This window comes from Periplaneta americana, chromosome 11 (genome assembly GCF_040183065.1).
Source record: "Periplaneta americana isolate PAMFEO1 chromosome 11, P.americana_PAMFEO1_priV1, whole genome shotgun sequence".
Lineage (NCBI taxonomy): Eukaryota > Metazoa > Arthropoda > Insecta > Blattodea > Blattidae > Periplaneta > Periplaneta americana.
This window is the reverse complement of record NC_091127.1, coordinates 43432582-43576760: the sequence shown is the minus strand read 5'-3', so window position 1 is coordinate 43576760 and position 144179 is coordinate 43432582.

Sequence of the window (144179 nt, the reverse complement as noted above, 5' to 3'; positions counted from 1 at the left end):
AAATAAATTTTCGTCGATAATTTCAAAACCTGACGTGATAGAGCAAAACGGTTTTCAGATTTGAAATCAGCATGAAAAACTACATTACAAACAGTAAACATCACGTCAGATATCTACCACTTGTTTATCAGTGTTATCTGCACACTACTGCACTGGTTCAACTGGTTAGCCCTATGCAGCACGGGACAGGATGCGTTGACTTACCTTGTATCGTGAAGTATACGAGAGTGAGCGTCTATTTTGGAGTTCCACTGTATCTAAATAATACTTTTACTTCATAAATAACAGTCCTAAATAATTATCTTTACATTTCTAATGTGTTCAGATTAATTGGTAACTTAGATAAGTCTCAATAACAGTATTTAACATTATTATTATTATTATTATTATTATTATTATTATTATTGGGAGCAACAGTGACAAATATGAATGATACTCGGGAGGAAATTAAACACAGAATAAATGTGGTAAATGCCTGTTATTATTCGGTCGAGAAGCTTTTATCATCGAGTCTACTGTCAAAAAATGTGAAAGTTACAATTTATAAAACAGTTATATTACCGGTTGTTCTTTATGGTTGTGAAACTTTGACTCTCACTTTGAGAGAGGAACAGAGATTAAGAGTTTTTGAGAATGAGGTGTTTAGGAAAATATTTGGGGTAAGAGGGATGAAGTTACAGGAGAATGAAGAAAGTTACACAACACAGAACTGCACGCATTGCATTCTTCACCTGACATAATTAGGAACATTAAATCCAGACGTTTGAGATGGGCAGGGCATGTAGCACGTATGGGCGAATCCAGAAATGCATATAGAGTGTTAGTTGGGAGGCCGGAGGGAAAAAGACCTTTAGGGAGACCGAGACGTAGATGGGAAGAAAATATTAAAATAGATTTGAGGGAGGTGGGATATGATGGTAGAGACTGGATTAATGTTGCTCAGAATAGGGACCAATGGCGGGCTTATGTGAGGGCGGCAATGATCCTCCAGGTATCTTAAAAGCCAGTACGTATTAGTAGTAGTATTATTATTTATGCATTTGTGTTAATTTTGTAGGTGACCAGAATATTGTACGAAATGGAAATATAGAAATTCGAAATTTATCCTTTGAAGAGGTGGAAAAATTAAAATACCTGGGAGCAACAATAACAAATATAAATGATACTCGGGAGAAAATTAAACAGAGAATAAATATGGGGAATGCCAGTTATGATTCGGTTGAGAAGCTTTCATTATCCAGTCTGCTATCAAAAAATCTGAAAATTAGAATTTATAAAACAGTTATATTACCGGTTGTTCTTTATGATTGTGAAACTTGGACTCTCACTTTGAGAGAGGAACATATAGGTTAAGGGTGTTTGAGAAGATGGTGCTAAGAAAAATATTTGGGGCTAAGAAGGATGAAGGTACAGGAGAATGGAGAAAGCTACACAACACAGAACTGCACACATTGTATTCTTCACCTGACATAATTAGGAACATTAAATCCAGACGTTTAAGATGGGCAGGGTATGTATCACGTATGGGCGAATCCAGAAATGCATATAGAGCGTTAGTTGGGAGGACGGAAGGAAAAAGACCTTTGGGAAGGCCGAGACGTAGATGGGAAAATAGTATTAAAATGGATTTGAGGGAGGTGGGATATGATGGTAGAGACTGGATTAATCTTGCTCAGGATAGGGACCACTGGCAAGCTTATGTGAGGGCGGCAATGAACCTCCGGGTTCTTTAAAAGCCAGTCAGTAAGTAAGTAAGTAAGTTAATATGTTAGATCTTGTTGGGTGTAAGATAAGCCTTAAGGCCTTAACTCTGCCAGGTAAAATAAAATAAATTATTATTATTATTATTATTATTATTATTATTATTATTATTATTATTATTATTATTATTATATGATCAATATACCTTAATGTCGTCTATCATCTGATATCTTCTTCTACCCCGAACTCTTCTCCCGTTCACCATTCCTTCTAATGGTATATACAGAGCAAAACGCAAGTAATGTCGTTAATTTCAGGTGGTTATTCTTTGAGATATTTCAAAAAAAATTTTAATACAATTTTGCTAGTTTTTCCTTCCATTTCGAGATAAAAGTTGTTTTATATCAAATATTTCATAAGTGTTTTGAGAAAGCCTTTGATTGAATTCCCAATATGCTCAGTCAATTTAAGAGATCAGTGTATTATGATAATAAATGATTGAAAGAATTTTAATTTTGTAATTTAAATGTGCAGAAATTTGATCTGAACAAAAAAGCACTTTTCGTTGTCAAAAGAAATGTTAAAACATTACATTTGTTCGGACCAAAGCTCAAGTAACGGAAAAACTAAAATTCTTTCACTCATGTATTATCATAAAACACTAATCTCTTAAACTGACTGAGCATTTTGGGAATTCATTCAATGGCTTTCCCAAAACACACTATGAAACGTTTCTTATAAAACAATTTTTTTCTCGAAAAGGACGCAAACACGAGCAAAATTGTATTATTTTTTTATTTGAAATATCTCAAAGAATAACCCCTGAAATTAACTATATTACTTAGGCTACTGTTCAGGATTTCTACTGTAAATATTGGGATTATAACAGCGCCTTCAGTTTGCAATTCAGGAAACGGAAGTTCTATTCTTAATCATCATTATATTACGACAAAAATTATTTAATTTGTGTACTTTATTTAAAGGCAAATATGATTTACAATAACATAGTTGCCTTTAGAAAAAAAACTCACTCTTTTGTTCAAAATTTAAGGCCCAACATGTTCTGAATTGTTGTGGAATGCGTAAAAGCATAAGATAAGAGAAGTGTCATATTAATAATGACCACTTTATTCATTACTAGCCGTACCCGTGCGCTCCACTGCACCCGTTAGAAATAAATATAAAGTAATTTCATAATTAAAATAGGACATCTGACCCAAGGAACATTCGTGTTTGATAGAAGGATAAATCGTTTATTATGTTACTTAATTTAAATTGTATTAAAAATATTAAAATGCGATCATTTTGATCCAGAGACCACTCATTTGGTCATAAAAATTATTTCAGGAAATACAGGAAACGAATGCCTATCAAGTTGTCTGTGCATAATAAGCTATTTTAATCTTACCTGTTCTCGATTCATTCAGAAGTTACTGTAATAATATTATAGCATTATGTCCATCTAGAGAAACTACACTTTCCAATGGTGAATTAATAATTAATTTTACAAATCGGTTAATTTAACTTCCGATATTACTTCATACAAACACAGACACATTATCTGTAGGCTACGGTATGTTTCATAGCTTTCGATTGTTCTTGTCCAAGGCCCCTTATAGACGAAGTCATTTGTTTTTTATTTCATTACACCGCCTTAGATGGCGTTGTTATTGTAATTTTGAAACCAATTTATCTCATTAAATATCCGTCCTATCAACATTTTGCATGGGATAAAACTTATAGGAAATTAGTTTTAAAGAAACTTTTGTTATGTAATATTTTTCATGAAAATTAATAATAAGGGAGATATTTCGATTTATTTAATTCAAGCCCCCTTATAAACCCCCTTAATTGAAATATTTTGAATGCCATATAGCCTAAATTCTAAGTTACAACGAACGTAATTTATATTCCAATTTTCATATAAATGGGTTCAGCCATTATCGCGTAAAAAGGTAACAAATATCCAGACAGACAGACAAACAAAAATTGCAAAAAAGCGATTTTCGATTTCAGGGCGGTTAATTATATATGTTAGGACCAATTATTTTTGGAAAATCGAAAATTGCCAGAAAAATTTCGGCTACAGATTTATTATTAGTATAGATAAGACAATATTAAAACACCAACTTATGAAACGCTGTAATTTCTATATTTCCCCAGCAATGTTAACATTCTAACTCAAACCTCTGTTAAATTTTCACTTTGCATACGCCACTTTTACATTTGATTTGTATGGTTATAAAAAAAAACAATCGCCGTTCCAGACCATTTAGTGAAGCACTCTACTGTGACACACTGACGTCCAATGACCCCTACTTAATCCGCCAGGTGGTTTGGATGTTTACAATTCTCTACAATGTTTACCACGTTGTTGAAAAATTAAATTGCACTGTAAATTCCGAACGGAAAACATGAGTTTGTGAAAAAGGTAGTGTTATGTCTGGGATATTTACTTTTGAAATGTTAACAACTGTAAAATTATCTTTCCAACTGCTTTCATAGGAATTTTCCATAATCAATGGAAAGAATGTATGAGTAATGAATTTAAATAAAGAAGCTAAAACGTTAATTCTGCCTGTTATTTGGCAATATCTCTAAATATTTTGCAATTCATTTTTAATTTTCAGAGAAGTCTATATTGTATCTTAAAAGTATTTATTTCAGTCACTGACTTCACAGCATATGTTTAAGGTACTACACCTTTACATTACATATTTAAAAGACGTATGAACGTTTTCGTTGGTCTGCGCCAACATCATCAGATACGAGGTACATTTCAGCAATATCAATGCTCTCTACATAATATCTACAAATACAAAACATACTTAGTGGCATGCAAAATGAGACATATTAAAAACCAACATTGCTGTGATACACATTGACATTTTATATGACTGCCTTGATTGTCACTTATTTAAAATACACGTATAGATTACAAAAATATTGATTTACATATATATAAGTTTTCACATATGAGATAATAAAATGACATGATTTAAAAGTGATAAAAATAATAAAATATAAAACTAAGATAAAAATTATGAATGTGAAGAGTTGCAAATATATATATTATTGTGAAACAGAAATAAAATATAATAAATGTAATTACTGTAATTTTGCAACTCTTCACATTCATAATTTTTATCTTAGTTTTATATTTTATTATTTTTATCACTTTTAAATCATGTCATTTTATTATCTCATATGTGAAGACTTGCATTTATATATATATATATATATATATATATATATATATATATGTGTGTAAATCAATATTTTTGTAATCTATACGTGTATTTTAAATAAGTGACAATCAAGGCAGTCATATAAAATGTCAATGTGTATCACAGCAATGTTGGTTTTTAATATGTCTCATTTTGCATGCCACTAAGTATGTTTTGTATTTGTAGATATTATGTAGAGAGCATTGATATTGCTGAAATGTACCTCGTATCTGATGATGTTGGCGCAGACCAACGAAAACGTTCATACGTCTTTTAAATATGTAATGTAAAGGTGTAGCACCTTAAACATATGCTGTGAAGTCAGTGACTGAAATAAATACTTTTAAGATATAATATCTCTAAAGCTAAGTTGTTATTAATGTTCGCGTGAAAAGTATAATAAAAACCCTCTATCTACTTTAAATAATTTTTGTTATTTTACTTTCACAGGAAATCCCAGCGATGCAGTAAAAATACATAATTCGAAATATTTATGAAAATATTTATTACTGGTAATCTTGATATTATCTTTCTGTTAGTCCGTGTTTCACTAACATGATCAAGAGATTTACAATCAGATTAAAATATGTTTGCCATGTTTGCTTTTCACGTTCCCATTTACTAATCCTAAGTGAGAAAAAAAATTAAACAAATCTTACAGATTCTGTACCACTTCATAAACAAAATGTTTCATGGAAACGTAACAAGATATAACAGAAGTTGTTTCTATCAAAAAGACAATAAGACACTTTCAAGACATGTTTCTTATACATTATACACTTCCACACTACTCCTTACAATGCACTATTAGGTACGGTATTAAACACTTCTATCACAATTCAATTGACAACGGAAGAGCGAGAGAATAAGCTTATTTCTTTAAAGAAAGCGTCTATTCATCTGGGAAATTTACCTTACAATCACAGTTTTGTGAGGGAAATATTACTGTCGTTATTCGTGAATTCACAGGCAACAATACCAAACGTTACAAGTCAATTTTTGACACAATGTAATGAAATATAAATGTAAAATAGGCCTTCTAATCAGCATTTTATATACCACAAATGCTAATAAACAGGAACAAATTTATTTTCAAAATAAAAAAAAAATGGTAGGTGATGGAAAATTTCTGATTTCATTTTTGGAATCAGCAGATGGCAATACATAAGAAACAGCCGAAATGATTTATTTAACAAAATCATTGTTCACCAGTGTTATTAATTTCAATTCAGGAATCCGCCCCTGAGCACGAGTTCTACTCTTTCAGGGGAAAGCTAAAGTTTTTCTGTATATATTATATTTTATGTTACAATTATTAGCAAAATAATAAATAAATAAATAAATAAATAAATAAATAAATAAATAAATAAATAAATAAATAAATAAATAAATGATTAAATAAATAAATAAACAAATAAATAAATAAAAATAAATCATGGCTACAGGGTACAGTACAAATAAACCCATCACATAATACATGGGCCATTTTAATAAGCAGACTGTATCAATATATTCGGCATATCAATGTAATGGACAACTATATTACGAGGAATTAAATAAAGAAATTGATGCAACAATATCATCTGGATATGACTGAATAAATAAGAGAAAATGTTACAAAAATGTTGAGGTTTTGATATGGAAATATCTTTAATTATAAATGCAAGGTTGTATTTTGTAAGAAGAAGTTATAATTTTCCCCACTCAAAGAAGCAACGGAAATGGATAGTCACCTCTTGTAAGATAACGAAGTGCAGAGTGAGTCCTATAAAAGCAAGTTTTGTGAACAAAACAGTCGTAAAAGAGAAATACATAAACTTCAGCTCGAGCTTGATTAAAAACAACCTATAATAAGGAAACACCGCTGACGTCAACATAAACAACATTTCCAAAAACATATTCTCACTTCATCAGAAGAGCACCCACAATTCACACCCAAGGAAATGTCAGTTTGGAATCTACAGAAAGATAAGTGAAATATGTTGGTACATTATTTAATGGTTGTAGTCCATCGCTGTGGACTAAAGGTTAGCATGCATGACCGTCAAACGAGCGGATCCGAGTTCAAATCCTGGTTGCGACAAGTTACCTGGATGAGGTTTTTCCGGGGTTTTTCCTGAACTCATTAAGAGCAAATGCAGGGTAACTTTCGGCGCCGGACACTGGACTCATCTCGCTAGTATTTTCACCTTAATCTCACTCAGACTCTAGACAACCACAGCAGTTGATAAAGCGTCGTAAAATAACTAACTAAAAAATTAATGTTGTACAATACCGTGCATTGTACAAATACTATTATTACCAAATTGCTGTCAAGAGCACTGTTTCTTTCTGGAAAACTAATAAAAAGACATTGAGTTTCATAGTAACACAAATGCAGTAAACTTGAAATTTTCTCTCTTATAACACGTTCAATATGGTTTATCTTTAACACATTTATACATACATTACATGTTCTGTCTTTCACTGCAAACCAAACATTCTCCAATCTTTCCTATTTTCTGCCTTCCTCTTAGTCTCCATATGATCCATATATATATATTAATGTCGTCTATATCTGATATCTTCTTCTGCCCCGAACTCTTCTTCCGTTCACCATTCCTTCCAGTGCATCCTCGAGTAGGCACTTTCTTCTCAGCCAGTAACATAACCAATTCCTTTTTCTCTTTCTCATCAGTTTTAGCATTATTCTTTCTTCACCCACTCTTTCCAACACAGCTTCGTTTCTTATTGTTTGTCAATTTCACACGCTCCATTCTTCCCCATATACATATTTCAAATGCCTTCATTAGCTCCTCTTCACTTCGTCGAATGCCCATATTTCTGCTCCATATAATGCCACACTCTACACAAAATATTTCACTAATCTCTTTCTTAATTCATTTTCCAGAGATCCGCAGAAGATGCTCCTTTTTCTATTAAAATCTTCCTTTACCATTGTTATCCTTCTTTTGACTTAATGGCTGCAGCTAATGTTACTGCTTATAGTACATCCTAAGTATTAACAAAGTCATATCATCAACAAATCTTATGCACTTTATTTTTCATCCTCCTACTTTTACCCCTCTCATGTACTCAAACAGTTCTTCACTAAATCCTCCCAGTAGATGTTGAACAGGGTAGGTGATAAAGGACACTCTTGACGTACTCCTTTCTCCATTTCACTTCCTTCAGACAATTCTTCTACTATCCTGACTTTGACTCGTTGTTTCATATAAAGGTTACTGAACAACCTCCTGTCTTTCCAATCCACACCTATTTTCTTCAGGATGTACATAATAAAAATTAATCCCTCGCATCAAGTGCTAGAAAAATTGTTTTTAGTACATAGACTATTCTCTAAAATGGGTTTCTTTTCGGACTGCTTTGTTTCAAACAAAATCAACAAAGCACTGTCTAAATCTGTATTCGTACATAGCCTATACGAGATGCGGATCCAGATGACAATGACAATCGTCAGATCAACTTTAACAGAGTTTTAAACAAAATACTTCATTTTGGAACAAATTTCGGAAATTGTGGAATCGACACCTTTGGCAGGAAAAATCTGACTATAATGTGAAGTTTGTATCGAAGAGAAGAAAGAGACGAAAATTCCAAGATATATTGCATTCTATTCGTCTCAATAAAAATACAAAAATAAATTATGATACATTCTTCATACTTAGAACATTTTTTTTTACTGTATAAATTATTTCTACAAACGCTTCCTGGAGATGCACTATCAACTGATGAGACCATTGTTACATAATATACAAAATATCATGCAAAACAGTTCATAAGAGAAAAACTAATGTGTTTTTGTTTCAAATTGTGGTTCATAGCTAAACCAAAATAGTTTGTGTTAATGTGTTACATGTTGTGCTGTACATACCATGTTACCCAGTACTTGTCTTGGTCAGGGTGGTGATGTAGTGATTGTATTAAACTTATTCCATGTTTCCTTTCCAAACTGATCTCTTTTGTGCTCAGTGGCAACCAAAATTAACATGAAATTTTAGCGTCTGTTGTCTACAGATTTTTTTTTTAGTATTTTCTCCCATTACATGAGTGATTAATAGATAAGGTCTATGTAAAACTTCTAATCAGTAATGGGTTAAAGAAGCTATGAAAAAATCATAAACTAATCTTAGATTTTTATATAATACATATTATATAGTAGAAACTTTTGAATATTTGTTCCAGTCACAAAACCTCTACTGCAAACGTTCTTTAAGACAAACAGAGACAAACACAATGACAAACGACATATACTCCATCACTATGCAAGTACAATATATCTCCATTTCCCTGCCTGGGACCCGGCTGGCGTCCTCTGCATTTGTAGCAATGTATCACAGAAAATGTGAAATGAAAATTGAATCGAAGTGCAAATTGCAAAACCCTAAGAATTCACAACTTCATACCTTAATAAAAAAAAGACCAGTTGGCCATTACGATTATAATTTTGCGTTCTATGGAAAGAATTTGTTATTGAAATATAAAATAAATTCGAGACTTTTACCAAAAAAAATATTCGGCATCTATGGTAATGAAAAAGGTGTTGTCTTCGTACCATCGATCTGTCTATAGTTTGTAAAACAGCAAATTATTCTAAACCACTGAACGATTTCGTTCACATTCAGTATCTACGAATCAATTAGAACAGAATTAATGAACATTATATATATATATATATATATATATTAGTTGGTTAATTAACGACTCTGTATCAACTACGAGGTTATTTAGCGCCGATGAGATTGGTAATAGCGAGATAAGGCTGAGGGTTCGCCATAGATTACCTGGCATTCACCTTACGGTTGGTGAAAACCTCGGAAAAAACCCAACCAGGTAATCAGCCTAAGCGGGGATCGAACCCGCACCCGAGCGCAACTTCAGACCGGCAGGCAAGTACCTTAACCGACTGAGCCACGCCGGTGGCCTTGCACGCACGCACGCACGCACGCACACACACACACAGAATGGAAGTGAAATAGTCCTGCAAATTGAAAGGGAAGATTGGGAACACCTAAATGAATAGAAAACCTTATAATCCGTTTTGTGAATAACTGGACGGTTAAATTAGAAAATTAAGTTGGAAGTTCCAGCATTCTGGCAACTTCGTCGTTAACAATCTCCTATCGCTTTTATTTTTTTTTATTTTAGTAGGTTATTTTACGACGCTATATCAACAGCATAGGTTATTTAGCGTCTGAATGAGATGAAGGTGATAATGCCAGTAAAATGAGTCCGGGGTCCAGCACCGAAAGTTACCCAGCATTTGCTCATCTTGGGTTGAGGGAAAACCCCGGAAGAAACCTCAACCAGGTAACTTGCCCCGACCGGGAATCGAACCCGGGCCACCTGGTTTCCCGGCCAGACGCACTGACCGTTACTCCACAGGTGTGGACTCTCCTATCGCATGTTGGTATGTATGATGATATGATATGATAAAAATTCATATGTATGTATGTATTTATTAACACTACAATTGGATATACACCCGGTGGCAGTGATATATAATATACAATAATTACCATTACAATAATAAGTTACAATAATTACAGTAATAAAAAAGGAAGTAAAATAAAGTAAAATAAAATAAACGTAAATTTATTTCTAAGTATGAATAAGTAAATGCAATAAACCTATGACTATAAATAAAAACTATTCTATAATAACGCCTACAATAAGCAAAAGTAAATTTCATTTATAAGTACTTCTATTTCACCCAACTATTACCAATTTATGTAATTACATATCACCTTAATTAATTACATACCAACTTAATTACATATCATCTTAATTAATTACATATCATCTTAATTAATTACATATCACTTTAATTTATTTACGTATCAACTAAATTACACATCTTAATTAATTACATTTCAAATTAATTAATTAAATGGCACAACTTAATTACACTGCACCTCCAATTACATTTTCAGTCTAATCTTCTCAACCTTTTCTTAAATGTATTGATTTTGAGAGAACCACCCTGAAAGATTGCTGCAGGTAAGCTGTTCCAGTCTACTACTGTGCAGTTAACAAAGGAAAATTTTGCCACGTCCGTTCTTTCTGTTCTACATTTAACTTCCTAATATGATCAGCCCTGTCTAATAGATGTAATAGGTCAACGAACTCAGCGTACGCTGTCTCACGCCTCCTTCTCTAGCTACAACGTTGCGATGTGGTTGCTTCGTTCAGTGGCTTAAAATTATTAGTTTTAAATTAAATTTACACAAAAACCGTACATGCTTTTTAATTACGACAGAGGGATAAATGTGCCTTTATTATATTTTCTATCGATATGCACAAAAATCACGATCCAACTCACAATAGTTACCGAATAAGAGGGTGTAAAACATTTGGGAAAAACATTTTTTTCTGACAAAACTATGAACTTTCCACCAATATGGTATTCCAGTTTTTTGTTATATACAACATGTACTAAAATTTTCGGGGTTGTTTCACTTCCACTAGCTGTTACTAAAATTAATGGCAGTTCATTTAAAAAACACAAAATGACGATTTATTTAAAATTTTCTGCAACCATTTTTATTTTAAACACTTCTCACATATGATTAGGCCTATATAATGCAAATTGTATGACACCAAAAATGATTTAAAATGAATTAGTGCTGTAATTTTGCCGGGATGCGTGTTTCGTCGTGGTTAAGTCGTTGCGCTACAAGCCAGAAAATCGCAGGATTCATTCGTTATAGGTTTATGGGATCATGGCTGTCAACAATTTATCCACTGATCTAATCCTCCTGTTCCCATTATGGTCCTAGCTTCTAACAGAAATTAGTATTGGTATTCTCACTGCTATGAACATCAATTTGTTTCTGAAATTAAGAGCCTTCACCTAATGTTAACGTACTCAAGTCCTTGTAAAAAAAGAAGAAAAATATTTCAAACCTACTATACTAAGTCACGCCATAATTTGATACTTCTTTATAGATATTAGGTGCTATTCATAGACATTTCGCTAGCCCGCGCTACGAGCGTGCTAAACTAGCCCCGGCTATCGACTGATTACTTGTACAGGATTCATATCATATATATCATATCATATCATATCATATATCATATCATATTATATCATTTCATATCATATCATATACCATACCATACCATATCATATCATATCATATCATATCATATCATATCATATCATATCATATCATATCATATCATATCATATCATATCATATCATATCGTCGTAATGCAAGAACTAGGTAGCTGATCGAACGATACTAGTGACATCTATTTTCCAATATAACAAATAGGTAAAAGAAAACGAGACATATACCTTAGTGCAAGAAATAAGTAGGCAATGTCACAAAATATGAAAAAACCAAGTTACCTAGTTCTTGCATTCAGGCGACGATATCATATCATATCATATCATATCATATCATATCATATCATATCATATCATATCATATCATATCATATCATATCATATCATATCATATCATATCATATCATATCATATATCACATATCATATCATATCGCTAACACTGGTTTATGAATACGAAAAACGTTAGTTCGCTGATCATCCACCGGAAGCCCGCGCTAAAAATGTCTATGAATATGGCCCTTAATGTTTTTGAAAGTAAATACAGATCTACACCAATATAATAAAATTAGATATGTAAAAGTGATACAACCTCAGCCATTGCTAAATAATGGCAAAAGAGATGGGATTCTTATAGTTTAAAATTAATTTTGTTTCGATATACGAAAGTTATGAAACATAGTTACAACTATTTCGAACCTATATACTTAGGTCTATCATTTAAGAAACAGAGGATATCGTCCTGGTATCGGAATGGGTCTCTTTATGTGAAAAGGACTTACGAGATTTTCACAGTCAGTTGTAAAAACCACTTCTGCTTTCGAGGTCGAACGTCCATTAAATATTTTCTTCTTGAACGATTTTCTTTCATAGAGCTATTGATATTTTGATATTATGTGTGTCATCAATTTAGAATATCATTAAAATTTATTAGTTAATTTTCATTATTCCTACGAATATTAAATATCGATTTTTTAATACTAACTAAAAGATAGGAAAACATGCGATGTTTATATGAAAATTTTCCGAAATTATATGTAGTGGTATACACAAACCTTACCATTAATAATTTATATCCAGGGGCAGATATTTACGGAGGTTAATTTTATCATGTGTGTCCTTTAATATTGGTGTCAGCCACCGGCGTGGCTCAGTCGGTCAAGGCACTTGCCTGCCGGTCTGAAGTTGCTCTCGGGAGCGGGTTCGATCCCCGCTTGGGATGATTACCTGGTTGGGTTTTTTCCGAGGTTTTCCCCAACCGTCAGGTGAATGCTAGGTAATCTATGGCGAATTCTCGGTCTCATCTCGCCAAATATCATCTCGCTATCACCAGTCTCACCGACGCTAAATAACCTCGTAATTGATACCAACTAGAAAAAAATATATTGGTGTCGTTGGAGATTGATTTGTACTCTTGGCGGAGATTAATGGAAATTTTTGAAAATACAATTATTTTGGAATTGGAGTATTAACTCAGTATGAATATTACTTTCAAAATATTTTACATTAGAGGTTTGTTGGATTCTGGTAAAGGTGGGATATGGCCTATAGACAATATTTCTTGGATTGCGACTGTATTTAACATACATTCTTTAAAAACGAAGAAAAAACAACTTGGAGCCTTCAAATTAACACTTTCAAATTATTAGTGAAATGTTGAATTCTCCGTCTTCTGAGTTCATTAATGTAATCAGAACACCTGGAATTCCATATAATGTAGCCTAGTTGGATATATAGGTTTAACAAACTCAAGTGAAAAAAAAAACGAAAAAAAAAAAAAAAAAAAAACAAAAAAAAAAAACTCAGAATGTGAAATTCGTTATAAAACGACGAAATTATAATAATTCGCGAATATGTTCATATTTCACTATTAGAACTCTATTTCGCGATTTGTCGCGATTGTTTTATCCGCATTTTATTAATCAGAATCACTTAATTCGTAAAGATTAGTAAACATTTATTGTATATCAATTATGTCGTGATTTTCACGGTGTCCGTAAATACCCGGCCCTGTTTCTATGAAAAGTCTAATTTCTTTGGCACAAAGAAACATTTTATATGCAATACAATAAACAAAATATTATAATGTTAATTGGGCACACAGTGAACTGTTTAATCATTCTTATATATATATATATATATATATATATATATATATATATATATAGTCCACACCTGTGGAGTAACGGTCAGCACGTCTGGCCGCGAAACCAGGTGGCCCGGGGTCGAATCCCGGTCGGGGCAAGTTACCTGGTTGAGGTTTTTTCCGGGGTTTTCCCTCAACCCAATACGAGCAAATGCTGGGTAACTTTCGGTGCTGGACCCAGGATTCATTTCACCGGCATTATCACCTTCATTTCATTCAGACGCTAAATAACCTAGATGTTGACAAAGCGTCGTAAAATAACCCAATATAAAAATAAATAAAAAAAATATATATCATAAATGATAGTTCAAGGGAAATTATGAACAGGAATGTCATTAATTCCATAAAAATGGACTGAGCAATGATTGAGAAATATAACGATAAAATATCACCTTGAAAACACCGAGATTTATGTTTCTTGAATCAGATGTAATAATCTTGCTCAACAGAAAATTGAATGGAATAATCTTAAGTAGCAATTGCAGAGGGTCGCTTCGCGATGCACCCCCTGTAGTTACATTACCAGTTGCATTTCTGACAAGAGATGGCGTTCCTGATTCAGCAGACTGTAATTTCGCTCCCGCCATGTTGTTTATGGTGTTCTGGGGGTTAAACTGCCGGAAGTCATAATAATTCAAAGTCAGTTACTCAATCAACCCTTATCTCAATTTGACTACATATACATCCCTTCACACACCATCTCCCTCACGCTTCAAATACCCCACCTTTCACATCCGATTTCTCGTCTATATCTTCTCTACCACTCCCTCTGAACCTTCGTCTTACCATCTCGCATCTTTCGTTTCATGCAGTGATGGGATTCCAAGACTCTCCACAATCAATACTGATATAAAAGTGAAAGTTCGAAACTACATGACGATGACGAAATTGAAAATTCGTTGAAGGATGGAGTCTCGACAGCAGAATCTTGAAAAGCCTAAAATACGAAAGATATTAAAAATAGAGGACGAATAATATAGATATCAATGTAGGAAGCAGAAGTAATATTTCAACATTTGATCCCGAAACTGAAATCGATTGTTCCGTAATCAGTATCGATATTCAAATTTTAAGTTCCAGAAAAAAAATGTTAGGCTATGCTTTATTTAACAACGCTCGCAACTGCCGAGGTTATATCAGCGTCGTCAGTGTGCCGAAATTTTGTCCGGCAGGAGTTCTCTTATTTGGGGCTAAGAGGGATGAAGTTACAGGAGAATGGAGAACGTTACACAACGCAGAGCTGCACGCAATGTATCCTTCACCTGACACAATTAGAAACATTAAATCCAAACTTTTGAGATGGGCAGGGCATGTAGCACGTATGGGCGAATCCAGAAATGCATATAGAGTGTTAGTTGGGAGGCCAGAGGGGAAAAGACCTTTGGGGAGGCCGAGACGTAGATGGGAAGATAATATTAAAATGGATATGAGGGAGGTGGGATATGATGGCAGAGACTGATTAATCTTGCTCAGGATAGGGACCAATGGCGGGCTTATGTGAGGGCGGTAATGAACCTCCGGGTTCCTTAAAAGCCAGTGAGTAAGTAAGTAAGTGCGTAAGTAAGGAGTTCTCTTACGTGCCAGTAAATCTACTGACATGAGCCTGTCGCATTTAAGCACACTTAAATGCCTTCGACCTGGCCCGGGATCGAACCCGCAACCTCGGGCATAGAAGGCCAGCGCTATACCAACTATGCTAACTAGGCCGACTTTTTAAGTTCGATATCTAAATTGAAAATTAATTTCGATACTTATTTCCGATATCAAAACAAGCTATTTCTCAAGTCATATAAAAAGCTGAGTAGCCTATGATGTAAGCGGAGGTACAGCGGTCAAGGAGTAAAAAGTTTTCCAGTATAAATAAAATATTATCACTCTATAGCCTATTATACTGATTCTTTGGTACGACCGACAGAGAGATAAATTTTGGCTCATAATGACATCCTAACGGGTTCATACTGGGAACAAGGAAATTCTCTGTTTATCATCAGCTGTCTCTGAAATTAAAGTGAAAGCACAGATAGACATGAAATTACGTGAAATGTACAGCTTCAAGATCAATGTGCTGATGTTATAATTATTTTACTTTTGCCTCTGTGCAACGTCACATTTGTGGTGGGGAGGAAAGGAGAAGGCCGAACGGTTGTAATGTTTTTTTAATACGCTGACTCCCACGACTAAGAAATTTAACAGTTGCTGACCGGAAGAGATAAAATATAAGATCTGTAGAACATTGAAACAATGCTAAGTGGGCGTATAGGGACTCAGGAGTGTTTTTGTTTCGCTGAAAGACAATGTTAAATCATTTAAATTTTGTATCACTGTTACCTGTATAATTTTTTTTTGGTTTTACAGTACTTAACAAAAGTTTAAGACCATGAGCAAATTTCATATAATTATTTCCTATTCCTATATTTTTGTTTCTATTTCCCTCATGAATATTTTGTCAATTATTTGGACTGTGAGACATCTATCGACGCAAAGAAAGTAAAATTATGACATTTAGTTTTCGAGTTATGATTTTAATGAAATATTTTGTTACTGTAAAAATGCTACATTTATAATTACGGAATAATTTATTCATGCTAAACCAACATCTTTATTGTAGTGATGATTTTTTTCAAGCAATTTGAGAAGTGTGAGAACACATTGGCACCAGAAAGAAAAATTAAATTTTTTTTTTTTTCGTTTTATAATTTTTTGCATATTTTTCCAAAATAAGGAAAATAATAGTAGAAATAACGTTAAGTAAAGGCATTCATAGCTTCACTGTGGAATAAGCTAACGTAACCGGACCTACGCCAATCGAAAGTATGTGATTTCGTACTTTCGATTGGCGTAGGTCCGGTTACGTTAGCTTATTCCACAGTGAAGCTATGAATGCCTTTACTTAACGTTATTTCTACTATTATTTTCTTTATTTTGGAAAAATATGCAAAAAATTATAAAACGAAAATAAAATTTTTAAAATTTTTCTTTCTGGTGCCAATGTGTTCTCACACTACTTTTCAAATTGCTTGAAAAAAATCATCACTACAATAAACATGTTGGTTTAGCATGAATAAATTATTCCGTAATTATAAATGTAACATTTTTTACAGTAACAAAATATTTCATTAAAATCATAACTCGAAAACTAAATGTCATAATTTTACTTTCTTTGCGTCGATAGATGTCTCACAGTCCAAATAATTGACAAAATATTCATGAGGGAAATAGAAACAAAAATATAGGACCAGAAAATAATTATATGAAATTTGCTCATGGTCTTAAACTTTTGTTAAGTACTGTACTTTATTTATAGTTAGATTTTTATATAATTTTATTTGTATTTCTAGTGATGTGAAAGAGAAGGCCTGATGGCCTTAACTACGCCAGAATAAATAAATAAATATATACACACATGTACAAATTAAAAAAAAAACATTTGAACGTAAGGCACGTGATGAAATTTTTTCTTTCGTTGCCTGATGTACAGTTGTCTTAAATTGAGTTAATCCTTTTAGGGCACTTGGCTAAGAAGTTCATTAATTCATGTAAGTGGCACTATATAAAGATTCATCTCTGTCGCTCTGTTGTCATCAGTTTCCGTATATTAAGGGTACAGTATTCACATCAGATATCTTAATTCGTACCCTGGGTAGCACCAACTGTTTAATCAACTCTTTGGTAGTTCCTGTAGCCTCCAGGAAGCGCTGACTATCTACTGAAATTAAATTATAGTTTATTTAACGACGTTCGCAATTCCAGAGGTTATATATTTGTCCCACAGCAGTTCTTTTACATGCTAGTAAATCTACTGACATGAGCCTGCCGCATTTAAATATAAATAAATTCCATCGACCTGTCCTGCGATCGAACCCGTAACCTCGAGCACAGAAGGCCAGCGCTATACCGATCTATCTACCGATTATTGCTTACTTACCATACATGATCCTTTGACAACATGTTACCAGTGTTATGTTAGTTTATTCAAAGCAATAATTATATCATGGTGTTGCTATTACATTTTCAATTGTGTATTGTCATGGAATTTATGAATGCTGTTAGAATGGACATGCACTCGTCTAGTAATATCAAATAGGTCTCTTTCCTTTCTCAAAGAATTGTTTCCATAGAGTTCAATAAATGAAATCTTCTTCTGTAGTATAATAAACCATTATTTCAATGACTAATGCCATCAAAGAGAATTTAGTTGGTAATAATCAGTAGATAGTCGACTTTCTACAAGGCCTACTAATTTATTACACTTGGTCAGCTACTTGAAATTTCACTTTCAATTTTTTTATGCATGGATTACTTTTTTTTTCCGTTGTTGATAACTCTATAGCATCTATTAGTGATTTATGGTTGTGCTCACAGCAATCAGTACTCATGCAAAAAACTACAGCTGCAACATTATACTTGCATTTAGTGTTGCGAATTAGAGCCTAATATAATGGAAAATATTAAGATAAATGGATCAATTAAGATAATATGGTTCATATGAGAAAACAAAGAGGATGCAGGAAATAGGAGACTGGAGAATGCTGGGTTTGCAGTGAAAGACCTGCCCTTAGGGAGAACACTGCTGTAAGCTGTACGTAATCCCTTATTTCATTATATTCATTCAATTGCTTCTTCATCCATTAATTAATTTACTTATTTATTCATTCATTTACTTAGTTATTTACTTATTTGTTAATTAATTCATTGATTAATTATTTTATTTATTTATTTATTTGACATTATTTATATATTTTTTTCTTCGTCATGTACGTAGATCAATTGATGTTGTTACAGATATTGTTAAACTTAAAATGGGTATTATTTCATCGAGATCAGTAAAGTTTAGAAGTGGTAGTGATTTTGTTATCAACTGCTGAGTATTAGAACACATGAAGCTAAAATTAAGAAACAGTATGTTTATTTAAACTTATTTCTGAACGAAGAAACTGGACTTGTCTCGTTTTCAAAACACAGATCCAATTTATAGCGGAATATTCTAGGTCAGGCTTGAAGAACTGGGCGACAATTGTAGCGTTCCGCCACTCATCGGATACATCACTCACCCCTTCCTTCCATCCTCGCGTCATTGACTTTGTAGGGGAGAGGATTTGTATTCAGTGTCTGTCTTATGTGATTGTGTACGGGCCACAGATACGTCATTCAACGCCGGTGGACTGTGGACGGGGAACTGACGCTTTCCCCGTGCTTTCCACCCCTCTCTCGCCAGTTCTGCATCCCTGTTCTAGGTAATGATTTAGATAACATGACGCCACTGTTCTTATACTGTATATACAAAAACCGCGAACTTACTTAACAAAATATGCAAGAGAACTATTTATAAAATGCATACTTTAGTTTTTGTGCACGTCGTTTATATCTAACCATTCCAAGACTGACTTTTTCAACACTTACACAGTTTTAAATGTTACATTCCACTTTAAATGGGGAGACATATCCTTAACTGCTTTGCAGACTACCCCGACGAATATAAATTTTAATTATTACAAAACTTTAACACATCTGACAGAAGCGCTTTTAACCGTAGTCGTTTACACCGTTTAAACTAATTTCACTTCCATCCTTTTTTCTCATTTTTAAAATCAACATAAAGACTACAGTGTATAAAACACCATATTTAGTATGACAATAAAAACAGTGCAATTAAACTCGTTCTTTTATTCTGGCCATGTTCAAAAAGGTTTCTCTAGCTTGCATGAGCAGTAAAAAAGGGTCAATATACGTATCGTGATGTTTAGTGTATTCTGCTGTGAAATGAAGTAAACTTCACAACAATTCCGCTTTCAAAGTAAACATGAGAAATGTTTGCGCATAACAAAACACTGCAATGAACATAGTCATCAAACAAACCAATATGTCTCGCGATTCCGTTCAAATCGTTTACTATCTCTCACAAATGAATCCATACCGCCAGTGATATTGAGACCCCACATCGGTTCATGATTTATAAAGCTATTTGTGTCCATAACCGCACAAGGCCAAAGCCTCTCAATAATAAAATATACATCTTACATTTTAATGTATAAGTGAGAAAATCTGTACGTACAGTGACGGTAATGACTCTCAGAACTACAGAGACATCATTTTATTTTTACTTCAATTTTTATTGTAGGGGAGACTGTTGTACCTTTAAACTCTTTTCACATTTTATTTTTTTTTAATTTTGGGAAATGAAATTTTTAAATGAAAAAATGCTTGATACAATTATTTAAGATTCCTTTACGACTTACTACATGTATTTTCCTGTTTCACAGATCTATTAAGGATGGAAAAAATAAAATGAAGGGAGATGTAATGTGTTCAAAGGTACAACAGGTTCATGTACCTTGGAACATACCCTCTTTCAAGTTGGAACACGTGGAATATAGGTGGGAATATAGCTGTAAAAACTGACAATCATATTTAAAATGTATTTGCCATCATAAACCAGAGCAGGCTTCTCTGATTGAGATTTTATTTCCTGGAGAAGCAATAACTGCTTCAACAGCTTTCTTCAAGGCATCCGGATCAATTGGGGGCCTCTTAACTCCAGACTTACTTCGTGACATGATCTTAAAATAAAAGAAAAACAAAAACCGATAGTATCATGTACCTGAGAACATGTTCCATAGTACAAGATGTTTTGAGTTCAAGGGTACAAGAGGGTGAACGTTTAAACAAATATGGCTCCCAAAACTAGAGATTCAAATAAATCATGGGTATTAAAGTATATTACTCACCAGATGATAGGGAACGCACTTTACTTGATAGATAATAACAAATACAATCTGGTTTTGTGTTAGAAAACATATATCAATGAACGAAATGTTTACTTTTGGTACTAAAAAATTCTTTTGTCCACAGAACTCACACTTTGTAACAAATCAAACCAAAACTATGACCAGAGCTACGTAGCGGCTTTCTTTACAATCTTCTTCAGTTTGAGTCCTCTAGGTAGCAGCAAAAATTAAAAAACAAAAAATGTTCAAAGGTAGACTATGCTAAAGGTACAACAGTCTCCCCTACCTGAGTTTTTGAATGTACTTCACTCCCACCCCTTCTACTAATGATGTTCAACCGTCCTCCACACACATCCAAGATCGCATATACAGTCATGGTAGCCTTACGGTCATAGTAAACAGTACGTTCCAAAAATATGTTTGCGTTTTCCAGTGACGAAAGAGCTATCAATATTGAATCATTTTAGCACAGGTAGGCCTACTGTCGTCCATATGCCTACGTCGTATCCCGGTTTCCCCCCACCAGTTTTTATTCGCCAGCTAGTGGCTGGGCTGTCTTAGCTCTTTTCTGAGAACATTAATTTTTGTTAGGGATTGGACGTCTACGTAATATTATTCGACTGTTTAAAATAACTTAAGTAAAAGGGCTTCGTTAAGTAATTAATTCTCACTTGATTTCCTCCCTTTCTACGACCTTACGACATAACCACTTGGACGAACAATAGATAGTATATCTGAGTAATTTTATCTTTTCGGATCGGGCAGAAGTGAAGATTGAATTTACAGTACGTAAGGTACACTTTTATATAGTAGGTACAGAATTATTTTAACATGAGTTGCTAGTATGAAGGACGAAACTGGTAATTGGGATTAGGTACAATAATCTACAATGCGATAATATGCACATTAGAACTGAAGCCTGTACCGAAATGAACGGCGAACATTTTCAAAAATGTGTTTAAATATCCATATTATGATTATTTTTCCATTTAACTTCATTCTCTATATTGTACGCTAATGTGCTGTAGACAGTATAATATACACTGCATAATGAATACGTCCACATGGACAGCTCCGTTCGTGAGTAAAAACACTTATTGTTAATACTGTACTGTATTTTGATTAAACAAAAACCTAATGAAAATGATCAAACTCAAAAGCGCGATATTTCTTAGTTTACGTAATTGGATGAACTACGTTTCTTCCCTCCTATACCTAGTGAAGTGATTTGTTTGTATATTATGCCAATATCAACGAACTCCAGTCGTGGAAGGGGTAGCAAACGGCGTTGTTCCAGAGGTATAGCCAGTTTAATATTAAAGATGTTAGTAAAAATAAAATAATGTCCCTGTAGAACAACTTCTACAATAATAATGCTGTTGCTAATACTACTACTACTACTACTACTACTACTACTACTACAGAACATTAGGGCCTAATATTAATACTACTACTAATAACAGTAATACTAATATTAATACGACTAATATTAATATCACTAATACAAGTAATTTTTTTTAATATTTCTCTCGCGCAATTTCCCCCTCTGATGCAATGTGGATTACCTAGTCCTACAATTTTTCTGTTACAACTTTGTACACCTTTATGAAGATTTCATGTACAGCACAACGGAATTCGTGGAACACCCGAGCTACTATCCATCCCCTTCTACAAAGACTTAAAGAGTGTATTCCGAATCTCACCGCACCAGTGGACAACAATGACGTCACGCTGCAGCGAAATAGGAACAAAACTGCTGGAAAGATTGATGGCTGTCATGGCGACTGTATAAGTTGTTGTCTGTGCTACGCTAGCAAAATTTTGCGAAATTTCCGTACTGCCATCTCGTTCAAAGAAAAGATAGCATAAACAATTTATTTCTTGAACCAGTAGTAATAACTGGTCCGTTGACATGTTCGCTCATAAGCCATTAACATATTGTTTTTACGTTGTGCTCATTACAAACAATACAGCAGAACTAAAGCAGAACACACCGCCATGACACAACAATGCACGATGGCATTCGTCAGCTAATTCCCGCCCTATACAAGAACCAATCATATTCACTGATGGCGGATGATGGAGACTGCCACCACCTCTGCAAGCTGATGGCACCGGTGCGACTCCGGTGGAGCATCAGTGACGGCATCGGTGAAATTCGGAACACCGTGATGCCATCAGATTGCTCAGCGCTGAGATTGGGAATACGCTCAAAGGTACCTGCGATCTTCGTCACCCGCGCATCTGTTGATATTCGGTCAGTCAGAATACGGTTAAGTACATTGCGCGTAGGCTACAGTGTTATTCTGTCACAGCGTCAGTGTCGTTAACCCCAACTAGGGAGAAAGTTGGCAGGGATGAGCCCGAAGTCGGTCACAAGATCCCGGCAATGTAACCGAGACACATCTTACAGGACGAAAAAAAATCGCAAAACTTTAATATTCGCTTTTAATTACCAAAATTGTCAGTGATTATAGTTATTTAGTACTAAAATGATTTAAGCTTATTACATTAGATTTTCAACACTACACTATTTGTTTGATGTTATTTATGACTAATTTACTCTTGAAATTTTTAAGAGTCACCGCATAATTACTCCCCCCTCCTCGAATTGTCACTCATAAATTCTGAGAAAAGGGGGGAAATAAATATGGTAATTCCTTTCTAACATTAACATTTCAGGATAACTTTTATATTCATATTAAAATGTATCTGCAGGACGTTCCTTGGCAGTATGAAGGCTTGTGATCAAGAAATGAGGGAAACTTAAAAAAAAATTATAAACAGCAAATTTAATAAGCGATTGCTAGGTTGAAGACAAAGGAATCCTCAACATGCAGAAACTACAGAATTTATTAATATTAGAGGAGAAAAATTCGATCTGGTTCTGTGGATTGGACTTCGGCGTAGCTCAATGGTGACAGCGCTTGGTGCGTAGAACCAAAGGACCCGGGTTCGAGCCCCCCTAATATTGTTACCATAACAGATGTATTGTGTAGGAACAAAAAATTATAATCTTCACGTAGATTCTTCGAGTAAAAATGCACATTACTGTACACATTACTGTGGAATCCCGGCCACTAAATCGCTCAATTGAGTGCGCTCCTTGTATAATCACAGGTGACTTAATATAAAATGTTAACAACATAATGCACATGCCCAACTGGGAGTCAGGCCACAAAAGGGAAGATAACACTGAAGGAGAGGTGTTCGATCCGGTTTTGTGGATTGGATTTCGGCGTAGCTCAATGGTAAGAGCGCTTGGTACGTAAAACCGAGGACCCGGGTTCGATCCCTGGTGCTAGAGCTAGTTTAATTCGTTGCCCAGAGGCGAACGGACTCTTACTGCGTGATCCAGCATAATTCAATCGGTTCAGACAGTAGTTTGAAAGATGTGGGATAGATTAGACCTCTGGGAGCTGTAGAGAGGGATTTTGGGAAGGAAGGGTAGTTAAAATCTAGCTAGGAGCTACAGTAAAGGATGAAAAATTCCGGTAGTGAAAGCCGCAACGGGGCAGGACGGCTTGCGAACAAAGAGATGCATGAAGCTGGCAAAACAAAAAAATACACACAACCCTTCGCCTCGCTCCCTTGTGTCGTAACCACTCCTACACAACACAACATTACGGCTTGCAGCTTGCAAACCCTCCTTTCAGATTAATTGTTTCACAGTTAGAAATTATAAAATGTTTTATGCAATAAACATTGTGTTTACGAGGCATGGTTTCCTTTGCTGTAATTCGAGATATAGAATTTGTGATTACAAATTTAGAGAACTTGTCCCACGATTCCTGACAAATAATGAAAACTTTTTCCCTTTTAAAAACCGGATTTAAGTTCTCTCTCTTCTCTTTCGTTCATTGATTACGCTTCGCCATCCTGACTGCACGCAGAAGAAGAAGAAGAAGAAGAACAAGAACAAGAACAAGAAGTTTATTTCGTGTGAATGTGTTCTATCGGTTGGAAAACTGGGGAATGGAACCATTTCTTAAGTAGATGACAGATGTTGACGATAATGAAGTGCCTTACTTACTTACTTACTTACTTATTTACTTACTTACTTACTTACTTACTTACTGGCTATTAAGGAACTCGGAGGTTCATTGCCGCCATCCAGAGGTGTGAAAATTATTAGAATAATCTTAATTTTAAAGGTTTTTTAATAGTTCCTTCACAAATATTCATTGAATTGATGATTATTGGTATATAATATTACTATACTGATGTAGGATATATTTACTACTAACAATGCCGGAAAGCATTGTTGTACATTGATATTTTTCTTATTTTACAATTGTTATGGGAATTCAGAAATTATTATATTATGTTGGCGGAATTGGAAACATAAAAAAATTAATTATGAAATGCTTTAAACAAATTGTTCTTTGCGTTTACATTGTTTTGAAGGTTCAAATGAACGTATACATCTGTTTTGTGCATATAATTTTTTATGTTTCCAATTCCGACAAAACATAATATAATAATTTCAGAATTCCCATAACAATTGTAAAATAAGAAGAATAGTAATGTACAACAATGCTTTCCGACATTGTTAGTAGTAAATATATCCTACATCAGTATAGTAATATTATATACCAATATTCATCAATTCAATGAATATTTGTGGAGGAACTATTAAAAAACCTTTAAAATTAAGATTATTCTAATAATTTTCACTCCTCTGTAGATGGCAGATGGCGACGATAATGAAGTGCCTTACTTATTTACTTACTTACTTACTGGCTTTTAAGGAACTCGGAGGTTCATTGCCGCCATCAAATAAGCCCGCCATCGGTCCCTTTCGTCTGCACGATTAATCCAGTCTTTATCATCATTTCTCAACCCCTTCAAATCCATTTTAATATTATCCTCCCATCTACGTCTCGGCTTCCCCAAAGGTTTTTTTTCCCTCCGACCTCCCAACTAATACATGTATGTATGTATGTATGTATGTATGTATGTATGTATGTATGTATGTATGTATGTTACTTATGTATGTATGTTATGTATATGTGTATGTATCTATTTTTTTATTGAGAACATCAACTACATGCCCCATTACATAGTAATATTACATGCATTATACTAAATAATTTACATGTGTAATTACAATATTATGCTACAATTTGCTTTTTCATAATATGAGAGTTGAATTTACACATGACCTTAACTAAATACAATCCTATACTTATAGGATTGAAATTTCTATATACATGCCTGGGTTAATTTACATTTAAAATTACAATATTGTGTCATACTTTGCTTATAATAACTATTCCTGATGATTATCTTACATGTTTCCATAATATGAAAATAAAATACATCTTATCTTAGTTAATTTTTATCATATAGCCTACCTAAAAACTTGAAATATTTATTTTATACCTAAAGTGAGCCATATGTACAATTTTATTATTTTTTCACCATTAGATTATTTCTCATTCTTCCCAATTTCTTGCTTTCCTGTTAACCTCCCCATATAATACTTTAACGTTGACTATCACCTGATATCTTTCACCCCGAACTGTTCTCCAGTTCACCATTCCTTAAATATCGCAAATTAACAAATTAGGCCTACACCAAAATAAAAGGAATCAATCACTGCACTAATACACCTACTGGCACTTATGCCAGAAATAGTTTCATATATGTAAATATATTTTTATTATTATTTATGTACAATGGCTGGAGATGGCATAAGACCCTAAAAGGGCCTCTGGCTCAAAGCCAGAAATGTCAATAAACAACAACAATATGCATTTCTGGATTCAATCATTCAATCACACATGCTTCATTTCAAATGTCTGGATTTAATGTCCCTAATTATGTCAGGTAAAGAATACAATGCCTGCAGTTCTGCGTTGAGCAACTCCATTCTCCTGTAACTTCATGCCTCGTAGCCTCAAACATCTCGAACACCCTTAATCTCTGTTCTTCTCTCAAAGTGAGAGCCCAATTTTCACAACCGTACAGAACAACCGGTAATATAATTCACTGTATAGTCTCAACTTTTTTCTTTAATTAATTTTGTCATTCATTCCTCCATTCTCTATTATTCAGTGATTTATCCTTTTGTCGTTGTTTACCTCTGCGGTCTATTAGTCATGTCAAATTTTTTCTTGATACTTTTGGTAATTTCAACCCCCAATTAAATTCCCGTAATGGAGGTTCAACAGGATATACGTAGAATACCTATCCAAACGAATAGAGATCATAATACTAACAACGAAATACATCCTAAAACGAGACTCTATTCGAACTAAAAAGACCATGATTTCATACATAGTCAAAATTACATTTTGACAGCTATTTACAGTACGATCGATAAAATAGTAAGCGCAATATATCGACCTACTGAAAGTAGAAGTTCCCTGAATCAGTGCATGTAACTGAGAGAAAATTTCAATACTGAAACTGTAAAAGTTTCATTTTTAAATGTAAAAAAAAAAAACCTGTACGAAGTATGTGAGAAAAAATTTAATCGAAATACATTTTGTTTTGCAATGCATTCAATCAACGTTCCTATTAGGATAACAGTTACAAACAAAAATATTTTAAAGTTCTGATTTAATTAAAACCCTTTTCTCAGAGTTATAGTAAAAATATCAACCACTGTGAATATATGGCTCTTGATCCAGAATATTGGATTTTAAAACTTTTTCATAAAGGAAAGCTTTCAAACCCTTATCATGCAAACATTTCTATTTACACAAAGTTATTACAGCAGTTGCTATAAAACGTTACTCTTAACCTTATTAAAAATCAGCGCGCTTAACAATTCGCCTGAGAGATTGCACAAACTGGTAGTCAAAGCATTCTGATGCCGGGTTTCTACTGTAGTTTCGTAGAATCGGTACATCTAAAGTAATCCCGATCAGTGACTCCATTTCAAATTACTCTTTTCTTCATTTTATATTATCAAAAAATGTGGCTTCAGGAAGATGTGTACAATCTATGGTGATGGTGAATACAGATGACCAGTAGCCTACTGCTTTCTTGGGGCACGCAAAAGAACATAATCTCTGACAGAACAAACCACAAACTTGATCGGGAATTTTCTCGTCACACTGAATCTCGACGCTGAATAACGACTGAAAGCGTCACTAAATAAAACACTACTAACCAACAACCACCAACTACCACCACCAATATACAGTTAAGCCGTGTTACTGCGACATTAATAGTCTATATTTTGCTATACTTGCTGCAGTCCTTCAATTGAGGAGCTTATTTTCAAAACATTCCTTGTCCCTTCCCATGTCCACACATTTGGAGTAACGGTCAGCGCGTCTGGCCGCGAAACCAGGTGGCCCGGGTTTGAATCCCGTTCGGAGCAGTTACCTGGTTGAGGTTTTTCCGGGGTTTTCCCTCAACCCAATACGAGCAAATGCTGGGTAACTTTCGGTGCTGGGCCCCGGACTCATTTCACCGGCATTATCACCTTTATTTCATTCAGACGCTAAATAACCTAGATGTTGATACAGCGTCGTAAAATAAGTCAATAAAATAAAAAAATCCATTCCCATAACCTTTTAGAAAATCACGAAAAACGTTTTTAGGTCTAAAATATCTTGCCAGCTACTCAAGAGACATTATGATAGAGATAGAAGTTCGGTGCATTTAGAATCAAATGGGAGCATCAGAGTCTTTGATTCAAAAGCTGGAGCTAACATTTTTGTCGCAGTTTTTGTTGTTTACAAGAGTAAGCAGGATTACAGTAGTCACTTTTATCACAAGATTTTAGTGGTTTAGAGGGTGTTCTGAAGCCGAAACATAACACTTGTGTGTATAGTTATACAGAGTGACCAATATTTATGTCCAACTTTTTATTATACACTATAGTAGCGAAGCCAATCGGGTAAAGTGACCCATCCCATCGCTAAAATTTACCGTGTTCCATACTATTACTTACTTACTGGCTTTTAAGGAACCTGGAGGTTCATTGCCGCCCTCACATAAGCCCGCCATAAGTGCCTATCCTGATTATTCCAGTCTCTACCATCATATCCCACCTCCCTCAAATCCATTTTAATATTATTTCCCATCTACGTCTCGGCCTCCCCAAAGGTATTTTTCCCTCCGGCCTCCCAACTAACACTCTATATGCATTTCTGGATTCGCTCATACGTGCTACATGCCCTGCCCATCTCAAACGTTTGGATTTAATGTTCCTAATTATGTCAGGTGAAGAATACAATGCGTGTAGTTCTGTGTTGTGTAACTTTCTCCATTCCCCTGTAACTTCATCCCTCTTAGCCTCAATAATTTTCCTAAGCACCTTATTCTCAAATATCCTTAACCTATGTTCCTCTCTCAAAGTGAGAGTCCAAGTTTCACAACCATAAAGAACAACCGGTAATATAAAACTGTTTTATAAATTCTAACTTTCAGATTTTTTGACAGCAGACTGGATGATAAAAGCTTCTCAACCGAATAATAACAGGCATTTCCCATATTAATTCTGTGTTTAATTTCCTCCCGAGTATCATTTATATTTGAAGAGTCCACTGCAAGAATTATGTATGTCATTTGGAATACATTTTGCAGGAGAAGCAATTGAAAGTTTGAAATGCTTAGCGCTCAAAGCTTAACTGTGATTTTCCGATCATTACTGGACAATGACTATCAGTGTTAATGGCATATAACACTGTATGTACATTCTACTGGGTGTTCAGTTCAAAATGTGTCATGGCTCGCTGTATGCCGTCATGTGGCTAGCCGATGAGCCTAGAGAATTCAATCTTCCTACACTTCCGCAAAGGCGTATTACCTAAATGCGAGAGAAGTTGCCTAGCAAGTACGGCGTTCATTCTGAAGATTACTTACCGATACGTACGGTAACGCCAGTAGTGGCAAGAATGTGAACTGTTTGGAAATACGTACTGTCGGGATAAAGGGAGAGGGTTAAGACGATTACTTACGTATTTGTTGACATTAACTTCGACGGTCAACATGGACACGGAGCATTTGATTTGTGTTGTGGAAAGTTGCCGTACGCAACCGATGATAACAAATACCCTGCGTACGACTTGCCGGCGCAAAACATAGTTCGAAAGAGGTTATGGTAGCACACGGACCGTACAGACCGCCATCTGTTGCTACGACGTTCAAGTTATACCGTACACGTACTCAAGTTCAGATTGAAGAACGCCTTAAATAATAGGCAACTTCTCTGACATATAAGCTGAAACTCGCTTCAAATCGGTGACCCAACAACAGTGACGTCATGACACACTTTGAAATGAACACCCAGTATATGTCTTAAGCTATGCATTGACAGTCTTGGTTCATTTTCGACAAGAAGGTGATATCCATCATTCTTGCAGTGGACTCTTCATTTGATACTGTTGCTCCCAGGTTTTTTAATTTTTCCACCTCTTCAAAGGATAAATTTTTCAATTTTTACATTTCCATTTCGTACAATTTTCTCGTCACGAGACACAATCATATAGTTCCATACCATTAAAAGCACAAAAGAAGCTGTCATTTTATTTTACCGTTCTCAGTGCGGTCCGAAACAATTAATGTAATCAGAAAAATGTAATTAATTGATTAACTAGCGGACTTACTCGTGTTAATTATGTAAGTTTGTGTGGCTTACAGCTGTTTCGGTGCTTCACACACCATCCTCAGAGCCTACTAGATCTCGGCGTCATCTAGAACTTCTCTGCCTGTTATGTGAGTGCGTTTGATTGTTGAAAGGTGTTGAAAAGTGGAGTCAAATAGTGTGTGTACTGAAATTGATATGTGTGTTGAGAATTTGATCGGGGTGTGTTTTAGTGCGTTTGTATATTTCGTATTGTTCTAGTGTTTCAGTACACACACACTATTTGACAGCACTTTTCAACACCTTTCAACAATCAAACGCATCCACATAACAGGCAGAGAAGTTCGAGATGACGCCGAGATCTAGTAGGCTTTGAGGATGGTGTGTGAAGCACTGAAACAGCTGTAAGCCGCACAAACTTACATAATTAACACGAGTAAGTCCGCTAGTTAATCAATTAATTGTATTCAAGTGTTAAAAGTAGTGTACGCAAGATTCATAATGGATGAAGAAAAATGCAGTGTGAATCTTAAAACATTAACCATGGCCACAAGACTGTCTGTGTGCGATCGAACGCCAATTGCTGCTCGAATGGAGGTGTGGCAGTCCCCAATTATGGTGCAGTGATAGTGGAGAATGGTGAAAGGAAGAAACGCATCGTTGGACTACAAGACCATCAAGAGACTTCACGCCAACTTGATTCGCACTGGCTCAGTTACGCAACAGAAGGGTGCTAGCCGACCGAAAACAGTGATCACAGAGGAGGCCAAAGCTGCCGGTACTGAGGCCTTCCAGAGAATTCCTAAGAAATCCATTCGACAGTACCAGCGGGAATCTGTTGTATCCTATGGGTCCGTGCAGCGATTGCTAAAGGAACTGAATTGGCGGCCATGGAAGCCACACTTTATGCAAGCTCTGTCATGTGAGGACTGTGATATCAGAATGGAATTTGCGGAGTTCTATTAGCATGGATTCAAGAGGAACCTAATCTTTTTCGACACATTCTTTGGTCAGACGAGAGCAGTATGGCCGGGTGCCAAATGAAATGCCTGTCAGAGCAGTACGGAAAGTTCAGCCACGTTTGTAAAAATGTGCAGTAAATGCTGGTGCTTACATCGAATTTTAATATTGGTGGAATTTTAAGCAATTCTAATGACTGGACAATTACTGTAGTTAATGCTACCTTGTTCCTGTCATGTTAATTCATTTACTTGTGATATACGAATAACAAGTTGGGCATAAATATGGGTCGTCCTGTATTTTAAGAATGCAGGGACACAGAAAACTCATTTTCGTTATCAGGTGGACAAGAAACGTTTTCAAATGAGCTCCTCAATTATACAGGGACATCATTTTATTTTTACTAACATTTCTAATATTACCCTGGCTATACCTTTGGATCAACGATTAAGAACCGGAAACACCGTTTGCTACCCCCTTCCACGACTGGAGTTCGATGATACTGGCGTAAAATACAAACAAATCACTTTACTAGGTATAGCAGGGAAGAAAAGTAGTTCATCCATTTACGTAAGCTAGGAAATATCGTAATTTTGAGTTTGATAATTTTCATTAGATTTCTGTTTAATCAAAATACAGTACAGTATTAACAATGAGTGTTTTTACTCACGAACTGAGCTTTCCATGCGGATGTATTCATTATGCAGTGTATATTATACTGTCTACAGCACATTAGTGTACACTATAGAGAATGAAGTTAAATTGAAAAATAATCATAATATAGATATTTAAACATATTTTTGAAAATGGTGGCCGTTAATTTCGATACAGGCTTCAGTTCTAATGTGGATATTATTGCACTATAGACTATTGTACATAATTCCAATTACCAGGTTCGTACTTAGTATCAGTAACTCATGTTCAAATAATTCTGTACCTGCTCTATAAAAGAGTACCTTACGTAACTGTAAATTCAATCTTCACTTCTGTCCGATCCGAAAAGATAAAATTACTCAGACATGCTATCTACTGTCCGTCCAAGTGGTTACGTCGCAGTGTCGTAGAAAGGGAGGAAATCACGTGACATTTAATTACTTAACGAAGCCCTTTTATTTAAGTTATTTTAAACAATTGTATGGGTATAATATTACGTAGACGTCCAATTCCTAACAGAAATTAATGTTCTCAGAAAAGAGCTAAGACAGAGAGGCGAATAGAAGCAGGTGGGGGAAACCGGAATGCAACGTAGGCAAATGGAAAATGATGCAATATTGAAAGCTCTTTCTTCACTGGAAAACGCGAACATATTTTTGGAACGTACTGTTTACTATGACCGTAAGGCTACTATGACTGTATATACGGTGTTGGATCTGTGTGCAGGACGGTTGAACTTCATTAGTAGAAGGGGTGGGAGTGAAGTACATTAAAAAACTCAGGTACAATAAAAACTGAAAAAAAAATAAAGTGATGTCCCTGTATTTTAGCATCATTTATGGAGAAAGTTGTACAAAGATGCCAGATCTTTTCCTAAAACTCCATAAGAAACTAAGGAAGTAATGGATACTTTGTGTGAGGCAAGGCATACGTGGCGTAACAAGAATACGGGGAACTTCAGGAATGAATTCCTAATATGTAGAGAACAAAAACAGATTGTAGCAATATGTGTCTGCACATGTTTAATTTCTGAGTTAGCAGACTTCCCAGTATGATTTTAGTGCTCTCCACAAGAGATGGAATCCAGAATTTCCATAACCAGATTGTTTGGGTAGACACAAATCCCAATGCAACAGTTCAATCTCATCACAAACATAGGTTCAAAATTCGTAAAATACGATACCACCACTCTTCCAGTTGTGTAATTCTGTAACTTTATCTACATGAATTCTATAGCTGCAATGCTACCTTTCATTTTTTTCTCTTCTTAACTGTTCTGCAATAATATCCACATTAGCTTACATTCTTATTTCGTTGTCTCAAAAATGTTAATAATAATAATAATAATAATAATAATAATAATAATAATAATAATAATAGTAATATAAAGTGCATAGATTTCAACTCCTGTTTATATTAACAATTTTTGCATTACAATTATAATTAATCCCCATAGTCTTAGTAACGTTGCATGAACTTCGCAATAATAATAATAATAATAATAATAATAATAATAATTTTATTTCATTTATTTATATTTATATTTAATGAGCTGTTCAACAGCCAGTGGCCAATTACAGTTCAGCACAAATATAACAAAAACATAATACAAAAATAATTATTACACATCAATACAATTACAATAATTACGATGAATGGATAAATAATGGATGACTTTAAAATACATAACTAAGAATACTATGAGACAATGATAATTGAGTATAATGTCTAAAAGGATACATAAATGATAAATCGTTGCCAAGAGCAAACTAAGTCTATACATTGAAGGAATCGAATTGGCAGCTATGCATGTTGGCATTTTTTGCATCTGGAGACTGGTGAAAGAAATTTCGAATTTCTAATATAGAAAAGTTTGTGGGCTCTCATATCTTTTGTTGGAATACGTAAGGTAATATTGTTTAAGAAAGAGTCACTGGATATATCACCTTTGAGGACTTTACAAAAGAACAGATAATCTAGCTCATGGTGTCTAACATATAGATTTTGACAATTAAAATATTTACATTTTCTCTCATAACTGTACCCGGAATTAATGGGCAGAAATCTGAATGAACATAATGAAATGAAATGATTAGCCTAAAAGTGTCCCGTTGGGGGCAAAGGCCTCCTCCTTTAGAGGGAGAGCTCTATTTGTCTCACGTGGTGAGCTACTCCGCGTAAGAGAATTTTTTCATACTTGGAATTGTTCACTTAGCTCACATTCTGCACTGTTTAATATTGTTCGCTTGTTTCTGTCGCTGTTCACTTGTCTTCTTAGGTTTTTGCAGTCTTCCCTATGTCTTGCTCTGCTTGACCAATGGCTTCCTACACGTTCACTGAAGAGGTCGGTTCATCTTCTTCTTGGTCTTCCGCGTGATCTCTTGCCAATGCGGGGATTCCATAGTGTGACTTTCTGCATCCATCTTCCGTCTCTAAGTTGTGAAATATGGCCTCCCCACTTCCATTTGGTGTCGGTTGCTTGCAGTGCTGGATCTTTAATTGCTGACATCTTTTGTAGCACTTCGTTTGGAACTCTGTCCCTCAGTGATAAGCCTAGTATCCTTCTCAGCATCTTTCTTTGGCATATTTTGAGACTGTTACGAAGTTTGGCAGTGAGAGACCATGTCTGACACCCATATAACAGTACGGGAGTTACGCAGGTCTCCAATATCTCTATTCTGAGTTTCTTGCTGAGTGTTTTCTCCAGTATGATGAACTTGAGAGTCCAGAATGCCTTCCACGCGAGAGAAATCCTTCGTTTTATTTCCTTCTCTGTCTTCTGGTGAAAGGAGACTATACTGTTTTCGCTGTAAGAAAAATCCTAATGTAAACATAAGCACATTGCTGTCATACCCGTGATTGGCTCCCAGTCGAAACACTCACATGACGCAGAAAATATAGTTCGTTATTTGGAAACCACAATCTTGTATTATTTGAAAATAAAACATTTAAATCTAGTTGTTAAATACGATGAAATAACTTCACTCATATGTAAAACGCTATGTAAAAGAAAAACTACTTTTATATTTTGTTATGTACTATGAACGCGGATGAATACCGACAGTAATACCGAGGTAGTCTGTTCTTGTAACAAACTGGCGTCACTTGAGCTCGTAGTTGTTCACGCAAGCACGTGGTATGGCTTTTGCATCCTCAACTGTCCATTGTGAAGACATAAGACTTAAAAATAATGTAATTACATTAATTATAAAGTAAATGTTTCCTAAGCAAACGAATGCATGGTAGTGAGGTTAGACCTACTTGACGAGTAATGGGAAATGTTTAACATGAAACAGAATGTACAACAGTAGGCGGGAACACGTACTGAGAATCTATGGCGCCAAACAGTGGCCAATGAAGGCTCACTTCAGTCACGTGCTATTGTTTAGATTAGGATTTTTCTTACATCGAAAAGATTATAGCTGTCCTAGGTATACGTAAAGATATAAATTTTCTTTGTATATTTTCTAATTTAGGCGAGTCCGTAGTTGTAATCGAGTTCCAAACTACAGATGCATATTCGAGTTTCGATCGAACCAATGTATAGTAATAATAATAATAATAATAATAATAATAATAATAATAATAATAATAATAATAATAGCAGTAATTGTAATATTTATAGTAGAGGAATAGTAATATTAAAAGTAGCAACAGTATTAGTATGAGTAGAAGCAAAATAATAGCAATAGTAGAAGGAGTAGTAATATTAAAAGTAGCAAAAGTCATAGTATTATAGTAGCAATAGTAATAGTATCAGTAGTAGCAAAATTAATAGTAGCAGGAGTAGTAATATTAAAAGTAGCAACAGCAATACTATGAATAGCAACAATTGTAATAGTATGAGTAGGCTAACGTATCTAGGCTTGTAACTACCAAACGGGATGTATCCGGACATACGTTCCTATGTGAAAGTTGTTCATAATTATCTTCTCTATCACCCCTAAAGTTTGTAACATAGTCATTGAATCACCTGTATAATAGCAGTAGTACAAGTTGTAACCATAATTGTAGTAGAAGCAGTAATAGTAGCAGTAACAGTAATATAAATAGTAACAGTAATAGGGTAAATTAGGGTCTGTTGGACAGTCGGGCATGTTGGACACTTTGTACTTCAACGTGTTACCTCGCCACTTGTGGGCACCACACTCTGCTAGAAGTCAATGACGGAAGTAGCCACGAGTGGAGCTACTTCCGTCATTGACTTCTAGCAGAATGTGGTGCCCGCAAGCGGCGAGGTAACACATTAACCCTTTCTTACCTATAGATACCATATGGCAATAATTAACTTTATAGTATTTATATATTTGTGTGTTACATATGAAGGTAAATTTTGCTGGATAACTTCTATTTCAATACATTTTCATCAATATAGTTTTGTTTCAAATGTTGCCACTCCCGTAACTTGGTCACTTAATTGGTCCTAATACAGCTATTTGTTTCAACATGGATTGCTTGTAAATTTAATGTGGGTTAGAAAGGGTTAAAGTACAAAGTGTCCAACATGCCCGAATGTCCAACAGATCCTAATTTACCCTAATATGAATCCTGTACAAGTAACCAGTCGATAGGTCAAAGTGGCCAACTCCCATGCACTGTGTCACAGATGTACAAAGTGTCCAACAAGCCCGACTGTCCAACAAACCCTAATTGACCCTGGTAGTAGTAAATAGAACAGCAGTAATAGCAACAGTATAAGTAATAGTAATATTAAAAGTAACAGCAGAATTCAATGTGAGCGGAAAATATCCAATAAATTTTTCCTGAAGCCCTCCATCAGGGACAGCATATTTTACTTGTCTTATATTTACAACACGCGACTGACAGCTTTGCTTCCCTCCCAGAGGAGATGGTGCTAGGTAATCCATCTCCCTCAGCCTTATTTGAACCCGCTAACCTCAAAGCTAACGGCAAACATGGTAACCCCTAGACTACAAAGGAAGTCAACGTTTTCAGTTACATCTCTGAACCAACTCTAAAATAGTTTACCACGATCTGCGAACGCAATCTTCTTGCAGCATTTCACGCTGTGGAACCCTTTCCTAATTTTAACATTCTCTCACGCCCAAAAACCTTTCTGTTAAACGTGTGACCTATTTTGACGTTGAGTGGCGGGAGCAAGATGGCTGGAACGCGCACAAATTGCTGTCCAGCCCGCTGTTTTGCGCCATACTTCAATATGACCAACAAGAACTTTACATTCATAATGCAAAATAGCCAGTTGTGACAACTATTGGAGCTTTTGTTGCCTTGTTGCGTCTGATACATTAAAACGTCATTAGGATTCGGGCTCAACAAGTCTGCAACACCATCACAGCTATACTTGACGTATGTTGTTATGCAACCAACAACACACAGTTCCGGACATCTCTTCAAGCTGTTCTGTCCAGAGTTTCACGCTTTTAAGTATTTTTAACGAATATTATGTAATTCAGAGAATATTTTTGTAGTCCCACGGGATAAAATATACCGTATTTAGTCGAAAATAAAACCTCCATTTTTACCAGATTTTTGTATTTAAATTTTTGAGGGTCTTATATTCGCATCGGATCTTAAAATCGAGTTTACAGAAACATTAAGATGCAATTTGAGGATTTACGCTGCAACTAGGAAGAGAATAGTGGTTGAAGAAAAATTAGGAAAAGAATATACTGACGTATACACTGGGAGTTCACGGCAGAAGAAGATACGAGATGATAGACGACATTAAGATTTATGCGGAGACTAAAAGGAAAGCGGACAATAGGAAAGACTGAAGAACGCTAGGTTTGAACTCAAAGTCCTGACGTTGGGCAGAACGCTATAAATGAATGGGTCAGATGTGATATTTTTTTACTAGCAACTGTGGTAACTTTCGAGGAATATCACTTTTCTTGATGTCGTACAAAATTTTGTCCAATATTCTTTTGAGAAGATTAGCTCCGTACGTACATGAAATTATTGGGGATCATCAGTGCGGTTTTAGGCGTAATAGATCGACTATTGATCAGATTTTTTGTATTCGACAGATAATGGAGAAAAAATGGAAGTATATGCGTACAGTACATCAGTTATTCATAGATTTCAAAAAGGCATATGACTCGGATAAAAGGGAAGTATTATATGATATTCTTATTGAATTTGGTATTCCCAAGAAACTAATTCGATTAATTAAAATGTGTCTCAGTGAAACATACAGCAGAGTCCGTATAGGTCAGTTTCTATCTGATGCTTTTCCAATTCACTGCGGGCTAAAGCAGGGAGATGCACTATCACCTTTACTTTTTAACTTCGCTTTAGAATATGCCATTAGGAAAGTTCAGGATAACAGGCAGGGTTTGGAATTGAACGGGTTACATCAGCTTCGTGTTTATGCGGATGACGTGAATATGTTAGGAGAAAATCCACAAACGAATAGGGAAAACACGAGAATTTTCCTGGAAGCAAGTAAAGCGATCGGTTTGGAAGTAAATCCCGAAAAGACAAAGTATATGATTATGTCTCGTGACCAGAATATTGTACGAAATGGAAATATAAAAATTGGAGATTTATCCTTCGAAGAGGTGGAAAAATTCAAATATCTTGGAGCAACAGTAACAAATATAAATAACACTCGGGAGGAAATTAAACGCAGAGTAAATATGGGAAATGCGTGTTATTATTCGGTTGAGAAGCTTTTATCATCTAGTCTGATGTCAAAAAATCTGAAAGTTAGAATTTATAAAACAGTTATATATTACCGGTTGTTCTGTATGGTTGTGAAACTTGGACTTTCACTCTGAGAGAGGAACATAGGCTAAGGGTGTTTGAGAATAAGGTGCTTAGGAAAATATTTTGGGCTAAGTGGGATGAAGTTACAGGAGAATGGAGAAAGTTACACAACGCAGAACTGCACGCATTGTATTCCTCACCTGATATAATTAGGAACATTAAATCCAGACGTTTGAGATGGGCAGGGCATGTAGCACGTATGGGCGAATCCAGAAATGCATATAGAGTGTTACTTGGGAGACCGGAGGGAAAAAGACCTTTAGGGAGGCCGAGACGTAGACGGGAGGATAATAATAAAACGGATTTGAGGGAGGTGGGATATGATGATAGAGACTGGATTAATCTTGCACAGGATAGGGACCGATGGCGGGCTTATGTGAGGGCGGCAATGAACCTTCGGGTTCCTTAAAAGCCATTTGTAAGTAAGTGAGTATGTATAGGGTAAAGGTTGGTAACATTGTGATACTAATAATATTATGATAGTACTTATTGAGAATATTTTTTTTAATTGTACTGAGCGAGAGAAGGACCGGTTTTGTGCAGAAGCTTGTCCACGAAATTTCCTTTAATAGGCACGTTGACACAAAATACCGATCTCTCTCTCGCTCAGTTAAATTGTAAAAAATTCTCAAAAAGAATTATCATAATATTATTAGTATCACAGTACTACCTACCTTTACCCTACTGCCGAAATGACTTGCATGATTATGTGAAAACCCGCACTATTTTTAATAGTCTGTATACTGTCGAAATCACCTGTATGATTACGTGAATACTCGCACTTTTTACTATTCTGTATACTGCCGAAATTACTTTTGTTTTAAATAATTGAAGTAAACTTTATTGTACATAAATAAATACATTATAGTTGGGAATAACAAACAGAAAAAAGAAAACAAAAGAAAAATAATAAAATGAAATAATTTGACACTTTGTTTATGGGTACTGCCCACTGGCAATCCCAAAAGTACCCTATAGCCTCATGTCACTATGCCGTTTTCTTTTTAATCTTCTGTGGGCTGGATCTTGTGGTGGATTAGTGACAATTACTTGATGTAGCGGATTCATGTGGTTTAGGAAGGAGTTGAACAGTCTGATGTAGCTGTGTCTTAGGACCTCCGTCACCTCAGCAATACAGAGATCATCGTGCAGGTTCTTGTTGCTAACATACCAAGGTGCACCAGACATCAGCCTCAAATAGCGATTTTGCATGACCTGTATTCTTCTTATTTGTGATGCAGAAGCAGATCCCCAAATTGAACATCCATATTGCCACACAGGGCGCACGATTGAAATATAGATAAGTCTCCTGTAGTGTAGAGGCAATGGAGATTTGTCTTGAATAATGTGTTTCAGCAGGTAGATTCTGTGTCTAATTCTTTTAACAATAGCTGATATGTGGTTATGCCAAGTAAGTTTGCTATCCAAGATTAATCCAAGACATCTGACAGATTGAGCCATGGGTACTACTGAACCACATAATGTTACTGGATAATTTACAGTGCTTCTCTTATAAGTAAATCTGACTAAATTTGATTTTTGAGGATTCATAATTACTCGCCATTGCTTACACCATGCGGAAATTTTTTCACAAAAAATGTTCAGTTGTTCTGCTGAAGATTCACAAGTACCTTTACTAAGAATGACAACGTCATCAGCAAAATGGGCTATTGTTAAGTGATCTTGAGTTGGAAAATCCGATGTATATAAAATATAAAGCAGCGGTCCCAAAATACTACCCTGAGGTACTCCAGATTGAACAATATTTGATTTTGACTGAGCAGATTCGTATTTAACGGAGAATGTACGTTGTGAAAGGTATGACTTGATTATTAAATAATAGGTATCTGATACATGATATTTAAGCTTTGAGAGCAAGCCTTCACGCCATACTTTATCAAATGCCTTTTCTGTGTCTAGGAAGAGACCCAAGCACACCGCCTTTTCCTCATATGTATCTAAAATAGTATCTGTGATCCGATGAAGTTGTTGTGGACAAGAGTATGATTACTTGTATGATTATGTGAAAACTTGCACATTTTTTACTAGTCTGTATACTAGTGCTGTTTATGATTAGGTTTTCTCCGGAGCGGTTGTTTGCGCGCTTTCAATCGGAGACCTCCGGTTATCTCCGATTGATGCAGCGCAGGTTGTATATGTGCTGTGGCGCAGACATACACTTTCCGCTGAGCATTCCTTTAATCGGATCAGGTAGTGATTCGAGTCCGCTGACGTCCGCGTATCTTTTAAAATAAATTGTAATTTGTTGTTATTTAATCTCTCTTTTATGTTAATCTCTCTCTCCTTCTTCTGCTCATTTTTTTGTGTTGCTTAAAGTGCTACGTTAGCTGACAGATTTTTTTCTAGTTTTGAAATTCATAGTATATGTGGAAAGCCGTATTATAGTAGGGAGCAAAGATATTGGCGGGTCGTACTTAGCACATTTTTGCACGTACCACCCCCTCTCTTCTGACCTGTCCATTGGGATGACTGACTGCCAGTGTGTCGATGCGTTCGGGTGTAGTTGCTTGCAAGCCAATCGTTGGGTATTGAGAGAGTAGTCATCGTAGCTGTTGTCTGTTCACTGTGCACATATTCAAACAGTAATTTTCAATACTAACAGTGGAATTGCTTCTGTGCCTAGTTGAGCGACATGTCTAGAAAGGGAGCGGATACGCGGAGCCAAGCGAAAGGAATTATTTATAATGTTTATGAATACTTAAACAGGAATTAGGTCACTATAAGTTTAAGTGAAATATTTTAAGATCTGATAATATATTGGCAATATACTCATTGCAGTGAAGTAAATCGTTACCATTGTGTTATTACTATTATTATTAAATTTGCACTGATGGATTTCATTTAATATAGTATTACTAGCCATTGTTAAGTCACTTATATTATATAAAATAAAACCTGGGTACCGACACAATACTATTTACAAATTATTTACTTCGTCAACACCAGTGATTTTACTCACGGGACTGGCTTCATCTTTTCTTGCAACCCTTGTCTTGTTCAAAAGGTCTCTGGTCACTGCTTTCAGTTGGTCACCTGCTGTGATTCTTCCTGCCGGGAGTTGCCTGTTGACTTTCTTTGTCGCAATCCCAGGACCGCCTCCATCATTTTTGGCCTCATTTCTGAACAGCTGGAGCCATTCATCACAACTTCTACTCTTTGTGAAGCGGATGACAATTGTACGCGTCTTCCCTGGCCTGGATGGTATGCGATATGCTACGCTTACATCATGTTGGACCAATTCACTACCGCCTATGACTTCCGATATTTGGTCAATGACTTCATAAGTTGATTGCTCATCGATCTCCGGAACTCCAAATAGCATTATATTGTCTCTGCATGTGTACTGCTGCAGATCACTCACTTCCTGTTTGAGATGGTCATTTTCTTGCACTAGCCTCTTCATCTCCTCCTGCGTGGAGTTGTGTGCGCCAATTCCTCTCTAAGACTGTCGAACTTGGAAGATATGAATTCAACTGATTTTCTTGTTCATTCATCTCAAAAAACGAATGCTATTCGATATCATTATAGTAGTTATAAAATCATGTCGCATATTGTACACCAGTAGTTTGTATGGTAACAAATGAAGTGTTCACATGTGCTGTTATTTAATGAAATAATTATAATGCTGCGCACAGAAATTACACTAAATACTGACACACAGTGTTTATATATAAACACTATTTCGATGTTACAGACTTTGGGTTACGTAGCGAGGAGTGAAAGATGCTTCGGAAGCGACCCTTCGAAGAACGTTTACAGCTAAAGTAGGGGTGGAACGTGGGTTGGGTTAGTATGAAGGGGTATACCTCCATCCGCCAATATTCCTGCTCCCTACTATAGTTTTATGTCATTGATCAAATTAATAATTAACATTCAATCTAACTGCAAAACTAATGCAGAAGTAAAGCTTTTCAGTAGCTAATGTAAACATTTATACTTTAATTCTCCTAGAAACTCTCGTTTAATCGCAAACGGGGTTTGTCAATTATTATTCTAATCGGTTTAGTTAACGTAAAATATATTAAGGGAGCTTCAGAATGAAACAAAAGAAACGTGGGCTATCAATGGGATAAAGTTTACTGTCCAACATAATTTATTCAGATTCTTCACCGGACAGGATTGTGACTATTGTGTTAAAGGGTGTCAGTATTTGAACTGCCTCTTCTAAAACGCGCCACTCCTGCTCTGTAATAAAAATATAAGTGGATATCAACTTAAGGATAATTGTAATTATATTATTACCAGTTGTTTCTTTAGTTTCATTCAGAAATATTTTAATCCAAACAGTAAAATATAACTCAAGTTGTCTAAACAGTAAAATATAACTCAAGTCGTCTTGTAAATATTTCATTTGTTTTTTATTGCCTAGAAAGTTACGTTTTAGAGAAATTTCAAGACATTTCCATAAACTGTAAGAGTTTGGGAACAATAGCACTAAAACAATTTAAAAAGAAATCGTATCAAATGTTTTGCGAAATTGTTTTCATCAAGTTCGCGATTGTGCGATCGCTTCAAATGGTCTAACAAATTCGAAGTTCCACCACCCTTAGAGTAAATTCGCCCACAAAGTTTACAGTGTGCGACTTTATTATTACCTTCAACTAAATTAAAGAATTTCCATGCGACGGATATCCGATTTGGTGCCATTTTATTCCCCTCACAACTACCATCAGTCCGTACGCTCCGGTCGTCCTTGAGCTAACTGTCGCTTCGCTCCGAACCCCCGCATCCCTCGTATGTTCCCTGTTCTACCTACGGTAGTACCGAAGATCACCGGTGGAGAGCTTTATTCGTACAGATGCCTCAAACTAGCAAGCTGTTTCGTTCGCACAGGCGCATAGAACACTTCTCCCCTACCACTGTCCGCCTACTGCTGTGCACTGTGGACTAGAACGGTACAGCTCAGTTCTAATAACAGTTGAGAAGGGTGCACAGGGAGGGTACATCTTGAATACATTGTCAAGCGGTCAACTTTTCAGATAATATGACTACACCTGGGTATCGGAGCCTAGGTGGGCACCCTCCGTTAGCTCTACTGCTACCCCTCTCCAGGCAGCTTCCTAGTTTGAGGCATCTGTAATCTCCGATTCCTCCGCGGTAGTAGTCACTCCGATGAGCAGTACTGCTGTATACTGCCGAAATTACTTGTATGATTATGTGAAAATTCTCACTTTTTTACTAGTCTGTATACTGCCGAAATAACTTGTACGGTTATGTGAAAACTCGCACAATTTTTACTAGTCTGTATACTGCCGAAATTATTTGTATGATTATGTGAAAATTCTCACTTTTTTACTAGTCTGTATACTGCCGAAATAACTTGTACGATTATGTAAAAATTCGCACAAATTTTACTATTCTGTATACTGCCGAAATTATTTGCATGATTATGTGAAAACTCGCACATTTTTACTACTCTGTATACTTCCGAAATTACTTGTATGATTATGTGAAAATTCTCACTTTTTTTACTAGTCTGTATACTGCCGAAATAACTTGTACGATTATGTGAAAACTCGCACAATTTTTACTAGTCTGTATACTGCCGAAATTACTTGTGTAATGATGTGAAAACTCGCACTTTTTTCTAGTCTGTATACTGCCGAAATTACTTGTATGATTATGTGAAAACTCGCACTTTTTTACTAGTCTGTATACTGCCGAAATTACTTGTATGATTATGTGAAAACTCGCACTTTTTTACTAGTCTGTATACTGCCGAAATTACTTGTATGATTATGTGAAAACTGGCACTTTTTTACTAGTCTGTATACTGCCGAAATAACTTGTATGATTGTGAAAACTCGCACAATTTTTACTATTCTGTATACTGAAGAAATTACTTGTATGATTATGTGAAACACAGGCTAAATCTATAGATATTTAGATGTTTAAATGTACATAACTAAGTATGTAACGGTTATCTGATAGAACAAATCAAACTATTAATTTTCTTATGCAATACCTGAATCGCGTAAGACACTTGAAAGCACTATGTCACTCAAGCGCAAGACTACCGGTAGTTACCGATTTTATGAGCTGCAGTACTGAGAGGCATGATCAGATAGAAAGGATAAACGGGACGGCCAGTTTCCATACTCCTGTGATCTCATTGTTTTCTCTAAAAAGTGCTGAAAGACAATGAAGTCTGTCCTTTGGCAGAACATGACGTTATTAGGGACTGAAGTACTACGAGGGAATCCGTCCTTGTACTCCTTTTGCTCAAATGAATCTCTCAGCAACTCGCCCACATCGAACCTCAGACCTTCCTTCTAAAATACCGTCACCTGATTGACATAAAGCAGCGCCAATAACCTACAAAAAATTTTTCATTTTGCTTAGGTAATTGAAGAGATTGCAGAATGTTCTAAAGCTTTGAAAGTACTGTACCAAATGTTTCCACTTAAGTAATTTTAATATCGACTTTTTAAGCTTGCATTGAGGAAAGTTTTCATATTGTTTTTCTTTCCGCAAAAGTTTTGTAGATAATTGAAAGTTTTAAGTCGTGTCGAAGAATGTAAGCGTCTTCACGTTGTTTCATGTCACATAGAAAGTTCCAACTCCATCGATTAACCACGCCAGCGGAGTACTCAAGGTCCTTGACTGTCGGCAACCTATCATCGAAAAGTTTCATTCACTCATTCAATTTTAAATGACAGCATGGAACTTCCTCTGGACCAAGAAAATGTGAAGTCTCGGCATGAAGTTTACTAGATGAAGACGCGAACGAACTTGAGGAAGATGTATGCATAAAGGATTCAGAAATGCGCACGATCTTGAGTAAAACGTATTTGTGATGGAAAAGAAAAAGTGGCATGAAAGTTTTCTTGAGAGTGTAAACCAAAGCCAGATCTTCTTCAAATCAATAGTTCTCAGAAATATTACAACACAATTGCATCGTCATATACTTCTTGGAGTAGATTACCTATTTGGTTCAAGACTCTCTTTTTCTGGTCTTTAAAACGTTTTCTGCATTGACCAAAGGCTTTTGCACCAATATCTTCGTAATTTTATGTCTGTACTGGAATATCGGGTTAAATTCGCATTTACACTCATGTCATTATTGCCAATATTTGACCAGCATCGATCGTTCCCAGCACAGAACATTTCATTAATAACATTTTCTGCGAGTTTTCACATAATCATACAAGTCATATCGGCAATATACAGACTAGTAAAAAATGTGATAGTTTTCATATAATCGTGCAAGTCATTTCGGTAGTATACAGACTAATAAAAAACATGTGCGAGTTTTCACATAATCATACAAGTCATTTCGGCAGCATACAGATTAGTAAAAATGTGGAAATTTTCACATAATCATACAAGTCATTTCGGCAGTATAGAGACTAGTAAAAAAATGTTACATCTCATCCATTCATTTCAGCGTTCTACCCAACGTTAGGACTTTCACTGCAAACCCAGCATTCTCAAATCTTCCCTATTTTCCGCCTTCCTTCTAGTTTCCGCATATAATCCGCATAGCTAGCTATACCTTAATGTCGTCTATCATCTCATATCTTCTTCTGCCATTAACTCCCATTGCATACGTCAGTATATTCTTTTTCTAATCTTTCTGCACCCACTATTCTCTTCCTAATCTTTCTTCACCCACTATTTTTCTAGCACAGCTTCATTTCTTCAAAAAACCTGATAGTTAGAATTTATAAAACAATTATATTACCGGTTGTTCTGTATGGTTGTGAAACTTGGACTCTGACTTTGAGAGAGGAGTAGAGGTTAAGTGTGTTTGAGAATAAGGTGCTTAGGAAAATATTTGGGGCTAAAAGGGATGAAGTTGCAGGAAAATGGAGAAAGCTACACAACGCAGACATTGTATTCTTCATCTGACGTAATTAGGAACATTAAATCCAGACGTTTGAAATGGGCAGGGCATGTAGCACGTATGGGCGAATCCAGAAATGAATACAGAGTGTTAGTTGGGAGGCTGGAGACAAGAAGACCTTTGGGGATGCCAAGACGTAGATGGGAGGATAATATTAGAATGGATTTGAAGGAAATGGGATATTATTATAGAGACTGGATTAATCTTGCTCAGGCTAGGGACCGATGGTGGGCTTATGAGAGGGCGGCAATGAAACTCCAGGTTCCTTAAAAGCCGTGAATAAGTAGATAAGTAATTTTTGTAATAAATTTGTGAGTTTTAACTATGAGATTTTTTTCGCATATTATAATTTTAAATTTCTGAAAGTCACAGAGCTTCCCGTTTGACTTCATCCTCTTTAATCTAAGTACACGAGTTGAGGAGAATGGGATCATTGGAGATTATAATAATCAGAAGTGAACTCGTCCTCTTCATGTAAATTATAATTACACTGTAATTATTCCCTTTCATGTACAATTCTTTACTGCAATAGATGAGGAAGGAACTTCAATTTCTGTGAATAAATGTCGACAGTTCAAACAACAATTAAAACTTCTGTACGCTTCTATATTCAGCAACTATGACTGGTATGAAAATGTCATATATGCAAGAGCATTATTACCTTTTATCAATGATATTCATTCACTCCTTCATTACTTAAGCTATTATAATATTTAATATGCTATCGTTCGTTTCCCGTCTACGTATAACCCTATCCCCTCAACTTTTTTATGTATTTTATTCATAATCACTATAGGCAAAATTAACCCTAATATAAGCTCTGGAGTACACTGCTCCGTCATTTTAGTGGAATGTTTAAGTCTAAAGAAAGCAGAAAACAGTACAACGTGGTCTGTTGTTGCGACGAGAATCCTAGCCCCAGCATACTGATAAGACATCGTGTCACAAACACTTTCATGTCTGGGTATTTGTGAGAAAGTAAATATTAAACGCCTTGACAACGGCAAAAATGTTAAGGATATTGCTGGAGAGAGAAGATAATACTTACTTATTTTTATTTATTTATTTTATCATTTATTTATCGATTTATTTCTTTATTACTCCATTGATCAACTCGTTCCTAAATTCGTTCATACATTCATCTATTCTCACTCACTCACTCACTCACTCCTTCATTAATTAATTAATTAATTTATTTATTTATCTCTTTATTAGTTTATTGATTTATATAAATATTTATTTATTTCTTCATCTATTTATATATTTATTCATTTAGGCTATTATTGTATTTTATTGAGGTATATATATACTTTTTCTAGGAAATAAATTAATTTCTATTATTTTGCAATTCATTTTTAATTTTCAGAGAAGTCTATATTGTATCTTGAAAGTATTTATTTCAGTCACTGACTTCACAGCATATGTTTAAGGTGCTACACCTTTACATTACATATTTAAAGGACGTATGAACGTTTTCGTTGGTCTACGCCAACATCATCAGATACGAAGTACATTTTAGCAATATCAGTGCTCTCTACATAATATCTACAAATACAAAACATATTTAGTGGCATGCAAAATGAGACATAGTAAAATACAACATTGCTGTGATACACATTGACATTCATATATGACTGCCGTAATTGTCACTTACTTAAAATACACGTATAGATTACAAACTATATTGATTCACATATATGTCAATGTCCTCACACAACCACCAAATAATCAACATCTAAGACGGCAGGTCTACACTGATTAATTCTGATACTTGACTTGCGCCATACTACACGCTCATTACAATTACAGTATTGGATATCGACAATACATCGCCATATTGGAGGAACAGCATTATCGACAAAATCAAATATACATTATTAATTAACACCAAACAACCCAACTATAATATATTGGCGTTTGTAATAAAACCATATAAATTTGGAAAATAGTCAAATAATTACGTGACACAAACCATGATACATAAGTTTCTTAATGGTGGAATTATATATATTATTGTAAAACAGAAATAGGAATATAATAAATGTAATTACAGTAATTTTGCAACTGTTCACATTCATAATACTTTTTATCTCAGTTTTATATTTTATTATTTTTATCACTTTTAAATCATGTCATTTTATTATCTCATATGTGAAGACATGCATTTGTGTGTGTGTGTGTGCGTGCGTGCGTGTGTGTGAATCAATATATTTTGTAATCTACACGTGTGTTTTAAGTAAGTGACAATTAAGGCAGCCATATATGAATGTCAATGTGTATCACAGCAATGTTGTATTTTACTATGTCTCATTTTGCATGCCACTAAATATGTTTTGTATTTGTAGATATTATGTAGAGAGCACTGATATTGCTAAAATGTACTTCGTATCTGATGAAGTTGGCGTAGACCAACGAAAACGTTCATACGTCCTTTAAATATGTAATGTAAAGGTGTAGTACCTTAAACATTTGCTGCGGAGTCAGTGCCTGAAATAAATACTTTTAAGATAATTTCTATTAGCTTTGTGAGAGATTCGCATTTTATAATGAATTAACAACTCGTAAATACCCACTTATCCTCCGATTGAGGTTCTAGCTGATATGTGCAGGGCCATCATTTTATTTTTACTAACATTCCTAATATTAACCTGGCTATACCTTTGAATTGAGAACTGGAAACACCGTTTGCTACCCCCTTCCACGACTGGAGGTCGATGATAGTGGCGTAAAATACAAACAAATCACTTAACTAGGTATAGGAGAGAAGAAAAGTAGTTCATTTACGTAAAGTAGGAAATATCGCGATTTTCAGTTTGATAATTTTAATTATAGGTTTTTGTTTAATCAAAACACAGTACAGTATTAACAATGAGTGTTCTTACTCACGAACTGAGCTATCCATTCGGACATATTCATTATGCAGTGTATATTATACTGTCTACAGCACATTAGCGTACAATATAGAGAATGAAGTTAAATTGAAAAATAATCATAATATGGATATTTAAACACATTTTTGAAAATGGTGGCCGTTCATTTCGATACAGGCTTCAGTTCTAATGTGCATATTATCGCACTATAGACTACTGTACGTAATTCCAATTATCAGTTTCTTCCTTCGCACTAGTAACTCATGTTCAAATAATTCTGTACCTACTCTATAAAAGAGTACCTTACGTACTGCAAATTCAATCTTCACTTCTGTCCGATCCGAAAAGATAAAATTACACAGACATGCTATCTACTGTCTGTCCAAGTGGTTATGTCGCAGGGTCGTAGAATGGGAGGAAATCACATGACAATTAATTACTTAACGAAGCCCTTTTATTAAAGTTATTTTAAATATTTTTATGGGTATACTATTACGTAGAAATCAAATTCCTAACACAAATTAATGTTCTCAGAAAAGAGCTAAGAAAACCCAGCCACTAGCCTCTACAGAGAGGCGAATAGAAGCAGGTGGGGGAAACCGGAATGCAACGTAGGCAAATGGAAAGTGATGCAATACTGAAAGCTCTTTCCTCACTGGAAAACGCGAACATATTTTTGGAACGTACTGTTGACTATGACCGTAAGGCTACTATGACTGTATATGCGGTCTTGGATCTGTGTGGAGGACGGTTGAACTTCATTAGTAGAAGGGGTGGGAGTGAAGTACATTAAAAACTGAGGTACAATAAAAATTGAAGTAAAAATAAAATGATGTCCTTGTACATCTATTATCAGGTAGTACACCTCACTTGACGATGTGTGTCAGAGGAAGAACAAGATTGTTTGTATGTATCTGAAGTATGACTAGTGTAATATGTAGCTAGTCCGCGATGTATGCAATGGAGGGGGAAAGGAACTGGCTACCCTACCCCATTACTTCCTGGTCTAGTTGCTTCATAAATGGTCTTGGTATCACTTTTGAGGTTCAGACCTGTCTTCGAACAGTTGACTTAACAACAAATACCCACTCCTGTATGATTGATTTTGTACTGTCGATAATATTCCTTTACTTTCTTATATCTCAGTGGTATTTAACCTTTTTTGTTGCGTGCCCCCAAAATATGTTTGTATTCCTAAACTCCTTTGCAATAATATTATATAGGAATTAACAAAAGGCTATAAAATGATTTACTAGAAATAAATTATTATTATTATTATTATTATTATTATTATTATTATTATTATACAGTAGTTATTTGACGCAATAATAATAGTAATGATTTTCGTAAAATAGTATTTAGGCAAGGAAAAACAAGAGCTGTTATTGCAAAAGAAACTATAATATAAAGCAATAATTATCAACAAGTATAACAAAATAAATACGTCAGCATTTTTACATAAGTAATCAGTGAGCTGCGTATCCCTTGAGACAACCCCGCGTACCCCTGATGTTTGCCGATTTCAGGAAATTTGCTCCGCGTGTTACATCTAAGTAGATGAACATTGACTTCTACTGAATCGACGGAGGAGTGTACCACAGGAAGGTCAAGACACCCACCTCTGCAGACAATTGGAATTAGTAGCTATAGAGGTGTCAGCTCCACCTTCATTCCAAGAAAAAGTCCCTGTTACTCACTTCTGAATCGAGACCAAAATAACAATGCAGACGAAAGAATTAAGTCAATTGAGAAAATTGATAACTTCATCGGGGATCGAACCCGATAACTTTGACTCTGTAGCATGATGCCTTAGTCATTGTGTTATCGCTTGCCTCTGCTGCATAATTAATATCTGCGAGTTAAATCTATCTTAGAAATAAACACGTGAACTAATAATCATTCTCTAAAAATATCACGCCTGAACGTTGTTTAGGTTACCTACAGATATTGATCTGTTTTCAACGAACGAGATGACCTCTGTTGTCTTTGGTGAAGTCCGTGACGTAATGTCCCGTAATGGAAAATCCACCATCATATATCCCCCCAGTGTGTGGGTGACGTGAAAATATCGGCAAAGAATTTAAAGACAGAGGCAACAGATAAGGAGCAAAGAGCTCAACATTATGGGTCTGTTATGTGGCGTACTGATGCAAATATAAAGAAAACAAAAGAACAAAATCGTTACACACAATTCATGTAAGTAAAATTCTTTTAGGCAGTGTACGAATCGAAAGCTGTGAAATTAAATCTTTTGAAGAACTTTTAAGGGGTTAGTTACAGCTTACAGCAGTAAAATGTTTGGAAATATTCAACATTTTTTCCCTCCATTACCGTATATTGTACAGGGACATCATTTTATTTTTACTTCAATTTTTATTGTACCTGAGTTTTTTAATGTACTTCACTCCCACCCCTTCTACTAAGGAAGTTCCAACTCCACACAGAACCAAGACCGCAGATAGTAAGCAGTACTGAGTTACTGAGTATAGTACGTTCCAGAAATATGTTCGCTTTTCCAGTGACGAAAGAGCTTTCAATATTGAATCATATTTTCGCACAGGTATTGTCCGTTTGCCTACGTCGCATCCCGATTTCCCCCACCTGCTTCTGCTCGCCCCTGTGTAATAGCTGGGCTGTCTTAGCTCTTTTCTGAAAACATTAATTTCTCCTAGGAATTGGAAGTTTACGTAATATTATACAGCTGTTTAATTTAACTTAATTAAAAGGGCCTCGTTAAGTAATTAACTGTCACGTGATTTCCTCCCTTTCTACAATCCTGCGGCATAACCACTTGGACGGACAGTAGATAGCATGTCTGAGTAATTTTATATTTTCGGGTCGGGCAGAAGTGAAGATTGAATTTACAGTACGTAGAGTAGGTACAGAATTATTTCAACATGAGTTACTAGTACGAAGGACGAAACTGGCAATTGGAATTAGATGCAATAGTCTATAGTGCGATAATATGCACAAAACAACTGAAGCCTGTATCGAAATGAACGGCCACCATTTTCAAAATTGTGTTTAAATATTCATATTATGATTATTTTTCAATTTAACTTCTTTCTCTATATTGTACGCTAATGTGCTATAGACAGTATAATATACACTGCATAATGAATACGTTCGCATGGATAACTCACTTCGTGAGTAAAAACACTTATTCTTAATACAGTACTGTACTTTGATTAAAGAAAAAAATAATGAAAATTATCAAACTCAAAATCGCGATATTTCCTAGTTTACGTAAGTGGATGAACTACTTTTCTTCCTTCGTATACCTAGTAGAGTGATTTGTGTTTTACGCCAGTATCATCGAACTCCAGTCTTGGAGGGGGGAGCAAGGGGTGTTTCCTGTTCTCTAAAGGTATACACAGGTTAATATTAAAAATGTTAGTAAAAATAAAATGATGTCCCTGTACAATAATGAAAACTGGTATGTGTAAAACACTGTCCTTCTACTAGGTGAAAAAAAAAATATTTTTACGATTTAAAAATAATATTATTTTTTTAAATTCAAAATGGTGGCAGTTCACTGAAGGTACGAAATAAGGAATGAATGAATGAATGAATGAATGAATTAATTAATTAATTAATGAAGGAACGAATTAATGAATGAAAGAATAAATAAATAAATCGATAAAATAAATAAAGAAATAATGGAGCCTTTCTATCATAAATCATAAAATTGTTAAATTTTTCATATTCTCTCTATTTTATTTTATTGCTGAAACTCATGTTAAGCCACAAGAGTACCTACTTTAAGACAAGATTTCTGTTAAGTTTTAGGATAAGTAATATCAACTTTTTTATTGTTACAGTAGATCGCAACGCGTAAGGTCTCATAGGGTCAGAGAAGGCCTGACGGCCTTATCTCTACCAGGTTAAATAAACTACCACCACCACCACCACCACCACTACCACTAAGATGTGATGCTCTAGCTCTGAGTATTGAATAATATTATTTGTTAATTTTGAGGGAAATATAGGCCTAAATGTTTTTTGATCGTGCCAAGAAGTGTACTGAATTAATAGGGTATGTACTGGAAAATATGTATGTATGTATAAAATTCTATTAAACTCATTAACAAAAAAAAAGTATATATACGAGAACAATTCGGAAGCTGCAATGAATCCAGATAAATAGCCGATAATTCATACGGAATTTTTTTGTAACCATGACAACAGCAACAGTGATAAATATAGTCAGAAAAAATATTAAAATATCATGCTCTTTCAACTACATTCCTTAATAAATAATTCTTTTTTATTTTGTGTTAGAAGAAACTACTGATATTTGGCCATATTTTTAAATGAATTTATATTTTATCAGACAATCTATCAAATGTAGAGAAGTGATTTTTCATCATATTGTAGATATGACATGCATAAATAAACACATAAAAGTTTCATCACACAATGTTGGATAATTTTATAGTTATGAGGAAAACGCTTCATCACTGCACAGTGAACTGCCGCCATTTTGAATTTTGAAAAATATATCAATAATTTTTCTCAATAATTTTTCTTAAATCGTATTTTTTTTTATATTGTAGAAGGACAGTGTTTGACACATATTAATTTTCATTACTGTACAAGATACAGTAATGGAGGAAAAAACTTTTTAATATTTCCTAAAATTTTACTGCTGTAAGCTGACCTAACTCTTTAAGAGGGCTTTGAGTGTGTTTGCTACGGAATTATGTACGTTGCTCTGTTATCTCGTACATAAAGTATCTGGAATTCACGGTTTTCCTTAATTTACACAAATCAATGCATAAATTACGGTCCTCCCAGGAATCTGTGGAGTAACTTCACGCATATGGGGGCGTACCGGAATGCATTGCAGGCAGCATCAGCTCGAGGCCGCTAAGGGGTAAGACGCTCGTGGTAGAGTTCAGATAAAATGATCCAATCCCTGCAAGCGATTGCTAGCTTCGTTCAACCAACACCTCCCCCCAGAGCGGTCATTGGCCCTAGCCCTCCCACATACCACTCGCGCAGAGGTCTTGTTTCGTCTTTCTAATTCACAGATCTGGAACCGACTATAGTGAAAGTGGGGCTATCGTCGAGCAGCGAGTCTTCCTTGTAGCGTTGTGACTTTATACAGTTAAAACCAATGAGTTAAATAGTACAAGAGCGGTATGTTGACGTTTTCATGGTCGAGGAAAAGATTGAAAAAGCGAAACGTAGTTGAGCTTTTTTAATTTCCGAGAACATGAAAACAAACATACCGCTCGTGTATCGTACATTATTTTGTGCGAAGATCGTTTATTACATACCTGAAAGACGAATTTCTAATTATTTGCAATGAAATCTCCATCTTGGTTTCTGTTTAATGACGGCAACTTCAGAACACCAAAATATCTTTCTTCAACATTGTTGCTATAAAATGTTTTCTATGTTTACTATACTCCAGGAGACCGTGATATACGTCTGTCTTCCCCCCCCCCCAGTCTATAAATGCGAACTTAAAACAAGCGGTAAGGTTATGTAATGATTTATTTTTCATTTTAATATTGTAACAATATTATTTATATAATATATTGCAGTAATAACATCGGCAACTGGAATCTAGTTGATTTTTTCACGGCTTCCTTAATGTTACTTGTATCAGGAATGCAATAATTTTCGTGGAGTAGTAGACTTTACTTAATTTTTGCAAATATTTAAAAACAATAATTAACATTGCAGTGGTAAGTTTTCAATTTATAATTATTACTATGTTAAACGTCTCTAAAAATAATATGTTAAAAGCCTAAAGCAGTAAAATGAATGTCGCGCTTAAGCGGTAAGAAGAGGGAAATTGTTATGTGTGTTACGTTGGGAATACTGAATATAGTATTTCACGCTTACCGCGTATTGGTTCTGTGCGGAAAACAAGCAAATACGCACGATCTCGCACAAATATAAATTTTTCATATATGATTAATCCGTGAATGTAAGAAGAAGAAAATTTTGGTAAATTTTTCTTATGTCTCAGCCACTAATAAATAAATAAAAAATTTCTTGAAAATATCTTGGATTTAAAGTATTGAATAGTAGATAATTGATGTGATCACTGGGAGAGCTGTAAACCCACCCAGCCCGCCCTAAATACGTACCTTACTTATATACGAAAATCGTAGTGCGTGAACGAAGAATACCGCCATATTTCTTTAATGTAACAATGGGTTTTAGCGTTGCCAACATAGTAATAACACCTAATCAAACCTTACCTAACCTTTCTCATAATACTACACACCTAATCAAACCTAACCTAACCTGCCATATAATACACACCTAATCAAACCTAACCTAACCTGTCACATAAAACTACACACCTTTAGTAAAATTCCCCACATTTAGTATCATTTCGTTTTCATGTATTGCCGGCTCTGCCAATCGTGTCTGTTTCCATCTAATGGAAGTGGATCGTACTACTGATTGGAAGAAGAAGCAATGGCGACTTTCATAATAATTACATTTTACATGTTTCGTGATACACTGAAGGTAATAATGTAGTAATAATTCTCTATATAACTTATAGTACAATAGGATTTGAAATGTGTTGTGGTTGTGATAAAAGTTTTAAAAATGTGTTTTGTAGCGCCACATTGGCAGTGATGAAAGTGTGCAATATTCGTTCAGTGGCTGGTGGATGCTCTAGATTGACCAACATTTTATGTACTTCACTTGATAGTAAAACGACATAAATTGATAATTTTAATTTAAAAAATGTACTACTTATTAGCAAAGTGTACAGAAATAAAAAAATTAAAATTATATTGATATATTTATGAAACAATTTCTTCATAAACACGATACCAGAGTACATGTGACTCGAATATTGTACATGACGTCAAAGGTAAGAGGGTTAGAATTATTGTTTTCTGTACCGTCTGATTACAGTAACCGTGCTGAACTGTGGTGCTATGTGTCCAGTTTGGTAGTAAGTGAGCGAGTCGATTTCTAACCTGTAGTGCAGTGTTATTGTCATTACTTTATATATTAAGTCATTCTAGTATATGTAGGCTTTAGTTGAATTAATATAATATAATATTGTTTTATTAATTCAGTCTAATTGACATATCACAAATATACTGAATTAATAAAACAATATTATATTATATCATATTATATTGACTATCTGAACATTTCAACATGCTTTCTAAGATTTAGTTCAATTGTACACTTCATCGAGGGCTACCAAGAGTAACAACTTTACATTGTTTGACTATAATTATTTATTTACTGTGCCACCTTTGCTTATCTTAAAAGTTAATAATTTACATTAAAGTTTTCGATACATGTGTATCATCTTCAGATGTAGAGTGTTAGATAAACATTTATGATGAAAACCTTGCCTTATGGTATGGAACTTATTATGATTTTCGGATCTTGCTAAAGTGAATTGCTCTACCTTAACCTAATTTGGTCTATAATACACATGTTACATTAAGTTAGGTTAAGTAATTATTTTCAGTGCATAACCTTTATAAGTGCATAAGCTCTAGTGACTGAAAAAAGACAAACATTAGAGACAGTAAATGAACAATTATTAAGCATCAGAGTAATAACTTTACAATGGCCGATTCACAAGTTGTTTGTGAATGTAGATTATCTTTCATCGCATAAGGCAGACCTGCAGAACTGTAGCTCCTCAGAGCGACTCTCTTTTAACCCTTCTTACCCCACCCACCTTTTCTACCAGTGCGGTCATGGCATCTAGTTACGGTCGGCTGCATCAACATTCATTCTCCCGGCGGCATACAATACGCTATCAAGAATTACAAATGAGCAGATAATAAAATCCTTAAGAACATACTTGTAGAAAGTGAGAGAAAAATGAATGAGGGAAATAAATAAGTTAAAAGGTATGTAAAATAAATTTTAAAATGTATGTGTGCATATAATGTAAGAAGGTCTACCAATGTAGGCCTATATATCGTCCTATTACTAATAAAGCCGATTAAGTCCACTTTTTGTGTAAAATAAGTTAAGTACAGTCCCCGACTTGTCTTTCCGTGCTCTGTATTCTACTAAAATGAAATAAGTCCGAAATGTTGCATGCAGACAACAAACCAATTACTTTATTTGAAGAATTTATTATGATTTTTCGTGCATTAATAAAGTTTTAATTCCTGTTTTTTTTACAAAACTTGCATTACTGGTCTTAACTGGTTTTACTAGTAATAGGACGATAAATAAATTGTACGTTGATAAGTGAGTGATAGCTATATGACCGGATGTCAATGCTGTCATTCAACATTGTAACGCACTCCAGCCAAATAAATAAACAAACAAATACACAATAGAGTACGCGTACTGCAGTTTAAAGAGAACTGGAACATTGCAAAATCTAGACCCGTGAACAAATACTACTTCCAAAGGAAATGGTAATATGATTATTTTCTTGTTGAAGACGAAAGAATTGCTTGTTTACTGTGTCCCATCCAATTTATTTCTACTCGTCATTTCAATATTAAACCACATTTCAACAAAGTCTATATTAAGAATTATGATAGAATGCATTAACTTTCGGTTAAGTTTGTTATTACGAACAGTATATTGATTATTTATTTATACACTGTTAAATTAAGGACGTCACTCGTTGTGTTCATTTTGAATTGAAATTAATAGTGACTTTCAAGGTCCACTACTTAAATGCTATAAATTTATGTTTCCGTAAGTAATGATAGGAGGAAAGTTTTCGAAAATCTAAAGAGGTTAGGTGCAAAGAAATCTTAAAGAATCTACCGACAGGAATTATAGCATAATTCTAAACCTTGAAACGAGATAACGCATTATAAATACAATGAATTTATTACAATCCTCTTTGAAAATTACATGCCGCCACTGATGGACCTTTGCACAATGGAGAATGTAAACAACTCTATGCGAAAGTCGATCAACCCTAATAGAAGTGGAGTGAAGCTGACGTGATATATCCTCCCCTAATTACGGGTTCTGCAGGTCTGGCATAAGGAAATATACAAGCACATGACATTGTGAAATCTCAGTAGGTAATTAATGTTTACAAACTGGGAAAATAAATGTTATTTAATATAACATTCTTAGCAACAATTGCAGATTCACTAATCGAATTTTTCGGACCTATTACGATTCCGTATAATCCGCTCGAACTACCTCGAAGAATACTCGATTACTGCTCATGACGTCATATATTCGAACTTCTAGCGCTTTCACTGTCGCTTTCACATATCATCACCGGTGGCACCGTTCGTTTTTGTTTGTATGCACGCAATAAGATGAGTTCTGGCTGGCCCCTGTTTTTGTTACTTCGCAACTTTGACATCGCAGACTAACGCGTAAAGTGACAAGCACAAAACTTTTTCATGCAGGCTGGTCGGCCAGTGCATGTCAGCTATTTGTCAGCCATATCCGTGCAACGTAGTTGAACCCCCTATCAGTTCAGCCAACTGCACTCGGAGTAATTTCACTTGCCTCAAACGTGACAAGTTCTTCTTTCTTCATTACTTCTCCGAAACAAATAACACTCTTGTTTCCAGTTTTTCTGTCGTACACATTCCAACAAAACGTGCGAGCAACCTCGACGAATAGCCTGTCCATTTGTCTTCTATTTACTGCACTTGTTGGTTACTATGGGAGAGTAACATCACCGAAAACAATCCGGTCAACTTTAATGTCTTACAAGGAGAGGTCACCAAAGAGAAGCGTGGCATTTCAGTGACAATCATACCACAGTCTAGTAAATACAGTCACCTAGTTTACTAGGAACAATAGGCTGTGCAGGTACTATTTCGCATTGTTTGTAATGAGGCGATAGTAGCGATCCTAGTGGTTGGCAACTATCTATGGATGCATATTTACTACGTACTGAGCTTCGTGACTGTATATACTAGCTGTGCCCATAACAAATCGAACTATATAACGAATGGGTTTCAAAACATTGTTATGAATCATGGTCCACATGAAACAAAATTAACCATATACAGATTAATAAAAGTAGTAACTGTTTACCTTTAACAGCAAATTAATAAGAAGTTTGTTTTGCTAGTGGTCTGATTCATATTTTAGTAAAAAAAAATATATATTTAAACTACTTATAACATTTTTCCTTAAAATGAAAAGGGCGGAGAAAATCCACAAACTATTAGGATAAACACGGGAATTTCACTTGAAGCAAGTAAAGAGATAGACATGGAACTAAATCCCGAAAAGACAAAGTATATGATTATGTCTTGTAACCAGAATATTGTACGAAATGGAAATATAAAAATTGGAGATTTATCCTTCGAAAATGTGGAAAAGTTGAAATATCTTGAAGCAACAGTAAGAAATATAAATGACACTCAGGAGTAAATTAAACGCAAAATAAATATAGGAAATATCTGTCATTATTCCGTTGAGAAAATTTTGTCATCCAGTCTGCTGTCAAAAAATCTGAAAGAATTTATAACAGAGTTATATTACCGTTTGTTCTGCATGGTTTTGAAACTTGAACTATCACGTCTAGAGAGGAGCAAAGGCTAAGAGTGTTTGAGAATAAGATGCTTAATAAAATATTTGGGGCTAAGAGGGATGAAGTTACAGGAGAACGGAGAAAGTTACACAACGTAGAACTGCACGCATTGTATTCTTCACCTGATGTAATTATGAATATTAAATCCAGACGTTTGAGATGGGCAGGCATGTAGCACGTATGGGCGAATCCAGAAATGCTTATAGAATGTTAATTGGGAGAACGGAGGGGAAAAGACCTTTGGGGAGGCCGAGACGTAGATGAGAGGATAATATAAAATGGAATTGAGGGAGGTGGAATATGATGGTAGAGACTGGATTAATCTTGCTCAGGATAGGGACGGATGGCGGGCTTATGTGAGGGCGGCAATGAACCTCCGGGTTCCTTAAAAATCATTTGTAAGTATGTAATATCTGTGGTAGCAGTTTTTTTAAATTAATATTAATAGCTGTAGATTAGTAGTAGTAGTAGTAAGAGGTTATGTTAATAGTAGGAATACCATTATTCATTTATGTTACAGTCCTTGAGAAGCGTTGTCTTCTCTTAACAGTGGCAATTAATAATTTGTCTAAAGGCTTATTCACAATAAACCGGGAACGGAAACGAGAACGGAAATAATGTTAGAATAAATGTTTTAAATTATGAACATTCACAATACTTAATTCACTTTTTACTACTAATGTAATAACCAGTAACGGCTGATTCATAATAAACCGGGAACGGAAACGACAACGAGAACGGGAACGGAAATATTGTTAAAATAAATGTATTTATGTTGACCATGCCGTAATGTAATAATTATACACCTGGTAGTGGTTCTTTAATGCATGTCATTAAAGTACACCTATTCATTAAAGTTCAGGTTTTTTATTATTCTCGGATATGCAATCGAAAAACGAGGGAAACGTCACGGAGGCTGGAAATCCAATACTGTCGCAGAAGGTTATGTTCTGTTACTATAATAATTAGCGTTAATCTATACTAATAATAAATCTGTAGCCGAAATTTTTCTGTTAATTTTCTATTTTCCAAAAATAATTGGTCCTAACATATATAATTAACCACTCTGAAACCGAAAATCGCTTTTTTTTTAATTTTTTTGTATGTCTGTCTGTCTGTCTGTCTGTCTGTCTGTCTGTATGTTTGTTACCTTTTCATGCGATAATGGCTGAACGGATTTCGATGAAAATTAGAATATAAATTAAGTTCGTTGTAACTTAGATTTTAGGCTATATGGCATTCAAAATACATTATTTAAAAGGGGGGTTCTAAGGGGGCCTGAATTAAAAAAATCTAAATATCTCGCTTATTATTGATTTTCGTGATAAATGTTACATAACGAAAGTTTCTTTAAACATAATTTGCGATAAGGTTTATTCCTTGAAAAAGTTGATAGGACTGATATTTAATGAGATTAATGAGTTTTAAATTTAAAATAACTGCCATATAAGGCCGTGTAATGAATAAAAAAAATGACTTCGTCTATAAGGGGCCTTGGACAGCAACAATCAAAGCTATGAAAGATAGCCTACAGAGAATGTTTCTGTGTTTGTATGAAGTAATATCGGAAGCTAAATTAACCGATTTGTATAATTAATTACTATTTCACCATTGGAAAGTGTAGTTTCTCTAGATGGACATAATGCTATAATGTTATTACAGTAACTTCTGATATAATATAATATAATATAATATAATATAATATAATATAATATAATATAATATAATATAATATATGTAATGTAATATTATATAATATAATTTAAGTTATTTGAAGGGTTCACAACCATAGTGGGCCAAGCGCCATTTACTGAATACGTAGAAAATAAGGGTTAAAATTAAGTTATTACCATAATTCAATGGAAACATATAACAAGTAAAATAAAATATACACATTAAAACTAAACGATGTTAATCTTCATTAAACTATGGCTGCATGTAATAAAAATTAAGAAACAGGTTAAAGGAATTGTCATTGCACCAAATGAGTGTCTCTGGACCAAAATCATCGCATTTTAATTATTTGGATGCAATTTAAATTGAGGAACATATTAAACGATTTATCCTTCTATCAAACACGAATGTTCCCTGGATCAAAGTCCTATTTTAATTATGAAATTACTTTATATTTATGTCTAACGGGTGCAGCGGAGCGCACGGGTACGGCTAGTTTTAAATAATATTCAAAGAAATTCAATTTGTCATCTCGTTTTTCAATTCAAAATCAATTTCCAGGTTATACATTCTCTGCATTACATCAAGGTCAATGACATTATTGTTGCTGGGAAAAAATCAATACTTTCGCTCTGCGCACACCTCACAATTCAAGAGCCATGAACAAGGTCACTTCCGATCTTCTGTCAGATACAAATAAAATGTATACTTCTGAATAATTTAAAGTTAGAAATATGGTCGGGCATAAAAAGTCGTATGAAACTTGCCTATAATGGTAATTAAGACGCTCGTATGAAAATTATGAAACTCGCTTGCGCTCGTTTCATAAACAAACATACTTGCGTCTTAATTACTATCATTATAGGCTCGTTGCATAATGTACTATTAGATATGAGTATTCACATTTTACTATTGTGAATGCTTGCACTAAAATACATTTCATCTAACATTATTTCCGTTCTCGTTCTTCGTGTCTTTTCCGTTCCCGGTTTATTGTGAATACTGGTCATTACATTTATAGTAAAAAGTGAATATTTTTCCATTGAAATATTCGTAAATCTCAAATAATCTGGATGTGTCCATAGAAGCAACAGGAGCGCTGTACAATGTAATCGGATGCAAGCTACGAAACATAATCAGCGTGGTGATTACACGGGAGGTCATCATCGTTGTTGTAATCGTATGGGACTTGGACTGCACAACAAGTCCGCGCTACATGCAGAGTGTGTTAATTTAATTAACTTGAACTTGGACATCGGAAATGGAATTGCAGCTAAAAACAAATACTTGCTCTACATATTTGCGAAGCTCGTTAGAGAAATACGCACTGCGGTTATATATACGACTCCGATTAGCTTCACGCATAGCCGGCTTCAGCCCAATAACTGTGATGTCCAGTGTGAACACAGGTATTCCGCAGTAACAAAATTAGTGGGCGTTAAATTGCGTCAGTTGAACTCAATTTTCGTCCGCAAAAATAAATAGATGTATTTGTTGTGTACTGTATACTCATTTAACATTATATTACTTCCATTTAAATTTAAATTTATGCTTCGCTGATATGTAAATTTATACGAAATAAAACGGAATATGATCGTTTGTGAAAAACATTATATATATATATATATATATACATACATATACATATACAGGGACATCACTTTATTTTTACCAACATTTTCAACATTAACCTGGCTATACTCGGAAACACTGTTACCCCCTTCCATTACAGGAGTTTGGAGTTACTAGTGTAACATGTAAACAAATCATTTTACTAGGTATAGGAAGAGAGAAAAGTAGTGTATCCATTTATGTTACAAGGAAATACGATATTAGGATTTTCAGTTTGATCACCACTTTTACGGAATTTATCAAAATACAGCAGAGTAGTAACTTTTTTTTTTTTTTCAAAAACTCAACTTTACAGGTGGCTATGTTCGTTATGTAATGTCTACTTTATTTAGCATATTAATCATTGGTGTTAGCATACAATATAGAGAGTGCACTTAAATGGAGGGGGTCATAAGTAAAGGGCTGTAAGTGCACTTAAGTTACTTTTGAGAAAATGGGGTTTAAATATTTTAGCTTTCGTAAAATCGGTGAAATTTTTATTTAAATTTTACTATGTGATGCTCTTAAAATTTCCATTTGCCACTAAAATTTTAGATACTTTAGCTCACACTGGATGCACTTAGCTCATGTTATTACAAATGCTTCTAGCCACCTCAATTCAAAATAAGCTAATCTGAATTTTTAAACAAGTTGCTGAAAATGGTTGCCATTCATTACAATGCAGGCTTCAATTCTTTACGCATATTTTAAAAACATTTTGAAGCATATTCTCTGAAATTGAATTTATCGTTTCTTGAATATAATTTTTAGTACGATATTATTTATATAGGTTCTTTCTTCTATAGAAAACGCAAACATATTTATGAAACACACTATACACTGCAGTGTTTACTTCACTGCTTGAAGACTTCGAATGCAACAGCAGCCGTAAGTTTGTGTCTGACGGTAGCAAGGACATTAGTGAAGGGGTGGGAGTGAAGTACATTCAGAAATGCAGGTACAATAAAAATGCAAGTAAAAATAAAATGATGTCCCTGTATATATATATATATATATATATATATATATTATGTTGTACCGAAGTACATATGATATTTCCGTGGAGATATTCTCCGTCATCATATGATGAAAGATGAGTGAAACGGAGAAAAATTCTCTCCGGCACCGGGATTTGAACCCGGGTTTTCAGCTTTACGTGCTGATGCTCTATCCACTAAGCCACACCGGATTCCCATCCCGATGTCGGATCGAATCCTCTCAGTCAGTTTATGTTCCATCTCTTGGGTTTCCTCATGTCTGTGGACATGGTCCCACTGTCATACATCTATGACGCAGTGCATGAGGGTATAAAACTAGAGGGAACTCAAGAGGTGGAATTTAAACTGAGAGGATTCGATCCGACATCGGGATAGGAATCCGGTGTGGCTTAGTGGATAGAGCATCAGCACGTAAAGCTGAAAACCCGGGTTCAAATCCCGGTGCCGGAGAGAATTTTTTCTCCGTTCCACTCATCTTTCATCATAGTAAATATATTTCAATGTTTCGCGGAAATACACATTCCTAAAATTCATATTTCGCTAAACCTGTACAGAGTAGAAGTGAAATAACCCTGCTGATTTACAGAACGAATAGCTTATGTTGTATCTAACAAGAAAGTGTAATACCATAGCCTATTGGTGGAAAGGTCATAGTTTTCTCAGAGAAAAGCCTTCCCCAAACGCTTAACACTATCTCATTCGGCCTAACTATTGCGAGTAGGATCGTCATTTTTGTCCATGTCGATAGAAAATATAATAAATAATATTTTATCCCTCTGGTGTATTTCAATACCGTGGAAGATTTTCGTGTAAACTTAATTTAAAAAATACTAATTTTAAGTCACTAAACCATGCGAGCAGTTTGTAACGTGGTAGTGGCAGAGAAAGCTCGCGTACAGAGACAGACTTGAGTTTGTTGACGACGATTGTGTTCGCGGCGATGTTGCCAGACTGCTAAAACATCCAACTTAATTTTGTAATTAACCATGTATTTAATCATAAAAGTATATGAGTTTTCTATCCATTTAAGTGTATAGCAATAAAATACTAAAGACTGTTTGCAATGGAAATGGAAGAAAAATAGCAATACAATTGCTTCCATGACGATACGTCCACAGCAGTACGTCCATCAGACAATTTGTCCGTTAACTCACGTCCACAGCTATTTTGCCCAAGGAAATTAGTCCAGCAAACTTTCGTCCAGCAAAAAATTTGTCCATTAATATTTCGGTCAAGAATCTTTTTCCAAATTTTTCTTTGTCCACTACTTTCTGAGCCAACTAAATATTTTGTCCTCGAATATTTTGTTCATTTTTTGGTAACAAGTACTTCCAATATGAAATTTAAAAAAGAAGCGTTGCTATGGAAATTTACTGTATTTAATTATTTTGTAGCATAATAATATTCATTTCTATGGAAATATGTAGTTCATTGGTTCAGTATTAAATTTTTAAGTAAGCGAAAACATTTAAAATTACTTATATGATAACACCGTAAAACGGCGAGGCATGCTAGTCCAGAACAATAAATTATACTTACCACTTTCATTCACATTATTATTATTATTATTATTATTATTATTATTATTATTATTATTATCATTATTATTATTATTATTATTATTATAGTAGTGGTAATGATATAGTAGTAATACTTTATTAGTTTTAAACCATTTATGCAAATGGACAATCAGAAATATTGGACAGAGTATAATGGACGAGACAATAAAACGGACAAGTTAATAAAGAGAACAAAGATAAATGTAGGACATAATAAAATGTGGACTAAACTTTCAGAGGACAAAATAGCTCAATGGACATTTAAACTGTGGACGAAATAATAGTGGACATAAAACACCAGAGGACCAAAAAATATAGTGGACAGAATATCAAAGGGACGTACGAAGCAGTGGACGAAATATCCGTGGACATAGCGTCTGGAAACATACAGTTCAATTGTGTATGTGCGTACATGATACAATAGGTAGATGCAATCTGCATTTACTAGGTACGGAAGACTGAGAAAAATGGCAACGATATTTAATCGACTTACACAGAGTGGCGGAATGTCGACTTTCCATTATTAAGGGACTTAAAATTTTATAGGTTTAAAATTTAATTCAAAATTGACTATTGGCAGCACTGAATACACATTCTTTTGTTAGCCATAAAATTAGTTGTTCGTATAAGTTCTGTGCTGTATGACGTGGATATTCTTTCGTTAGCCTTAAGTAAGCTGCTCATGATAGTTCTGTTGTGCAACGTTTTGCAGTGACAAATTAATTTACCATGGAGCAAGGAGTTTACATGCTTCAGTTGTGGTAGGAGCATGATAAGATACTGCCGAAGTTCATAATGACTTTAGTGCTAGATTTGCTGATGAGCCATTGTCTACTCGGCAACATTAACGAAAATTAAACATCAAATATGAAACAACGGAAAGCGTTGCATATTCTCTATTACGAACAACCACGAACAGATCATAATAAACACACACAATTGTCTCTCTAAGCATTAATATTATTAATTATAATTATTACTATAATAATAATTATTATTATTATTAATATTATTACGGGTTACATCAGCTTCTTGTCTATGCGGATGACGTGAATATGTTAGGAGAAAATCCACAAACGATTAGGGAAAACACGGAAATTTTACTTGAAGCAAGTAAAGCGATCGGTTTGGAAGTAAATCCCGAAAACACAAAGTATATGATTATGTCTCGTGACCAGAATATTGTAGGAAATGAAAATATAAAAATTGGAGATTTATCCTTCGAAGGGGTGGAAAAATTCAAATATCTTGGAGCAACAGTAACAAATATAAATGACACTCGGGAGGATATTAAACACAGAATAAATATGGGAAATGCGTGTTATTATTCGGTTGAGAAGCTTTTATCATCTAGTCTGCTGTCAAAAAATCTGAAAGTTAGAATTTATAAAACAGTTATATTACCGGTTGTTCATTATGGTTGTGAAACTTGGACTCTCACTCTGAGAGAGGAACAACATAGGTTAAGGTTGTTTGAGAATAAGGTGCTTAGGAAAATATTTGGGGCTAAGCGGGATGAAGTTACAGGAGAATGGAGAAAGTTACACAACACAGAACTGCACGCATTGTATTCTTCACCCGACATAATTAGGAACATTAAATCCAGACGTTTGAGATGGGCAGGGCATGTAGCGCGTATGGGGGAATCCAGAAATGCGTATAGAGTGTTAGTTGGGAGACCGGTGGGAAAAAGACCTTTAGGGAGGCCGAGACGTAGATGGGAGGATAATATTAAAATGGATTTGAGGGAGGTGGGACATGATGATAGAGATTGGATTAATCTTGCACAGGATAGGGACCGATGGCGGGCTTATGTGAGGGCGGCAATGAACCTTCGGGTTCCTTAAAAGCCATTTGTAAGTAAGTAAGTAAGTAATAATAATAATAATAATAATAATTATTATTATTATTATTATTATTATTATTATTATTATTATTATTATTATTAAGTACTAGAGTAGTCTCGATTATTCAATCATGTGCAGCACCGCAACATTTACAATGATATTCGTATGTAGAGCAACGCGGTTTGGAGTGAGTGAACGCAGCTAGCATTGTTGTCCCTGGAGGAACTCCATCGGTCGCCGCGTCATGGGACCGAAGCATATGACGTACAAGCCAGTTGGGTATTGCATATTGCGCTGTTTGTTTTTCAAAGGCTTAAATATCCCCAAATGCCTCTGAACAGAAGATATATTTTTTAAGGATTTATTTCTGCCATGTACGTATGTTTTCGAAACCACCCTGAGAGTTCTACCGTAACCCTCACATGACAACTATTTCATGATGAAATTTTATCCGAGTTTGCATTATAAATCTCTCGTAACCCTGGGACGAGTTTTTTCTCCAGAGGATCCTCCTGTAATATTACATCGAAGATAAAAGAGATGGTTGTCATTGACATAGGGACTATGGAAAAGGTCTCCTCGAAATAAACTTTCGGCACTCAAAGATTTTCCTACATCATCGCGACAATAATGAAGGTAAACTTGCGAATTCTAAATGAGGCAGTAGAGCAAGTGGACAGCTTCAAATACTTGGGATGTACTATAAGCAGTAACATGAGCTGCTGCCAGGAAGTCAAAAGGAGACTAGCAAAGGCAAAGGAGATTTTAATAGAAAAAGGAGCATCTTCTGCAGACCTCTGGAGAAATAACTAAGGAAGAGACTAGGGAAGTGCTTTGTATGGAGTTTAGCATTGTATGGGGCAAAAACACGGACATTACGACGAAGTGAAGAGAAGATAATAGAATAATTTGAAATGTGGATATAGAGAAGAATGGAACGTGTGAAGTGGACAGACAGAATAAGAAACGAAGATGTGTTGGAAAGAGTGGGTGAAGAAAGAATGAAGCAGAAACTGATCAGAAGGAGGAAAAAGAATTGGTTGGGTCACTGACAGAGAAGAAACTGCTTTCTAAAGGATGCATTGGAAGGAATGGTGAACAGGAGAAGAGTTCGGGGCCGTAGAAGATATCAACTGATAGACTACATTAAGATATATGGATCAAATGACGAGACAAAGAGGAAGGTAGAAAATGGGGAGGACTGGAGAATGCTGGGTTTGTAGTGACAGACCTGCCCTTGGGCAGAACTCTGTGAATGATACTGAATCATTTTATCAGTTTTTTGACCAACATAATCTTAAACATTTTTGTCAGTAGCATCGTCATCACAATCATCACCTCTACAATCAATGTAGGCCTACTTTAATGGTGAACAACATCACAACATGTCATAAACAACATTAAAAACATCAAAATAATCTTTGTCATCATTACTGTCACAGTAACAATCATTAACATCACTCATAGTAGCATTATGATCGTTGTCGTAAAACTAACATGATCATGAAATTAGAAATAGTGAACAAATTAATATTCCATATTGTAGATTACACAAGAGCAATACAAATTTTTTAATTATGGGAATTAAATTATATAATAAGCTCCCTAGTCAATATTATAAATTACCAATCAATAGTTTCAAAACTAGATTTTACAATTGGTTATTAAATAATCCCTTTTATTCTGTTGCTGAGTTTTTCAACACAAATTTGTATGAAATTGTATTTTAATAAATAAGTTATAATTGCAATTTAGTTAGTTTTCTTCAATTTAAAAGTTTCAAATTATTTCCTGTTTTGATTGTATTACTTAAATTTCATTGTTTCTGTTATTAGTGTTTTTTAAATGTATTTATATGTTTTTTTCAGTGTATTCTGACGAAGTCTAAAACTGTATGTCTAATGGCCAAATAAATTGAATTGAATTGAATTGAATTAATATTGCTATCATTACATCATTGCCTTTATTAATGTTCTCGCTATCATTATTAATTTATGCTGATGATCAGTATAAGGAAGACGATGAATATCACAGTTCTTACCTATAAAACTCTTCTGTGTTATGAAGGGATATAGGTTCGAAATTATTAATAACAGATCAATATATCTAATAATTTCTCTCCATACAACCAAAAACAAATTGAGACAAATGCATTTGAAAGAACTAATCAACATTAATTTCAAGGCTTACATCTTATCGTCAGTTCCAATTACAGCAGATATTTTCCCATATTTGTTTTGGTTTCCTGATTTTTCTCTACCCTTTTCTTTAAAATGTAACATAATTTTTGGCAACCTCTCTTCATTCATTCGTTATTATCACACAAATGTTGTCCTTGTTTCTCAATTACTGCATTTTCATTATACAGTAAGGATATTCAGTGTGGTCTCATCTCCCCGTCCTAATGATGAAAACTGCAAGTAGTTGAGAAACATTGAAAATGTCAAGTTCCAGGGCACGATGGAATACCTAAAAACCTAATTCTGGTCATTGTAATCCTGAAAGACTAAAAACTCGTTTATTCAGCTCTTGCCTTGTACAGAGTCAGGAAATAATCTGACGTTTTTAGGCTGGTAATAACTGTGGCTAAGACAGTCGCGCAGCGGTGGTAAGATTGGGAATGTACGCCATTTTTGCTGCCATTTCAGTAGCAATGGATCCGTGGAACGCATCGCATCGAGTGTTTGCCGTGGAGATGTTTTTCAAAACAAATGATTCAGTATAACTCGACAGAGACGAGTGGAGACGCGGGCGAAATGTGAACTATCGCGATGACGCTATACGAACGCAGGAGAAGTACAAGTGGCGCTCCGGGCTGCAGGACTCCACTGGCCTTTGTCAAGTAATACTACTTGCTTCTATTTCCGACAAAATTTCAATATGGGCCATTTCCCAGCCTTAACACAATTTTATTTTAGGTAAACAATTTCAGGATTACAACGTAAGTCAACAGAAAGACCAAGGAATTGGTACGTAGGACAGTTTTGAACTTCAGAGTCAGGCTTCAGGAGTGCAATGGAAAAAATGGACGTCATTTGGAGAGATTTCAATTTTCAAAATTTAACTTTGTTATTACGTATCAGTAAATAGCAAAAAGAATAAAAAACCAACTTACATAAAAATAAAACTTTGTTGTTTCGTTTCAAAAACCGTCAGATCTTTTTGCCGGACCCTGTATAAGCAGCATTCTCTTACTTCTTTAAAAGAGTGAGTTCAGCGATTGAATGCAAAAACCTCATCCCTTCTGATTCTATTTTTCATTTATGGCCTTATTTACGTTCTAATTTTTGCACTTGAGTTGCCCCTAGTATGAGAGGACATCACTTCACCCGCGTGTACAGACCGATTATTTAGTCCTGACAGTTCAGCGACGCGAAAGAAGAGAAGTAATAGGAGTAGTGGGGAGAGCTCTGGAGTAGGAGCGAGCGGTCTGTAAAGAAATGGAGTGCAGCTTAAATGTACTGGAACATAACGCTATACCGCATGCGAGACATCCGATCTCTCTGACTGCAGGTAACATACTAACCTGAACACCCCTTGGCGTAACTTAATGGACTCGCCTGAATTAGGCGCACATTGCCGGCGACTGTCAGGACTAAATAATCGTGCTGTACCTCGCCACTGAAGATGCCTGCCGCAGCAATAGACGAAACGTATGGTAGCAACACCACACGGCCTCTCAACACGGAAAATCTTTGTTTTAATAACGGAAAAGGAAAAACCAGAGAAAAATAGAGTAGGCGACTCATCTGTCTTTTGCTATAGTCTAACATCCTGAGAATAAGTGATGGTAGTAATTACGATTCATTAGCTAGAGATATCATCCAAAAAGTTCCAAAAAGGTTTAAGTTTTTTCTTCTCTTTTCTGTTGATTGTCGAACCCGGGAAGGCAAAATTTGTATTCGGAAAGGGAACTACTTAAGTCACTAGGGAGAGCTGATAATGACGAAAAACAATTAAAATTCACGAGCGGAATTCGGTACACAGTAAGATCTCAGTAACTTGATGCGTATGATTTTATCTCATTATTTGAATTCCTATATAAAGAATCGTCAATTAAAATCTGTTGGCTTGCTTACTCAGAACGAGACCCGGAGTCGCCGTGGTATGGTTTAATGTAATGGGTTTGCGCAGAACATTGCGAAACGCTGACGTAGACGGTAAACACTCAAGCGACTGTGGCTATAATTAAGAGGTAAATAGTGAAACACGAATGAAAAATCAATGTTCTTTCTGCGGTGAGCCGTAGGGCTCTTTGTGAAGCTTCACTGACTGAAAGATTCAAAGAAAGAAAAATCTACTTCCACTTCCAAGTTTTCCATACATTCAATTCAGGGTTTACAAATTTTGCGTACCACATACGTTACATAACCTTTTAACATAGAGATGATATTATTGTCAGTACATGCACATTAAAATAGGAAAAACATTTCTATTCGCATCTTCTTTCAATACATACTAACTGTATGGTTATAACTAGGCCCGTGATATCGGTATATTTGTTTTAGTTTGAGGTCTACTGAAGGTGAACATACGACGCCGGACAGAATGTAATCGACATCTTTCAAGTACAGGCAGCGGAAGCGAATTTGACACACGCCTAAGCAAGCACGTTCCGTGTTTTGTATACGATTATTGATTATTATAAAATCAACACAATACAATCAGAGATACTATCGGAAAGGTCTAAAACCCTGGTGAGGTTGAGAGTAATTGTTGGAAATCATACTTAAATGTTTATAAATATGGTAAAACGTAAGTTTGAAATGATTTTTTTATATCTAGAGTTTTGCATTAGGCCTATAGTTTTAGAAAGCTTAAAAACGTTTATGGCATACAATTTTGCTTTCCCTATATTTAACTGTTACATTAATTTAATTATCAAATCTGTTCCGAGCCTTACTTTTCTTGCGTGTTGTTTACCTGGTTTCGGTTCCTGCTCCAATGACCAACAACATTCATTTTCAAAGTTTCAAATGAAAATGACCGCCGAGTGTCGGATAGTATAACCTTGTATGCGGAAAAACTGCGTTCAACATCGGCTGAAACCAAGGGCGCATATGTAAAATATTTCACATCATCCATTTATACATCAAGTTGATAACAATTGCACTTGTCATCTGAGAAAACTCTTGCAATTTTGCATAATGAATTGAAACCACTGTTTTTGTATTACTATGTTAATTTTCGCACACACGTTTTTGCTTATATCAGTTTGGGGATCATTCACTTTTGAGATGAGATTATTTATTATCGAAATTTGCTCCACCAATTTCACACTAGTCTTTTCGAGATCTTCAATTGTAGAGGGGATAAATCCAAAATTGGATGAAATATATATTCACATTGTTTTTTATTGGGTCACCAAGAAGAGTTTAGGTATTACCTATGGAAGCTGCATCGTTTCCATCAAACATCTGCATGACTGTTTCTATCCTTATATACAATGACTGTATTGTCTTGATTTTATAATACGCAACAATCGTATATAAAACACGGAAAGTGCTTGCTTAGACGTGTGTCAAATTCATTTCCGCTCTCTGTACTTGATACACGTACGGCGTTAGGTCAATCGACCTGAAACTAATACAAATATAGAGATGTCACGACCCTAGTTATAACACACAGGATTTATTATATTTAGTTCATAGCTCCCACCATTTCTGTAGTGACAGAAAGATTTATAAAAATAAAGAACTTTTCACAAAACCGTTACAAAGTTTGAAGATTACTATAAGCGAGTGATATAAATATTTTGTATAGCCTACTCTCTCCTATAGATAATAAAATTTGAATTTGGCGTTATGTAAGATTCCCTGAATAGATCTTGAAATTTCTTGTTTTACAGTTAGTACACGTACTGATTTATTGGAACTTTACATTATTGCTTGCAAGAATATAATTTCGCTGCCTTCACTGTTAACTGCAATAGGCCTACTCACTTTGGTCGCTCCATAACACATCCACATTACTACTTAGGAACTCTGCCGATTATGGTGGACTTTGTGGCAGAGACTAAAAACTAAATTATAATCTTATTCATATCACTTTTTCAAGTCAAATATCCGTTGATTCTACCGACTATCAACTATCTTGCGGTTGACATTGAAATTGAAGCTCCATACCAATATCTAACTTTCAGTCTGCAAATTAGTGCGGATGCTGTAGTTAAGAACAAATCATAACAAAGGGGAGTGACTTTCACGTCACTCTGTATTTAGTAGACCTATTAGTTGCATTTGAGAAATCTTCTTCTTCTTCTACCGCTTCTTTTAGACTAATTAGCCTGCTGCGTCTCCAAATTGGTCTATCTATCTCTTATGAGGTCTTCCCATATTTCTTCTCCCTCTTGGTTTGTACCTCAAAGCTTTTCTTGGGTATCTTTCTTCTGGCATAAGTTGTATGTGTTCTAGCCATTTATTTCTAAAATTCACAATTCTTTCATTTATATTGTATATATTTAGCTCCTTTCTCATCGTTCCGTTTTTTATTCTATCTTCTCTTGTTACTCCCAATACTGATCTCAAAAATCTCATCTCCGTTGCTTGAATTCTACTTATATCTGTCTTCTTTAACGTCCAGCTTTCGCTGCCATATAGACATATGGGTGTAGCCATTGTCTTATAAAATTTAATCATTGTGTCCTTTCTTGTTTTATTTTTAAGTGTTCTCTTTATAGTGCTACACAGCTGATTAAATCGTTCTATTTTATGTTGGACATCTACTTCATTTTGACTTGATATCTTACATCCAAGATAGTTAAAGCATCTAACTTGTTCAATACTTTGTCAATCAATAATTATTTTCGATCCAACTGGAGTGTTGCCTCTAAAAGCCATGATTTTAGTTTTGTTAGGCGCGATGATCTTGTTATGATCATGTTATTCATGTTTGAGAGATTATGACTTATTTTAATATAAACATCAGTGACTTCTGAACAATTTATAAAATAGGAAGTGTAACCGAAACTGAAGGAAAGAAATTTATCTAGTTGATTAGCAAGGTTATCTGTTGACCGACAAAAGTGGAATCTAACATTTTATAAAATAATTACAAATAAAACGGTATTCGCTATAACAAAATAATAAAATAAAATTTCCATTAAGTACAGATTAGAAATGGTCCAAACTTAGAAATACATATTAACTAAGAAAACAATAGAATTGAACAACCTAAAAAGTGAAAGAAATAGTTTCAAACAATCTAAAAATATAATTTAGTAATACTATTGTTTATTATTGGATAAAAGAAGGAGTAGTCAGTTTCATCTCTGGTTTGAGGTCAGTAAACAAACGTTCCTGAATTCTGTCTCGCTACTTGAAAATCTAGTGAAGTTGACATGTAGAGAATAATACATGAAAAGGCTCGATTGTCTCATTACGTTTACATTGTTATTGGACTGCAAGTTAACTTTAAAGCGGGAGTTATATAAATGGATCACGTTTTAAAGTGTCGGTCCACTTGTTTCCTGAAAAACAAAAACTAAAAAAATAAGAGTTTGGCTAAAAGGGAAAGCACCCTTGTGCACAATAAAACAGCTGAAGGTTCAAGACACTTACCAGACATCTGTGCCATATTTCTTCCAAGTTGCAGAAAGTTCGCACGTGGAGCACTTGACCTGAAACACAAGAAGTAACAAAGTTAATTGCATGTGTGCCTGGTGAAGTGCTTTCAACGCCACAGAGATATTGTCCTTACCATGCAAACCATGCGGAATAAGTTAATTAACTTAATAAAAGTAAACAGATAATTAAAGTACTTCCTTTGACTACAGGAAGAAATACTTTTACTGGATAAAACTAGCACTAATAAAAGTCAAATAGTTTATTTATTATGATTTTTAATCACTCATACTTAAAGTCACTCACTCACTCACTCACTCACTCACTCAGTCTCCCATTCTGTCACTCATTCATTCACCCATTCTCTCACTCATTCACTCACTCATACACCCATTCTCTCACTCACTCACTCACTCATCTGCTCATTGTCTCGCTCGCTCACTCACTCACTCATTCATTAAATTTTAATAAACGTTATATTATCATAAAAATAGACTTAAGGACTTTACTAATAGACGGTAATTGTACACAGTTTTTGAAGGGTGTAATAGTAATATATGTTACAAGAGCGGTATGTAGACGTTTTCATGGTCGAGCAAAAGATTGAAAAAGCGAAACGTAGTTGAGCTTTTTTAATTTCCGAGAACATGAAAACAAATATACTGCTCGTGTATCGTACATTATTTTGTGCGAAGATCGTTTATTACATACCTGAAAGAGGAATTTCTAATTAGTTGCAATTAAATCTCCATCTTGGTTTCTGTTTAATGACGGCAACTTCGGAAAACCAAAATATCTTTCTTCAACATTGTTGCTATAAAATGTTTTCTTTGTTTACTATACTCCAGCAGGCAGTGATATACGTCTGTCTTCCCCCCCCCGGTCTATAAATGCGAACTTAAAACAAACGGTAAGGTTATGTAATGATTTATTTTGATTTTAATATTTTAACAATATTATTTATATAACTTATCGCAGTAATAACATCCGCATCTGGAATCTTGTTGATTTTTTCACGGCTTCCTTAATGTTACTTGTACCAGGAATGCAATAAGTTTCGTGGAGTAGTAGACTCTACTTAATTTTTGCAAATATTTAAAAACAATAATTAACGTTGCAATTTAGGTGAAATTGCAGTGGTAAGTTTCCAGTTTATAATTATTACTATATTAAACGTCTCTAAAAATAATATGTTAAAAGCCTAAAGCAGTAAAATGAATGTCGCGCTTAAGCGGTAAGAAGAGGGAAATTGTTATGTGTGTTACGTTGGGAATACTGAATGTGGTATTTCACACTTACAGCGTATTGGTTCTGTGCGGGAAACAAGCAAATACGCACGATCTCGCACAAATGATATTTTGTTATTGAAGTGTTGTATCAGTGAAGAATTATGTTGTGTCAGTGAAATGAGTTGTGTCAGTGAAGTGTGTTGTGTAAGTGAAACGTGTTCCTGACAGTGAAGCTTTATAGTTTATAGTGGCAGTGCAAAGTATTTGAACAGTGAAATAGTTTTGAAGTGTTAGTGAAATCAGGATAGAATCAGTGAAATGTGTCGTAGTTCCAGTGCAGTGAGTGAGTTGACAGCGAAATGAATGTAATGTTGAAAGGTACTAGTGCAGATATTAACATATCATACTCTTGGGTTTTAGTTCGAACTTAGGTTTAAGATACAAATTAGATTTATTTTAAATGTTATTTTAAGTGATCGTCCTTCATTTAATTTAGGATATTCACTATTATTATTATTATTATTATTATTATTATTATTAATTATTATTATTAGTATTAATATTAGTATTATTATTAATTGTATTTTTAATTAATAAGTTTATTATTGTCATTATTGAGTGTAATTAGTTACCACTGCCACCGGGTATGTATCCATTGCAGTGTAAATACATACATACATACATACATACATTAATTATAACAATACGACATGTCACGTATCATAGATTGTTTCATACTAAGATTTATTGAAAATCATCTGTCAAGTGACGTTGATTACTGGGATCCGGATAATTGAAGTGGAATGCAAATGTTTTAATAAAAATGAAATTGAATCAAGAAAGCCATCTTGACTATAACCGTCCACAGAGTTCAATGAAGAGTCCATAGTTGGCACAACTGATAACAAGAAAACATCTAAGCATAACACACTACTGCCATCTAGCGTAATATTTGTATTGTTGTGATGGTACAATAATACATTTGAAGACAGTTGTCTTTTCGTAAGTCAATTAATATTTTATTTTATTCATTACTTCTAATCTTTATAAGCTTTCTTCTAATCGTGTAATAGTCAATTAAATCCCACTCGAGTTTTGATTTTCTGTAGATAAATCAAAACCTCTAGTGAGATTGCTGTTGATAAATATCAAAGAAAAATATTGTAATATATTACGTATACTTAAAAATTAATTTTTGAATAAAAAAACTATTTCTAATATGAACCACTAAAGCTTGTTGAATATATTTAATCAAGTGAATTTTATATCTCGAGTATTGTGGAAATATAAGCAGAACAAACTCTTTGTCATTTGTGGTAGGTTTTGCCAATACGGCTAGTATATGGGAAAAATGGAGGCCTTCAGTAGATAGGTCTTGAAAAGTTGCAGCATCCTTTCACCAATAGGGAATAAGGTTATAGCGAAAGCCCACATTTTGCAGGAGCATTAATTAATTACTGTTGTCTCTCCAGGAGGAGAGAACACACTTTGACCTTTAGTTTTCCTGCCACGTTTTTCCCAAACTTGTTATTTTTTGTGCCCTAAGATATTTTATAAAATCGATTGTGCCGACTTCTAACTTCTCAATAGCCTCATTAAGTTGATGATTGGTATAATTTTTGTATGATTCACCTCGAAATTTATTGATATAATCACATAATATGAAAAATAGTTTTGAAATAAAATAATAGAGAGGGACGACTTTGATCTCTATTAATGTCACTCCATTGTATCGATCACTCTGACCTCACGACACACTTGATATTATTCCGAGTAAATTCGACATGCTAAAAATTTCATTTCTTGGCCTGTAACTGTAGAAGATTATCACACTTCATTCATTATAAAAGACCATGCATTTTGTCCTGTACTTACATTTAGGCGTTCAAAGTTTTGAACAGTTATTTTTCATCCACAAATTCAGACCAGAATTTAGTACTGAATAAACACTTCAGGCAGCCATAACAACTCCCGTTGTTTGAATACAACATTCATGTAACCATTGTTGTGAATAGATCAAATTCATTTTCTCTGGCTTCCATTTAAGGGGAGAGGATGGTATTTTTTGGTGAAAAATGAGTAAATTTTCAAAAAATTAATTCTTTAAAATACTCTGTGATATGTGTGGACTGCATAGTATAACATTTTGTGGGTATTTGTGCCCTTATCGGATGTTGAGTCACCATTTTTAAACTTCCTGCGTTATGGATTTTTAAATCACACGCCTACTTTTATTGTTGTTTCCGGTAAATTAAATTATCAATTTTTTACCTTAAATTACCCTATGATATGTGTGGAATGCATTGCAAAACATTTTGTGGGTATTTGTGCCCTTATCGGATGTTGAGACGTCATTTTTAAACTTCCTGCGCTATGGATTTTTAAATCACACGCCCGCTTTTATAGGTTTCCAGTAACTTCATTTTTTTTTTTTTGCTACATTGCCAGACAGAAATGGATATAATTTCTGAACTATTAAAGATACATGCATGAAATTTAGAACACACATTCTTTAAACTATTAGGAAACTTGTCTCTGTAACAGAATTTTATTAATTGATTTAATTTTAAAAATATGTCCGCTTGTTTGCAAGAAAGGAAATCAGATAATTGTTATTAAATTTTAATTGTTTATTTTACACACGTAGGGACCAATATCAATATCAAAATCATGTTACAGATAGTTTGTAGAGCATGCTTTTGCAAATACATTGCAAAAAACTGTTTGAATCTATCTTTAAAAACGGTTTAGATATATTGATTTTAGTACAATCCTGCACTGTTTTTTTTTTCAAATTTGGGCCCCCTAATAATTTTTTTAAATATTTTTATGTGGTTGAATTTCCACAGCTATAATCTCTCTACACACAAAAAGTTAATATTTTACACCAAATAGGAAAAAAGTTAAAAAAAAATACCATCCTCTCCCCTTAATTTAATTAAGTTTGGTGTGAAGAACAGGGTATTAAAGTCACCCCTCAAAATCAATTTCGCCCCACTTTACAGTAAATAATGAAAAGAGAAAATTTAAACTTCTTAAAAATAGTACTACAACACACGTATGATTCTATTTACTGATGAGTTCCCATATAGCATACAGCACATATTTACATGAATATCCTTTTAGTTTCAAAATAATTAACACTGTTTCTTTAATTTAAAAATCTGCTGATATCATTCACTGTGTTACTTTGTGTGTGTGTTACTTTTATCCTGACGAACTAATTTATCACTGTCAAAATTTTGAAAGGAATAGCTATATGACTCTCTGGGAAAAAGAGAGAGGAAAAAAAAAATATTGCAAAACTTTTAATAATGGGTGTCACGGTACTGATACTTCACATGTCATTTCGCAAAAAATCAATTTCTTCAATGTGTTACAAATGTTATTAGAGTTTGTAGTTATTTTTCGTCTTAGGCTATATCTCAGAATATAGCCTAAATAAAGTAACCTGTTGGATTAAGAAATTAAGAAAACATTGATATGCAAACTTCAAACGTGACGTGAAATTTTATGTCGTTAGTTTTATATGCCTTCTTTCTGTTTAGTATTATCTATATTAGCCTATCTGTAGAACAACAGTACCTAACATAAATTTCTCAATATTGCAGTTGTGTTTTAAACGTTAATAACATAATACAGAGTTGAGAAGGAATATTCACATCAATTCCATAGTAGTATAAATGCAATACATCATTGATAAAGAAAATAATATCTCAAAGGAAGAGGTTGGTATGACATGATAAGTTGAAATTGATATTGATAGTATCTTTAGCCTTATAAAAGTAATCAATAAACCAATAAAAACAATATTATAGTACAAAGCAAAGTTACCTAGATAGGCTATATGTTTTAAGTAATATTACATAACAAAACTCTTATCACATTATGCTTTTAAAGTGATATTGATGCGCAACTTCCTATCATTATAATATTAAATTATTTTCTCGAAATCTGCTGAAGCTATAGAGCTGACGTTTTACCAACACATGGACGCGTATCTTTTTTATGATGTAACAGTAGTTGCTTTGTTAATTCATTTCCTTACAAACATTTTCCATGCGAATATTTTCAAAATTTTCAATACACTATCTTCAGTAATACGTATTTACGATATATTAGATTTAAGAAAACATAGTTTCAGTGCCTTTAAGGCTACTAAATAATCATATCTGAAAATGTCGCTTTTCTGTAGAAAAGTTGAGAAAATATTCCTTTTTAATAAAAGACCAAAATTGTGAAAAATGAGCATTGAAATTAAAACTTACATTCTAATAATGCACTTATACTTCTCAGACAAATCTAAAAATTAACATGGATACAGTTTTAATAACTTCTCTTACCTTTATCCATTGAATCAGGCTCTCCTGAGCTTTAAAGCGCACGCTTGCGCCTACGGGCATCTTTCGTCATGACTGATGTAACTGATTTTAGATTTTGATTAATGTTTATGATATTGGTAACTGAGGCGGTGATGAATAAAGGTAGGAATTTATATCACAACATGAGGATATTAGGTTAGTTGTGCTTAGATCTTCAGTACGTTATGAGTAGGGCCCGGATTTTTCGAAAATGCATATGTGCATATGGAAATGCATATTTTGAGGGTTAGTGCATATTTTCAGGGTTAGTGTATGTTTCGGCATTTATTTAGTTTCTATATGATCAATTATGAGACGTTTCTGGACGAACTGTAATTCTAGTAATGAATTTGTATGTCGGACATCCCTTGGCACAACAATAGCCTTCCTATTTCAAGTGAAATGGTAACGGGACCATGCTTCCAGTCTCACACATGTACAGTACCTGGCCACATTATTGTAATCACTCACATTTTTACTGTACTTTACGTATTACTTCCTCATTTGAACTCTGGTTTCCTTTCTTATGCAGAATACACATTACATATTTAATTTTTAAACAATACTAAGTAAAATTACAATTATAACAATGTTAATTTAATTCAAGAAATATTGATAAATAACCAACCACACCTCATTTTTTACATAAATTTCAATATTTCGTACGACCTCCTAGTCGAACTCTGGTAGTAATAAATTCCTTTGCCACCTCTCTTGTTATGAGGTCCCAGACGTTCTCAATGGGATTCAAGTCCGGTGACTTTCCTGACCATGGCAAATGTTGAATTTTTTGGAAACCAGAAACGTTTTGACTCTACTAGCAGTGTGGCAAGGTGCACCATCTTGCATAAAAATATATTTCTCTCCATTTGGGAACCATTCGTTCAACTGAGGGATAAGCCTGTTTTCCAATACCTGGATATATTGATCTTGTTTCATTGTTCCCTGAACAATGTAGAGCCGTCCTGAACCTTTTCCTGATATCACAGACCACATCATGACTGATATTGGGTGTTTAACTGTGTTAACCAGGCATCCAGGAGCAAAATTTTCTCCCTTTCGACGAAGAACAAACATTGCTTTGTCCATCAAACACTGAAAGGTTGATTCATCGGAGAAGCAAACCTGAAAATTGTCAAAGAAACTGATAAAAAACTCTAAATTTTGTCTTGTATTTAATTCTTAAAGACAAAATTTAGAGTTTTTATCAGTTTCTTTGACAATTTTATCTTTAAAAATGAAATACAAGACAAAATTTAGAGTTTTTATCAGTTTCTTTGACAATTTTCAGGTTTGCTTCTCCGATGAATCAACCTTTCAGTGTTTGATGGACAAAGCAATGTTTGTTCGTCGACGAAAGGGAGAAAATTTTGCTCCTGGATGCCTGGTTAACACAGTTAAACACCCAATATCAGTCATGATATGGCCTGTGATATCAGGCGAAGGTTCAGGACGACAAGATTAATATATCCAGGTATTGGAAAACAGGCTTACTCCTCAGTTGAACGAATGGTTCCCAAATGGGGAGAAATGTAATTTTATGCAAGATGGTGCACCTTGCCACACTGTTAGGAGAGTCAAAACGTTTCTGGTTTACAAAAACATTCCACATTTGCCATGGTCAGGAAACTCACCGGACTTGAATACCATTGAGAACGTATGGGACCTCATAACAGAGATGGCAAAAGAATTTATTACTACCTGAGTTCGACTTAGTGAAAGGCTGACACATGTTTGGAATCACAATGAGAGGATCTAGGAAATAATACAGAAGTGTACTGTAAGCATGCCAAAGAAAATTGAAGCCGTAATTAAAGCCAAAGGAGGTCGTACGAAATACTTAAATTTCTGTAAAAATGAGGTGTGGTTAGTCATTTATTAATATTTCTTGAATTAACATTGTTATAATTGTAATTTTACTTAGTATTGTTTAAAAATTAAATACGTAATGTGAATTCTGCTTAAGAAAGGAAACCATAATTCAAACGAGGAAGTAATATGTAAAGTACAGTAAAAATTTGAATGATTATAATAAAGTGGCCAGGTACTGTAGGTAGATGGATTTTGCAGACATTTTTCATGAAAGGAATTTCTTACACTCCTTTGTCAATGCAGTAGTCTTTCAAAGTTTGTGTCGACAGGACGGCAGGTGTTCATCTGTTGACTTGTTTTTCATCAACTAATGGTTTATGCGGTGTTCTGTCAGATTAAACTAAAAATACCTAAAGATAAGTGCACTAAATATTTTTTAATTAAACAGTTGATTTCAGGCAATAGTGACTATTCAAGTAACGGAGATGTAGTGTATTGTCAAGAGAAGACTGTGAAATGCGAGGAAATGTTTCAACTGGAACAGCATTCGAAAACAGCTTCACATCTCTGATAAAATCAAAAGGGTAAGAATACGCAACAGGTACTTCTAACTCAGGTGAAATCACGGTCTGAAGTTAGAACTTTTTCCGCTGACCTTTATGAAGCTTTTGTATGCAGCAACATTCCGCTGCATAAATTAAATAATCCACATCTACGATCATTTCTTCAAAAATACTGTCTTAAGCAAAGGAATGAAACATGTATATCACTGAATTAAAATAAAATAATTCCTTTCGTTAGTGCATATTAAATAAAATAATAATTATTATTAAATTAAAATATCCTGAAAAGACAATGTATATGATTATGTCTCGTGACCAGAATATTGTACGAAATGGAAATATAAAAATTGGAAATTTATGTTTTGAAGAGGTGGAGAAGTTCAAATATCTGGGAGCAACAGTAACAAATATAAATGATACTCGGGAGGAAATTAAACACAGAATAAATATGGGAAATGCCTGCTATTATTCGGTTGAGAAGCTTTTGTCATCTAGTCTGCTGTCAAAAAATCTGAAAGTTAGAATTTATAAAACAGTTATATTACCGGCTGTTCTGTATGGCTGTGAAACTTGGACTCTCACTTTGAGAGATGAAACAGAGACTAAAGGTGTTTGAGAATAAGTTTCTTAGGAAAATATTTGGGGCTAAGAGTGATTAAGATACAGAGAATGGAGAAAGTTACACAACGCAGAACTGAACGCATTGTGTTCTTCACCTGACATAATTAGGAACATAAAATCCAGACGTTTGAGATGGGCAGGGCATGTAGCACGTATGGGCGAATCCAGAAATGCATATAGAGTGTTAGTTGGGAGGCCGGAGGGAAAAAGACCTATAGGGAGGCCGAGACGTAGATGGGAAGATAATATTAAAATGGATTTGAGGGAGGTGGGATATGATGATAGAGAATGGATTAATTTTGCTCAGGATAGGGACCAATGGCGGGCTTATGTGAGGGCGGAAATGAACCTCCGGGTTCCTTAAGTATTAAGTAAGTGAGTAATAAATTAAAATATATTGAAATAAAATAAAATAAAATAATTCCTTTGGTTAGTGCATATTGTTTTTTTTTAGTGCATATTTGCATGCATATTTTAGGTATTTTCAGTGCACATATATCCGGACCCTAGTCATGAGTGACGTGAAGCCTAAGGTATATCCAGGTTTCAACTGAAATATGTTTTGTACCGCAGCAATTGAATGGGGATATATCTCTCGTGCGTACAACGAACACACTATGCACACGTAGTGTAACCTTGTAGTCTCTGTGGGTAAATTCCTGTCTTTAGTGATGAATAATGACATGTAAATTTCCAATCAGGCATTTGACTTTGTGACTGAGGAAAACCATGAAAAAACCCTGTCAGATTGGCCAACCACGGGGTTTGAACCCGGGTATCTCGAATACGAATCTAAAATGCTACAATCTGAATCAACTTGTCCTGTTACTTTAAATTTTTAAACGACTTTTGAGAAACCTCATACTGATAATGAAAATAAATAATTTTCTGATCGTACACATTGTCCACAAATTGCCTTCATACATTATACTATACAACGAGAGAGGCTTTGTCCCTTAGGATTTCGTATTGCACAGAAAGTACGAATTAAGGCCGTCCTTTATACTGAACCTTCTAGGTATGTATGGGACTGGATTATGTATTCTTTCTTTGCCAGAAAAGGTTTGTAAGCCTGAACACACATAATCGAATCAATTTGTTTGTTTCTACGGAAAGAGTCGAAGATGTTTTGAAAGTTTGTGGAGACAAGGTAGGAGAGTTTTTGCTACTTTTACTGCCTTCGCGTACAGTCTGTGTCCGTGTAAAGTTTTATGTGCGAAAGCATTCCAGAAAGGATACAACAAGCTGGAACTAGAACGGACATCTGTCGTTAACTCCCAAGTCATCTAACGTCAGTATCGTAACTTTCAAAGTCCAAAAATTCAACTTCTGATATATCCATAATAAAATGGAACAAAGGCGAGCATGTGTAGGTGGTACAACTAAAATGCTTGGCCGAGAAGAAGACCATAAAACATTTTGTAATAATTTCAACGCTCCGTATTTGTTACACGTAAAATTCACAATATTGAAACGTGTTAACGTTTTATGGGACACAATAAATACTGCAACAGATATTGCACAGTTTTCTTTAACCTATAAAGTAGATTAAGGATTTTTATTCCAGCTGTGATGTGTGGAATAGAATAGACTATTCAATGCGCAGTTTTAGAGCTATGTGGAAGCTATGTTCCGAGTTCGAATCTTGAATGTAACTTGGATATATTGTTTTATGTTGTTCATTTTAATACTTAGATTAAAACTATAAAACTTTCTAAAATTAATACGTTAAAACTGTCAGAATATTTAAAAAAAAGGTGTAATATATTTTAAAGACAGACGGGTTGTTTGTGTGTCGTGTATTATGAGATGGAACAATGTATCTGTATTGAATTGTAATTGTGTATTAAGTATATGCTGCGAGTATATTATTGTGTGCTTGTATCCAACGATCAGACATCTCCGTATTCAGGTAAGCACGAATTGCATTATGGAAATGCGGCGGAGCCCCATCTTTCTCAAAGATGAAATCGTCATCGAAATCTCGTCTAAGTTGAGGCACCAACCATTGCTCCAACATGTCCAGATATGAATGTCCAATCACAGTAGCCTCAATGAAGAAGAAAGGTCCGTACAGTTTTCGTTGTGACAACGCGTAGAAAACATTCACCTTTGGTGAATCACGCTCATGTTCAATGATTCTGTGAGGTTTCTGTGTACCCCAAACACGACAGTTGTGCTTGTTAATTTTCGCACTCGTATAGAATGTCGCTTCGTCGCTGAAAATTAAGCGGCTGAATAAGTCATCGTCGTCTGCTACGAGTTTTTTTGCCAGCTACAACAACAGGCAGCAAAGGTGAATGTTGGATAGGACGTGCTGGAGTAAGGGACAGATGTTTCATGACATGGCCACCAAGGTCACCCGATATGACTGCATGTGACTTTTTCCATGGGGGTAACTAAAGGACCGTGTGTTTGTACCGCCTTTGCCACGTGATTTAGAGGAACTAAAAACCAGAATTCGAGAAGCTGCCGCCACGGTCTCAGAGGATATGTTGAAAAGGGTATGGGAAGAGTTTGATTATCGTTTGGACACCTGCCGAATCACTCGTGGTTCACACATTGAATCTCTGTAAGGTGTAAAACGAACTTTGAGAGTTTGACTTTAAACCGAAGTGTGTTTAAAAGTACTATCATTAGTAGTTTTTGTGTAATAAAATATTGAAAGTGTTACCGGACTTTTGATATGCCCTGTATTTCGTATTGTTCTAATATACAGGGCTTTCATTTCAAAACGTCCCAGTCTAAATAAGTAATTATTTAAATCGAATTCCATTTAAACTAAAAACACGTCAACTTAGATATTGACGGGGAAGTCTGAAACCAGGCTTAATTGCGTTTTAAATTTCACCCTCCACCCCAGCCGCCCCCACTTTGAAATTTCAAATGGCATCGCTATATTTTTATACTTAAATATGAAAGATCATTCAATTATTCGTACACCTCACTCAATTATTTTCGAATCTATGTTTTGTATCGTCTATCATTTCCGATTTCGTTTAATTTCTCTAGTGCAGGCATGTCAATTGATGCCCACAGGAGCAAGCGCGCGCTTTAGAGCCCAGGAGAGCCTGAGAGCTTTAAACCGGAAAGGAAAGAGATAGACGAAAGAGGTGGTTTATGCCGCTTGGTCGAGCTATATTCAGGGATGGCCAGCACTGATTCAATAAAGGGAAGAGAACTTATTAAAACTGTATCCATGTTAATTTTTAGATTTGCCTGAGAAGTATAAGTGCATTATGAGAATGTAAGTTTTAATTTTAATGCTCATTTTTCACAAGTTTGATTTTTTTATTCGAAAGAAATATTTTGTCAACTTTTCGTATAGAAAAGTGAAATTTTCAGATATAGGCTTATTTATTTAGTAGCCTTACAGAATGTTTTCGCAAATCTAATATACCGTATATACGTATTACTGGAGAAAGTGTATTGAAAATTTTGAAAATAGTGGCATGGAAATTGTTTGTAAGGAAATGAATTAACAAAGCAACTACCGTTACGTCATAAGCAAAAGATACGTGCCCATGTGTTGTAAAAATGTCAGCTCTATAGCTTCAGCAGATTTCGAGAAAATAATTTAACTTAATATTCTGATGATAGGAAGTTGCTCATAAATATCACCTTAAAAGCATAATGCGATAAGGGTTTTGTTATGTAATATTAGTTACACTTAAAACACATACAGTACCTAGGTAACTTTGCTTTGTACTGTAATATTGTTTTGATTAGTTTATTGATTACTTTTGTAAGGCTAAAGATACCATCAATATCAATTCCAACTTATCATGTCATACTCAATCTCTTTCTTTGGAATATCATTTTCCTTAAATGAATGATGTGTTTCATCCACTTAATACAGTATAATATTATACTACTATGGAATTTAAGTGAATATTCCTTCTTAACTCTCTATTATGTTACTAAGATTTAAAAGACAAATGCAATATTAAGAAATCAGTGTTAGTACTTTTGTTTTACAGACAATATAGATAATATTAAACAGAAAGAAGCCATATAAAAATAACGAAATAAAATTTCATGTTCCGTTTGAAGTTTGTGCACCACTGTTTTCTTAATCCAACAGGTTGCATATTCATATACACAACCCTTCCTCTTTCCATACTTAGCGCTTGCTACCCGCGCACGACGTCAAGGTCAGAAAAATGCGCTTGCTTTGACATCACTGCTCTAGTGTATAGAAATTACTTTGTGTTACACCAAAGTCTCAAAGTGACGGCATTCACATAATTTAAAAAGTTCACTAACATACAGCGAAGATAATCAAGTGAGATAGGGCCTACATACATTTCTTGCCTTTAGTACAGAATTTAGAATTTTTAGCAAACATTACATTTTAACGTATCCTATATATAAAATTTACAGGATTTTAACCCGTAATTGATGAGGTGGTGGCTGTGAGGACCCCAGCCATTGTAAGAAAAGAAGCCTGCTCCAGGGGGATGTGCGCGGAGTTCCTGTTCAATTCAGATTTTTTTTTCATTGCTTATTATGCTGTCCGTTTCCCTAATTTTGAAAAAAACCTAGTTAAAACAACTAAAAGTACTTGATTATATAAATTAAAATTTCAGTTTTATTATCTGACTGCTACGATACAAGTTTCTAAATTGGGGAAGGGAGACTGTTGTACCTTTAGCATAGTGTACCTTTGAACATTTTTTGTTTTTTAATTTTTGCTGCTACCTAGAGGACTCAAACTGAAGAAGATTGTAGAGAAAGCCGCTACGTAGCTCTGGTCATAGTTTTGGTTTGATTTGTTACAAAGTGTGAGTTCTGTGGACAAAAGAAATTTTTAGTACCAAAAGTAAACATTTCGTTCATTGATATATGTCTTCTAACACAAAACCAGATTGTATTTGTTATTATCTATCAAGTAAAGTGTGTTCCCTATCATCTGGTGAGTAATATATTTTAATGCCCATGATTTATTTGAATCTCTAGTTTTGGGAGCCATATTTGTTTAAACGTTCACCCTCTTCTACCTTTGAACTCAAAACATCTTGTACTATGGAACATGTTCCCAGGTACATGATACTATCGGTTTTTGTTTTTCTTTTATTTTAAGATAATGTCATGAAGTAAGTCTGGAGTTAAGAGGTCCCCAATTGATCCGGATGCCTTGAAGAAAGCTGTTGAAGCAGTTATTGCTCCTCCAGGAATTAAAATCTCAATCAGAAAAGTCTGCTCTGGTTTAGGATTGCAAATACATTTTAAATATGATTGTCAGTTTTTACAGCTATATTCCCACCTACATTCCATGTGTTCCAACTTACAAGAGGGTATGTTCCAAGGTACATGAACCTGTTGTACCTTTGAACACATTACATATCCCTTCATTTTATTTTTTTCCATCCTTAATAGATCTGTAAAACAGGAAAATACATACAGGAGGTTGTAAGGGAATCTTCAATAATTATTTCAAGTATTTTTCATTTAAAAATTTCCATTTCCCAAAATTAAAAAAAAAATAAATAAAATGTGAAAAGTATTTAAAGGTACAACAATCTCCCGTAAGTACAATCCCCACCACACTAGTTACGTAACTAAAAAAAATACATTACCACTTACGGGTTAAAATCGGAGATATAGGAGACCAAAATCCTAGACAAGTTTCCTGAAAATTCCACCTCTCGCATTCACGGCTTGTTTTCCACATGGGAGGTGGTTTTAAATTTGGATTCTTACTACTAAATTGTCTTCAAGATTCTTATTTTAATGAATATCTTCTTAATAAACAACCCTTTTTCGACACTGTATTTTACATTGACTGAGAAGCGCACTGACAAATACACGTCTCATCGCAACAAAGTAACTTGCCTCTACTGACTAGCGTAGGGGACGGGAGCTCAGTTCCCAGCTGATGCTTTACCAGCCGATACGGGCAATCCAATTGCGTCAGGCTAAAGATCGCTGGATACCCGTACAGTTTATGGAAGAAAAGCGTCAATACCAAAATAATCATCAGTATATGCAGATGAGAAATATCTTTACAAAATTGCTTTGTAAATGACGTGAAATATACAGATATGAAAATTATCTATGTAGACCTGTATGGATTATAGGATATAGAAACCAAAATATTCTGTACTGACATGAAGTTTTGACATCGAAATAATCACTATGGAATAAACTACGGAAGTAAACCATTATCATCATATTATTCTGAATGTAAATAATATGTGGATGGCAAAATAAAGAATCTTCTTTTCTTTGACTTCTTTGATCTTTGCATTTTACAGTGATCTATAAGACCTATCTCTGGACCAACACTAGACTCTCTCAAATTACGAGACTCACTGATCGTGTGGTCAGCGCGAAGCAGAGCCACCGCAGATAAGTCAGAGGACTGTGGTTTCTTTACCTCCATTTCTGATGACGTTTTATGATTAGAAGTCGTTCCACTGTCGCTGAAGCACGAATTTGTCATCTCGCGCATGTTACGTAGGCGACAGCACGTGAAAATCTTACGGAGTGGGCGCATTTTCGTCCACAGCGCATCCAACGTCATCCTTAAACCACCGTGCAACGGATTCTATAGGAAATGAACTCACTATTGGCTAATGTCTACATTGATAGGACAAATATCCTTCCAAATTACGATTTTCTATGATTCAGAAGACCGTGATGACAATTGGGAATTAAATTAATGATCTTTATTTTAAATATGTATTAATTTGGTGAAATATATTGTATTAGATACGATAGGATTTCTATATTTTAAGTTAAGTCATAATCAGTTAATTGTGGATTAGTAACATATTTGTGAACCCGGCTCTCAATCTTGAACTTACAGAAGAGAGTCAAAATAAAAGAAAGGAGGTATTTTATAAACTTCTAGCAAGTATCTCAAAAGTTCTTGTTGTAACTTTTCTTCTATTAATTCGTACGAAATCTACAATGATTTTATACTTTTATTATAGTATTTCCAAAAGAACACAATCGATAATTCGCATTACGCCTACTGTATGTACTACAAACAGATAATGCAGATAATAGTAATATACGTTACAAGAGCGGTATGTTGACGTTTTCATGTTCGAGGAAAAGATTGAAAAAGCGAACGTAGTTGAGCTTTTTTAATTTCCGAGAACATGAAAACAAACATACCGCTCGTGTATCGTACATTATTTTGTGCGAAGATCGTTTATTACATACCTGAAAGACGAATTTCTAATTAGTTGCAATGAAATCTCCATGTTGGTTTCTGTTTAATGACGCCAACTTCGGAACACCAAAATATCTTTCTTCAACATTGTTGCTATAAAATGTTTTCTGTGTTTACTATACTCCAGCAGGCCGTGATATACGTCTGTCTTTTTTCCCCCAGTCTATAAATGCGAACTTAAAACAAACGATAAGGTTATGTAATGATTTATTTTTCATTTTAATATTTTAACAATATTATTTATATAACATATTGCAGTAATAACATCGCCATCTGGAATCTCGTTGATTTTTTCACAGCTTCCTTAATGTTACTTGTATCAGGAATGCAATAAGTTTCGTGGAGTAGTAGACTTTACTTAATTTTGCAAATATTTAAAAACAATAATTAACATTGCAATTTAGGCGAAATTGCAGTGGTAAGTTTCCAATTTATAATTATTACTATGTTAAACGTCTCGAAAAATAATATGTTAAAAGCCTAAAGCAGTAAAATGAATGTCGCGCTTAAGCGGTAAGAAGAGGAAAATTGTTATGTGTGTTACGTTGGGAATACTGAATGTGGTATTTCACACTTACCGCGTATTGGTTCTGTGCGGAAAACAAGCAAATACGCACGATCTCGCACAAAATGCTTATTAAAATGTGGCTCAAAACAACTGCAACAACAGATATAAAAATATCGTCCGTTGCCTAGCAAATCGAAGACAAATGAGTAAATAGGATATTTAGATTATAGGCTAAATAGGAAAAGACTTTGGGCCATATTCATAGATATTTTTAGCGCGGGCTTCCGGTGGATAATCAGCGAACTAAAGTTTTTCGTATTCATTAACCAGTTTAGCGATACGATGATATGAATCCTGTACAAGTAATCAGTCGATAGCCGGGGCTAGTTAAACACGCTCGTAGCGCGCGCTAGCGAAATGTCTATGCATAGCACCCTTTGTTTGAGACAACGTACTGTAACCACAGTCTAGTATATACACAGTCACGAAGCTTGAGTTTATGAGGGTACTAGTAACAATAGACTGTGCCGATACTATTTCGCATTGTCTGTAATGAGGCGATAGTAGCGATCCTAGTGGTTAGCAACTATCTATGGATGCATATTTACCACGTATTGAGCTTCGTGACTGTATATACTAGACTGTGCTATAACTTCGATAGTTGTCTGAAATGGAGACAACAAGCTCGATGATTACTTGAAGTGATTTCTGTATAAAATTGATTAATAGAAACACAGTTGAAAATAAATACAATAAGTAAACTGAATGTTATGTTGTTTCATTGTGTTATTACTTAAGGAAAAGGATGAAATAATAAATAGTGATGTGCTTTTGATTTTTTTCTTGCCAGTTGCGCTTCGACTTTATTTGGGTTGCGGGTTATACTCGATTTTAATTACAGATACCTCCATATTGAAGGGTAGTAATAACGGGCGATAGTGTTGATGTACCGGAGCGCTTCTAATATGACTGACCAGAGCAGGCCACGCAATATCGACGACACGTCACAACTCATCCTGATCTGTTTCATTTTCCTGCCAGAGCACAACAAACTTCACACCAAGTGAATCAGAGTTACTGTTATAGACAACGAGTATATTTTCACTTATAAAGCCACTAATGTAATGGATGTATCCCACATGAATAATCGAATTACTCTAAGTGTAATTAAATGTGACACAGGCTCTACAAAGTCGAAGTAAAAGTGAACAAAGGTACTAGAAGTACTGGTTTTTACCAGCAGATTATAACAATATTAATAATTATTATTGGATAACAGTAAACAGCTATTTATTCTGGTTTGCACATTGGTTAATTCAAAATTCACTAAAACAGTAGGATTATACAGTACGATCGAAAAGTCCCTCCGCAGCTTCATTAGTTCTATTACTTCTGTAGAAAGTTGGCACTTCCCCATTAATTCCGGTTTGACAATCTCACATCTCCAGTCCATCATATGCTTAGCGGCCAGTGTTGCCACTTGAATTCTCTGTCCAGTACTCTAGTGGATTCTCGACTACACCGTGACTACTGCGGAGAGACTTCTCGATCGCACTGTATTATATAACACACTTGTTCGGCTAAAACAAATCCTGTACATTTTTTCTCTTCTTCTATATTTTAGCAGGGCACCATACGAACTTCTATTTTATGAGCATTTTAAACAAAAGTACTCCCTTATAAAATAATATTTTTTCTTTTCGAACAATATAACAACAATTCTGCGTATTTTCAGAACTTATTCTCTGCAGGAAGGGGTTTTCTTTTATTTATCAATTATTTCACAGTATCTGAATAAAGAGTTTTTCGTGCTGCAAGTCGCAAAACAGCTTCTAATCTTTCTCTCAGAAGAGAACTTTCAACACTGGAAGGTTGGTTAGGACCTTCAAATTTTGTACAGAGAAAGGTCGCATATAGGCCTATAATATTTTCTACGAAAAAAATTAGAAATCGACCTATAAGACACTTAAATAGTACTTGGAATATTATTAGTAGTTTGGCAATGACCGACAAGTAAGTAATATGGCATCGAACATAACAGTGTACTATTATAGGTTTAATTTGAAAGAAATTGAATTGTTCATATGATGATATCTTTCATCATATTCTCATATACACGAGCAATTAGTAACTTGAATTTAATTACGTTACTGAAATAAAGAAAATCTAAAATTACTATTAAAAATAATGCTTAATTATTAGTTACTTCTTTTTGTGTCTCAAAGAAAGAGGGTTACATCGATGCAAAATTCCTAAAATAAAGTCAAGTTATCAATTTGCCTAGTTAGTAAATGAATAGAAAATTATTTTATATTGTACATTACTTAAAATAATTTTAAAGTTTGAAGGTATATGGAGGGTAGCTGTGAATATATTGAATAAGCAGTCGCGGACAGCCGATGAGGGGTGGTCCTCCAGCTTGGGGGTTGGGCGAAGGGCTAACAATCCTTCACCGTAAAAAACAGCTTGTTACAAACCCTTCAAATAAGAAATATTACCGGTTGTTCTGTATGGTTGTGAAACTTGGACTCTCACATTGAGAGAGGAACATACGTTAAGGGTGTTTGAGAATAAGGTGCTTAGGAAAATATTTGGGGCCAAGAGGGATAAAGTTACAGGAGAATGGAGAAAGTTACACAACACAGAACTGCACGCATTGTATTCTTCACCTGACATAATTAGGAACATTAAATCCAGACGTTTGAGATAGGCAGGGCATGTAGCACGTATGGGCGAATCCAGAAATGCATATAGTGTGTTAGTTTGGAGGCCGGAGGGAAAAAGACCTTTAGGGAGGCCGAGACGTAGATGGGAGGATAATATTAAAATGGATTTAAGGGAGGTGGAATATGATGATAGAGATTGGATTAATTTTGCTCAGGATAGGGACCAATGGCGGGCTTATGTGAGGGCGGCAATGAACCTCCGGGTTCCTTAAAAATCCAGTGAGTAAGTAAGTAAGTAAGTAAGTAAGAAGGTAACTGTTGTAGGTGAAGGTAGCTGTTGTAAAATTGACAATTAATATGTAATGTATTTATTATTATTATTATTATTATTATTATTATCATTATTATTATTATTATTATTATTATTATTATTATTATTACTATCAGTTATCACTATCATCATTGCTGTCTCTGTGTTTCTTTCTTTTTTTTCTTGTATTAGCTCGATGAGAACTCTATAGTGTTCTTTTGACCCTGTTGACCCTCTATAGGGCTTTAATTTAATTTGTTTACTTTCATCAGCGTCTGTATTTCTTTCTTGTATTTATACTGTATGTGCTATCTGGTAGGATGGAAGAGAAGGCCTTATAGCCTTAATGTTGTCAGATGAAATAAATAAGTAACTAAATAAATAAATAAATAAATAAACAAATGAAAAATAAATAAACAGTAACTTCACATAGCCAAATACATTAAAAATTACGTTAGAATTTTTAAAGGATGTATGTTTTTTATTTATATAATTATTAAATTATTTGACATTAAGCACAAGAGACATAACATAAAAAATGTAGGAAATAGTATTGTCCTGCATGGTGTAATAAGAATATGAGCTTTCATCACTGCAGATTAATTCACAATATTGTTCCGTTTATGATCAGTGAGACTGTGGTATCTATAGACCAATCATGGGGAAAAATGGCTCCGAAGGGCCACTGCACTCAAAGCCGCCTTACTCCACTCCACCGACTCTCTCCTCCGCTTCTCTAGACACGCTTCATTCAGTGGTGGGTATGGCTTCGATCTCGGGACGTCAGTTTCAGGAAGAGCGGCAGAAAGAATTTTTTGTTACTTACAAAAAGATGAAAGTCTGTTGCTTAATATGTGGGTTTAAAATTGCGCATATAAAACGCTTCAATATTAAACGCCACTTTAATCGGAAGCATAGGCTAAAGCTGACTTCGGTGATCTTACAAGTATTTATTTACAATTTTAAAATCTATTTTCGTAATATTTGTGAAAAGATACTAAACAAGATATGTTTATGATATTTTCAGGATTTAGATACTTGTTATTTTATTAAGTAGTATCTGGAACTGAAGTTATTTAAAACTTTGAGTGCATATTAGGCCTACTTGATGCGTTCTCTTTCCAAGAAAGATTTTCAGAAGAACGGCAATGGACATGGAGATGTGTCTGTTCAATAATCCATTTGTATTTGATGTAACCCAAGCATCAGAGCCACTATAGAGATGCAAAAGAGCACGCCACTAAAGTGTTTAGGAAAAAGTGGATTACCTACCAGAGGAGCAATTCCCTAATCTGCGCACATTTGCAATGCGTATGGTATCTATGTTTGGCTCAACTTACTGTTGTGAGCTGTTTTTCTTTTCAAAATGAATATGACCAAAAGTATCTCCAGGTCTAGGATCACAGACATGCATTTAGTTTCAGTATTACGGTTGAGTTGTTCTATTTTAGAGCCAAATATATCATTTTTGTTAATAACAAGAAATTTCGAGGGCAATCAACAACAAAAAAATGAAAACCAGCAGTATAGGCCTACAGTAGTATTTCGTTTCATTCATATCTCATGTATTTTGTTTAATATGTTTTAAAGTTAAATGACAGTGGAGCTTAGTTCTACCTTCTTTAGTATTTATAAAAAGAAACAATTGCTTTTGTTGATCATTATATTGTGTTTAATATGTTTTCCAGTTAAATGACAATGGAGCTTAGTTACTTTATTAGTTTTAAAAAGAAACAATTTATTATGTTGAGCATTGTATCTTTTAATATATTGTGCAGTTAAATGACGATGAAGCTTTGCTTTTTTCTTTATTATTTTTAAAAAAGAAATACTTTATTATGTCGATCACAAGGCAGTTCAAGAATTTTTTGTGCACATGATAAAGGAGTAGTTATACAATTGAAAAATATATAATTTGCCTAATGACAGTTGGTGGCCGTCATAATTTATTATTGTATGATACGTGTACCTCCTATAAACAAAATACTGTAAAGATTTTGAAACAAGAAATAAGAGCGGAGAAATTACTGATGCGCAAAGTGTGTCGAATCCACCACTGCACTTGTCTTAGCAAAACAGCTGCTTTACCCCTCGCCTGTCAATCAAACGAATGTGGGGTGGGTAGGAACGTTCCCTCCCTACTTTGCTTATAGTCCCCATAGCTGCTATAGACAATCAGAAAGGGTGGAATGAAAGATTCTAAGAAATACGAATCTGTGTTGGTGGATTTCATATTGTATTTGTGTACTGAATGTAAAATACATCGTTATAGGTTTAATTTGTGATACCATTAAACATACCGTACCAATTTAATGTACTATGAGTTTGTTTAATTCCATGAAATCAGTTCATATATTCTTCGTAATGATGGACCCTATTTAACTCTGCTGTTTACAAACGTTGAGTTGCAGCCTTGTTTCTCCCTCGTCTCTGCCATACGCTATTCCCAAAAGGCTCCGCAACTACTAGATTCACAGCGATATTCGGAACATCGTTTTAATACCCCGTATATTATTTTCGCAACTTTTTTGGCACATCTGATACTATTAAGACGAATCAGTGTACAAAATTTGAAGGTCCTACGTAACATTCCAGTGTTGAAAGTTTCCTTTGGAGTGTCGTGCCCCAGTCGAGGTAAAAATCGGTTTGAAGATTTATACAGGGACATCATTTTATTTTTACTAACATTTTTAATATTAACCTGTCTATACCTTTAGAGAACCGGAAACACAGTTTGCTACCCCCTTCCACAACTGGAGTTCGATGATACTGGCGTAAAACACAAACACATCACTTTACTAGGTATAGGAGGGAAGAAAATTAGTTCGTCCATTTACGTAAACTAGGAAATATCGCAATTTTGAGTTCGATAATTTTCATTAGGTTTTTGTTTAATCAAAATGCAACACTGTATTAAGAATAAGTGTTTTTTTCTCGAACTGAGTTATCCATGCGAACGTATTCATTATGCAGTGTATATTATACTGTGTACAGCACATTAGCGTACAATATAGAGAATGAAGATCAATTGAAAAATAATCATAATATGGATATTTAAACACATTTTTGAAAACGGTGGCCGTTCATTTCGATACGGGCTTCAGATCTTTTGTGCATATTACCGCACTATAGACTATTGCATCTAATTCTAATTGCCAGTTTCGTCCTTCGTACTAGTAACTCATGTTGAAATAATTCTATATCTACTCTATAAAAGAGTACCTTAGGTACTGTAAATTCAATCTTCACTTCTGCCCGAACGCACAGATAAAATTACTCAGACATGCTATCTACTGTTCGTCCAAGTGGTTATGCCGCAGGATCGTAGAAAGGGGGGGAAATCACGTGATAGTTAATTACTTAACGAGGCTCTTTTATTTAAGTTATTTTAAACAGTTGCATAATATTACGTAGACGTCTAATTCCTAACAGAAATTAATGTTTTCAGAAAAGAGCTAAGAAAGCCCAGCCACTAGTCTTTACAGTGGAGCGAGCAGAAGCAGGTGGGGGAAATCGGGATACGACGTAGGCAAACGAACAGTACCTGTGCGAAAATATGGTTCAATACTGAAAGCTCTTTCGTCACTGGAAAACGCGAACATATTTCTGGAACGTACTATACTCACTAACTCAGTGCTGTTTATTATATGCAGCCTTGATTCTGTCTGGAGGACAGTTGGAACTTCATTGGTAGAAGGGGTGGGAGTGAAGTACATTAAAAACTCAGGTACAATAACAATTGAAGTAAAAATAAAATGATGTCCCTGTACTTCCCTCCTGCCATGTACACCCTTTCTTGGTTGTCATTACTTCATCAGGTTAGCTTCGTTTCAGTGGAGAGCCCACGAGCAAGTAGCAGACTACTACTGCCTCCTATGTGCAACTTGTACATACGCGTGCATATTGCCGTTGTTGATGTAGATGATAAATTCATATAATTATAATAATGAACTACTTAAAAATAAATAAATATTTGAAAGCCTTGTAACTCCGTTAAGAAGCAAGTTTATAGAAAAATAATGATATAAATTTGTCCATAAAAGAATGGAGCTTATTCGAGTATAAACCAATTTAAAAAACATTACGATATGGCCGTCACTTTTCTTTTTATTCTTACCTCTAGGGAATGAATAGTATACATAAAAAATCTTGGGAAATATCTTAAACATTTTTACGTTTCCACAATGACAACAAATTGCAGGATCCATACCTCAGCATATTTTGACTTATGAAACTTCTTTGTCCTTTGGAACAATCTCTCTTACGTTCATAGTAACACTGAACAGGCTTAACAATAATGGCAATTCCCGCTTGTAGAGGCATAAGCATTATTTTCTGGTATGAATTTGCAAAAAATAATAATATAATTCACTCAAGAGTATCTTGAACTATTGTTTATTTCTTTCATTTTCCATACCCATAAAAACAAAACAACTGAGACAGAAGTTTCTATGAAAGTAATGTACAAAGCTCGGAACTTGGGGACTTGTGTGTCGTGTGCATGAGTAAGGTTACAGGTACAACGTATACAAAGCTCATGCTGTAAGCGCTCAAGGACAGTCGTATGTACTAAGAAAGTGGTCACATCTACTCACGAGGAAACTGTGTCATGTTGAAGCCAATGACAATCAGAGAACTACAAATAAACGGTCTGTTAGTGGAATTAGAAAATACGTGTTATTCGAATGGGTATTATAGAAGTTTGAAAATACATTTTTTAAATTTTAGGAGAAATTCGTGGAGAAATTCGGAGAAGATACATTATTTTCTACGAATGGAGAGTTTATATTTTGTAAGTTGTGCCACACACAAACTAAAGGCTGGAAACGGCATTCATTGAAAGACATTGCATTCCCTTAAATCGGTGGAAAATTTGTCCACAGCCATGGAACAAGTCATAGAGGGATCTGCCCTAGTAGTGACGCACAAATTGAAAACTATTTTCGAGAAAAATTTGGGATATACTTATTTTTCTCAGATAAGAGATCAGCTAGCAACTGCTGAAAATCGAACAAAACAGTGACAGTTAAAACATTTATTTTAAGTTTGCTCCCGTCATTTCATGTGACGTGGAAATAAGTTTTTCTAGTTTCAAATCATGTTTAACTCACTGACGAAGAAGTTATGGGTTCGAAAATCTTCGAATGTAAGTAGTCATCCACTGTAATATTATAATGTACAGAGCAGAACAGTAAATTTGATATATTGCTGATGTTTATTTTTATTATATATATGCTATAAAATTACGTGTTTCAACCTACCACAATACTATCAATATGTAGCTTCAGCCAGAAACCACTTTTATAGCAGACCTGGCAGTACCTCCGTGCTGGAAGCGGGAGTTTGTTGACATTGAAGTCCGTCGCTTAGCCACGTTCAAAGACACAAGTCCCCAAGTTCCGAGCTTTGGTAATGTATTTCCTAACGTTCCTGATCCTGCACATTAAGTTGACGATTTTTTCTTCTTTGATTTACTTTTGCATTAACATTCAAAATACATATTTAAGGGAAATACTTTAATATATGTACATTGTATTGATGACATAAAATTCCGGTTTCTGAATTACGCAAAAGGTCACTTTTGTAGTCTTAATAAGATACCTTAATTCATCTATAAATCGTTAGTCCAGTTCAAGAGGGAAATAACTCAATTTTGTAGTTTTGACAAATCTTAATTTTAAAGTTTCTTGTTGCTTTGAAAATCCAAGGATCATTGAAATTACTCAAAATTCTGTTATTGATGTTTTATATATACTATACGTTTCAAATTAGAGTGCTGTTAATTGGATTTTTTACAGCAACATGAAGCGTTAAAATGCAGTTTTTTGAAAACTGTAAATTATGAGTTGTTTCCATGCTGAATTGGCCCGTTGAAATTGTCCGTTTTAAATTTCTAAAAAATGTACATAGAATATATGTTGCTCTTTGCGAGAATCGTAACTTTAAAGAGAGATAGAAATAATGAATCGTAATACTACTAGTTCGTAATAATACGTAATACAGTAAGTAACTTAAACAGTTGTATGAACACAATTTTTTTTACCAAGACTTCTTTAATTATTATACAAGTTTCTACATCATCAGTAACGTCTGAAGGTTTAGCCCCTATTCCAACCCGTAACGTGTAATATTAGGTTTGTTTACAGTTGCGCCATTCATCTGGTACGTACAGTCAACTCACAAAAAAACTCACGCACAGTAGAACCTCATGCTACTGGCAACCCGGTCACTTTGATAGGATTTGTACGTGAGTAATAATGTGATTAATAAAGGCATTATACTGGTAATAAACAAACAGTGTTATTGAATATATCGTTCAGAGAACATACAAAGGCAGCTGTACAGGTGCATTAATATTTAAATTATAAAGGAACAGTAATATGTGCATTGTCACAATCTGAAACAAAACATTATTATGCTCAAAGAATGTAATGTGCAGTACATAGGATGGGATACAAACATAGTAATTATATTATTTACATTTTACATTATTTCCTACATCTTTAATTATTTACATGCTTATATTATACAGGGTGGAAGTGAAATAACGTTGCAGATTTTCAGAGCGAGTAGCTCATGTTAGACGTAACAAAAATTATAATATCATATTGGTGGAAAGTTCAGATAAAAATATTTTTTTCCCAAATGTTTAACAATCTCTTATTGAGTAACTATTACGAGTAGGATCGTGATTTTTGTCCATATCGATAGGAACTATAATAAATAGTAATTTATTCCTCTGACGTATTTTAATAGCGTGAACGGTTTTCGAGTAAATTTAATTTAAAAGCCCCCAAATTCAAAACATTGCAAGAAGCGAACGAGTGGCAACGTCTAGGCAGAATGCAGGTTACGTACGGAGACTCACAGAGTTCGTTGACCTCTTACATCTGTATCACGAGTAGAGTGTATTAGCGACAATGTTGCCGGACTGCTCAAATTTCAAAGTTAATTTTCTAATTAAGAGTGCATTTAATCACGAAATGTATTGTAAGTTCTCTATTGTACCCTATCGTCCCTTTCAAGCTGCAAGGCTATTTCACTTCCACCCTGTATACATATGCAAACAAGACGAAAACCATAGGAATAAAACTAAACAAGGTAAACTTGCGAATTCGAAATGAGGCAGTGGAACAAGTGAACAGCTTCAGATACTTCGAGTGTACTATATGCAGTAACATGTCACGAATTCAAAAGGATAGCAATGGCAAAGGAAACTTTTAACAGAAAAAGGAACATCTTCAGCGGAACTCTGGAAAAAGAATTAGATAGATAGATGGATTTATTGAGTAATATTATACATACAGATATTATACTTTTCTCTAAAATCCAATGCACGGGTCTTCTAACAGTACGTGCTTTGTACCTAAAACAAGTCCTACTTGAAAAAGAATTAAGGAAGAAACCAGTGCAGTACTTCGTGTGGGGTGTGACATTGTATGGGGGCTGAAGCATGGTCATTACGACGAAGTTAAGAGAAACGACTAAAACATTTTAAATGTGGATATGGAGAAGAATGGAACATGTGAAATGGATATACAGAATAAGAAACGAAGCTGTGCTGGAAAGAGTGGGTGAAGAAATAATAATGATGAAATAAATTGCCTGGTCTACTGGCTGAGAAGAAATTGTCTACTGAAGGATGCACTGGAAGGAATGGTGAACGGAAGAAAATTTCGGGGTAGAAGAAGATATCAGATGATAGACAACATTAAAATACACGGTTCAAGATTGTTTAACTGATAAGTATAGGCCGGAATTTTAGGTGCTAACAGTTAATAATGACACTGAGTGTAGATGAACAGATGTGGTGTCCGTAAGGTGGGTTTTAAGCCTAGTTCACAAGAGTGCGATATGTAATGAAAGACAACAGAATCACAAAGACTGGGCAATGGATCTTTTAAACCTTGCCCTAATTTGTAAGTCGTGGATAAGAGGATTAAAGATCTTTAACGGTACCAAATTAATGACAAGAATGACATCTCAAAGAAGTGGGAGCATGGTAATAAATCTTGTAAATCATGCGTTAGTTTGTAAGTGGTGCTTAAGCGGATTAAATACCTTTAACGGTACCAAAAGTTGAAACACTGAATGACAAGAATGACATCTTGGAGAAGTGAGGGCATGGCTTCTACATTTATAAACTATAGCGAGGAACAATATTAACTTTTAGAATCTAAAATTCCGGGCTCTACTTATAACCTCTCCCTATAACGTGACTATAGCAATATCCTATTTTCACCATCACCACCACTACCACCGCCACCATCACGAGCAAAACCACCACTAATGTCCATTTTAACTGATCTAATCTTGTTAGAATCCTCCCCATTTTCAATCCAGCGGCATATTTCGCAAAATTATCTTATTTTAAAAGTAAACGATCAGTATATATTGCTCAAAATAAAGGTGTAAATATAAAGTTCTATTCTCCTTACATTGCAAAAATTTCTACGTGACTAGAGATAAAATTAATACTTAAATTATTTCATTGCATCAGCCTTCTTCGCTACATACACCAATCTGTTTCAATATTATCTAGAAATATACTTTTTCGGTTGTGAGAACATTTGAATGCGCATGCAATACTCTCCCCGAAGCTACATTGTTTACGGGAGTAAAAATAAACATGAGAAAGAGCGAAACAATATTTTGTTAATGTTAACGGAATTTTGTACCGGACTTGATGGACAACATGGACCTCATTACTGTTGTATGGCTTTGTATATTCAACAAGCAATTAAAAGTATATATAAAATTCTATGAATTCTGTATATTCAATTTTCTTCAACAAAGTAAATAAACGTTTTCTATTCATTTAAGCATAATTGTTAACAGTATAGACTAGGGATCGGCAAAAATGTCATCGTGATCACTAGCAATAGTGACTCGCAGGGGCAGTGCAGTAAACTGTCTTTGCTTCACCCCCTCCCTTCCGTCCAACTCCCCTACAACTCCAGTACACAGGCATCTATCAGTGGCGGGTTACTTGATAGATTTATATTGCTTCTTTCTGAACATCTATAACGTCTGTTCGAAAACATATGTTTATATGTTTAAAGAAGAATGGGAGGAATAGTATTTGTTGTACATATGGTGACAGTGTAGACGCCTTTTGTGTTCTAAAATTCTAATAGGCACTTACAAATCAAACATCTAGGGACATTGTGAAACGTCATAAGATTATCACCAAATCATAGGTAAGCACGAACATGTCCAATGTAATTGTAAACGGAAATGTATACAGTAGAAAATAAGTATGAACATAATTCTCTTTTCATAGGGCTGAATGGAGCGAAGCAATTAAAAATAAAAAAAAATTAATTCAAATAACAATTCCGGTACTAAATTATGATGAAACAAGCTATGAGTCAAAGGGAACTCCATGAAAGTTATATTATTGCTTCGGAAATCGCAAAATCATTGAAGTGCTATAATAAAAGACAGTTCATTAAAACATGTCTGAATAAAGTTGCTAACATTATTTGTCCCTAATAATTTGATGTTTTTAACAGTATGAAATTATCCACATCAACAATGCAAAGGTCCACACCTGTGGAGGAACGGTCAGCATGTCTGGCTGCGAAACCAGGTGGCTCGGGTTCGATTTCCGGTCGGGGCAAGTTATCTGGTTAAGGTTTTTTCCGGGGTTTTCCCTCAACCCAATATGAGCAAATGCTGGGTAACTTTCGGTGCTGGACCCCGGACTCATATCACCGGCATTATCATCTTCATCTCATTCTGACGCTATAACCTAAGATGTTGATAAAGCGTCGTAAAATAACCTACTAAAAAAACAATACAAAGAAGGATAAGGGATATTGAATCACTTGCTGAAAGAGAGATAAATTCAAAGATGCATGAACAGTGGTCTAATCTCTAGCTTTAGGTAAAACACAGATATTGATACAGTAGAATAAAATTGGTAACGTTCACTCACGGAGTTACGAAGGATCTCTCTGCATAAGGATATTTGCTCGATGTCATTGCACTTCAAGGAAATACAACAGGAAAATAGTTATTCCAAGCACGAGAAAATATACAGGAAGAAATAAATCTGAACAAATAGCATGTCCATAAAGAATATAATATAAAATGAAAGCCACGGTACACAACAGACCCAAAAGAATATGTGGGGTGATTAGTAACTCCAGGTATACAACCAAAGCCGTCGAAAAAGGGTATGCAGTCCGGGGTAAGAGCCCTGTATTATCTCTATTTATTTTTATGTAATGCCTAAATTGTCAATAATTGCAGTGGAAGCTTTAAATTCGACAGGAATCAAGTTCGGCATCCTATAGTTCGAGAATTATACACGTTCCTATACGAGCACCAAGAAATGGGTTTGCCATTTGAATGAGAATTGGTTCTGTGTTTTGTGGTGATACTTTTGTTAAAGGAAAACGGAATATTTTATTAATTAGGACATCCATTTTGATCACTGATTTTAAATTAATGAATTCTTCTTTTTCTATTTGGGAATTGTGCCGTTTGTGAGACGGAACTGTCGAAACCCACTGTGATACACAAGTCTCGGGGCGGGCAGGAAATGCAAGTACAGTACTGTATTCGTTGATGGATAACCAACAAGAATTTGTAATCATTTCACCTGCCACACCCACTAGCCTTATTGGACTGAACTTTCAATTCTGTTTTGTCGAAGTTAGGAGAGTCCACTGTACTTACTGTATAGATTCCAATGTTTACATTTGCTTTTTCACATTTATAATTTTGAACACATATCTGAAACACTGATATTTGTCAACGGTAATTTTATTTATTTATTTACAATGCACAAGGAATTACATAAAGAGTACATAAATAATTATTAAAATTTATTAGAGACAATTACAAATAAACCATAATGACAAAATGAAGAGATAACTGCAAAATACATGGTACAGAATAGCTAAAAAAGAACACGAATGAAATTAAAATGAATGATAATATGATGTGTGTACTTAGTATAAAAATGACAAAACAGCATGCTATACATTAAACGGATACGAATTAATACAATGTAAATTAGCAGCTTTAATACATCTGACAACTGGAGAGAGAGATTTCGGCTTATAGATATATAATATATATTTTTTCAAATCTTAAACCATTCGGAGGGACCCGCAGGTAGATATTGCTCATGAGGGATTCACAATCAATATCACCATTTACGGCCTTACAAAAGAATAAGTAGTCAAGTTCACGACGTCCAGCACAAAGGCTAGAAAAGTTAAAATAATCAAGTGCATTCATAATTGAAAACAGATGTATTTGATAAAAACCTGAAAGCACATAGGGACATAAATTTTCTATGGATGATTTTCAATAATAGTAATAGTAATAATAGTAGTAATAATAATAATAATAATAATAATAATAATAATAATAATAATAATAATAATAATAATAATAATAATAATATGGGTGAATACAATATCAATATTCGCTGTACAGTAAACGTAAATATATACTTTTATAGTGTAAAAGAATTTTTCTTTAATGTGCACTTCTATTTCAGACTCATAAAACAACACACCCACAATAAGCTTGTTTTATTTTCCAGGTAAGTTGCTTCTCTGAAGATGATAAACTTGAAGCTTCACTGCCTGGAGGACAAACGGTGGTGCCCATCGCATTTTATTTTACGGCCGCCGCAACATGGTGCTGACCATTTTGAAGGGGTAACTTTTACATCCACGTCGTCAGCATATACAAGGTAGCCAGCATGTACCAAACAAATTTATGTACTCAATTTTATAGCACCGTTTTCCTTTCGTGGAACAATTTGTAAGCTGCTATGTTCATACACTTGTGCCAGACGCCACAAAGTCTGTTTTCCGCTTTGTATAATTTTACAAAATGAAATACTTGTCCAGAAATATGATAAAGGCATAACGTGTGTAATTCCGTTTTATTTGTAATCATTCGATCTGTCAAAGAACGATGATATTGAAAATGTGAAAGCAGTACCCCTCTTATATTAATATTTAAATTATATTATGTAATTTTAATTTTAGTTCCTATTTTATTTTATTTTCTATATTCCTCTTATATTAATATATTACATTATATAATTTCACTGCAGCTGTAATTTTAATTTTAGTTCCTATTTTATTTTACTTCCTATATCTCTCTTATGTTAATAAATTATATTATACAATTTCACTGTAGCTGTAATTTTAATTTTAGTTCTATTTTATTTTACTTCCTATATCTCTGTTATGTTAATAAATTATATTATATAATTTCACTGTAGCTGTAATTTTAATTTTAGTTCCTATTTTATTTTACTTCCTATATTCCTCTTATAAGTAATATATTATAGTATATAATTTCACTGTAGTTGTAATTTTAATTTTAGTTCATATTTTATTTTATCTTCTATATCCCTCTTATATTAATATATTGTATTATATTATATAATTTCACTGTAGTTGTAATTTTAATTTTAGTTCCTATTTTATTTTATTTTCTATATACCTCTTATATTAATATATTATATTATATAATTTCACTGCAGCTGTAATTTTAATTTTAGTTGCTATTTTATTTTATTTTCTATATTCCTCTTATATTAATATATTATATTGTATAATTTTACTGTAGCTGTAATTCTAATTTTAGTTGTTATCTTATTTTATTTTCTTTTCTATATTCCTCTTATATTAATATATTACATTATATAATTGCACTGCAGCTGTAATTTCAATTTTAGTTCCTATTTTATTTTATATTCTATATTCATCTTATATTAATATATTACATTATATAATTTCACTGCAGCTGTAATTTTAATTTTAGTTCCTATTTTATTTTACTTCCTATATCTCTCTTATGTTAATAAATTATATTATATAATTTCACTGTAGCTGTAATTTTAATTTTAGTTCTATTTTATTTTACTTCCTATATCTCTGTTATGTTAATAAATTATATTATATAATTTCACTGTAGCTGTAATTTTAATTTTAGTTCCTATTTTATTTTCCTTCCTATATCTCTCTTATGTTAATAAATTATATTACATAATTTCACTGTAGCTGTAATTTTAATTTTAGTTCCTATTTTATTTCATTGTCTATATCCCTCTTATATTAATATATTATATTATATAATTTCACTGTAGCTGTAATTTTAATTTTAGTTGCTATTTTATTTTATTTTCTATATCCCTCTTATATTAATATATTACATTATATAATTTCACTGTAGCTGTAATTTTAATTTTAGTTCCTACTTTATTTTACTTCCTATATCTCTCTTATGTTAATAAATTATATTATATAATTTCACTGTAGCTGTAATTTTAATTTTAGTTCCTATTTTATTTTATTTCCTATATCCCTATTGTATTAATATATTATATTATATAATTTCACTGTAGTTATAATTTTAATTTTAGTTCCTATTTTATTTTACTTTCTATATCCCTCTTATATTAATATACTATAAAAAATATTTTCACTGTAGCTGTAATTTTAATTTTATTTCCTACTTTATTTTATGTTGTATATCATCTTATAGGCCTATTAATAATGTATTTGAACTGCGATCGAACACTAGCGCTGCTGATTCGGTTGTCAAATTTTGTAAATATTACTGTATCTTCTTTTCATATTGATTGTATTATTTCATTTCTATTTCTATTGTTGTAATTATATTCTGCATTCTGTATATTTAAATTTAAATAATGAAAATAAATAAATAAAATAAGTAGGAAAAATAGTAAAATTTACGGAAATTAGGTAATATAAATACAAATAGGATGCACTGTTTTTAGTTTAAATACACGCCTTAACATGTCTGTGAACTGTACAAAAGTAAACAAAATATGTATGCGGAATATTTAACTTTTTTGACATTTTAATCTCAGGATTAACAAGAAACACGAAGAAATGCTAACATATAGACTTTCGGAGACTCATGTAATTCAAAGTTTATGAAATTATTTGACGAGTTTACGAAAAACAGGTAGGCTACTTAGTTAATAGATATTATTTCAAGTAAATAGCACAATATAATATACGTTTAACACTGATTACTGTTATCGTTCCTAAGATGTTCATATCTTTGAATTAATTTATATTAGACTTATAACAAAGAACAGGATTTCTGGGACAATGTCATTTGGTCCGATGAAACCAAAATAAATAGATATAGATCAGATGGAGTAACCAGAGGTCTTTGTTTAGGTGCTCTTTTGCAAACTTGATTCTATCTCTACGTTTATTTCTGCTAATGAAGGGCCTTTTCCTTGCCATTCTTCCATAGAATCTATACTTGTGTAAGGTGCGTATGATCGTCTCGATGAACATTATTTTGCACATCGTGTCCTCGACTGCTGGCCGTAGGTTAGACACATTCAGTCTGAGGTTTGTCCTAATTTTATATAGAACAAATGTCTCTTCTCTTGAATTTAGTTTTCTTTCTTTCGATTTTCTTTTCAGATTGTTGGTACAAACATTATATCTGAATTTATATGATATAACCGTGCAGGAATTCTGCTTATCATATGATGAAGGATGGATGAAGCGGAGACAAATTCTCTCCGGCACTGGGACTCGAACCCGGGTTTTCAGCTCTACATGCTAACGCTTTATCCACTAAGCCACACTGGATTCCAGTTCCGATGCCGAAGCAAAGTTAAAAACTCAAGGTGTTAGTGCATCGCCTTGCTTTAGCCCGCAGTGAATTGAAAAAGCATAATACAGAAACTGGCTTATAAGGACTGTGACACATTTTAATTAATCGAACTAGTTTCTTGAGAGTACCGAATTCAATACGAATGTTATATAAAACTTCCCTCTTAATTGAGTCATATGGTGCCTTTGTGAAATCTATGAATAACTTATGTACTGTGACCTTATACTCCCATTTTTTTTTTCAATTTCTAACAAAAATTCAGATCATTAGTCGATTTATTACTCCTAAAACCACACTGATGATCCTAAGTAATTTCATCTACTTATGGATTTACTCTTTTCAAAAGAATATTGGACAAATTTTGTACGACGTCAATGATAATTGACTAAATTAATTTGGCTTAAAATTATAAATGTGATTATAATGTAGGCTGACATAAACAAATTAAATTAAAATAGTCAGGTTGCACTTTATTCAAATAGATTATTTCTTAAAAAAAAAACTCTTCCTTCCTTTTGCACACGTTTTGTTAATATCTGTCACTTCTAAAACAATTGGAAAATTTAATGTACCTTAAAATAACAAACTGGTTTAGTGCGTACAATAGATATCTGGGGATTACACTCGTAGACCTATTATTTCTATTTGCAGTTAGGAAGCTGGACAAAATAAACATGCCATTATCTCCAGTGTGCAGAGAATTGCGTAAGCCGTTGCACCATGCTAATATATTTGCAGCTGGAAGCACATCAATGCATGTTATCATCACCTGGACGATAACGTCACCCGTGTGAGTCATAAAGTGGATTGTGTTTCCGTACTGGTCCACTGGCCAGCTTCATGGACGGCGGGAAATCACGCAGTGTCTTGCTATAGTGTGTCAAATGCTTTATCGATGTTAGTGAAATGCGAGTCAACATGCATTATACTATCATTACTGAGCGATGTGGATATGAATATGACAAAATATTAAATTTCGTAAAATACTAAAGTATTGTGTAACACTTAATGCAGTGTACTGGATCGAATTTCTCAAGCTAGACGACTTGACGTTTTTCCTCTTCGCTGAACGTGGATTAGTTAGTGACTTATATTTCTTTTCTTATTATAAGTCATTAACATTTTAAATTTAGAGTTCCAGTATTTATTAAATGTTATGCTTTTACGGTGTTTACGTTCAGGAGAGAATTTCTTCATTACCAAAAACACATTGAAAATTACATCAGTTGAGCAAAAATCACTGCGCACTTGAAATATGACGAACAAGGAAGGCTCGCCAAGTGATAATGGATTTTCACAACGATTTTTCCCCCATACATTCCATTTGAAAGAAGAAATCTCCCCAGCGTATAGATAATTATACAGTATGGACACTTCGCTTCGGTACCTTTGATGTAGTAGGACTGATTGCAATGACCTTCAAACCAGTTTGAGCGTGAATTTCTGCTTTCTCCCTGGAGTTGGCACTGACATAACACCAGCTAGCAGTCGACACAGCGGAAATATAACACATGCAATTAATACATCTAGGTATATTACGTACTCAAATAAAATAAATTGGACCGATGAAATAATAAATCCGTCATTAACTGTAATGACTAGACTCTAGAGTATCTTTATAATGAGAGTTGAGACGATGACCCCCAACAACAATTAAAACATGTAATAATTTGATAGCGCTGAAAATGGAAAAACAAAACTCCTATGAGAAGTAAAACTATATACCTATATGATATTGTATACCAATATTAAACGAATTTGATACGTAATTGTTTAATGTATTATATAATTTCATAATATAATTTATTATATATAAAATATAAAAAATTATTATTGCAACTAGTTTGTCACTAAGAAATAAGGAAGAGCTGTTAACTTGAATTTATTTGAAGCAAAGCATTACTGGAATATGCAATAAGATAGGCGATGTTAGGATCCTGTATCTAAACTCTATAGCCTACTCAATTATTATTTATCTTAGCGTGTGCTCGATTACACTAACCTCTAGCGCTTGAAAGTGGAACTAAATGCCGGCGCACAGAGAAACAAAACACAGGAAAATTCACTCAGTGTCCATTCTTTATAATCCCTATTCGCTGATCTCCCTATAAATTTCTACATCCGGAGAAGATATACCCTTCGAATATGATTTTTCAAAATAATCGCTTGACAATCATATGTCTCATATCCCCATTACCATTGCGGAGAAGAAAATTTTTGAGGCCCCAAATGTTTATGTATTGCCCTCAAATTCAGCTTATGAAAACTGATCTCTTTAAGTTGTACCTTTCCATCTGTCAGTGATCATAACATTATTTTTGTAGAGTCATGGACCAGTTACTGAGGTAGACAGGCTATATAAAGAATAACTCCAGAAGATAAAACGGTGTAAGTGTTAACAATAATTCCAAAGCACACAACTCTGATTGTTCAGCCTTTTGACGTTTATGGCTTTAGGCCTTGTAAAAATTTCATTTGGAAGTTCTCTGATAGTGTTTTGTTACTTGGCACGAATATTATAATGTATCATAGAGATAATGTGATAAAATTACGGTCATTAACACATAATCACTTTTTATCTCCTAGATATATGAATATGTTTGCTGCGGAAATGATTTTTTTACGATGAATCCCAATACTTGAATTTTATTAACTTAAATTTCCATCCCGCCGTATTCCACAGAAATGAGTTACAATTGGAATATAATAATGATAATAATAATAATAATAATAATAATAATAATAATAATAATAATAATAATAATAGCAATAATATAATGAAAATATTTTGTAGAATATATACACCTTTCACGTTCACATAAGTCTACTTCTCTAGAGATATTACATTTGCAACTGCGTTTCAAAGCTTGCATCGAATGACACATTAAGGGGAGGTTGAAGAGTGAAGTCAGCAAAACTGACATGTTACCATTTAAATTTTATTTATCTTGGAAACTGCTCAAACCACAATGACCACAAATTTTCCAAAAATGCGTAAAATGTGGTCTTGCATATGCCACGTGAATTTCATTCTGATTAAATTAATAATTGTTTAGCTATATCTTTCGGTAACTAAAAACAATGCTTTCTAATGTACTTTTTCTCCAAATCTATCATAGGCAGAAGTGTTAATATTTTTATGCTCGACCATGCCGAAATGTAGTAATTATACACCTGGTAGCAGACCTTTAATGCATGTCATTAAAGTACACTTAATCATTAAAGGTCAGGTCTTTCAGCCAATGACGACTCAGGTTACAACTGTTTAGCCAATGACAGGTCAGCTTACTACCGTTATAAAACCGCAAGTATCGATTATTCTCGGATATGCAATCGAAAGAGAATTAGAGAAAAGTCACGGAGGCTGGAAATCCAATACTGTCGCAGAAGGTTATGTTCTGTTACTATAATAATTAGCGTTAATTGTAAATAATATTCAAATAAATTCAATTTGTCATCTCGTTTTTCAATTTCTAATTTAATTTCAATGTTATCTCTGTAGGTTCTTATGGCCTAGCAAGGTCAATGTGGACATCTGTTCCTCGGAAAAAATCAATACTTTCGCGTCTGCGCACATCTCACAACATACGGGACATTGCTAAAAAATTAATAATATCAAGTTAGAAATATGGTCGAGCATAAAAAGTCGTATGAAACTCGCCTATAATGGTAATTAAGAAGGTCGTATGAAAATTATGAAACTCGCTTGCGCTCGTTTCATAAATATCCATACTTACTTCTTAATTACTATCATTATAGGCTTGTTGCATAATGTACTATTTCACACATGTTAAGAGATTATGTTATAATATGAGGAATACAGAGTATCATATCTTCAACACTATCATATAAAAAATTAATACTAATGTTCAACATTTCAAATCGAAATGAGTCTTAAGACGTACCAATATGATTGTTCGTTACTTGGTGTAATAAAATATAACCAGCATCTGTGCAAATTTTGAGTCATATTGAACTTCTAGTTTCTGATAAAAGGAACAATGAAAATTGTCGCTTTGAGGAAAACATCGATAAAGATAAATGTCATTATTGGCGCTATGTAGTCTAACATGCTTCAAAAGATGGCATATAAAGGGTATAAATAATAACTTTAATGAAATACACTATACTACGCGACCAAGGCGGGAACCGTTTTGTTTGGTGGCTCTGCGATTCGCTTCACAACACAGGCCGTGCTGTAAAGTCCGTATCAGATGCAAAATGAAGCACATGCTGAACTGCGCTCTTGTTTCATTATTATTAACATGCTTTATATGTTATATGTTCGTATATATAGTTATCTTCATTGTTTAGTTTTATTTTTATCATTTATTCTTACACACATAGGAATCTACTCAGAAAACACACCACAACATCGGTGTTCGTAAAGGAGGGAACATGAATCGAAAGTAACGTAAACTAAATTAGGTACCGCATTTTATACAATATTGCATTTGATATACATTTCTTACCTTAGCATTTTAAAGTTGCCGGACTCCGGACATCATATATGAGTAAAGCACCCGGTATAAAACCATTCCCATCACCAGCATGGGCTACTATAAGTCGTTGACCTGCACTGCTATTTGTATAAACTCCTGACACGTTTACGTCTTGCCAACATTTGTGGACAGTGTAATGGATATGGAACCATATTTCATCCAATTAGATAACGGGCTACTATATCAGAGGGTTCTATTAGATATTTTCTTTTATCTTTACATTTTTTGAATGCAAAACCATGGATAGTATGATTTTTCGGAAAGTTTCCTTGCACCCTTTAAAACCTATCTCTCTCTTACAAAATTTATGCAACTTTCCTAATGTTGGAAGTTATTTGTAGAGACTACAATATTTATGAACTTCTCTTCTTATGATACATTTGTCCATGTCATCTAATTCAACCTTATTTGCAGGAGGTCGTCTAACTTTGTTTGATGACGATATTTCTACACACTGTTCTCACATTCTTTACCTTCCTTTCTAATCCTACTAATTGTTTTCTTATTTAAAATAACAACAGCTACAGCACGCTTTGTTTTCTTTGATAGAGGTAGGAATAAACCACTTGCTTTTCTTCATCACAATACTTTAAGACATTATAAATAATGCTCCGCGCAAGGCTACGAAACACACGTCTTCCTACACGCGGCATTGCGACCAGATTGAAACGCTAGGCATTGGATGTGACGACACTCCAGCAGTAAACATACGCAGCGAGCACGGAGTTCCTCATTCTGCCACGACGGGTCCTGCCTTGGTCGCGTAGTATATGTTCTGAATCAGAAGAAAGTACCTTATTGAATGAGATGTGAAAAATATTATTTTTGGTTGTCTTCAACCTTAACACACTAGCTCAAAGGTATAGGCCAGGAATGCAGAACTGAGCACAAATTGTGGCATACGTATCAAGCCGGAATACGTCACACATCCCTTCCTTTCACCCCCACATGGTAGGATAGAGAGGTTTTGTATTCAGAGTCTGTTTATTGGTTGCGGAACATCACAGAGACGTCACTCAACGCCGGTGGACTGTAGACGGGGAACCAACCTTTTCCCCATGCTTCCACCCCTCTCTTGTCCTTGGTATATGCCCACGTGCAGACGCACTTGGTATTTCAAAGACTACTATGTTTTTTTATTCGTAACTGTCCTCTCAGCAATTTGTAGGAATTTATTAGCTAACACTGTCAAACAGCGGTAATAACAGAGATATACCCACAGTTAAATTAAACATAAGTTTGTTTTATGGACGAGTACAGAAGCCATTGAGGCAAACAACGCAATTACAGTTTCAATTATTTAGTTAGGGAATATTATCATTTATTCAGTTTTGGAAGCTAGATAACAGATTATCTAGCGACAGGGACAGGTGTCTGGCCAGCCATTCCGTTAATAGAACGGACGGGCTACAAAGTAGCAATATCATAGTCACGAACCGCCGGCGGCGGCGTGGTATGTTTTATTATATCGGTGTTGCTGTGGTTTCGTATGAATGAAGGCTGGCTTATTGCACCCCCACCTCTCCATTATCATGTTTCAGCACGCAAATAAATGGCCCGAGGATTTAAACCGTCTAATCTATAAATCATCACGCCCAAGCATCATTCCGCCTTCCTACAAACTATATCGTCATTTGTATAGATTAGGATCCGCCATGTTGTCGCACTGGGAGCTGCAAGGGCATAAGCAGCATCACGAAGCTACCGCGGACCGACGTTACATTCTGCTCACCTTCACGAGACGTAGGCCTGCAGTATGGCTCGGACCGAAAAGATTAAGACGCAGACTTATAGTCAGGGGTGTAGACGTACGAGGGCGGGTCAGGGCGCCGCCCTGGTATATTTTCTCCATCTTGGAAGCGCCCTGATTATTATTTTTACTTTTTAAAATAATAATTTTCTTACTTGCGACTTAATAAATTTTGTACTTTATAAGTATGGATTAGTAGCATAATAACAGCGACATTAATAATAATAATAATAATAATAATAATAATAATAATACCTACTTACTGGCTTTTAAGGAACCCGGGGGTTCATTGCCGCCCTCACATAAGCCCGCCATTGGCCCCTATCCTGAGCAAGATTAAACCAGTTTCTATCATCATATCACCCCTCCCTCAAATCCATTTCAATATTATCTTCCTATCTACGTCTCGGCCTCCCCAAAGGTCTTTTTCCCTCCGGCCTCCCAACTAACACTCTATATGCATTTCTGGATTGGCCCATACGTACTACATGCCCTGCCCATCTCTAATATCTGGATTTAATACTCCTAATTATGTCAGGTGAAGAATACAATGCGTGCTGTTCTGTGTTGTGTAACTTTCTCCTTTCTCCTGTAACTTCATCCCTCTTAGCCCCAATATTTTCCTAAGCACCATATTCTCAAACACCCTTAACCTTCCTAATTATGTCAGGTGAAGAATACAATGCGTGCAGTTCTTTGTTGTGTAACTTTCTCCATTTCCTGTAACTTCATCCCTCTGAGCCCCAAATATTTTCCTAAGCACCTTATTCTCAAATACCCTTAGCCTATGTTCCTCTCTCAAAATGAGAGTCCAAGTTTCACAACCATAAAGAAGAACCGGTAATATAACTGTTTTAAAAATTCGAACTTTCAAATTTTTTGACAACAGACTGGATGATAAAATCTTCTCAACCGAATAATAACACGCATTTCCCACATTTTTTTTGTGTTTAATTTCCTCCCAAGTATCATTTATATTGTTGCTCCAAGATATTTGAACTTCTCCACCTCTTCAAAAGATAAATTTCCAATTTTTGTATTTCCATTTCGTACAATATTCTCGTCACGAGACATAATCATATACTTTGTCTTTTCGGGATTTTACTTCCAAACCTATCTCTTTACTTGCTTCCAGTAAAATTCCCGTGTTTTCCCTAATCGTTTGTGGATAAGTATGCATTAGTAGTATAATGACAGCGACATTAATAATAATAATAATAATAATAATAATAATAATAGTTGTAGTAGTAATAATCTTTTCACGATGTTCCCCGGTACTATTTTATTTACGACTACCAGAGTGCTGCATTGGAGTTAAATCGCTCGCTTGAACTCGGTCGACTGTCGCACGCTCGAGTGAGATACGATCGGTCGTGATACGCTCGTAATAAATAGAAGCATAGTATAAGGTCATCTCTCTGACATGTCTTATGTTGTATGGAAGGCGACAGATAAGATACACATATGTTTTGCCCACACGGTAAAAATAAGGCTTTATTTTCTGCGTTTATGACAAACGTTTAATGGAACAGTCAATGGAACGTACCAAAACAGGAACATGAAGTTATAAATAAAATAGCATCAAAAACTTCGATATACAATTATTATTGCTAATTAATAATTATTCAATATTTGATTTACCACGTATATAATATGATAGGTCCATACATAGCGTTCCGTCTATATACTGCGACAATGTGGAAACGTTTTACAAAATATTATTGATATAGCAGTAGATTAATAACAATATTAGTACAGAGATAACGTCACAGAAAATATAATAAAGCGAATAATCATGCTGCACAACTATTACAGACGTAAAAATTGATACACTAATTATTATTATTATTATTATTATTATTATTATTATTATTATTATTATTATTAGAAAACTTGATACAGTTCTTGCACTATCGTGATTGTATTCTCCGTTTGTAATAATTGCGTTTACATCCAATAACATCTATCAGATATGGCAAAAACAAAATCACTCCTGTATGGACAAAAAAATCATTTACCTACAACATTTATATTACATTTTAAAGCAAGTTTTGAAGTTGTACTATTGAGAAGTTAGTTAAACACTGCAACGTTTTGAAATGATAAACATCTATGATATTACTACACAGTTCATCACTGTAACAAGAACGAATGCCTAACGCTCGCCTTATACCGTTCGAGGATTAATCGCTCGCGACAAATTTACTCATCATGCATGTGCGCTACCTATCGGATTATGCTATGAACTACTTGGTGCTCGAGCGAAAACGTCCGATGCAGACCTCTGACGACTACACTCCTGCTTTAAGTTAGCTATATGAAAGCTGAGGTCGTGGGTATAAATTTAATATTCCCTATTAAATTAATATTTTTCCATTTCATAAGTCCTACTGTATGCCTGTATGTATTTCTTTTAGTTGGTTATTTATTTTATTTTTTTTCTAGATTTTGATTCTACATGTTTGTTGTTTATTGTTGTTAGTAAATAACATGTATAAAAATACGCTATAACAACTACTCGGTTATTTAGCGTTGATGGGATTGGTGATATCGAGATGGTACTTGGCGAGGTGAAGACGAGGATTCGCAGAGATTACCTGACATTCGACTTACGGTTGGGGAAAACTTCGGAAAAACCCAATCAGGTAATCAGTCCAAGCGAGAATCTAACCCACGCCCGAGCACAAAGCCGGATCGAGATGCAAGCGCTTCAGCCGACTGAGCTACGCCGGTGGCTCTGTATGTTTCAACCATAAAAATTGGTGCATGAAAATGTATGTAATACTGCAGGTGATAATATATTGCTCTAATACAGTGGTCATAGGCATTATCTAAATAGCCTATTGCAATTAGCAATTAATTTTATATAGAAACCCCTTGAATAAAGGGTACTTAAAACCAGTTTTGAGATATGCTATTCTGAATTCTTACAAGAACATATGCGCACAACTACACACTTTAGTAAAACTGGTCATAGGCTATATTGATAGTTTTCTGCTCAAGGGAGGTCTTTCACTGCTAATCCAGCATTGTCCATTCTTTCATATTTTCTGCCTTTGTCTTACTCCCCGCATTTGATCCATATATTTATGTATGGTATCATAGGTTGGGGTGGAACTTATAAATCCAACCTTTATCCGATAATTTTATTACAGAAAAATGTATTAAAAATTTGTTTAAAATAGCAGAAAGATTACCCAACAGAATTGTTGTTTAAACACTTCAAAGTTTTCAATATTAAACAAATGTATTATTTCATTTTATTAAAATATTTTCATAGAAATTTGAACTTTCAAAGGTATATACATAAATATAGAACTAAAAATATGAATTCTCTGCGTTTGTGAATCAAAATGTAAAACCAATGCAGCTTTTTACCATAGCATAAGTCAAGGTCCCAGGTTATTAAACAAAATTTTATTCCAATATTATTTTAACCATGAATGCTCTCCAAATTAATAAAAAAATAAAAAAAAATTGTATTGGATTTATAGTTTGGATTTTAACATATTAAACACTTTTTAATCTGTATTCACTTTCAATTTTAATTTTGTTTTTGTTTGTATTGGAATCCCCTCCTGAGCACGAGTCTTGCTCATTCAGGAGTGAGCTAGTTTATCTTTCTTTGTATTTATTAATTTGTACTCATCTCAGATTTACTAGCAATAAAAATAAAAAAAAAAATAAAATAACTTAATGTCGTCCACAATTTGATATCTTCTTCTGCCCCGAAATCATACACTATTATCATGATATTGCCACACATACCGAACATAACAGAGCACAAAAACAGTAGAAGAGCAATTTTTCTGTACATGTAAAATGCAAAAATTTATACCTATAAAGGGATGTTGAAAAAGTTATTTTTCATAAAGCGACGAAATGGATTTTTTAGTGTCACAGTACTTTGAATTTATTCTTGTTATAATTATTGGAAAGTAACATATGAAAATATTACACACTATATGCACCTAAAATATCAGAATGATGTGAATTTTTTATTGGGTTATTTTACGACGCTGTATCAACATCTAGGTTATTTAGCGTCTGAATGAAATGAAGGCGATAATGCCGGTGAAATGAGCCCGGGGTCCAGCACCGAAAGTTACCCAGAATTTGCTCGTATTGGGTTGAGGGAAAACCCCGGAAAAAACCTCAACCAGATAAGTTGCCCCGACCGGGATTAGAACCCGGGCCACTTGGTTTCGCGGCCAGACGCGCTGACCGTTACTCCACAGGTGTGGACAATAGATGTGAAGGATTAGTCCTTCGAAAGAAGAACAATTTATTTGTATCCAATATAACAATAATGAGAGAATTATTAGTTTTAAAATATCAGGTTGGAATAACTTAAATGATGAGAAGGCTGCACCCTATGAATATAATTAATTCGTTACGAAAGTGTAAGTTATCTAGGAACGAATGGATCGGTCATAATTTCATTATAAATTCCTCTCTAATATTTTTACATTCATCTTTAACGCCGTATTGAAAATTAATATGGACCAAAATTAAATTATTACAGCTGCAAATTAAATATTTAATTAAAACATAATTACACTGTGCTTTCTGTGTGAAATTCATTAAAGCTAATACTGTTTCCGTTAGCAATAGTCCAGCATGTTTATAAATAATTATATTTTAATTATATTTATAAGGTCACAAACATTCAAATACAGTGTACTCTTTGAAGCAATATAGCCTATTCCCTATAATACATTAATAATATATACAAAATGCTTCCTTCGTTACTCTAAAATCATGTCCACAAACGTTAATAGTATGAAGAATTGTCACAGTGCCATCAATGATTTCAATATTAGATAAGTATTTATTCCCGATTCATGAACAATAATAATCAATGAATGCAGAACTTTAATAAGTCTTACAACAGAAAAATTTCAATTTTTACAAATGTTTGTATACTGGTTGAGAACAATGGTTATTCTCTCATACAGGATGTAACTAAGATGTATGTCAAACTTTAGGGGTATATTCCTTTCACATAGAGGATGAAAAAATGTATTATCAACATTGGTCCGAAAATCCTGTATTTCCTTCTTTGTACAGGGACATCATTTTATTTTTACTAACATTTTTAATATTAACCTGGCTATACTTTTGGATTAATAATTCAGAGCTGGAAACACCGTTTGCTACCCCTTTCCACAACTGGAGTTCGATGATACTTGCGTAAAATACAAACAAATCACTTTACTATGTATAAGAGGGAAGAAAAGTAGTTCACTCATTTACGTAAACTAGGAGATATCATAATTTTGAATTTGATAATTTTCATTAGGTTTTGTTTAATCAAAATACAGTACAGTATTAACAATAAGTGTTTTTACTCACGAACTGAGTTATCCTTGCGAACGTATTCATTATGCAGTGTATATTATACTGTCTACTGCACATTAGCGTACAATATAGAGAAGGAAGTTAAATTGAAAAATAATGATAATATGGATATTTAAACACATTTTTGAAAATGGTGGTCGTTCATTTAGATACAGGCTTCAGTTCTTTTGTGCATATTATCGCACAATAAACTATTGCATCCAATTCCAATTACCAATTTCGTCCTTCGTACTAGTAACTCATGTTGAAATAATTCTATACCTATTACATAAAAGAGTACCTTACATACTGTAAATTCAATCTTCACCTCAGTCCGACCCGCACAGATAACATTACTCAGACATGCTATCTACTGTCCGTCCAAGTTGTTATGTCACAGGATCGTAGACAGGGGGGAAATCACGTGACAGTTAATTACTTTTATATAATTTATTTTAAACAGTTGCGGGTGAGGGAAATCGGGATGCGACGTAGGCAAACGGACGAAAATATAATTCAATATTGAAAGTTCTTTCGTCACTGGAAAACGCGAACATATTTCTGGAATATACTATACTCACTAACTCAATAATGTTTGTGTTTACTACGACCTTAAGGCGACTTTGACTGTATACGCTTGGTTCTGTGAGGAGAACAGTTGGAAGTTTACTAGTAGAGGAATGAAGTAGTCCTACATTCAAAAATTCAGGTGCAATATAAATTGAAGTGAAAATAAAATGATGTCCCTGCACAACTCTGCTTACATTGTATGATGCGGTACATTATTAAATAAAAATAGCATATCCGTGCATACATTACATTAATGAACAAAAACACACACATACGTATAGGTAGCGTTAGCCAGGAACTACTGGGTGTTCAGTTCAAAATGTGTCATGGCTCGCTGTATGCCGTCATGTGGCTAGCCGATAAGCCTAGAGAATTCAATCTTCCTACACTTCCGCAGAGGTGTATAACCTATGAGGTAGAAGTACGGCGTTCATTCTGAAGAGTACGTACCGATACGTAGGTAACGCCTGTAGTGGCAGGAATGTGAACTGTTTGGAAATACGTACTGTCGGGATATGGGGAGAGGGTTAAGACGATTACTTACGTATTTGTTGGCATTAACTTCGACGGTCAACATGGACACGGAGCATTTGATTTGTGTTGTGGAATGTTACCGTACGCAACCCATGATAACAAATACCCTGCGTACGACTTGCCGGCGCAAAACATAGTTCGAAAAAAGGTTATGGTAGCACACAGACCGTACAGACCGCCATCTGTTGCTACGACGTTCCAGTTATACCGTACACGTTCTCAAGTTCAGATTGAAGAACGCCTTAAATAATAGGCAACTTCTCTAACATATAAGCTGAAACTCGCTTCAAATCGGTGACCCAACAACAGTGACGTCATGACACACTTTGAAATGAACACCCAGTATTTTCGCTCAGTTAAACGTGTCGGCCTTTAACTGTTGTAGATCGAACGGGAATGCCAAGAATATATGGGTAGTGTGTACAATTCCCCTGGATCCAGCGTGAGAAGGCTTTGTGCTGCGCAGTATGGACAGATAACAGAGGCAGAAGGAAAGCCAAAGTTAGAGCATTAGTATGCGCAGTTCAGTTTCGTTCGTGACAACGCTGTATACGTTAGAACAGGTAGTCTTCATTTATGATTCTTGTATTACGAACAAATCGTAAAAAAAGCGTGTGTTATATTTTTAAGAAAATATCCTGGCATTCAAGAACCATCTGATTCAACAATACACGATTATATATTCATTCATTCATAGTGTTCTGCCCAAGGGAAAATCTTTCACTGCAATCTCAGTATTCTTTAATCATTCCTATTTCCTGTCTTCCTCTTAGTATGCGCATATGATCCATATATCTTAATGTCGTCTATCATCTGTTGAATTCTATTTATTTATTTATTTATGTATTTATTAATTAATTTATGTATTTATTCATTGATGTAATAATTTATATATTAAAGTATTATGTACTTATTTATTTAATACTAGCTGAAAGCACCCGGGGTTGCCCGGGTTTTCCATTCTGCTTCTATTTTTAATTAAACTGGTTATTAAATATTCGGAAATCTCGGAAACCTAGCTATAGACAACCAAAACGAATTGTCTTTACTAAGCTTTCCTCGCCCATAAAGATGAATCTTTACTTAACGTCACTTACATGAATTGATGAACTCCTTAGCCAAATGCCTGCGAGGGTTAACTCAATTTAAAACAGTTGTAAATCAGGCACCGAAAAGAAAACATTTCATCATGTGCCTGACGTTAAACTGTTGTTTTAAATTTATTTATTTGTTTTTATTTATATATTTGTTTGTTTTTATTTATTTATTTATTTATTTACTTATTAGTTTTTATTTAATTATGTATATGTTTTTATTTATTTATTTATTCTGGTATAGTTAAGGCCATTAGGCCTTCTTTTCCACACCGCCAGAAATACAAATAAAGTAATAGAAAAATCAAACTATAAACAAAGTAAAACCCAACGAAAATATAATTCCTTCTCCTCTTTCTGATCAGTTTCAGCATCGAATCAATATATACATATATAATTTAATTTATATTGGTAGATTTTTTTTACCTCTTGATCGCTGTACACCCACTTATATCATACCCAGTTTTTTTTTAATATAACTTGAAACTATATCTCATAAATTCCGAACATAATTGTATTAATTCTAATTTTGTACACAGAATATAGATACAATATAAACTCGAAATAAGTCATTATTTAACATAAAGACTAATATTCTGAGAAACGTATAGGCCTATCGGTATTTTAGAAATTAAAAGAATTTTATTTCCACAACGCTTAACATACTAAATTTGCAACGTGATTATACAGATATAATTTCGCAGCAACACATTTTCGGACGTGAACAATAATATTTTGGGAATTAATACAATGTTATTTTCAGTGGGCTTATGTACATTCACATATTACATTAGCAACATGACAAAAGTATCATTGAATTGCTTATTGATATGTGTAAAATCTTTTTTTTTTCACTTCTTTGTATAAAATATAGTTGAGGATGTGAAAAACACGCAGTTTTTAAAGTTAATGTCTGCAACTTTGAGCGACTGTCCTTGAGCTTCATTTTAATATGGCCATTACAAATGCTAGTGGCATTGAAATTGCAGTTGCTTAAAATCGAATGAGTATGCTAGCAATACGTGGAAGAAAAACATCTCCTTTTATTTTTGCAGTTAATATTACCAATTCTATTACGTTTCGTATGAGTTTCTCACACCAATAATTCTTATTCGTATATAATTTTGGTGGGTCAATATTTCGCAATAGTACTATTGGTTATTCAATATTAAGCAAATTGTGTGGTAGCAATCCTTGTAGTTTCAAAGAATTCTAGAATTCAGTTGTATAAAACAGTTTGCTCACTATCTACAAAACTGCATCGAGGAATTCATAATACAGTCCTGGACTGCGTAAAGATACTTATTGCATGAATTATCTAGTTTTAGCCTTCATGATCTGTAACAACAATGTAATTTAATTTCGTGTTAATATTTCCATGGCCTCGTGAAAGTCGATGTTGAATACAATAGACAATAATAAAAAAACAATTGACTGTAGAAGATTTTGGATTTTAATATTATACATAAATTGATCTATTTATTTTTAATTTTTACAATTTTAATTAATTCAACTTCCATTTGCACAATTATAATGTAGGCTATGTTCTTCTCCTGGTTATGAAGGTTAAATGTGCAAACTTTGGCACATATCGGTCAAAGCGTGTAGATTTGTATAGAGAACATACATACATACATACATACATACATACATACATACATACATACATACATACATACATACATACATACATACATACATACATAGGGTCAACATTGGTAATTTCGTGGCAGTAGTTATTTTGTGATACTTTTTCTTTGCTCTTTTGTGAACTAACCAATGGTGTTACAAGACCCAAATTTCCGCCAAAGGATTGCATATTTTGTCCAGTTTCCAGAAACATACAGCTAAGCTTTGTGTGACTATTGTAGTTGCTTCAGTGAGCTTTTATGTTCGGAGAGAGCAAGTTTGCGTCGACTTCTCAGGCATACAAATTTTGTGTATGCTTGTAATTACATTACAGGCTTATTACTAAAGGTAAGCATATGATATTTGGTACAAGGATTTATTGTATCTTCATGAAATTTTAGGAAATGTTTTTGGAATTTTAGATACATCTGTAGTCGCCATATAGGCTTAGCTTTACTGATAGAAATCTTTGCTGTTTGAGGCGAAATTTTGTTGAGCATTAAGTGTTACAATTTTTTAAATAGTATAAAATGTATTACAATAGGAATTTTAGAAATCTGAAGACAAGATGTGATAACAAAATAAGAAAACGGAGACGCAATGGGTTCAGTGTAGCTTCTGTTTCATTTGTTATCATGCTAAGTATCAATGATAAGTGCTAGATGACTTGCAAGAACTGTAACAGAAGATGGAACATGGCTCCACCATTTTGGACCGGAGACAGACGCAGACAATGGAGTGGCATCATGCAAATTCACCAAAGAAATAGAAATTCAAAAGTACACCTTCGGCAGGAAACGTTATGGCTACTGTGTTTTTCGTTTCAGAAGGACTCTTGCTTGTGGACATCATGCTACATGGAACCACCATTAATTCTGCCGGGTATGTTGCAATTTTCGAGAAACTTCAAGTTCGACTGAGTCGTGTTCGACGACATCGGGAGAAGCAGGATGTTCTGCTATTGCACGACAACGCACAGCCATATGTCAGTCACAAGACCACAGACCAGATCAGAAAATTCGGATAGACAACACTGAAACAACCGCCTTACAGTCCTGAACTGGCACCGTGCGATTACCATCTCTTTGGTAAACTGAAGGATCCCTTCGCGGAACGAGGTTCGAAGATGACTCCCTTGTGCAAGCTGCTAAAGAGTGGCTCAGACGTGTTCGTCCAGACTTTTACCGTGCTGGTCTACAGGCCCTCGTTCATAGGTTACGTAAGGCAGTTGAAAGAGACAGGGATTATGTGGAAAAGTGATATTTTGTTCCTTAAGGATGCATCTACATTCTGTGAAAATAGCAAAGGTGTAGGATAAAAATATAATTTTTAAACAAATGTTATGCATTATTTTTGGAGTTATCCTTGTAATATAGGCTATAGTAAAGTCCGTAATAATTGCCTTTCAGGGCAAAGAAGATCCCTTTTCAATTTCAATTTTTACTTTGATTTCATTCTTATTTTGTGTTGATTTGTATTTCTATGTTTTCTTGCTATTAATATTAGACGGAATTACTATGTTTGAAGTCTTGTAACAATAAATGAGAATTTCATTTGACTTTAATGAATTTTTCCACAATAATTCTTCTACCTCCCAAGAAATTATCAATGCAATATCACGAAATTACCAAGGTTATCACGAAATAACCAACCTTTCAGCTTAAGTTGTAAAAGTGGTTTTTGGCACATATTCAAGAAGGTATCTAATCTTTTATGTCTCCAGATTTGTACAGCAAGTTATCGTCTTTTAGATGAAAAAATCGGAATAAGGATATATTTACACATTTGCATTTTAAATTAGTTTTCATGAAATTATCACGAAATTACCAATGTTTACCCTACATACAATTTTATATATTAAGATGGTGGAGTTAAGATCATAGAGCTTTCTAGTGAAAGAAGTGACACAATCGACTCCTTTATATAAATGAAACAGAAGGCGCGTAAATCGCTTCTTAATGATGAATAAACTCTGGTTGTGTGGAAAAGAAGGCCTCACGGCCGTAACTCTGCCAGAATAAATAAAGCATTATTATTATTATTATTATTATTATTATTATTATTAAACTTGATTATACAAGCTATTATATTAATCCACGCGCCAACAGAAGATTTAACCCTTAAATTGGCAAAGCTTCATTTCTCACACTAGTTATTAAACCTTGTCGGACTGTAAAGAAAACAACTAACGCAATGTCCAAATTTTATATGTTGTACAATATTGTAATATTGTGTAATTTTGGTTATTTAATTTTCTTACCAATTTTTTCTACTGTTCTATTAAAATTATAGCATACTAGTGGCTTGAGCAGTAATTGCTGCAAACTAAGTTCATTAGACGTTCAAATAAATATTTTTCAGATTTATTTTGAATGAAAAATATCAGACATTCTGAAAGTTATTTGCTTCCATAATAATGAAACATACTCCCTCTGAATGTTTTTTTATGCCAAATACTTTTTCTTTGAACGTATACATCTTCAGTTGTTTAGTTTGAAAGCGAAAACGCAAGTAACAATGTCAGGACGATCAGTAGGTTTTTCATGTGAGAGTAAAGCAATAGCTATTTCAGGTCATTGTGGCTTGTAGGCGAAAGTTAAAAAATGTTAGGTTTGCTATACTTTCGAACAATAGACATAGCATCTTGGTATAGCTGCTCCATGTTTCGTGAACTACCTTGAAATGTAGAGGGTAAAACCATTTTATCCTGCTAAGAGATCTTGCTGTCATGATCGGGAGAGTACAAAATCTTGTAGGCCTCATATTTTATCAGTAAGTAATACCTTTTGGTCTTTCCTTAGGAACTCTAATTTTTGCGCTCTCTCGAGCCAATACTGAAGAGAATGACGTATATAAATCGACACCACACCGCCATTAAATATATGAAAAAGACCCAACCCCACTTCATTAATAACTACAAAATATTAAATTTTTAATAATAATAACTTATTATTATCTTACGTAAGTTTTATAGTTTTCAATAACATATAATATATAGCCGCCACTAAGTAAATGATATAAATCAAGATCTAATTTCAGATATTCTCTACATCTACTTATGTAACCCCAAAACCTTCAACTTTCATATCATCAATATACAGTAGCATTAATAATGAAAAATAGTCGCAGCATGACATTAACTATAATAATATTTCATTTCCAATGGAAAAATGTCGTCATACCACCTCATGTTTTGTAGTTTTTAGTATCCAATACACAGCTGTACTCAGAAAATTACACACCACAGAATCAGACCTGTAAATTAATTTTAGTAAGTCTTGAAATTTTTAATAACCAATTTAATTTGAGCTATAAATATGTCAGCATTCTTGCAGATCATGGTCTTCGTTTAATATTGTTTACTGTAGGATATGTTTTGTTTTATTCTGAAATGCAATTTGTGACGACAGATGGGTTTTACAAAATAGGAAAATTATGTTGAAAAATTGACACTTCACTCAAAACTACTATTTTTCTAAAAAAACTTTGCGTTCCAAGCTTCAAAATGGGGGGTCATTTATTAAAATCCGTTCAGCCGTTTTCCCGTAATTTCCATTATCAGTTCAAATTATATATATATATATATATATATATATATATATATATATATATATAGAGAGAGAGAGAGAGAGAGAGAGAGAGATAATTATTAACCTGTTGTATCCAATGGGATACTTTGTGAATTTAAGGGTTAAGAAGGTTAACTCAACGACAGGTATATCCAAGACAACAGCTTGGAAAGCGACGAAATTGTTGAAACTAAAGCTTTACAAGACAACAGTCGTTGATAAATTCATTGAACCGACCACAGCCTAGGACTTAATTCTATATGAAGAGACGTAACACAACGTGTGTCGAGAAATCTTTGAAAACGTGCGAAATGTCCATTAGAGAGGATGATCGACAGTTCCAGCACTTACAAAGGAAAACTATCAAGTTATATCTGTTTTGTAATGTAGCGGTACGAGAAAGGGTTGATTCATTTTATACGTAACACTTCCTTTCCCTTTCAAAACAAATTAATATCCGTCAGTTATATTTTGTAGAGTTTTAAATGATTTTACATAGCTGACATAATATGTAGAAAGTAAAGTGTGTACATACACATCTAAAACATTAGAAACTAAAACTTACGGATTTGTAATGGAAGGGAAAAGGAATGGAAGTGTTACGTATAAGTGAATCAACCCTTAGTCGTGAGTATCGAGAGCTAACGTACACATCTAAAACATTACAAACTAGAACTTACGGATTTGAAACGGAAAGGAAGTGTTACGTATAAGTGAATCAACACTTAATCGTGAGTGTCGAAAGCTAACGTACACATCTAAAACATTAGAAACTAGAACTTACGAATTTGTAATGGAAGGGAAACGGAAAGGAAGTGTTACATATAAGTGAATCAACCCTTAGTCGTGAGTATCGAGAGCTAACGTACACATCTAAAACATTACAAACTAGAACTTACGGATTTGAAACGGAAAGGAAGTGTTACGTATAAGTGAATCAACACTTAATCGTGAGTGTCGAAAGCTAACGTACACATCTAAAACATTAGAAACTAGAACTTACGAATTTGTAATGGAAGGGAAACGGAAAGGAAGTGTTACATATAAGTGAATCAACACTTAGTCGTGAGTGTCGAAAGCTAACGTACACATCTAAAAAATTAGAAACTAGAACTTACGAATTTGTAATGGAAGGGAAACGGAAAGGAAGTGTTACATATAAGTGAATCAACACTTAGTCGTGAGTGCCGAAAGCTAACGTATACATCTAAAACATTAGAAACTAGAACTTACGAATTTGTAATGGAAGGGAAACGGAAAGGAAGTGTTACATATAAGTGAATCAACACTTAGTCGTGAGTGTCGAAAGCTAACGTATACATCTAAAACATTAGAAACTAGAACTTACGAATTTGTAATGGAAGGGAAACGGAAAGGAAGTGTTACATATAAGTGAATCAACACTTAGTCGTGAGTGTCGAAAGCTAACGTACACATCTAAAACATTAGAAACTAGAACTTACGGATTTGTAATGGAAGGGAAACGGAAAGGAAGTGTTACATATAAGTGAATCAACACTTAGTCGTGAGTGCCGAAAGCTAACGTATACATCTAAAACATTAGAAACTAGAACTTACGAATTTGTAATGGAAGGGAAACGGAAAGGAAGTGTTACATATAAGTGAATCAACACTTAGTCGTGAGTGTCGAAAGCTAACGTATACATCTAAAACATTAGAAACTAGAACTTACGAATTTGTAATGGAAGGGAAACGGAAAGGAAGTGTTACATATAAGTGAATCAACACTTAGTCGTGAGTGTCGAAAGCTAACGTATACATCTAAAACATTAGAAACTAGAACTTACGAATTTGTAATGGAAGGGAAACGGAAAGGAAGTGTTACATATAAGTGAATCAACACTTAGTCGTGAGTGTCGAAAGCTAACGTACACATCTAAAACATTAGAAACTAGAACTTACGGATTTGTAATGGAAGGGAAACGGAAAGGAAGTGTTACGTATAAGTAAATCAACCCTTAGTCGTGAGTGCCGAAAGCCAACGTGCCGAATCGCCGCTAAGATGGTTGTTACTTCCCAATTTCACTTTTCGAACGGAACCGCACTAAGCGAAACCTGTTTCCAGGCGTACACCCGTTATAACCCAACAAAGGCCAGTGAGGTCGTGCAGAAACTTGGAACTTCAAAATACACTTCCGCACGTAAGAACGCGTAAAGTTTTAGTTCGACTCAGCTGACTATTTCCCCTAGTAACATTGGATCATAACAGTATTATATATATAAATTCTAAATTACAGACATCAGCTCAAAGAATTTAAGTGACCACAAGGGTCCTGAATACAAAGGATACTTAAGAACAAGCTTGTCTTATAACTCAGAATGTATTCAGAAGGAAATGATCGTACAGAATCAGAGATTGACAGAAAGTAAATAAATCCTTCATATTTTGCTACTTCATACTCATGTGCTAAATTTACAGGCACAAACGCTAACACATTATCCATATCGCGTGATTAATATAACGAACTTTAATGAGAAACATTGCAGGGGGTAATATAGCATGTAACTTTAAAATAAACATTAAGTTCTATAATAATGCATATTCAGTTATATTACAAATTTATTAAAAGTAAAATATTAATTCGAACTTGGCTGGGTACCAAAATTGTATCGTCATAACCAGAAGCATTAATTTTACAAAATTGTAATGAATATAAATTAAAATAACTGATTGACACTAAATATTCGCGATAGACCCAAATATGTGTAATGTGAAGAGATTCGAGATGCAGCATATCAAACTTCAAACATGGACATTTTTCTTTATTTTAAAGGGGGGGATATATAGGTTTGAACAATAACAAAATTAAGGAAATTCAATATTTTTTTTTCTCAGCAACTAATAAAGTCTTTCTCCTTGCAATTTCTTATGCTCTGCATTCACTGCTTCCGCAATTATAGACTACTAGTGGCTTGTGCAGCAAATGCTGCAAACTAAGTTCATTACACGTTCGAAAAAAAGTTTTCAGATTTATTTTCAATGACGAATACCAGACATTTTGAAAGTTATTTGCTTCCGTAATAATGAAACATAGTCCCTCTGAATGGTTTTCTTTATACCAAATAATTTTTCTTGAACCTATCCAAGTTCAATTTTTGAGTTTCAGCGCGAAAACGCAAGTAACAAAGTCAGGATGATCAGTGAGTTTTTCATGTGGGAGTAAAACAATAGCTATTTCAGATCATTATGGATTGTAGGTGAAAGTTAAAAAAAATGTCAGGTTTGTTATGCTTTCGAACAATAGACATAGAATAGCTGCTGCATGTAAAGCTTGAAATATATAAGGTAAAATCATTTTATCCTGCTAACAGATCTTGCTGAAATGATCGGAAGACTCCAAAATTTTGTAGGCTTCTTATTTTTTTTTTGTAAGTAATACCTTTTGTTTTTTCCTTAGGAACTGTAATTTTTGCGCTCTCTCGAGCAAATACTGAAGAGAATGACGCATGTAAATATCTACATCACACCGTCAGTAAGCATATGAAAAACACCCAACCCCACTTGATTAATTACTATAAAAATATTTGATTTTTAATAACAATATTATTATCTTACGTAAGTTTTGTAGTTACACATACACACACACTATACAGCCGCTACTCAGTAAATTATAGAAATGAAGATGTAATTAAGATATTCTCTACATCTACTTATATAACCCCAAAAGGTTTCACTTTCATATCACCTTTAATACATATAATTAATGAAAAATAGTCACATCATGGCATTAACTATAATTTTTAGTGGGTATTACTATAATTTAATGACATAAAATCATACATCATGCTATATCTTTCAGATTTAACTAAAGAATGAAACAGAAAGATATATAATCGTATAACATTTCATTTCTAATGGTAATAATGTCATCAAACCACCTCAAGTTTTCTAGATTTCAATATCCAATACACAGCTGTACTCAGACCTGTAAATTATTCTTATTAAGTCTTGAAGTTTGTAATAACCAATTGAATATGGGCTCGAAATACGTCAGCAATCCTGCAGGTCATGGCCTTCGTGTAATATCCTATTGTTTATTGTAGTGTGTGTTTTGTTTTATACTGAAATGCAATTAGTTCTCAAAACTGACGAAGGATGGATTTTGGAAAATAGGAAAATTATATAGGAAAACTAACGCTTCAATGAAAGTTATTATTTTTCTGAAAATCCTTGGATGCTAAGCTTCAAAATGACAGGTTATTCATTAAAATCCGTGAAGCCGTTTTCCGTAATTTCCATTACCAGTTCAAATTATATATATAGATTTTCATATTTACTAAAAGTTTTACCATTATGAGTAACAAAAAAGTGGCCGTTTTTGTGCACTGATGTGATCTTTTTGTGATAATGTGCACAAATATGAACATGTCTGAGTCATTCTCATTTCTATTTATTCTTCAATGTCAAATGAATAAAATGAACTACAATCGTTGAAACGTGTACAAGAGAAGTATTTTTTTATATTTCTTATGAGAGTTATATTTTTAATGTTTTCTTTAAGTAAAAACTATTTTTAAATAAATTATAAATGTTACAGCAATAATTGTATACGCATCGAACATTAACAAGGTATTAAGGGAACCAGGTAGTGATTAGGGGTCAAAAATCCGATTTTTTATTTTGTGTTTTAAAATAAATTACAAAATTGGTCTTTAAAACAATATAAATATTGTGGAGGGTATTTCTGCAGATAAGCTTTTTAAATGACCTCTTTAAATTTGGCGGTGCATGTAATTCATACATTCTTTTTTTATATACAGTTTTCCATATGTTGACATTTTCAAACTTAAGTGCATTTTTCTCTGAAATTACTGAATCAATTTACATGAAATTTTTACAGTGTTTTCTGCAGCCTGTGTTCTACATTGTAGACCTACGGTTTTAAGAATGTCACACACATAACACCACAAAAAATGTATATGCATTGAACAAATTGTAAAAAATTTTTAACAAAATTCAATATTTTTTTCTGTTTCACTAGGGGTGAAATATTTAACTAAATTTTGCTTTGGAATTTACAATACATAATACTGGATAACTTAAAAAAATACAAGGTATATGAGTGAAGATAGTAGCAAGTAATGTGCACCTGAAGAATGAGGTACACCTAGCAAAGTTGGAAAACAGGTTATCAGTTAGGGCCTTTCTTTTGCACTTGGGTATGAAACTAATTAGTTATCTTTTATACCACTGAATTCAGAATTATTGATTGCATAAACCTGGAAATTTTTATTCCTTTCTGAGCACTAGAAGCCTAGAAATATTTAACTAAACTTTTGTATTGATATTTTTTAATCGCACAGTATCACTACCCAATTCCCTTAACTAGAAAAATGAGTCTAACAGTCTGATGAAATATAAGTTATCACCAGTCATCACTAAGGTTTCAGGAGCTTCTCGTGAATCTGCACATTCTAATTACATTAGAATTGAGAAGGGGATGAAATTTATTGCGAAAGATTGGAGGTTAACGCGAACCAGAAGCAGCAATTATAAATCGCTCCTTTCCGAGACATTTTTCTTTCGCGCTACACGCAACCACCCGCGCCAGCCAGAGGCCGAGATGAAGCAAAGACCTAGACCACGATTATATAATTACTTTCATAACCAATCACAGATGCCTCAACATTGCCTGGTCTTGGAATTTCTAGGGCGTAGGAATTGTAACTCCTCGATATTATGATTATTGGAGAAAAAATTTTACTCTATCCTAGAAATATAACGAAAAATAACAGAAGAAAATACCACATTTTTTATTCTGCTTCCGACTTGCTTCTACCGTCACTGAATGCAAGGTTGCCACGTTTTCCAGCCACACGATTTGTTACAGATCTTCTATGAAATTTCGACCAACCGTCAATGTTATACAGGGACATCATTTTATTTTTACTTCAATTTTTATTGTACCTGAGTTTTTTAATGTACTTCATTCCCACCCCTTCTACTAGTAAACTTCCAACCGTTCACGACACAGAGCCGAGGGCGCGTAAGCAGTACTGAGTTATTGAGTATAGTACGTTCCAGAAATATGTTCGCGTTTTCCAGTGACGATAGAGCTTTCAATATTGAATCATATTTTCGCACAGGCACTGTCGTCCGTTTGCCTACGTCGCATCCCGGTTTCCCCTACCCGCTTCTGTTCGCCCCTCTGTAAAGTCTAGTAGCTGGGCTATCTTAGCTCTTTTCCGAAAACATTAATTTCTGTTAGGAATTGGACGTCTACGTAATATTATACAAGTGTTTAAAATAACTTAAATAAAAGGGCCTCCTTAAGTAATTAACTGTCACGTGATTCCCCCCCCCCTTTCTACGTCCCTGCGACAAAACCACTTGAATGGACAGTTGATTGCATTTCTGAGTAATTTTATCTTTTCTGATCGGGCAGAAGTGAAGATTGAATTTACAGTACGTAAGGTACTCTTTTATAGAGTACGTACATAATTATTTCAACATGAGTTACTAAATATAAAGGACGAAACTGGTAATTAGAATTAGGTACAATAGCCTATAGTGTGATAATATGCACGAAAGAATTGAAGCCTGTATCGAAATGAACGGCCACCATTTTCAAAAATGTGTTTAAATATCCATATTATGATATTTTTCAATTTAACTTCATTCTCTATATTGTACGTTAATGTGCTGTAACAGTACAATATACATTGCATAATGAATACGTTCGCATGGATAACTCAGTTCGTGAATAAAAACACTTATTGTTAATACTGTACTATATTTTGATTAAACAAAAACCTAATGAAAATTATCAAACTCATAATCGCGATATTTCCTAGTTTACATAAATGGATGAACTACTTTTTTTCCCTCCTATACCTAGTAAGGTGATTTATATTTTACGCCAGTATCATCGAACTCCAGTCGTCGAAGGGGCAGGAAACGGTGTTTCCTGTTTCAATCGTTAATAGAAAGGTATAGCCGGATTAATATTAAAAATGTTAGTAAAAATAAAATGATGTCCCTGTATAACAAACCAAAAAGGACACATTTATTGGTAAAAAGCCCCCAACATCATCTCTAACATCTTTCGTTTACATGAAATACGCACTCCAAAATACGACTAAAACGCTGAATAATTTCAAGGGAAAAATTGTTCCGGGGCCGGGTATCGATCCCGGGACCTCTGGTTGAACGTACCAGCGCTCTTACCAACTGAGCTACCCGGAAACTCCACCCGACACCGTCTCAACTTTTCCCTTTATATCCACATAACTCGCGTGGGCTGACGAAACGCTGCTTTACAGGGAGCTTCATCTGAAAGATTAGATCTGCATAATATATACGTCACTGTGTACGTTAACAGAAAACCACAATTCCAAGTCACACAGAGATTGTGTGCACTCGATGTGGGTCTCTGGCGTTTCGTCAGCCCACGCGAGTTGTGTGGATATAAAGGGAAAATTTGAGAGGGTGTCGGGTGGAGTTCCCGGGTAGCTCAGTTGATAAGAGCGCTGGTACGTTCAACCAGAGGTCCCAGGATCGATACCCGGCCCCGGAACAATGTTTCCCTTGAAATTATTCAAATCTGCTTTACAGGGAGCTTCACCTGAAAGATTAGATTTGCATGACTAAAACGCTATTTATCTCAAAACCCGTTCACAAAATACCACAATGATATTACGCCTTTTGTTTAACTCACTGTTCTGATTCCTCTCTCAAAAAGGACCTAGTTAGTCCCCTTCAACCCTGTATATACTCTATTATTATAAATTACCTAATATACGACACCTTCAAAAGTAGAAATATTTTGAGGTTAGATGATGGAAGTAAATTTGAAGAGGCTAGAATATGGTCTGCTTTCAATATTATTACCGTGTTGTAATCTTATACGGTGTAATAGTAGTGGGACAATAACATATTATTACCAGTAATGTTATTGCACTATATAGGTCATGTTTGACGTGCACTGGAAAGCACAACGTATTGTTTGGATCGTGTTACATTCACAAAATCTGGAGTTAACCGTGCACGAGAACAATGAACATTGTAACCCAAGGCATTTTACACAATAACACACATTGGCTTGCAACCTGGAGGGGTACGCGTGACAAACAATTTCTGGTTGCTGGCATCGAGGCTACAAAATTAATTACATTTGCAACACATTACTGATATTAGTATGGATTCCTTGTCCGATGTTAATACATATAGAAAATATTACGGTCAACTTTGTTTAATATGCCTTCCTGAAGATATTTTGTGTCAGTCTGTACTGTTTCTTCCGTTATATTTATTGGCATCTGGTAATTATATAGACTTACAAATTGATGTATACACATTTTGAAACACTATTTCTCAGCAACGAGATGAGACAGAAATACGATTTTTGCAGTTTTGTATTCCTTAAGCCCGTACATGTTCAAAATGGGCCTTTCTGCCACAGTACACTCCCAACGACGTACAACAGAGCGACATACCAACTGGATTGTTACTAATGTAATATCATTACAGGCATGTTCAATCTGAACTCTCAGTTCCTCCAGTGTTTGTGGTTTTGTGGCGTACACTGTGTCCTATAGAGCTCCCCATAGGTAGAAGTCTGGAGAGGTTAAATCCGGAGATCGGGGCGGGAACTCCGCAGCACTTCCTCTTCGTCCTATCCCTCTCTGGGTCGTCCTCATTTAGTGAGTGGAATGTAAGGCTTTCATTTTTTGAGCTCACAAAATTCGATGAACACTGGATTTGCTAAAACAAATCTCATGAGAAATTGCCTCATTGAATTCTTTGGGGATTGTGCAAAAGCCTGCATGACTGCATCAATACTCTCGTTTTCGGTGGAACTTCTCTTTCTTCCGCACCGCTCTTTCAACACATCTTGCATCGTTCCCTCGACTTCAAACTTGTCTACAATTCTTGTGATAGTTAACCTTGTTGGTGGTTGTGTTCCACATTCAGCCCTCAAACATCGTTGAACCTCAACAATGTTCTCTAATTTCCAATAACAGTATTCACTTACGTTCATCGATTTTTTTTTAAATTTTATTGGGTTATTTAGGACGCTGTATCAACATCTCAGGTTATTTAGCGTGTGAATGAAATGAAGGTGATAGTGCCGGTGAAATGAGTCCGGGGTCCAGCACCAAAAGCACCCAGCATTTGGTCGTACTGGGTTGAGGGAAAATCCCTGAAAAAACCTCAACCAGGTAACTTTCCCCGATCGGGATTCGAACCCGTGTCATCTGGTATCGCGGCCAGACGCGCTGACCGTTACTCCACAGGTGTGGACACGTTCATCGAACGATAACTGCATCGCCATGTTTTTTTTTTTGCATAAAGAGATGAACAAGTTCCCATGCTTTCCACGCCTTCTGAATCATAAACCGCAAAAATCGTATTTCTATCTCATTTCTTTACTGTGACAGAGTGTTCACATCAATTTGGGACACTCTGTATAGGAATAACTTTTAAACTTATCCAAGATGACTAAATGGTAGCAAATACACATTGCATTATAATAAGAAAACAATAATTCATTTCCTTGCTTAATAACGTTCAAAATTACGGTGTTGTTATGACAGGAAATTTGAAGTCTTGTGATATCAAAGAACATTTTTAGAAAATAATTTTTAATATAACTTTTTTGCCACATCCTCCCCCCTTAAAACTCTCAAATGTTGGCCATTTTTCACAATTGTGGGAAAGGAATTTCGATCGTAATATACTAAGTACCTATTCGTCACTTTCATGTACAAACGCGCGAAAGGATATGCCGAGAACGTTGTCTTATAGACACTAATTTGTTGAGAATAACCCCTAGTGGAAGATATCTCCAACTTGCAGTAAAATATGTATTGCAGGATCAATAGCATTCCCTTCCGTACAATTTGAAACACAACTAAGATCTCTTTCCTTACAAATTGAACATCCTTGAACGAAACTGTGTCAGCGATATTTTAATTCAGAGGAAAAAAACGATAACACTCGTCTGTCGAGAACAAATTACCGATTATAAGTATTACTCCTTCAGTTCCGCACTGTACTTAAGTTGACAGCAGTCAAAGCAATATAAGTAATAGATAAACACAAACTTACGCATTATCTTTCGCGTAATCAATTATACAAAGGACGAGAGAGGGTACATTAATCTCCTGTTATGTTATAACATAAGAGAGGCAATCAAGACATTACAGACTTCGTCTTATTTCGTATTAAAAAACTAATCGCAATATGTGTGCTAAAATACTTAAGCGGTTAAAACATCAAGTAGTAGGACAGGACAGCAATATTATAGACATAGGGCTTATACCAATCTTCATCGTCAATTTTTTTTTTTAATTTATTGACGGTGAAGATTGGCATAAACGCTATTCCCATAATATTACAGATTTACTAATAATTTTAGTAGAGTGTGTTTTAGTATCTATTAGAAGTAAGTGGCTAAAATTTAAATTCAATGTGTGCTACAGTAAGTGAATAGTGTGTACCTAATCACTGGCATGTAGTGAATTTATAAAAGAAAAATTTGTTTAAATTCAAAAATTACTTTAAGTGTGAATATTTAATCTAGAGTAACTATTATTTTTTTTTTTCATTTTAAAGCTTAGTGTGTATACACACATCAGGGAAAAAAATGAAAAAGTTCTAATAAATGATATCATATTTATGACTGCTTGAAGATAGGCTATTTTTACCATTATTTTCCATACGATAACTACCAACTTCTCTTATAAACGACTAAAAGGACTTTATTTTGAATAACAATACTATTAACTATATAACAGCAATAACATTAACTTAATTCACTTTGCCCTCTCCTGTTTATTAGGAAGGCCAATTTCTACAATTTAAGGGTAAGAGGAAAATTCCAAATATGTCAATTTTTTAAATTTATTGACGGTGAAGATTGGTATAAACTCTATCCCCATAATATTACAGATTTATTAATAATTTCAGTAGGATGTGTTTTAGTATCTATTAGCAGTAAGTGGTCAAAATTTCAATTCAATATGTGCTACAATACGTGAATAGTGTGTACCTAATGACAGGCATATAGTGCATTTATAAACAAAATTGTTCAGATTTTTAATTATTTTAAAGGTAAATATTTACTCTATAGTAACCATTCTTGTTTTATTTTAAAGCTTAATGTGTATACACACATCACGAAAAAAATGAAAAAACTCTAGTAAATGATATCATATTTATGACTGCTTGAAGGTAGGCTATTTTTCCATTACTTTCCATGCGATAACTATCAATTTCTCTTATAAACGACTATAAGGACTTTGTTTTGAATAACTAACAATAATATTAACTATATAATATAAATAACATTAATTTAATTCACTTTTCCCTCTCCTGTTTAGTTGGAAGATCAATTTCTACAATTGAAGGCTAAGAGAAAAAAAATCCAAGTAAGTCAATTTTTTCTCGAAATCGACTTAGTGGCGTCATTCGATCCATGATAAAGAGAGGCTTCTATTAGAGGTATCAAATTCTGGAAGGAAGCAGTTTTGTCTAGCATCTTTTAGTCCTGTTTCTGAGTTATGCCTGTGTTACTTTGAACAATATTTTTCCTAATTCTATCCAAGTGATTCATTTAATTGATGTGACGTCGTTTCATTTTATTTTTAGATAGATAGATGGATTTATTGAGAAATATTATACATACAGATGTTATATTATCATACTTTTCTCCTAAATCCAATGCACGGGTCTTCTGACCGTACGTGCTTTGTACTTAAAACAAGTCCTACTTTCTAGGTTTCACCCCCATCACCTATAATAAAATCCAACCACTCTCCAAAAGATCACACAGATTAAAATGAAAATGGCACAAACAAAACACATTATATAATATATCCTAACCTAAACATATTGTAATGTATAATTGAGTAACCCTTCGTCAGTTCGCATCACAAACTTCCACAGCTGGAGTTCTAACCTGTCCCTGTCTCGCCTTCAAGAGGAACAATCCAGTCTTTTGTTCCCATTCTTTATTCCCCATGAGGTCAAGACATTCAAGCAAACTCCTATTCTGACTTAGCATCGAGGGTGGTAGATATATATTCCAATTCGACACACTGTAATAAAATATATGTCCAGAAGTCCTTTTCTCAGCAGTGTGGACAAAGGCGCTCTCTTTCTTCGTTGACAATTTTATTACCCTTCCATGCCCCCAATCTTATCCACGCTAAACCTGCTCTGCTGTCTTTGTTATAAGAATTTATGTAGTCACACCTCCCCCAGTTAAGCATGAGATCTGATTGTAAATGTAATATATCTATAGTTCTGTTCTCACATAGACCTACTTATTTAATGCAGTATATTTTTTGCAACCTTTTGTTCTCAACATACTAATTTCTATGCTCTGTTCTCTTTTGGTAATAGACTACCCAAAAATTCACATTCATGTTTGAGGGTCAAGTATTTATTATTTTTTATTACATTTTCTGATTTTTCTTAGATTACCACGTTTCAATCCTATACCGAAAAGCTTTGCAATCAATTGAAAAACAAAAGTATATTTTGAGACTTCAGTAACTCAGTATTTTACGAGTATGTAAGTTGTTTAATAACATTCCTCACGTCATTGACTAAAGCGAAACTCTCAAGAAAGCTCTGGAAACGAACAATACTTGGTTACTAACCTCTCCAAATTTTAAAGAGCCATTCAATTTAATATGTGATGTTATTATGACAAATTAAGAATAAATCTCTGCAGACACACAGATACACAGACAGATAGACAAGTAAGCAACATGTCAAAACTAACTATTTGGTACGGCACGTTGATAAATTTTTTTTGTGTGAAAACCCTCAGAAAAAGTCTCCACTATATACATTTTATGACAACAATTTGCCTCTATAGCTGGTATAATGGAACAGTAAATTGAATTGTGCGGTATTACATAAAAATGCAATCCGAAACTGATTTACCTTTTTCTTTTGTATTGGGATGAATATATTTTTTTATCTCTTTACTTTCACTCTTTTATATTGAAAAGAAACTATTGATTGGCGTTTGGTCATATTCAGTATCTGCGAGTGAAAGTGAAATGTTGAAAATGAAATATAATACTTTTGTGACAAATTAACGAGTTTTTAGTTGAAATCATAACACACGCTAGCGATCCTCTGCGAGGAACATCAGACGATTTTATTCGTTATCATTATTTTCCCTATTGTGCAGGATAAAGTGATAACTGAATCATGTAATACGTATCACGCAAAAAATAATGGTTTTCGAACAGAAATTATCTGTATGATATATGGAATTATTTCTGCTTTTCATTGCGATTTTAGTCTACATTCTGTACCTCTCTTATAACATGTAGACAAACTTCCAGAGAAGGAAGACTTTAAACTAAGACAAGTTTATGTATGGATACCTAATAAAAATCATTAATACATATCAACATTTTCAACACTCTCCATTCCAGGCTTCTGTAAAAATGTGTCATTTCCTTCGCCTTTTCCTCTTTCACCTACTCCTTATCGAGCTTTATATTTCATTATGTGTATGTATTTATTTACACTGCATATGGGAATATACCCGGTGGCAGTGGTAACTAATTACACTCAATAATGACAATAATAAACACAATTAATAAAAAATATAATTAATAATAAATTAATAGCAATAATAATAATAATAATAATAATAATAATAATAATAACAGGGAGAATCCTAAATTAAATGAAGCACGATCACCTGAAATAACATTTGAATAAATATAATTTGTATCTTAACCCTAAGTTCGAACTAAAACCAACGAGAATGATATCATCATACCTGCACAAATACCTTTCAGCACTACACTCCTTTCGCCGTCAACTCACTCACTGCACTGGAACTACGACACATTTCACTGATTCTATCCTGATTTCACTAACATTTCAAAAACATTACAATTTTCAAATACTATGCACTGCCACTATAAACTGTAAAGCTTCACTGACAGAAGCACACTTCACTTACACAACACACTTCACTGACACAATACACTTCTTCACTAATACAACAATTCAATAACAAGTATCAATTACACCCTTTAAATAGTATGTATAATATACTACCGTCTATTAGTAAAGTCCTTAAGCCTATTTTGAAACATATTTTTGGTTATTGGTAAAGCCTTTAGTAAGTCTGCAGGTAAAGCATTCCAGTCCCTAATATTACTATTGAGAAAATAAAACTTTTCACTGTCCGTCCTCTGTCTTCTTTCTCTCATTTTATATGAGTGGTCTTTCCTTGAAGAGTAATTTGGCGGCTGCAACCTATTTTTTATTTCTCTCCAGGCAGGCTCACCTCTGTATGTTTTGAACATTGTGCATAGTCGAATTCGCGTTCTCCTGTCCGTGGGTGTGTCCCATTTTAAAGGTGAATTATTACCACAACACTTGAGAGCCCGTTTTTTAATCTTTTCTAGTGTCTTTTATATGTTCTAATCTGTAAGGATCCCAACATGAAGCACCATATTCCATTACTGGACGTACTGGTGATTTATATGCAATCTCTTTGGATTTATCAGAGCCTTTTCTTAGTACCCTCATCACAAAGTGTAACGCTCTCCATGCATTTCCCGCTGTGTCAGTAACATGTTCCCCCCAGCCGAGATCGCTGCTAAATGTTATTCCTAGGTATTTACATGTGTTAACTTCCGAAAAAGGTTTCACCCCCTAACGTATACGATGGGATTATTTTATTTTTTTCTTGTAAAGCTGATGGCTTTGCTATTTAGAGAATTTATTTTCATTTTGTTGGCTATTGCCCAATCATTTAATCTATTGACGTCATACAGAAGAAGAGTAGACTATACATAAGACAGATACATATTTATGACCTTCCTGGTCATATGGTTAGCATTGCACAGGACCACTGCATACACAAAACTTTTCACTCTGCTTGTTTTTCAAACTTTTACTCGATTTTGTAAAAAGCACTTCCCAACCTTGTATCGTAATATAGCCCACTATTTTGTAAAAAGCACTTCCCAAACTTGTATCGTAATATAGCCTACTATTTTGTAAAAAGCGCTTCCCAACCTTGTATCGTAATATAGCCTACTATTTTGTAAAAGGCACTTCCCAACTTTGTATCGTAATATAGCCTACTATTTTGCAAAAGGCACTGCCCAACATTGTATCGTAATATAGCCTACTATTTTGTAAAAACACTTCCCAACCTTGTATCGTGATATAGCCTACTATCTTGTAAAAAGCACTTCCCAGCCTTGTATCGTAATATAGCCTAATATTTTGTAAAAAGCACTTCCCAACCTTGTATCGTAATATAGCCTACTATTTTGTAAAAGGCACTTCCCAACTTTGTATCGTAATATAGCCTACTATTTTGTAAAAGGCACTGCCCAACATTGTATCGTAATATAGCCTACTATTTTGTAAAAACACTTCCCAACCTTGTATCGTGATATAGCCTACTATCTTGTAAAAAGCACTTCCCAGCCTTGTATCGTAATATAGCCTAATATTTTGTAAAAAGCACTTCCCAACCTTGTATCGTAACATAGCCTACAATTGTGTAAAAAGCACTTCCCGACCTTGTATCGTAATATAGCCTACTATTTTGTAAAAAGCACTTCCCAGCCTTGTATCGTAATATAGCCTACTATTTTGTAAAAAAGCACTTCCCAAACTTGTATCGTAATATAGCCTACTATTTTATAAAATGCACTTCCCAACCTTGTATCTTAATATAGCCTACTATTGTGTAAAAAGCACTGCCCAACCTGTATCGTAACATAGCCTACTATTTTGTAAAAAGCACTTCCCAACTTTGTATCGTAATATAGCCTACTATTTTGTAAAAAGCACTTCCTAACCTCGTATCGTAATATAGCCTACTATTTTCACTGAAGTCAGATATTTCATTAAGTTGATGTTACATCCTTTCCCAGAGGAGGGTTTCAATTATGAACACACTTATAAAAGAGCATAATTTACCCCAACACCTCTTCTTTTCACTCTCAGCAGTACTTTACTGTTACAAACAGTGTTTCCACAATCATCTACTCCACTACTACCAAACTTTACCAT